At 38.7% G+C, this 144,179-nt stretch overlaps 2 protein-coding genes across 3 annotated transcripts; one reads left to right on the top strand and one right to left on the bottom strand.

The window, feature by feature from the left end:
• Positions 1-73,478: 73,478 nt before the first annotated feature.
• On the top strand, positions 73,479-123,477 carry LOC132162118 (TATA-binding protein-associated factor BTAF1). Of its 2 annotated transcripts, none has more exons than XM_059572376.1 (29): positions 73,479-73,784; positions 74,430-74,527; positions 74,678-74,772; positions 78,674-78,879; positions 79,029-79,083; positions 80,366-80,447; positions 97,139-97,476; positions 99,425-99,533; positions 99,701-100,307; positions 100,533-100,665; positions 100,791-100,859; positions 103,098-103,309; positions 106,223-106,460; positions 106,863-107,036; positions 112,155-112,580; positions 112,681-113,124; positions 113,396-113,515; positions 113,599-114,081; positions 115,424-115,962; positions 118,095-118,587; positions 118,661-118,729; positions 119,567-119,671; positions 119,748-119,975; positions 120,552-120,815; positions 120,902-120,951; positions 121,973-122,082; positions 122,158-122,240; positions 122,507-122,719; positions 122,981-123,477. In XM_059572376.1, the coding sequence occupies exons 2-29, from the start codon at positions 74,479-74,481 to the stop codon at positions 123,149-123,151; spliced, it is 6,165 nt and encodes a 2,054-aa protein (XP_059428359.1). In that variant the 5' UTR covers positions 73,479-73,784; positions 74,430-74,478; the 3' UTR covers positions 123,152-123,477. The 2 variants fall into 2 exon arrangements, with proteins under 2 accessions (XP_059428359.1, XP_059428358.1); XM_059572375.1 differs by having other exon boundaries at positions 78,665-78,879.
• Positions 123,478-133,152: 9,675 nt separating this feature from the next.
• On the bottom strand, positions 133,153-133,752 carry LOC132162348 (uncharacterized). The gene is made up of 2 exons (XM_059572590.1): positions 133,660-133,752; positions 133,153-133,463 (listed from the first exon to the last, which is right to left on the bottom strand). The coding sequence occupies exons 1-2, from the start codon at positions 133,736-133,738 to the stop codon at positions 133,153-133,155; spliced, it is 390 nt and encodes a 129-aa protein (XP_059428573.1). The 5' UTR covers positions 133,739-133,752.
• Between the last annotated feature and the right edge of the window lie 10,427 nt (positions 133,753-144,179).

Here is a 144,179-nt window from a genome sequence, read left to right as displayed (position 1 = left end):
ATTCATACATGACGAAAAATTTGATTTTCGTAATCTTTTGAACAAGAGAGGGGTTTCAAGCTTGTGTATAAATCGGATAAATTTATTTTATCCGGGAATGGGGTATTTGTGGGAAATGGTTATTCTTGTAATGGCATGATTAAGATGAATGTAATGGAGTAAAATCCAGTTTACAATATTTCTTCTTTAATTTTAATAAAATGTGATTTATGATTCTAGAGCTGATATGTGTTATACGTACATATTGATGTGTGTGATTTTAATTTTTTGAATCATTAAACATACCTTCTTACTTTTATATATAATTGCTCAAATACACACATGTTTATTTACTTAAAAGATATATGTTAGAATATATGGAAAATATATAATATTTTCCGTACATTCCATAATTATGCTGATATCAAATATTCTTTATTTATGGATTGATTGTAATCAAATATTAGGATTGTAATCAAGTCAAGGGCATTTAATTACTATACTTGTATTGAGATACTACCCTATAAATCGGGACATTTGTATTGTAGACAAATAAAGTCAATGAGCACAATGTAGCCCTTAGGGGTATTCCTAGTGGTAAATGTAGGTATCTAACACCTAACCACCCTTAAGTTCTTTGTATTCATTTTCTCTATATTGTTTCTGCTATTATTTCCGCATCATTATATTCCACAATATATATTTGTAAAATGAGTTTACATATAAATGGATAATTTCTTATTACACCTCAACAAAATGATTTGGACATCCTAAATCTTTGAAGATATTGAAAATGTGGGGGTGTTTTATTTATGCTAGAAAACCAAATCTTAAAAGACTAAAATTTGATTTTAAAATATATAGATGTGTTTTATGTTGGTTATTTTTGTGTTGATATAATTAAATTGTTTGATGTTAAGGAAATTGATGATATAGTTTGTACTAATAGCAATTTGATAATAATGTTGACATTATCATTTAGGGGAAAATCTACTTTACCCTATTGAACTTTCAGGTGTTTTTCAATTTGAACCCCAAAGTTTAAAAATTGACAATGTACCCCCCTAATGTTTCAAAAATTTTCAATTTAAACCTTCCATTACTAATTTTCATTAAATTGGACGGAAATAAAAAAAAAAAAAAGCTTCAGGGTAATTACGTAATTTCATAAATTTCCAAACAAAATCATCAAGGTGAAACAGGCCGAAGTCAACCAATAATACATGTTTTTGTACTATCGCTATAGTATCTTATAATTAATAGGTAGATTTTATTTGCCTTATTTGTTCTCCTAAATTTTTGAAATCGCTGAGATACAGCCTGTAATTAACTAGACAATTCCTATATAATATAAAGAACCCTCACATTGAGAGATATTCAGTTGACAATTCTAGAGTAACATTTAGGCTTCATTATATCCTGTGAACTATTTTGTCATATATCAAAAGGGACAAATATGTTCTAAAGATATCGTTGTTAGGATCGAACCTTGAAGTCTTAATTTTATTTTTGCCTTCATATTTTCCCCACATTTGTGTGTGTGTGGGGTGTGAGAGAATATTATTTTTTATCAATATAATAATGCATTGGGTAGCTACAGTGCTACCCAATGCATTTGGTAACCATGTAACTACCCAATCATTTAGGAAACATACAGGGAAGTTGTTGCGTGTACCTTTTTATAATTTTCTTGAGATTTTCCTTATATATAGGGAAGGAAATTGGCTATTGGGTATATATTGCTAGTGCTCTAAGAGCATTTAGTGAAGCTACTTTTTGCTAAATTTAGGAAACTAAACTACTTTTTGTTTTTTCTATCCAAATACACTTTACAATATCGTCCCTTATCTTTCCATATACCAACTAAATATTTTTTCATTACAAAATATAAGTTTCCTTCTTACCCTCACATTTTTTACAAAATTCCAATATAGTCCCTAATGAAAAAGCAAAGAGAGGAGAGGGGAGAGAAAAATATTTTGTATTAAAATAATAGATAAGGAAGCTATAGAGATTTATTTTCACTCTACCATACCCAATTTTTAGGGAACCTATAGGGATTGATTTTCTATAGAACTGGAGTCGGTGAATCGAACCTCCAGGAAGATGAGTAGGTGAAGTAGAAGACTAAGTTTCTATAGAACAAGTGACAGATACGGAATGATTGATGATGATCTGAAGAATGAGGAATGCTAGGAGATGCTGAAGTATGCGAGATATCCTGTATGACTAAGGAGCAGAACATAATATCAGAAAAAGGAAATTGAACAAGAATTATGAAAGAAGAGTCACCTACCGCATGTATCTTGGATGGAAGGTGAGATGAGGTAGGATCCTTTGCTAGAAAGGAATTTGTTGGGAATACTGCCAAAAAAAAAAAAAAAAGAGATTGTGCAGTTGAAAATAAATATTTTCAAGCAAAGATGGTACCTTATGAAAAACATGCAAATAACTAATCCATTTAAAATTAAACTACATAACAAGAAGGGAAAAATATAAAAAAGCCCCCTCAAACTAACAGCCGTTTGCGATAGAGTCCCATAATGTTCAAAAGATACTAAAGTTACCTATCAAACTACCAAAATGTGTCAAAAATGCAACTTATTTCTTTATATTCCTATAATACCCCTATTCTTTTAACAAATAAAATAATAAAAAATTGTAAAAAAAACCAAACAATTTTTTAAAAATACAAAAAAAAAAAAAAAAAAAAAAAAACCAATGGGCGAATAAAAACAATTTTTTAACAGAATTTGTGACGCCGGGCAGAACTAAGATTGTCCTGACAGCGTATAATAGCAGCAGAAACTAAGAATTGAAGATTGAAAAGGGAATTCAAGAAGAGAGAAAATAACAAATAGAGAAGAGAAAGTCCTTAAGAGCCCTAAATAAGCAAACAGAGAAATAACTCTGAAATACTTAAATTTAATTAATAATATAAACTAAATTCTGAAATAACAAAGACTAGATGCCTTTATATAGGCTAGGCACTTCTTAAATTAACAAGGAAAAGGAAAAATATAAAAAAGCCCTCCAAACTACCAGCCGTTTTCGATTTAGCCCCCTAATGTTTCTAAAGTGATAAAGTAGCCCTCAAACTACCAAACTATTGCATTTTGGCCACTCCGTTAGTCAAAACCGTCAGTTTGGACGAAAACTATAAAATGGCGTCGTTTTGTTATGGGTAAGTTACTACAATGCCCTTTTATGAAAAAAAAAAAAAAATTGGGACAAATATAAAAAAGCTCCTCAAACTACCGGCCGTTTTCATTTTAGCCCCATAATGTTTAGAAAGTGATAAAGTAGCCACCCAACAAAACGACGTCGTTTTGCAGTTTTCATCCAAACTGACGGTTTTGACTAACGGAGTGGCCAAAATGCATTAGTTTAGTAGTTTGGGGGGCTACTTTATCACATTTGAAACAGGGCCAAATCGAAAACGGCTGGTAGTTTGGGGGGCTTTTTTATACTTTTCCCAAAAATAAACCTAATTGGAAAACAAATACTAATAGGAAAAGCAAAACAAATCCTAATAGGAAAGAAAAAACTCAATCCTTATTGAAAAAGGAAAATATAATCCTAATGGAAAAAGGGAAAACCTAGTCCTTATTAAGAAGGGAAATTAAAACACATATGCATAATTAAAATAACAGCTTTGTGAATTTTCTCCTGCATTAGTCTCCCTGGGTTTGAAAAGAATTCGTCATCAAATTCAAGTCATCTTTGCAGGGTTGGAGATAATTTGTCCTCGCATTATGATGGTTCTTGCCTCGATCCTTTAGATGACTAATCAATCCCTTCCATCCCTTTCTCTTCAAAAGTAAAATAATGTAACATCCCGATATAAATAACACTCCCTTAATTACCCCAAGAATGTGAGTATCATCTTGAAAATTCTTTACAACAAGTTGAGATAATACAATCTTCATACGCACTCCACTTATTTTCTCTTTCACGCTCCATGAAGATCTCCCAAAAGGGATCAATGATATCTTCTGTTTTAAATATAATATTCTCATCTACCACATAAAACTGATCAAAACAACCATTATCAAGAGAATTTGATAAAATATTATCTATCCCAAGAAAATCCACTAAACCGATTTCTTCAACCTCCAAATTAAACCCTTCAAATTTAGGGCTTTCATCAAATACGTAATCGTTATTATTTTCTTCAATAAAATTTTCAGTATTAACCACAAAACTTACCTCCTTCAATAAATCATCTTCGTCAGGATAGATGTCATAGATCGGTGGAGAGACCCAATCTACAGAAAAATCTTCCTCAATAAATTTATCTTCCTCCTCCACATGAGATGGATTTGGTAAATGGGCATGAGACTTGCTAACAATAGTTAAGGATGTGAGAGTACCAGAAATTTCTGGAAGCTCAACTCTGAAGCCTAATTCTTCATGCCACTCATCCCGAACACGCTGTTCTTGAACCAGAACATGCTTGTGATGTGGGTTCTCGAAATTGGAGTCTGAATTGCGACCGTCAATATCGCAATACATCTCCAAGTTTTGCGCCGCTAGATGATGGGTTAACTCCACAACTTGCTTCTGCAAATCTTTAATCATCACATCTTGTATACTGCGCTCATGGTAAGGGACTTGCTCATTCGGAACCTGTCCACGTCGACCACAACCACCAGTCATGAAAAACTAATGAAAAAAATTCATCCAAGAAGACGATAAGCTTTGATACCAATTGACGCCAGGCAGAACTAAGATTGTCTTGACAGTGTATGATAGTAGCAGAAACTAAGAATTGAAGATTGAAAAAGGGAATTCAAGAAGAGAGAAAATAACAAATAGGGAAGAGAAAGTCCTTAAGAGCTCCAAATAAGCAAACAGAGAAATAATTCTGAAAGACTTAAATTTAAGGGGAAACTTCACTAAGGACCCCCAAACTTCCACCCGTTTTGAAATACCTCCCCTGAACTTCAAAATCTTTTAATTTAGTCCCATGAACTTTCAATTGCTTTCAATTTGGACCCCTCCGTCAGATTTTAAACGTCACATAACGTTTATACCCCTGACTTTTGTATAAAATTCCAACTTCTAAAACGTTTTTTTTATTTAAAAAAAAAAAACAAAAATCAGAGATATTTTGGTCTTTTTTTGAATTTTTAACGGCTAAAATTAACGAAAGGGTCCAAATTGAGAGCAATTGAAAGTTCAGGGGACTAAATTGAGAAATTTTGAAGTTCAGGGGGGTATTTCAAAACAGGTGGAAGTTTGGGGGTTCTGTGCGATCGAGCGTAGCTTTCCATTTGTCATTCCATCGCATTCTGTTAGTGCGATAGAACGCACCATGCATGCGATCGAGCGCACTTGGCAAGATCCCATAATTAATTTTCTGCAAAAAAAAAAAAAAAAAAATTAGTTCATTTCAGTTTTGTTCCTTTTTACTTGTTTGTGTGTTTTGTTATTTTGCAGGGACAAGTGTACTTCAATTCAAGTTTGGGGGTGTGCTATAAGCCATGCTTTCCAAGACTATGTCCACCATATCCCGGGTACACTCTTTCATTTATTTAGACACATTGGGGACAATGTGTCATTTAAGTTTGGGGGTATGGGAGACACTTTACACACACTTTGTCCCAGTTTTATTTTATATGTGAAAAAAAAATCAAAAAGAAAAAATATATGCATGTTCATGTTTGTCTTAAAATTTTAGTTGATCTTAAAACTTGTGATTTGATTTCATTGGTGAGCTTAAAATTTTGAACACATGATCTAATAATTGAGTTTTTCAGTTTAGCTACTTGCTTAGGACAGTTGAGAATTCACATGTTTGATCTAATCTTACACAAGCACATTAGCACATAATTTGTGGAGTATGATATGAAAGTTTAATGTGTGTGTTTTTATGTCTTAAGTGAAACTGAATGATTTATTAGATGGATACCTTGGCATATATATATATGTGAAAAAAGAAAAAAAACAAAACAAAAAATATGATCATTGATAAACTTTTCACTGAGTAACTGGACTTCTTGCCTCAAAGCATTGAGTGTTCACGTCAAAAGGTGAAGAATTTTGATTTGGTTAATGTCATGGTTAGTTTGGTTTCGTAGCCTTTTTAACTCGAGTTAGTAAGTCCTAGGGGTGTATCTACACCTAATGCCCTAAAACCATATGGTTTGGGAGTCATTAACTTAACACTCGTTACATGGGTCAATTAGAAAGCTTAAGGGAATCAAGCATTGCACAACCTGATGAAGAAAAAAAAAAAAAAAAAGGAAGAAAGGGAAAAATATGCCATTGTTGTTCATTCTAATAGGAATTTCAGTGAACTTTGAGATATTGAGACATTGCACATTAGAAACAATTGGAAACTTCATATTTATGTGCTAGTTCACTTTACCCTATTTTCAAACTTGTGATGTCTTAGCATGTCTTTTGTAAGTAATTAAATTTTAAAATTCCAATTCATTTTGAAGATGAAGTTTATCTTTTTAAGCTTGCTAATGAATGAAAATCATGGTTTTGAAGTGATGCTTTAATTTTCGTATAGCATAAACTCTTGCATGATGTTTGTGGGTAACATTTCTGAAAAACCCTCACGAGACTTTACTCGTCCACTAGAGAATTCCTAGGGGTTTAAAAGGCTTGTTGCATACGCTAAATGCAATCGTACATCCCACGAAAGATGGATTTCTCTTTTGTTTTCTGTTTTTCCATTCTTGTTTTTTGTTTTGTATTGCTAAGGGACTAGCAATATGTAAGTTTGGGGGTGTGATAAGTGCTAAAATATTCATATTTTCAGCCCCTAACTTGCATGTTTTAATCCTTTGGTTTTGGTTAATTAGGCCATTTTACTTTCTTTTTGTATTTTCTTTGTTTTTTAGGCTTTTGGAAGAAAAGAAATCGTTTCCGGAAGAATTACAAGCTTAAAGGGCAAATTGGGAAGACCTAGAAGATATGGTTGAGCTTAGCCAATCATGATTAAGTTTAATCAAATATAGGAAAAGATCAATTCGGAATTTCTCACATTGAAGTCAAATCGGATTGGATGAAAAATTGGATTCTGAACATGTCTCGGTATCTTGACCATAAGTTTCAGCTCAGATATCCGATTGAGGTTATTCAAGTGGCATTGGAAATCTAACTCAAAGCGGTACAAATCATTGTGAAATAGTATTTTCCCAATTCGGAGCGTCGCAAGGCCAAAATCACGCCGCAAGTCAGGACCGCAATTCTGGGCAAATCCTATTCCGATTTGAACTTAGGTTTTCTTTATCCTAATTGGGCTTGGACTTAAAACTCCGAATTTTCTAGGTTTACTTGTGTAACAAGGACTTCTAAAGCCTATAAATAAACCTCTTAGGTTCTAGGCATAGGTGTGGAAAAAGACGCACAAGCTCTGGAAAGGAACTGAAGGCTGAATCAAGAAGAGTTTGGGTTTTTCTTTTCTTCCACCCTTTTATTTTTATTATGTAGTTTATATTTTATTTAGGGCTAGATTGAAGCCCTAGTTATGTTTAATTAATATTTCAATATTGGCGCCTTTGTGATGATCTTGTTGTGCTATTTAACTTGATTAATACCTGCTTGCATGAATTCCTCATATGTGTGTGCCTGATCAACATGTGCATGTGGTATGGACTAGTTAGTTAGATTAATTTGGATGACCGAGTCCTGGGTTTAACTTAAGTAACAAAAGAATCCGCACCGCGATTCTTGGGTTAATCAACATGGGGAACTGGGAGTATACACCCATGCCCTAGGCCTCGTGTGTTTGTCGATTTTCATAGAACATATGCTTTTCTAAAGAACAACTTAGTATATACCATACTAAATCCTTTAGGAAAGAATAGAGTTCGAGTATACACCTATGCCTAACTCGTTGCTTAGGAAAATCTATAGCTTAAGGAGTATACACCCATACCCTTAGGTTGACAAACATTAAATATGCATAACATGATCAAAGCATTGGCATAATGTTATATTAGCTGAATATAATTAGTGGTGGATATCAAAACCCTAATCCTTTTTAGTTTTTGTTTATCTTTTATTTTATTGAATTCAATCGTAACAATTGAATTTTATCTTTTAATTAAATAGGAATCTACTTCTAAACATAATTTACCAATCCTCGTGGGAATGATCTCGTATTTGCCTACTATACTATTGTTTTGATCTTGCGCACTTACGAGTTAAAACGTACAATTATTTACCTATTAATTTAGGTAGATTTTTGCACAACAACCTTCTTCATTCTTTGACCCAAGACAGCTCCCACGGCAAAGTCACTGGCATCACACATGAGCTCAAAAGGTAGACTCCAATCAGGTGCTCGCATTATTGGTGCAAAAGTGAGCTGCTTTTTCAGTGTATTGAAGGTAGTCATGCATTCTTTAGTCCATTCAAACTTGGCCTCCTTCCCTAGCAATGCACAGAGGGGTCTAGAGATCTTGGAGAAATCCTTGATGAACCTTCTATAGAATCCGGCATGTCCAAAAAAACTCCTCACCCCCTTGACTGTCAAAGGTGGGGGAAGTTTGGAGATGATATCTATTTTGGCCTTATCCACCTCAATGCCCTTGCTTGAAATAGCATGGCCCAATACAATGCCTTGTTGAACCATGAAATGGCATTTTTCCCAATTGAGCACTAGATTGCATTCTTCACACCTCTTGAGTAGGCATATGTTAGGTGGTCTGGCAATTGCTTCAATTCCAGGTTGGGTGCCTGGACAATAGAAGGAACAAGAGAGGTGTTAGTGGGCTCAAGAACTTCAAAGGGATGAGTATACTTACCTGAGTATTTTTGGAGAGGCCTCAAGGTGATGCACTGTTTCAATGATGTCATTAGTAACATCTTCAGGTTTTGGCTCAATGCCCTGCCTTGTGAAACTATGGGTGAGGGTGGTCTCCAATGGATCTTTATGTTGGTCCTGCAAAACTGTGTTACCAACATCTTGGATTATACAAACATCAAAACATTCTAAATCTTCTTGAGGTAATTTCAATGCATCAAATATTTTGAACTCTATTGTCTCGCCATTTACCTTCATGCTCACAATACCCTTTTTCACACCTATTGTAGTATCAGTAGTTCTCATAAAGAGTCTTCCCAAGATAATAGGTAAAGGTGATGGCATAGGAGATTCTTCCACATCCAACACAATGAAATCAGCAGGTAGAATAAATGTACCTACCTTTACCAAAACATCCTCAAGTATACCTCTTGGTCTTTTGATGCTTCTGTCTGCCAATTGCAAGGTGATAGAGGTTGGTTGAAGCTTCCCCAATCCCAGCTTTTCATATATAGTGTAAGGCATCAAATTCACACCTGCTCCTAGATCTAGTAATGCCTTTTCAAAAGAGCGGTCCCCTATCCTGCAAGGAATGGTAAAACTACCTAGATCTGTTAGCTTTGGTGGTAATTTTCTTAACAAGACTGCACTTACCTCTTCTGTTAAGGCCACTGTCTCATACTCCTGAAACTCCCTTTTGTTAGTGTAACAATCCTTTAAAAATTTAGCATATGAAGGAATCTATTTAATTGCATATAATAAAGGAATGTTGATTTCTATTTTCCTTAAGGTCTCAAAGATATCCATGAGTTGCGTTTCTTTCTTTGGTTTGACTAACCTTTGAGGAAAGGGAGGTGCATTTACCTTCTCCATTTTGTTTACCTTAGAAGTTGATGGTCCTTCTGGAGTTGCTCGAGGTGGCTTTTCAGTTCCAATGACCTTGCCATTCCAGAGAACTGTGACTGCTTCCAGCTGCTGATGACCCCTTGGATTGGTTATTATCTGAGCTGGAGATTCTCCCTGCTTTCCCTCACTCAGTTCCTTTGCCATTTGACCCATTTGTACTTCCAATCTTTGGACAGCTTGCTTAGTCCATTCATACTCTCCAGTTTGTTCAAATTTGACTCTTGAATTGGTTGGCTTGCTTGTTGAAAATTCCTCTACTACCCTTGATGGTTCTGATTATTACTGCATGAGAAATCAGGGTGGTTTTGCCACCCTGGCTTGTAGGTGTTGGAGTATGGATTGTTCTTGTAGGGGTAATTGTTTTGTCCCACATAGTGCGCTTGCTCCTGATCTGCAGATGAATATAAAGGGCAAGTTTCAGTAGTATGACCTACTTGAGAGCATATGGCACATACTTGGAGTTGGGTCGCTGGCTGAGTAGGAGAGATGTTCTGAGGAGTCATGGAGTTTACAAGCATATTTACTGTCTTTTGCCGGGCAGCTATTTGATTTTGCACTCCGCTATTTTCTTTATACCTGCCTTTGCTCCGTACACCTTGCCTCCCTCTGGATGGAAATTGTTGGGTGTGTTCACTCAACATCTCAAAAAGCTCTATGGCTTCCTCACTACTGTTTTTCATCAGTGTTCCTCCACAAGCTGTATCAACAACACCTTTGTTAAAATCATCTAACCCTTCATAAAAGATTTGTACCTGGTCATCTTGAGTTATGTTGTGAGTTGGACACTTAAGAAGCATCGCATTGAAGTGATCCCATGCTTCAAAGAAAGGTTCTCCATCTCTTTGTTGGAACGATTGCAACTCCCTTCTAAGTTGCCTTGTCCTTTGAGCTGGGAAAAACATCTTCAGAAACTTGGTGGTTAATTCTTCCCAAGTATGGATGGAATCTGTAGGCAAGGAATTGTACCACAGTTTAGCATTATCTTTCAAGGAAAAGGAAAGAGGACTAACCTGAGTCTCTCTAGAGTTAGGCCTTGGATATGCTGCAACTTGCATAAAAGAATTCTTTAAGATGCAAGTTGGGATCCTCAGTAGCTGTGCCTCTGAAGTGAGTCAATGCATTAAGGATTTGTGGAGAGATATAATAGCTGCCATCCACCTCCGATTGATATGCTATGCATGAGGGTTGATGGAGGTTTGCTGGAACGTATGCCTGCTTCATTGGTCTCCTCACCTGTGGTGGATTTGCCTTTAATGGTCTTGGCCCAATTGGATTCTCTTGCAAGTCTTCTATATCAATTTCTTCTTCTTCTTCTTTGTCTCTAGGTCGTTGTCAAATTGTCCGCTCAACTTCAGGATCGAGTGGAAGAACGGTTGCGGCTTGAGATCGACGACCTTGCATGAACTGAATTACTTCTTCAGTTAGGCAGCTTCAGCACTGCCGGTTCGGATGCTCCCTGGAACTGCGCTCGATCGCAGGTTGGTACATTCGATCGCAGTGCGCTCGATCGCACCTGGCTGACGATTGATCGCAAGCACAGAATGCCAATCCGCAACCTGAAACAGAAAACAGAAAAGTTAGGGGAAACGAAAAATTCTTTTTGATTTACACTAACAACTAAATTGAAAATTGGAAATTAAAATAACAAAGCTAAAGGAAAATAATTTTAAATAAAATTCGCCGCAATCCCCGGCAACGGCGCCAAAAACGTGTTGTGCAAATATCTACCTAAATTAATAGGTAAATAATTGTACGTTTTACCTGCAAGTGCACAAGGTCAACATAGTAGTATATGATGTAAGTACAGGATCATTCCCATGAGGATTGCTGAATTTTCGTTTAAAAATAAATTTCTTAAGTAAAACAAAGATTGATTGAGTTGATAATAATAAAAAGGTAGGGCTTTGATATCCACCACTAATTATATTCAGCTAATATAACAATATGCCAATGCTTTGATCATGTTATGCATATCTAATATTTGTCAACCTAAGGGCATGAGTGTATACTCCTTAAGCTATAGATTTTCCTAAGCAACGAGTTAGGCATGGGTGTATACTCTAACTATTTTCTTTCCTACGGATTTTGCATGGTATATACTAAGTTGTTCTTTAGAAAAGCATATGTTCTATGGAAATCGACAAACACACGAGGCCTAGGGCATGGGTGTATACTCCCGATTCCCCATGTTGATTAAGTCAAGAATCGCAGTGTGGATTCTTTTGTTACTTATGTTAAACCCAGGACTCGGTCATCCAAATTGATCTAACTAACTAGTCTATACCACATGCATATGTTGATCAGGCACACACATATGTGGAATTCATGCAAGCAGGTATTAATCAAGTTAAATAGCACAACAAGATCATCGCAAAGGCGCCAATATTGAAATATTAATTAAACATAACTAGGGCTTCAATCTAGCCCTACTAAATAAATTAGCTACACATAGAGTTGGTGTTAAACATCTTCATAAAGGAAAAGAAAAGAAAAGAATAAACCCGAGACTTGAACTTCAAGAGCTCCTCTTCTTCTCCTCGCAAAAGCTTTTCTATTCTAGAGGCTTAAGGGTCCATTTATAGGTTTTAGAAGTCCTTGACAAAGTAGTAAACCTAGGGAATTTGCAGGGTTTTGAGACCTATTACAATTGCAAGTTGGAAAACCCTAATATGGAAAGAGGGGCACTCTGGCCGCCACTTGATGTGTCTCTTGCGCATGGGTGCGATCGATCGCAACCCGTGTGCGCTCGATCATAGGTCTGAGATCGATCCTCTTCTAGCATGTGCTCGATCGCTGCTGGTCTGATTTGTGTTTAATCCTCTCGGGTACTACGCTCCATCTTCTCTCTTTGAGCCCAAATCATCTAGATTTACTTCATTTTCTTCCAAAAGCCTGCAAAAGTATGAAAAACACAAAAAGGAATTAAAATGGCATAATTAACTAAAACCAAAGGATTAAAACATGCAAGTTAAGGGCTGAAAATATGAATATTTTAGCACTTATCAGAGTTCATCTTTTTTAGCTTGTCAATGAATGAAACTCATGATCTTGAAGCTTGTTCGTTAATTTTTGGAATAACATGAGCTGTGCATAATGTTTGTGGGTAGCAATGTAGCATTTCTGGAAAACCCTCACGAGACTTCACTCGCCCACTAGGGAATTCCTAGGGATTTAAAAGGCTTGTTGCATATGCTAAATGCAACTGTACATTCCACAAAAGATGGAGTTAGCTTTTTGTTTTCTGTTTTTTATCTTGTTTTTAGTTTTGTATTGCTAAGGGACTATCAATATGTAAGTTTGGGGGTGTGTTAAGTGCTAAAATATTCATATTTTTAGCCCTTAACTTACATGTTTTAATCCTTTAGTTTTAGTTAATTTATGTCATTTTAGTTCCTTTATGTGTTTTCCTTGATTATGTAGGTCATTTGAAGAAAAAGAAGCAATCTCAGAAGTTTTGGACTTAAAAGAGCTATTTTGGGAAATTGGAAGGCTATGGTATTGCGATCAATCGCAGGGGAGCTGCGATCGAGTGCACTATAGGCAAGGACCACAATGCGCAAGGCACTTGCGATCGAGCACTAGCACAAGGAAGATTGATTGCAGACCTGCGATCGAGCACACCCGTGCGTGATGGCCAAGTCAGCCGCCAACCTTGTTATGGAAAGTGCAACTTTTAGGGTTTTGTAACTTAGTGCAAACTAGGGCTCAAACCCTACGATTTCTAGGGTTTCTAGAGTATTCCTAAGGCCTATAAATAGACCCTTAAGCCTCTAGAATAGATATACTTTCCAAGGAGAAGAATTGGAGCTCTTCAAGTTCAAGTTTCGGGTTTATTCTTTTCCTTTATTTTATTTTATTTTATGAAGATGTTCAACATCAAACTTATGTGTAACTAATTTATTTAGTAGGGCTAGATTGAAGCCCTAGTTATGTTTAGTTAATATTCAATATTGGCTCCCTTGTGATGATCATGTTGTGATATTTAACTTGAGTAATTCTTGTTTTCATGGATTACTCATATGTGTGTGCCTAATCAACATATGCATGTGGTATGGACTAATTAGTTAAACCAATTTGGATGACCGAGTCCTGCGTTTAATAAGAGTAACGAAAGAAATCCACACCGGGTTCTTGGGTTAATTAACATGGAGAACCGGGAGTATACACCCATGCTCTAGACCTTATGTGTTTGTCGATTTCCACAGAATATATGCTTTCTTAAAGAACAACTTAGTATACACCCATGCTAAATCCTTTAAGAAAAAAAAGGAGTTAGAGTATACACCCATGCCCTTAGATTGACAAACATTAAATATACATAACATGATCAAAACATTGGCATATTGATAAATTATCTAAATATAATTAGTGGTGGATATCAAAGCCCAACCTTTTTATTGTCATCAAATCAAAATTCAATCTTTGTTTTGTTTTACTTTTGAAATTAATTTTAAGCAAAATTAGCAATCTTCGTGGGAATGACCCCGTACTTACACCCTATACTACTATGTTGACCTCGTGCACTTAAGGGTAAAACATACAATTATTTGCCTATTACTTTAGGTAGATATTTGTAACAACATATCATGATAAGCCCACCAGAATGAAGCCCAATACGGGAGACATGGATCCACATAATCAACATTTCACAATGGCTCGGGATAGCATACCCCCGAGAATACCACAAGCGTTAAGCCCATAGCATCTACCGAGGTAGTAGGGTCGGGACCTACCCTACGTATCATTTAGTACGACAGTTACAGGAATAGTACGCATTGACCACATTAATAGTTACACATATCCTCGGATACTCATTGATTACGGGAATGGTTTTGAATCATCCTCAGATTCGTATTGATTGCAGTGGCAGTTACGCACCACTGTCGGGATCATATTGATTGTAGGAACGGTTTTGCATTGACCATAACGGTTAGGGAATAGAAATATTAACTCCTCCATTCATTATGGCCGGATCCTGGATCCTCCACTCAGTCGTCATCACTACATCTACAAATCCTACCTATAAAAGGACATGGATGTCAAGAAGACAGGTACATGATTCATCCATACTAGATATTATACAGAACTCAGAAAAGAGCTAACTTTAGCATCGGAGGATAATTCCCTAGTGCATTTTCTTAACTCGTTTTTTGTCTTTTAGGCTAGCGAAGGAGCAGCTCCCAGAATTACAGTTCTATCCCTTGAGTTCGCCATACCGGAAATTGTATTAACAGTTTGGCGCCGTCTGTGGAAATGACTATTCGTTCTTACGAAATCAAAATCCGCAATGGTGAACACAAGGTTCAGAAGTCAAGCTTGCCATGAAGAATCAGTAATTCAAACCAATCAACAACCACCACCAATTCCCCAAACTGGGGGGGACAGGGAACGTATCGCGACTTTGGAGGCTCAAATAGCTCATTTAGTCCAAAAGAATGACGAGTTGCACCGTTGTTTCCCAACATAGTCTCAATCTGTTGTGCAAAATATTACCTAAATTAATAGATAATAATTTGTACGTTTTACTTGCAAGTGCACAAGGTCAACATAGTAGTATATGGTACAAGAAAATGATCATTCCCACGAGGATTGCTGAATTTATATTTAAAAGTAGATTCCTTAAGCAAAACAAAGATTGATTGTTGAAGTGATAATAATAAAGGGTAGGGCTTTGACGTCCACCATTAATTATATTTAGCTAATATAACAATATGCAAATGCTTTGATCAAGTTATGCATATCTAATGTTTGTCAACCTTAGGGCATGGCGTATACTCCTAAAGCTATAGATTTTCCTAAGCAACAATTTAGGCATGGCATCTACTCTAACTCTTTTCATTCCTAAGGGATTTAACATGATTTATACTAAGTTGTTCCTTAGCAAAGCATATGTTCTATGGAAATCAACAAACACACGAGCCCTAGGGCATGGCATATACTCCCGGTTCCCCATGTTGATTAACCCAAGAACCTGATGTGGATTTCTTTTGTTACTTATGTTAAACCCAGGACTCGGCCATCCAAATTGATTTAACTAACTAGTCCATACCACATGCATATATTGATCAGGCACACACATATGAGGAATTCATGCAAGCATGTATTAATCAAGTTAAATAGCACAACAAGATCATCACAAAGACGCCAATATTGAAATATTAACAAAACATAACTAAGGCTTCAATCAAGCTCTACTAATTAAATTAGCTAGACATAAAGTTGATGTTGAACATCTTCATAAAATAAAAGAAAAGAAAGGAAAAGAATAAACCCAAGATTTGAACTTGACGAGTTCCTCTTCTCTCCTTGCAAACGTGTCTATTCTAGAGGCTTAAGGGTCTATTTATAGGGTTTAGAACTCCTAGACAAAGTAGTAAACCTAGGGATTTCGTAGGGTTTTGAGACCTATTACAAGTTGGAGTTGGAAAACCCTAATATGGAAAGAATGTCAATCTAGCCGCCACTTGATAAGTCTTCTGCGCACGGGTGCACTCGATCGCAGGTCTGCAATCGTTCCTTCTGTTGGCATGCGCTCGATCGCTCCTGGCCTGGCTCGTGCAGTGTCTTCTCTGGTATTCCGCTCAATCGCAGGTACCCTGCGATTGATTGCAGTACGAGGGAGCTCCAATTGTTTCTTTTTTCTCTTTTGAGCTCAAATCTCCTAGTTTTACTTCATTTTCTTCCAAAAGCCTGTAAAAGTATGAAAAACACAAAAAGGAATGAAAATGACCTAATTAATTAAAACCAAAGGATTAAAACATGCAAGTTAAGTGCTGAAAATATAAATATTTTACCACTTATCATACCCCCAAACTTACATATTGCTAGTCCTTTAGCAATACGAAACTAAAAACAAGAATGGAAAGACAGAAAATAAAAGCTAAATCCATCTTTCGTGGGATGTACGATTGCGTTTAGCGTATGCAATAAACCTTTTAAACCCCTAAGAATTCCCTAGTGGATGAGTAGAGTCTCGTGAGGGTTTTCCAGAAATGTTACCCACAAACATCATGCACAATTCATATTATTCCAAAAATTAAAGTATCACTTCAAGATCATGGTTTTCATTCATAAGTAAACTTAAAAAGATGAACTCTATCTTCACAATGAATTGGAATCTCAAAGTGCAATTACTTACAAAGGACATGTTAAATCATCACAAGTTTGAAAATTGTGTACAATGAACTAGTACAAAATTATGAGACTTCCAAATCTTTCCAATATACAATGTCTCTTTATCTCAGAATTCATTGAAATTTTGGTCAGGTTGTGCAATGTTGGTTCCCTTAAGCTTTCTATTTGACCCTTGTAGCGAGTGTTAAGTCAATGACTCCCAAATCAGATGGTTTTAGGGCATTAGGTGTAGAGACACCCCTAAGGACCTACTAACTCGAGTCAAAAAGGCTACAAAACCAACTAACCATGACATTGATCAAATCCAAATTTTTCACCTTTTGACATGAACACTCAATTCTTTGAGGCAAGAGGTCCAATTACTCGGTGAAAAGCCTTCAATGATCATTTATTATTATTATTATTATTAACATATATATTTGCCAAGTGTCATCTAATAAGTCATCCAATTTCATCCAAGATGCAAAAACACACATATCAGACTTCATGTCATTCCTCACAATTTATGTGCTAATGTGCTTGTGTGATCAGATCAAACATGTGATTTTTCAACAGTCCTAAACAAGTAACCAAACTAACAGATTCACTCATCAGATCATGTGTTCAAAATTTTAGGCTTACTAATGAATTCAAATCACAATTCTTTTAGATCAACCTAAAATTTAAGAGCAAACATGAACATGCATAACTTTTTTTTTTTTTCTCTTTTTTTTTTTTTTTTAACAACACACAAAACAAATAACATGAAATTAGGACAAAGTGTGTGTACAATCATGTGTGCCCATACCCCCAAACTTAAATGACACATTATCCCCAATGTGTCTAAGTAAAGGAAATGATGTACCTGGGAGATTGTGGACATAGTCTTGGAAACCATGGCTCGTAGCACATCCCCAAACTTGAATTGAAGCACACTTGTCCCTGCAAAATAAGAAAACACACAAACAAGTAACAAGAAACAAAACTAAATATAAAAAAAAAAAAAAAGAAAAAAAAAAAAGAACTTAAAACACACTAAACAAAATGAAATAAAAAGATAACTATGGAATGCTGCCCAAGTGCCCTCGATCGCACTTGCGCAAGGCTGTGCGTGGGTGGGTGAGGTGCGCTTGAATGCACACAGGGTGCGTTCAATCGTACTAACAGAATGTACAACAGCCAAAAGTCGGTTATTGCACTCGATCATACTCTAGGTGCGCTCGTTCGCAGTAACAGAATGCAATGAAACCACAGGTGGAGACCTGCGCTCGATCGCACGCAGTAACAAAATGTAAAAACATGACAAAAGACTTAAAACACTAAAACACCAAAGTAAAATAAAACACAAAGGAAAACAAAAACAAAACAAAAGGATATGCTATGGGGTGCCTCCCATGAGCGCTAAGTTTAACGTCTTCAGCCAGACTGTGGCACTTTAAACTTGAAGCACCAATCTTTCCTTCTCTTGTACCAAAGGGAATGAATCTTTTCTGCTGCACGATGCTTCTGAGTGATTATAGATTGGGGAAGACCACTCTAAGTTTTCTCAAACAATTGCTCTTCTGGTGGGGAATCATGCATTGGAATAAAATAGGAAGAAAACTCAGGGAGCTTTTCCATCTTGATGTCCTCAATTCTCTCGTGTGGTAGCTCTAATAGACTTCTCTCTTGTCCTCTTGGTATTTCAGGAATGAGAGCTAATGGTGAAAAAATCTCAGTGCTCTCTTCTTTTTCCTGATATGGCTCTTGTGGATCTTCGGCTTGCTCTTCCTTCTCCTCTTTTACTTGATTTTCAGTCACCTCTTCACTCCTCAATGTGACAACTTGCTCATGATAGGAGGTGCACTCTTCCTCCACATATTGTTTATTGGGGTGTTCCATCAACTGCCCTTGACATTTTTCTTCTTGGTATTGGTAAGGCAAATTGATGGGAGATGCACTCAGCTCCCTGACCAATTTTCCCATTTGTACTTCCAGTCTTTGAATGGCTTGATCAGTCTTTATATTGAATTGTTTTTGATCAGCCGTGAATTGCTGTTGTGAGGTCATGAATTGTCGTACAAGATCCTTTAGGTCATCCTTCTCTGGCTCTTGAGCTGGTTGGACTACTTGTTAAGGGTTGCTTTGCTAGTTTGGTGTGTCCCGTTGCAGAAGTGAGATTTTTTGGGCAGTCATGGCCTTGACAATCATGTCCAACTTCTTCTCTATGGCAACCATCTGATCTTGTAGTGGTGAATCCGATTGAGGGGACTATGCTTGATTTTGAAGAGCTTCAGCTTGCCACGGGAAATTTGACTATTGGCTCCAGGTTGGTTTGCAGGAATCAAGATAGTTGTCGTTCCCCGGTCTAGAGATCGATGTGTTCTTATGCCCAAAAATTTTGTTAGGAATTTGTCTTATTGAAGGACATTCTCTAGCATGGTGATAAGGGTCGTGGCATAAAGAACACGGTCCATGGGGTGTCGGAATGCCTCCCCACATATGTGAAATTAAAAATAAAATAACAAAAAGAAAAAAATGTGTCGGAATGCCTCCCCACTTACTAATATGCAGACTCGAATAACCCTGCAAGAAACAAAAGAAAAAAATGAGATCTATAATTGGTGCAGTAACTGTGCTGCTCTCTGAATGTACGATCGATCGTATTGGTGCGCTCAATCGCCCTGGTTGGGCGATCGATCGCACCTCCAGAGGCAGAATAGGAACCGCGGAAAAGACTATAAAAACAGAAAAATTTAAAACAAAAACAAACTAAGGAAAATAATTTTAATCAAAATCAAACAATCCCTGGCAACGGCGCCAAAAACTTGCTGTGCAAAATATTACCAAAATTTATAGATAATAATTTGAACGTTTTACCTGCAAGTGCACAAGGTCAACATAGTAGTATATGGTACAAGTACAGGATCATTCCCACGAGGATTACTAAATTTATATTTAAAAGTAGATTCCTTAAGCAAAACAAAGATTGATTGTTGAAGTGATAATAATAAAGGGTAGGGCTTTGACGTCCACCACTAATTATATTTAGCTAATATAACAATATGCCAATGCTTTGATCAAGTTATGTATATCTAATGTTTGTCAACCTTAGGGCATGGCATATACTCCTAAAGCTATAGATTTCCCTAAGCAACAAGTTAGGCATGGCATCTACTCTAACTCTTTTCATCCCTAAGGGATTTAGCATGATTTATACTAAGTTGTTCCTTAGGAAAGCATATGTTCTATGGAAACCGACAAACACACAAGGCCTAGGGCATGGCATATACTCCCAGTTCCCCATGTTGATTAACCCAAGAACCCGGCGTGGATTTCTTTTGTTACTTATGTTAAACCCAGGACTCGGCCATCCAAATTGATTTAACTAACTAGTCCATACCACATGCATATGTTGATCAGGCACACACATATGAGGAATTCTTGCAAGCTGGTATTAATCAAGTTAAATTACACAACAAGATCATCACAAAGGCGCCAATATTGAAATATTAACAAAACATAACTAGGGCTTCAATCATGCCCTACTAATTAAATGAGCTACACATAAAGTTGATGTTAAACATCTTCATAAAATAAAAGAAAAGAAAGGAAAAGAATAAACCCGAGACTTGAACTTGACGAGTTCCTATTCTCTCCTTGCAAACGTGTCTATTCTAGAGGCTGAAGGGTCTATTTATAGGCTTTAGAACTCCTAGACAAAGTAGTAAACCTAGGGATTTTGTAGGGTTTTGAGACCTATTACAAGTTGGAGTTAGAAAACCCTAATATGTTAAGAATGTCAATCCAGCCGCCACTTGATAAGTCTTCTGCGCACGGGTGCACTTGATCGCAGCCCGTGTGCGCTCGATTGCAGGTCTGCGATTGTTCCTTCTTTTGGCATGCGCTCGATCACTCCTGGCCTGGCTCGTGCAGTGTCTTCTCTGGTATTACTCTCGATCGCAAGTACCCTGCGATTGATCGCAGTACCAGGGAGCTCCAATTGTTTCCATTTTCTCTTTTGAACTCAAATCTCCTAGTTTTACTTCATTTTCTTCCAAAAGCCTGTAAAAGTATGAAAAACACAAAAAGAAATTAAAATGGCCTAATTAATTAAGGCCAAAGGATTAAAACATGCAAGTTAAGGGCTGAAAATATGAATATTTTAGCACTTATCACAATTCAAGGTTAATTGGAATGAGCACTCGGAGGAACAAGAAAATCATAGCCATCACTCTGATGGTCGCAGTCATCAGGGTGAAAGCCCCCATTGCCAGCGCGGAGGCATTCGTCGAGAAGATGATCACAAGGAAGATAACCAGAGGGAGAAAAGTAACCCGGAGCGTAGCATTTGAGAGAACGCTCATAGAGGAGAAAATTCCCAAAAAATAGAGGAGCACAAAAAAGACCAACCATCGACCAATCAACAGAATCAGCTGGTGACTACTCCACAGAACGAGGTCAACAAGGCCCTGGCAGACTTGGCAATGCGATGCACAGCTATGGAACGAAAGGAAAAGCATAAAGCCGCCGTAGTTAGTTGGCTTTTAGCAGGAACGGAGATGCCATTCACCAAGCAAATGACCGACCATCAACTCCCCAACAAATTTAAAGTCCCTTAGATTCCGAGCTACAGTGGAGTCGGGGATCCAACCGAGCACTTGTAGAATTATCAGATGCATCTGGCACTCCATGCAATGCCTGATGAAATAGCATGTAGGGCTTTCCCTATGACTCTCTCGGGGAACGCTAGAGAATGGTTCTGAGGCTTTATACCCAACTTCATAAGCACCTTCGAAGACCTCACTCGAATATTCCAAACCCAATTCCTGGGATCTCGGGAGAGGAAGAAGCTGTCTGGATATCTTTTAACAGTCCATCAACGCGAAGGGGAGAGTTTAAAGGATTTTATGATCTGGTTCAATCTGGAAAAATTGAAGGTGGAAGATCCAACTGATGGCGTGGTATTTTCCGCTATCTACCAAGGCATCTCTCCCGATGAGCTGATGATGAGAAAGCTCACACGAAGACAATCCGACAATCTCCAAAACCTACTGGACAAGGTGGAGGAATTCATATACAAAGAAGAAACTTTGAAGGCCATGAGATAAGCTTGGAAGTTGCCTAAGAAGTTCGAAGACAAAAAAAGAAAAGAAAGTCGGAAGATGGTTAAGCATAAACCTTTCAAGAAAAGGTTTAATGATTACGACTTCACCCCGCTCAATGCTAACATTTGTGAAGTCTTAATGGAAGTCAAAAAAGACCCGAAATACTAGAAGCCCCCAAGAATAATGGGGGCCCCACTGCCTCAAAACCAGGACAGATACTGCGAGTTCTATGAGGCAAATGGTTACTACATGGAAGGTTGTATAGCATTGAGACTTCTTATCGAGAAGTTTATCAAAAATGGTAAGTTAGTCCATTTTTTAGGAGATCAGAGGGGAGAAGTCGTCAATAGGGAAAACTATGTTCGAAGGTGAATTACTGAAACCCTTGGGACCATCGACAAAGGGAACAATACAGAAGTAGAAGTCCAGCAGAGAATCGCAGAGGTCGAGATAGAAATCCTCGGGAAGGTCAAGGAAGGTGGAGCAAACCTAGAAGAGGACATGCACATCAAGCCCGGGAACCTCAAAATCGGGCAACGGCCCCTGAAATTCATACCGTCATAGATGGATTCATGGGTGGAGGTGAATCACAAAGGGCAAGGAAGGCATATGCCCGCCAAATAAATTTTCATGAATTATATGCCATAGAGAGGCCCATGAAGAAGTCCAAGAGGGACTTAATGGTGATCGTATTCTCCGATGATGACTATTCAGGTATGTCACTCCCGCAGACAGATGCCTTGGTAGTTACATTACCTATGGCTGATCACAACATCCATCATATTTTATGGATAATGGGAGCTCAGCAGGCATCTTGTACTGGTCGGCATTCAAAAGCTAAATCTCGGGCAGAAAAGAATTGTTCCAACCTATTGCCCCTTGATGGGATTGACAAGAGAATAGGTACAACCAATTAGATCAATTGAATTAAAATTCACAGCTGGATCGTACCCAAGATAGGCCACAATAATGGTGCATTTCTTACTAGTCGACCAGCCATCAGTATACAATGCCATCATTGGAAGAACAACACTTATCGAGCTTAAAGCCATAACCTCAACTCTGCATCTTAAGATGAAGCTTCCAACAGATAACGGAGTTGGAGAAGTAAGAGGAGAACAATGGGTTGCCTAGCATTGCTACAACGTCTCTATGAAGGAGTGTCCCGAGACATCAATCCCTAGAACCAGTCATGGAGGAAGAAGATAGCAATTACAGGGCGGCGAGCCGGTCGAGGATTTAGAAGAATTCTTGGTTGGCAAGTCGGACAAAAATATCAGGGTCTGATCTCAACTAGACCCAGTAATGAAAAAAGAACTAGTATCTTTCCTTTGAGAGAACAATGATGTGTTTGCATGGAGTCACGAAGACATGCCGGGAATATCACCATCGATAATGGTACAAAAATTGAACGCTAACCCAAGTTACAAACCAGTACAACAAAGGCGAAGAGGGTATTTAGCCGAGAAGAGAAAGGCAACAGCTGAAGAAGTGAAAAAGTTATGCGAAGATGGGTTTATCAAAGAGGTTCAATATACCTGGTTGTCCAATGTGGTACTAATGAAGAAATCTAATGGGAAAAGGAGGATGTGTGTCGACTTCACTGACTTGAACAAGGCATGCCCTAAAGATAGTTATCCACTACCACGGATAGATTTGCTTCTGGACTCAACCTCTGGGTATGAACTCTTAAGTTTTGTGGATGCGTTCTCAGGATACAACCAAATATCTAGGCACGAGTCGAACCAGGAGAAGACAACCTTTATGACCGATAAAGAGTTGTACTATTATAGGGTAATACCTTTCGGATTGAAAAACGCGGAGGCCATATACCAAATATTGGTTAACAAGATGTTTCGAGAGAAAATTGGGCGGAACATGGAAGTATATGTAGATGATATGTTGGTGAAAAGTGTGCAGGCAGCCAGCCATATCACCGATCTGTTAGAGGCATTCAACACGTTAAGGCGCTATGGTATGAAGCTCAATCCCTCTAAATGTGCATTTGGGGTGTCATCAGGAAAGTTCTTGGGATTCATTGTCTCAAGAAGAGGAATCGAGGTAAATCCCAAGAAAATAAAGGCACTCGGTTTAATGCAAGTTCACGTGGTCAACACAGTAGTATAGTGTACAAATACGGGGTCATTCCCAGGAGGATTGCTGAATTTTGTCTAAAATAAATTCCCAAGATAGAATAAAACAAAAGATTGGATTGAGTTGATAATGATAAAAAGGTAGGGCTTTGATATCCATCACTAATTATATTTAGCTAATATATCAATATGCCAATGTTTTGATCATGTTATGTATATCTAATGTTTGTCAACCTAAGTGCATGGTGTATAATCCTTAAGCTATAGATTTTCCTAAGCAACGAGTTAGGCACGGGTGTATACTCTAACTCTTTTCTTTCCTAAAGGATTTAGCATGGTGTATACTAAGTTGCTCTTTAGGAAAGCATATGTTTTATGGAAATTGACAAACACATGAGGCCTAGGGCATGAGTGTATACTCCCGGTTCCCCATGTTGATTAACCCAAGAACCTAGTGTGGATTACTTTTGTTACTTATGTTAAACCGAGGATTTGGTCATCCAAATTGATTTAACTAACTAGTCCATACCACATGCACATGTTGATCAGGCACACACATATGAAGAATTCATGAAAACAGACATTAATATATTTAGATATCACAACAAGATCATCACAAAGGCACCAATATTGAATATCAACTTAACATAACTAGCGCTTCAATCTAGCCCTACTAAAGAAATTAGCTACACATGAAGTTGATATTAAACATCTTCATAAAATAAAATAAAGAAAGGAAAAGAATAAACCCGAAACTTGATCTTGAAGAGCTTCAATTCTTCTCCTTACAAAGTATATCTATTCTAGAGGCTTAAGGGTCTATTTATAGGCTTTTATGAAAACTCTAGAACTCCTAACAATCGTAGGGTTTGAGCCCTAGTTCGCACTAAGCTACAAAACCCTAAAAGTGCTTTTTCCATAACAGGACTGGCGGCTGTCTTGGCCATCACGCACGGGTGCGCTCGATTGCAGCTCGTGTGCAATCGATATCAGGTCTGCGATCGATCCTCCTGATGCTTGCGCTCGATCGTGGTTGCCTTATAATGTGCCATCCTCACCTGTAGTGTGCTCGATCGCAGCTCCTCTGCAATCGATCGCTCCACCAGAGCCTTCCAAAATCTAAAATAGCTCATTTTCGGTCCAAAACTTCTGAGTTTGCTTCTTTTTCTTAGAATGACCTACAAAATCAAAGAAAACACATAAAAGAACTAAAATGGCCTAATTAACTAAAACTAAAGGATTAAAACATGTAAGTTAAGGTCTGAAAATATGAATATTTTAGCACTTAACACACCCCTAAACTTACATATTGCTAGTCCCTTAGCAATACAAAACTAAAATTAAAAAAAAAAAAAAAGAAAACAGAGAACAAAAAAGATAAATCCATCTTTCGTGGGATGTACAATTGCATTTAGCATATACAACAAGCCTTTTAGACCTCTAGGAATTCCCTAGAGGACGAATGAAGTCTCGTGAGGGTTTTCCAGAAATGTTACCCACAAACATCATGCACAGTTCATGTCATTCAAAAATTAAAGCATCAATTCAAGATCATGATTTTCATTCATTAGCAAGCTTAAAAAGATGAACTCCATCTTCACAATGAATTGGAATCGCAAAGTTCAATTACTTACAAAAGACATGCTAAAACATCACAAGTTTGAAACCAGTGTAAAGTGAACTTAGAACAAAATTATAAGGCTTCCAAATCTTTCCAATGTGTAATGTCTCCATGTCTCAAAATTCCTTGAAATTCTTATTAGAATGAACAACAATGGCATATTTCCTTTTTCTTTTCTTTTTTTTGTCAAGTTGTGCAATGCTTGGTTCCCTTAAGCTTTCTAATTGACCCATGTAGCGAGTGTTAAGTCAATGACTCCCAAACCAGATGGTTTTAGGGCATTAGGTGTAGAGACACCCATAAGGACCTACTAACTCGTGTCAAAAAGGCTACAAAACCAAACTAACCATGACATTAATCAAATCAAACTTTTTCACCTTTTGACGTGAACACTCAATGCTTTGAGGCAAGAGGTCCAGTTATTCAGTAAAAAGCTTATCAATGATCTTTTATTTTTATTTTTTTACTTTTTTTTTATTTATTTATATGCCAAAGTGTCCATCTAATAAGTCATCCAATTTCATTCAAGATACAGAAACACACATATCAGCCCTCATGTTATACCTCACAAATTATGTGCTAATGTGCTTATGTGATCGGATCAAACATGCAATTTTTCAATTGTCTTAAACAAGTAATCGAACTTAACAAATTCTCTCATCAAATCATGTGTTCAAAATTTTAAGCTCACTGATGAATTCAAGCCACAGTTCTTTTAGATTAACTTACAATTTTTGAGGATAAACTTCAACATGCATACAAAATTATTATTATTATTATTATTTTCAAATAAACAAACAACACACGAAACAGATAACATTAAATTGGGACAAAGTATGTGTGAACAACATGTGTGCCCATACCCCTAAACTTAAATGACACATTGTCCACAATGTATCTAAATAAAGGAAAGAGTGTATTCGGGAGATGGACGACATAGTCTTGGAAAGTATGGCTCATAGCACACCCCCAAACTTGAATTGAAGTACACTTGTCCCTGCAAAATAAGAAAACACAAAAAGAAGTAAAAAAGGAACAAAACTAAAGATAAAAAGATTAACTTAAAACACTCTAAACAAAACAAAATAAAAGGATAAACTATGGGGTGCCTCCCATGAGCGCTAAGTTTAATGTCTTCAGCCAGACGGTGGTACCTGCTCAATGCTGTCTATAAGTAGATGCTCCAGATGGTTGTGGCAAATGGCTAAGTATGGACCGCATCAATTCTTATAAGGCAGCGAGTTGTTGATCCATCAACTCTTTATCTTCCCGAGCTTCCCTTCTTTGAGCAACCAACTCTCTTCGAAGGCCCTTCATTTCTTCACTAAGGGAGCGGTACTGTGCGGCCCGAAAAATGATCGGGGCCTCCTCCTCTACTTTTATCGGCTTGGCTATCGATTCTTCTTCTGCCATTAGCTCAGCCTCGCTCACTTCTTCACCAGCTGCTGGTGCTGGGGGTACCCGGGGCATATGGAAGCAGCTCTTGTTCCATTGGCGAATGCCAAATATGGGAGTAGTAGTGACTAGCTCATCAGCTATAGTGCCCTTGATTCCCTTTTTCCGAAGAATGTAGGTGATTTAGTATGGGAAAGGCAACCCCCATGAGTGTGTGGACTCTGCTCCTCCATTGTCCACGCCATTCCAAAATTTGTGAATTTGGTTCTAAATAATATCAGGAATGGAGTACCAGGCATCTTTATGGACGGCATAGAGGGTTTGAAAAAATTGATCACGCCTCTGAGTCTTGTGTCCCAAAGGGAAGGCACTGCGGTGCAATATTGAGTCCACAAACCAAAGCCGTTGAGGTAGCTTGGATCTGCTGCCGGCATTTTGATGGGCATCGGCATATTGCCCTTGGCACATGTCCTCAATGATTTCCGCCACATAGAATCGGGGCGGTTGCTCGGCAAGTTGTGCGGCTTCTGGAGGGTGCTCATCATTGCATTGAAGAGCAGCGGCAATGTCGGCCCATGTCTTCAACTTCTCGGCCTTGCACTTTGGAAGAGAGGGCAGCCAGCCTGTTGCAGTTATGAGATAGGTGGGCATAGAACTTGATCACCAACTTCCAGTAGGCAGTGGAGGTGACCGGCTTGAAAAGCTTCTTGAGCCCCTGTCGCTTGAACTCGGCGACTGCCCATTGAGTCGCCTCAAGGTTTTGGAAGTCTTCGTGAATGGCGAAGGTGGTCTCAAACAGCAACTCCCGCTCTTCAAAAGTGGGTGGGGGAGAAATAGCTTGGGCCTCGGACCCCCAGGAGGATGAAGCGCAAGTTCTTGGCATTATGAGCTTGAGTGGGGACTTTTGTCGAACACCTGGTGTGCATTGGAGATTTCCAAAATTGCAAAACAAAACAACACCGCTCAAAGCCCCCTGGAAAAACGAAAATCCAACCACATAAGGGCAACGTGGGTGGATGAACACCCACAATTGCAAAAAGAATGAGAAAGAAAAATGGAGGTTGCGGTTAACGTAGTCGGGGTATTGATGGTTAATGTGTGTGTGTAGTGTGATGATGGTGGTGGCCTCAGGTGATACTGGGAACGTGCAGGTGCAATGGTGGTGCGGCGGAGAGTGTTTTTTGTGCCAAATACTACCTAAATTAATAGATAATATTTAGTACATTTTAACTTACAAGTGCACAAGATCAAACAATAGTATAGTGCAACAAGTACGAGATCGTTCCCACGAGGATTGTGATTTTATTTAAAATTAATTAAAAATATCAACTTGTCACTTAATTGATATTGTGAAAAAGAAATAAAAAGATAATAAAGATAAATGAAAAAGCTAAAGGTAGGGCTTTGATATCCACCACTAATCATACTTAGATAATATAACAATATGCCAATGATCCAATCAAATTGTGAATACTTAATGTTTGCCAACCTAAGGGTATGGGTATCTACTCCTTAAGCTATTGATTTCCCTAAGCAACGAATTAGGCATGGGTGTCTACTGTAATTCTTTTCTTTCTTAAAGGATTTAGCATGAGTGTCTACTAAGTTGTTCTTTAAGAAACCATAAATCTATGGAAATCGACAAACACATACGGCCTAGGGCATGGGTGTCTACTTCCAGTTTCCCATGTTGATTAACCCAAGAATCCGGTGTGGATATCTTTTGTTACTTATGTTAAACCCAGGACTCGGTCATCCAAATTGATTTAACTAACTAGTCCATACTACATGCATATAATGGCCAGTCATATACATATGAGGAATTCAAGAAAATAGGAATTAATCAAGTTAAGCAACACAATATGATTATCACAAAGGCGCCAATATTGAATATTAACAAAACATAACCAGGGCTTCAATCTAGCCCTACTAAATAAATTAGCTACACATAGAATTAATGTTAAACATCTTCATAAAAAGAAATGAAAAGAATAAACCCGAGACTTGAACTTGAAGAGCTCCAATTCTTCTCATTTCCAAACCTTCTTATTCTAGAGGCTTAATGGTCTATTTATAGGCTTTAGAAGTCCTCGGCAAACTAGTAAAGCTAGGAATTTCGTAGGGTTTCAAACCCTATTACAATTGGGAGTTGAAAAACCCTAATATGGAAAGAAAGACACTCTGGCCGCCACTTGATGTCTCCTGCGCATAGGTGCGGTCGATCGCAGGTCTGCGATCGATCCTCTTTTGTTATACGCTTGATCGCTCCTGGCCTGCGATCGATCCTCTTTTGTTATGCGCTCGATCACTCCTGGCCTGCTTCGTGCTGTGTCTTCTCTGGCACTGCACTCGATCGGAGGGAACCTGCGATCGATCGCAGTGTTAGGGGCTCCCATTTTTCCCTTCTTCTCACTTTGAGCCCAAATCTTCCAGATTTACTTCATTTTCTTCCAAAAGCCTACAAAAGTATGGAAAACACAAAAAGGAATTAAAATGACCTAATTAACTAAAACCAAAGGATTAAAACATGCAAGTTAAGGGCTGAAAATATGAATATCTTAGCACTTAACATATCCCCAAACTTACATATTGCTAGTCCCTTAGCAATACAAAACTAAAAACAAAATGGAAAAACAGAAAACAAAAGATAAATCCATCTTTCGTGGGATGTACGATTGCATTTAGCATATGCAATAAGCCTTTTAAACCTCTAGGAATTCCCTAGAGAATGAGTGAAGTCTCGTGAGGGTTTTCTAGAGATGTTACCCACAAACATCATGCACAGTTCATGTTATTTCAAAAAGCAAAGCATCACTTTAAGATCATGATTTTCATTCATTAGCAAGGTTAAAAAAGATGAACTCCATCTTCACAATGAATTGGAATCTCAAAATTTAGTTACTTACAAGGACATGCTAAAACATCACAAGTTTGAAAATAGTGTAAAGTGAATTAGTACAAAATTATGAGGCTTCCAAATCTTTCCAATATGCAATGTCTCCATATCTCAAAATTCACTAGAATCCCTATTAGAATGAAACAATGGCATATTTCTTTTTCTCTTCTTTCTTTTTTTCTTTTTTTTTTTTCTTTTTTTTTTTTTGTTAGGTTGTGCACTGTTGGTTCCCTTAAGCTTTCTAATCGACCCATATAGCGAGTGTTAAGTCAATGACTCCCAAACGAGGTGGTTTTAGGGCATTAGGTGTAGAGACACCCCTAAGGACCTACTAACTCGAGTCAAAAAGGCTACAAAACCAACTAACCATGACATTGATGAAATCAACATTTTTCACCTTTGGACGTGAATACTCAATGCTTTGAGGCAAGAGGTCCAGTTACTCAGTGAAAAGCCTATCAATGATCATTTATTTATTTTTTATTTTTTTCATCACTATATATGCCAAGTGTCATCTAATAAGATGCAGAAACACACATATCAGACCTCATGTCATACCTCACAGATTATGTGCAAATGTGCTTGTGTGATCAGATCAAACTTGTGATTTTTCAACTGTCTTCAACAAGTAACCAAACTAACAGATTCACTCATTAGATCATGTGTTCAAAATTTTAAACTCACTGATAAAGTCAAGCCACAATTCTTTCTAGATCAACTTAAAATTTTAGAGCAAACATGAACATGCATAAACCTTCTTTTTTTTTTCAATAAACAAACAAACAAACAAAACAAACAATTAACATGAAATTGGGACAAAGTGTGTGTAAACAACACGTGTGCCCATACCCCCAAACTTAAATGACACTTTGTCCCCAATGTGTCTAAGTAAAGGAAAGAATGTACCCCGAGAGATGGTCAACATGATCTTGGGAAGCATGACTCATGGCACGCCCCCAAACTTGAAGTGAAGCACACTTGTCCCTACAAAATAAGAAAACACACAAACAAGTAAAAAGGAACAAAACTAAAGATAAAAAGATTAACTGAAAACATATTTAAACAAAACAAACTAAAAGGATAAACTATGGGGTGCCTCCCATGAGCGCTAAGTTTAATGTCTTCAGCTAGACTGTGGTCCCTGCTCAGTGTTGTCCAGAAGTAGATGCTCCAAATGGTGGTGGAAAACGGCTAAGGATGGACTGCATCAAATCTTCCAAGGCAGCTAATCTTTGATCCATCAGTGCTTTATCTTCCCGAGCCTCCCTTGTTTGATCAGTCAGCTCTCTCCGAAGGCCTACCATCTCTTCACTAAGGGAGTGGTACTATGCCACTTGAAAAATGATTGGGTCCTCCTCCTCTTCCGCTATTTCCGGCTCAGCTGCCGGTTCATCTTCGGCCAATGGTTCGGCCTCACTCTCTTCTTCTCCAGCTGCTGGTGCTGGGGGTACTCGGGGCATATGGGAGCAACTTTTATTCCATTGGCAAATGGCTCATCAGCTGCAGTGCCCTTGATGCTCTTTTTCTGAAGAATATACGTGATGAGGTATAAGAGAGGCAACCCCCATGAATGAGTGGACTCTGCTTCCCCAATGTGCACTCCATTCCAAAATTTATGTATTTGATTCCAAATGATGTCGGGAATGGAGTACCAAGCATCTTTGTGGAAGGCGTAGAGGGTTTGGAGAAATTGATCATGCCTTTGAGTTTTGTGTCCCAAGGGGAAGGCATTGCGGTGTAGTATTGAGTCCACAAACCAAAGCCTTTGAGGTAGCTTGGACCGGCTGCCGGCATTATGGTGGGCATCAGCATAGTGCCCTTAGCACATATCCTCAATGATTTTCACCACATAGTATCGGGGCGGTTGCTCAGCAAGATGTGCAGCTTCTAAAGGGTGCTCATCATTGCATTGAAGTGCTGTTGCGATGTCGGCCCTAGTCACATCAATAGCTTGGCCTTGCACATTTGAAGAGAGAGCGGCCAAATTGTTGCAGTCATGGGACAGTTTGGCACAGAATTCAATGACCAACTTCCGGTAGGTGGTGGAGGTGACCGGTTTGAATAGCTTCTTGAGTCCCCTTCGCTTAAACTTGGCGACCGCCCATTGAGTCACCTCATGGTTTTGAAAGTCTTCGCGAATGGCGAAGGTAGTCTCAAACAATAGCTCCCGCTCTTCAAAAGTGGGCGGAGGAGAAATAGCTTGGGGCTCTGACCCCCGGGAGGATGAAGCACGGGTTCTAGGCATTTTGAGCTTGATTGGAAACTTTAGTCGAACAGTTAGTGTGCACTTCTAATGACCATAGTAGCAAAATACAGCAAAAGAAGCCCAAAACCCCCTGCAAAGAAAAGAAATGCCCAACACAGAGGCAATGTGGGTGGATGAACACCCACAATTGCAAAAAGAAAAAGAAAAAATTGGAGGTTGGGGGAGTGTTCGGAGATGGGGTGTTGATGGGACGGAATGCGTGATATGTGATGAGGGTGATGGTTGTGGGGTAGAATGGGGCTGTGCAGTGATGGTGCAGTGGTGTGGAAGTGGTTGGAGTGGTGGAAAATGGTGTAGGTGTGTTAGTAGAGGAGGTGGCCGGAGTTGGGTGCTTTGGGGACTTGTACGGCGCCGGGAGATTGTGAGGGGATTAAGGGGAAAAATGACCTAAAATAGGTCATGTGATGTTCTATCCGAGTGCGCTCGATCGCACACTTGGTGCGCTCGATTGCATTTGGCCAGAGGTGTGAGTGTGTGAGTGATGTGCGCTCGTTCGCACTGACAGAATGTGTAGAGCCAACATTCGGTTACTGCGCTCGATCGCATACTTGGTGCGATCGATCGTAGTAACCAAAATTATTATTATTATTATTATTATTATTTAAAAATAAATAAATGTCAATAATGAAAACGAAACACAAAAGATAATTGAGACACATGTAAAGTAAAGAAATTGATATGATGAAAAACAAGAGAAGAAAAAATTGTACCACCTTCAGTGGCCTCAATACCACTTGTTTTGAGTAGATGTGTTTGACCTCCTGGATTGCTCAAACACTTCTACTTGTGACTGTAATGTCTTCTAGTGTGAAGAGCTGCACTTGAGCTCTTCAGAATTTGGCTCAAGTGCCCTTGGTGGTGCAGGAACAGGACCTCTGAGAACTGTGGCTGCTTTCAGCTGGTGGTGACTCCCTGGGTTAGGTATTGTTTGAGCTGAAAATTCTCCCTACTTCCTCTCACTCAGCTCCTTTGCCATCTGGCCCATTTGCACTTCCAGTCTTTGAATGGCTTGATCAGTCTTTGTATGAATTGTTTTTGATCAGCCGTGAATTGTTGTTGTGAAGTCACCAGGTTGTGTATCATACTCTCCAGTTGGTTTATCTTTGACTCTTGAGATGGTTGGCTTGCTTGTTGGGGCCCTTTCTGCTCTCCTTGATTATTACTCCAAGAGAAATTTGGATGATTGCATCATCCAGGATTGTAAGTATTGGAGTATGGATTCTTCTTGTGGGGGTAATTGTTTTGTCCCACATAATTCACCTCTTCTTGCTCTGCAATTGAAGATAAGGGACACCTCTCAGTAGTGTGATCTAGATGAGAACAAATAGCACATACTTGCATTGGTGTGTCCTGTTGTAGAGGTGATATTTTCTGAGCAGTCATGGCCTTGACAATCATGTCCAACTTCTTTTCTACAATAGCCATCTGACTAGGCGATCCCCCACTAAGGTTTACTTCATACATGCCCTTGCTTTTGACTCCTCTCCTTCCTCTTGAACAGAATTGCTGTGAATGCTCACTTAATGTCTCAAAAAGTTCCATTGCTTCCTCACTACTCTTCTCCATAAGTGTTCCTCCATAAGCTAAGTCAACCATCCCTTTGTTAGTATCATCTAATCCTTCATAAAAATTTTGTACCTGCTCATCTTGAGGGATGTTGTTATGCGGGCACTTTAGAAGCAAGGAATTGAAGTGAACCCAAGCCTCAAAGAACAAATCTCCGTCTCGTTGTTGGAACATTCGAAGTTCCTTTTTAAGTTGTTTTGTCTTCTGGGCTAGGAAGAACTTCTTCAGAAACTTGGTGGTTAATTCTTCCCAAGTATGGATAGAATCTGTAGGCAAGGAATTGTACCACAGTTTAGCATTATCTTTCAAAGAGAAAGGGAAAAGGACTAACCTGAGTCTCTCTGGACTTAGGCCTTGGACATGCTGCAACTTGCATAAATCAAAGAATTCTTTAAGATGCAAGTTGGGATCCTTAGTAGCTGTGCCTCTGAAGTGAGTCAATGCATTAAGGATTTGAGGAGAAATATAATAGCTGCTTTCCACCTCCGGTTGATAAGCTATGCATGAGGATTGATGGAGGTTTGCTGGAACGAATGCCTGCTTCATCGGTCTCCTCACCCGTGGTGGATTTGCCTCTAATGGTCTTGGTCCAATTGGATTCTCTTGCAAATCTTCCATCTCAATTTCTTCCTCTTCTTCTTTGTCTCTAGGTCGTTGTCGAATTGTCCGCTCAATTTTAGGATCAAGTGGAATAACGGTTGAGGCTAGAGATCGACGACCCTGCATCAACTGAATTGCTTCTTCAGTCGGGCGGCTTCAGTGCTGCTGGTCTGGATGCTCTCTGGAACTGTGCTCGATCGCAGGTTGGTGCGTTCGATCGCAATGTGCTCGATTGTACTAGGCTAATGATTGATCGTAATCACAGAATGCCAATCCGCAACCTAAAACAGAAAACAGAAAAGTTAGGGCAAACGAAAAATCTTTTTGATTTTTGATAACAACTAAATTGAAAATTGAAAATTAAAATAACACAACTAAAGGAAAATAAATTTAAACAAAATTTGCCGCAGTCCCCAGCAACGGTGCCAAAAACTTGTTGTGCCAAATACTACCTAAATTAATAGATAATATTTAGTACGTTTTAACTCGCAAGTGCACAAGATCAAAACAATAGTATAGTGCAGCAAGTACGACATCGTTCCCACGAGGATTGTGATTTTATTTAGAATTAATTAAAAATATCAACTTGTCACTGAATTGATATTGTGAAAAAGAAATAAAAAGATGATAAAGATAAATGAAAAAGCTAAAGGTAGGGCTTTGATATCCACCACTAATCATACTTAGATAATATAACAATATGCGAATGATCCATTCATATTATGAATACTTAATGTTTGCCAACCTAAGGGTATGGGTATCTACTACTTAAGCTATTGATTTCCCTAAGCAACGAATTAGGCATGGGTGTCTACTAAGTTGTTCTTTAAGAAACCATAAATCTATGGAAATTGACAAACACATGAGGCCTACGGCATGGGTGTCTACTCCTAGTTTCCCATGTTGATTAACCCAAGAATCCGATGCGGATATCTTTTGTTACTTATGTTAAACCCAGGACTCGGTCATCCAAATTGATTTAACTAACTAGTCCATACCACATGCATATAATGGCCAGTCACATACATATTAGGAATTCAAGAAAATAGGAATTAATCAAGTTAAGCAACACGATATGATTATCACAAAGGCGCCAATATTGAATATTAACAAAACATAACTAGGGCTTCAATCTAGCCCTACTAAATAAATTAGCTACACATAGAATTAATGTTAAACATCTTCATAAAATAAGGAGAAGAAAAGAAAAGAATAAACCCGAGACTTGAACTTGAAGAGCTCCAATTCTTCTCATTTCCAAGCCTTCTTATTCTAGAGGCTTAAGGGTCTATTTACAGGCTTTAGAAGTCCTTGGCAAACTAGTAAACCTAGGAATTTCGTAGGGTTTCAAACCCTATTACAATTGGGAGTTGGAAAACCCTAATATGGAAACAAAGACACTCTGGCCGCCACTTGATATGTCTCATGCGCATAGGTGCGATCGATTGCAGCCCGTGTGCGCTCGATCGCAGGTCTGCGATCGTTCCTCTTTTGTTATGCGCCCGATCACTCCTGGCCTGTGATCGATCCTCTTTTGTTATGCGCTCGATCGCTCCTGGCCTGCTTCGTGCTGTGTCTTCTCTGGAACTGCTCCCATTTTTCCCTTCTTCTCACTTTGAGCCCAAATCTTCTATATTTACTTCATTTTCTTCCAAAAGCCTACAAAAGTATGGAAAACACAAAAAGAAATTAAAATGACCTAATTAACTAAAACCAAAGATTAAAACAAGCAAGTTAAGGACTGAAAATATGAATATTTTAGCACTTAACAATGTTTAAGGCTGGTGGAAGTGGGGAGAGGTGGTGGTTTGCCCGTGTAGATGTGTGCTGGAGCGTTTGTTGTAGGTGGAAGCTGTACCGTGCAATGAAAGTGTGAGGGGGAATAGGGGAAAAAGTGACCTAAAATAGGTCACATGGTGTGCTATCCGAGTGTGCTCGATCGTACACATGGTGGACTCGAGTGCACATGGTGTGCTATCCGTGTGTGGGTGATGTGCACTCGAGCGCACCCAAGGTGCATTCGATTGCGCTAACTGAATGTTTAAAGCCAAAATTCGGTTACTGCGCTCGATCGCATACTTGTTGCGATCGATCGTAGTAATAGAATGTTAAATTTTTTATTTTTTTTGAATGCATAATGCACAACAATGTTCTTAAATAAAAAGGAAACACAAAGGATAAGTGAGAACACATGTAAAGTAAAGAAATTGATATGATGGAAGACAAATATGGAAAAGTGTACCGCCTTCAGTGGCCTCAGTACCACTGTTCTGAGTAGATTCGCTTGATCTCCTGGGCTGCTCAAACACTTCTATTGGGGGCTTCAGTGCTACTAGTGTGGAAAGCTGCACTTGAGTTCCACAGAATGTGGCTCAAGTGCCCTTGGTGGTGCAGGGACATGACTTTCTTCACAAGTCAACAATTTTGGTCCCACATAGAACTCCTTCTTGATATATGTTCTGTGATGATGGTCCTTGGGTCTTTTCTTGTGGAGCTTATTATCCTCATTTGCTTCATATTTCAAAACGTCCTATTCATCCAGCTAGAGCTTTCTTTTGGTACTTCGAGATGGTGGACTGGCTCGAAGAGGTTGCTTTGCTCCACTGATGTCCTCAGTAACATCTGCATAGACTAGCCCAGTGTCTTGACTTGTGAACTTTTGAGTGAGGGAGGTCTTTACCAGATTTTTCTGTGGGTCCTATAAATCTGGCTCACTAACACCTTGGATCATGCAAGCATCAAAACACTCTAAATCATCATGAGGTAGCTTCATTGAATCAAATATTTTGAATCCTATTGTCTCACCATTCACCTTCATACTTACTGTGCCCTTTTTCACACCTATTGTAGTATCAGCAGTTCTCATAAAGGATCTTCCAAAGATGATAGGCAAGGGTGATGGCATAGGAGATTCTTTCACATCAAACACAATGAAGTTAGCATGTAAAATAAATGTACCTACCTTTACCAGCACATCCTCAAGTATACCTCTTGGTCTTTTGATGCTTCATTCCGCCAATTGCAAGGTAACAGAGGTTGGTTGAAGCTCCCCCAAACCCAGCTTTTCATATACCATGTAAGGCAGCAAATTGACCCCTGCTACCAGATCTAGCAATGCATGCTAAAAAAGATGGTCTCCTATCCTGCAAGGAATGGTAAAACTACCTGAATCTGTTAACTTGCGTGGTAATTTTCTCAACAAAACTTCCCTTACCTCTTCTGTTAGGGCCACTGTCTCATGCTCCTGAAATCTCCTTTTGGTAGTGCAACAATCCTTTAAAAATTTAGCATAAGAAGGAATATGTTTAATTGCATCTAACAAGGCAATATTAATTTCTACTTTCCTCAAAGTCTAAAAAATATCCATAAGTTGCTTTTCTTTCTTTGGTTTGACTAACCTTTGAGGAAAGGGGGGTGCATTTTCCTTCTCCATTTTGCTTACCTTAGAAGTTGATGCTTCATCTGGAGATGCTTGAGGTGGCTCTTCAGTTCCAATGACTTAGCCATTCCTAAGAATTGTGACTGCTTTCAGCTGCTGGTGACTCCCTGGATTAGGTATTGTTTAGGCTAAAAATTCTCCCTGCCTCCTTTCACTCAGCTCCTTTGTCATCTGCCCCATTTGCACTTCCAATATTTGGATGGCTTGATCAGTCTTTGTATTGAATTATTTTCGATCAGTCGTGAATTGCTGTTGTGAAGTCACCAGGTTGTGTATCATATTCTCCAGTTGGTTCAACTTTGACTCTTGAGTTGGTTGGCTTGCTTGTTGGGGCCCCTTCTACTGTCCTTGATTGTTATTCCAAGAGAAATTGGGATGGTTGCACCATCCTGGATTGTAAGTGTTGGAGTACGGATTGTTCTTGTGGGAGTAATTGTTTTGTCCCACATAATTCACCTCTTCTTGCTCTGCAAATGGAGATAAAGGACACTTCTCAGTTGTGTGATCTAACTGGGAACAAATAGCACATACCTAGATTGGTGTGTCCTGTTGCAGAGGTGAGATTTTCTGAGCAGTAATGGCCTTAACAATCATGTCTAACTTCTTTTCCACAGCAGCCATCTGATTTGGAGATCCCCAATTAAATTTCACTTCATACATGCCCTTGCTCTTGACTCCTCACCTTCCTCTAGAGTAGAATTGTTGGGAATGCTTACTTAATGTTTCAAAAAGTTCCATTGCTTCCTCACTACTCTTCTCCATAAGTGCTCCTCCACAAGCTGAGTCAACCATCCATTTGTTATTATCATCTAAACCTTCATAGAAAATTTGTACCTAATCATCTTAAGGGATGTTGTGATGTGGGCACTTTAGAAGCATTGAATTGAAGTGATCCCATGCCTCGAAGAACAGATCTCCATCTCATTGGACATGCTACAACTTGCATAAATCAAAGAATTCTTTAAGATGCAAGTTGGGATCCTCAGTAACTGTGCCCCTGAAGTGAGTCAATGCATCGAGGATTTGAGGAGAAATATAATAACTGCCTTCCACCTCCGGTTGATATGCTATGCATGAGGGTTGATGGAGATTTGCTGGAATGAATGCCTGTTTCATCGGTCTCCGCACCGGTGGTGGATTTGCCTCTAGTGGTCTTGGCCCTATTGAATTCTCTTCATCTCAAATCTTTGTCTCTAGGTCTTTGTCGAATTATCCGCTCAATTTCAGGATTGAGTGAAATGACAGTTGAATCTTGTGATCGACGACAGTTGTGCCAAATATTTACCTAAATTAGTAGGTAAATAATGGTACGTTTTACCTGCAACTGCACAAGGTCAACATAGTAGTTTATGGTGCAAGTACTGGATTATTCCCACGAGGATTGCTGAATTTTGCTTAAAAATAAATTCCTTAAATAAAACAAAGATTGATTTTTTAAGTGATGATAGTAAAAGGTAGGGCTTTGATATCCACCACTAATTATATTCAGCTAATATAACAATATGCCAATGCTTTGATCATGTAATCCATATCTAATGTTTGTCAACCTAAGGGCATGGCATATACTCCTTAAGCTATAGATCTTCCTAAGCAACGAGTTAGGCATGGCGTATACTCTAACTCTTTTCTTTTCTAAGGGATTTAGCATGGTGTATACTAAGTTGCTCCTTAGGAAAGCATATACTCTATGGAAATCGACAAACACATGAGGCCGAGGGCATGGGCGTATACTCCTGGTTCCCCATGTTGATTAAGCCAAGAACCATGGTGTAGATTCTTTTTTTACTTTTATTAAACCCAGGACTCGGCCATCCAAATTGATTTAACTAACTAGTACATACCACATGCATATGTTGATCAGGCACACACATATGAGGAATTCATGCAAGCAGGTGTTAATCAAGTTAAATAGCACAACAAGCTCATTACAAAGGCGCCAATATTGAAATATAAACTAAACATAACTAGGGCTTCAATTTAGCCCTACTAAATAAATTAGCTACACATAAAGTTGATGTCAAACATCTTCATAAAATAAAATAAAAGAAAGGAAAAGAATAAACCCGAGACTTGAACTTGAAGAGCTCCTATTCTCCTCCTTCCCAAGCATACCTATTCTAGAGGCTTAAGGGCTATTTATAAGCTTTAGAAGTCCTTGACAAACTAGTAAACCTAGGAATTTCGCAGGGTTTCAAAACCTATTACAATTGGGAGTTGGAAAACCCTAATATGGAAATATTAGCATCATGGCCGCAGCTTTGACGTGTCTCCTGCGCACGGGTGCGATCGATCGCAGCCGGTGTGCGCTCAATCACAGGTCTTCAATCGATCATCTTTTGTTATGCGCTCGAATGCTCCTGGCTTGCTTCATGCTGTGTCTTCTCTGGTACTGCGCTCAATCGCAGGGAACCTACGATTGATCGCCGTGTCAGGGGCTCCCATTTTTCCCTTCTTCTCACTTTGAACCCAAATCTTACAGATTTACATCATTTTCTTCCAAAAGCCTACAAAAGTATGGAAAACGCAAAAAGGAATTAAAATGACCTGATTAACTAAAACCAAAGGATTAAAACATGCAAGTTAAGGGCTAAAAATATAAATATTTTCGCACTTAACACACCCCCAAACTTACATATTGCTAGTCCTTTAGTAATACAAAACTAAAAAGAAAATGGAAAAATAGAAAACAAAAGATAAATCCATCTTTCGTGGGATGTACAATTGCATTTACCATATGCAATAAGCCTTTTAAACCTCTAGGAATTCCATAGAGGACGAGTGAAGTCTCGTGGGGGTTTTCTAGAAATGTTACCCACAAACATCATGCACAGTTCATGTTATTTCAAAAAGCAAAGCATCACTTCAAGATCATGATTTTCATTCATTAGCAAGTTTAAAAAGATGAACTCCATCTTCATAATGAATTGGAATCTCAAAGTTCAATTACTTACAAAGGACATGCTAAATCATCACAAGTTTGAAAATTGTGTACAATGCATTAATACAAAATTTTGAGGCTTCCAAATCTTTCCAATATGCAATGTCTTTATATCTCAAAATTCACTGGAATCCCTATTAGAATGACACAATGGCATATTTCTTTTTCTCTTCTTTTGGGGGGGGGGAGGGGGGGGGTCAGGTTGTGCAATGTTCAGTTCCCTTAAGCTTTCTAATTGACCCTTGTAGTGAGTGTTAAGTCAATGACTCCCAAACCAGATGGTTTTAGGACATTAGGTGTAGAGACACCCCTAAGGACCTACTAACTCAAGTCAAAGAGGCTACAAAACCAAACTAACCATGGTATTGATCAAACCCAAATTCTTCACTTTTTGACGTGAACACTCAATGCTTTGAGGCAAGAGATCCAGTTACTCAGTGAAAAGCATATCAATGATCATATTTTTTCTTTTTTCTTCTTTTTTATTTTTTTTTATTTTTTTATTTTTAATGATAACTATATATATGCTAAGGTATCCATCTAATAAATCATCCAGTTTCACTTAAGACATAGAAACACACACATTAAGCTTTCATGTCATACCCCACAAATTATGTGCTAATGTGCTTGTGTAAGCTCAGATCAAACATGTGATTTTTCAACTATCCTCAGCAAGTAACCAAACTAACAGATTCACTCATCAGATCATGTGTTCAAAATTTTAAGCTCACTGATGAATTCAAGCCACCAGTCTTTTAAATCAACTTAAAATTTTAGAGCAAACATGATCATGCATAAACTTTTTTTTTGTTTTTTTCAATAACAAACAAACACACAAAACAAACAATTAACATGAAATTGGGACAAAGTGTGTGTAAACAATCATGTGTGCTCATACCCCCAAACTTAAATGACACACTGTCCCCAAAGTGTCTAAGTAAAGGAAAGAATGTACCCGGGAGATCGTTGACATGATCTTGGGAAGCATGGCTCATAGCACACCCCCAAACTTGAAGTGAAGCACACTTGTCCCTACAAAATAAGAAAACACACAAACAAGTAAAAATGAACAAAACAAAAGATAAAAAGATTAACTGAAAACATATTTAAACAAAACAAACTAAAAGGATAAACTATGGGGTACCTCCCATGAGCGCTAAGGTTATCGTCTTCAGCCAGACTGTGGTCCCTGCTCAGTGCTGTTGTTAAGTGCCAAAATATTCATATTTTCAGCCCTAAACTTGCATGTTTTAATCCTTTGGTTTTAGTTAATTAGGTCACTTTAATTCATTTTTGTGTTTTCCATACTTTTGTAGGCATTTGGAAGAAAATGAAGTAAAACTTGAAGATTTGGGCTCAAAGAGAGAAGAAGGGCAAAATGGGAGCCCCCTCACACTGCGATCGATGATAGGGTACCTGCGATCGAGCGCAGTACCAGAAAGACGCAGCACAAAGCAGGCCATGTGCGATCGAGCACACGACAGAAGAGGATCGATTGCAAACCTGCAATCGAGCGCACACGGGTTGCGATCGATCGCACCCGTGCATAGGAGACATATCAAGTGGCGGCCAGATTGTCATTCTTTCCATATTAGGGTTTTCCAACTCCCAATTGTAATAGGTTTTGAAACCCTACGAAATCCCTAGGTTTACTACTTTGTCAAGGACTTCTAAAGCCTATAAATAAACCCTTAAGCCTCTAGAATAGATATGCTTTGTAAGGAGAAGAATAGGAGCTCTTCAAGTTCAAGTCTCGAGTTTATTCTTTTCCTTTCTTTTCTTTTCTTTATGAAGATGTTTAACATAAATTTTACATGTAGCTAATTTAATTAGTAGGGCTTGATTGAAGCCCTAGTTATGTTTTGTTAATATTTCAATATTGGCACCTTTGTGATGATCTTGTTGTGCTATTTAACTTGATTAATGCCTGCTTGCATGGATTCCTCATATGTGTGTGCCTGATCAACATATGCATGTGGTATGGACTAGTTAGTTAAATCAATTTGGATAACCGAATTCTGGGTTTAACATAAGTAACAAAAGATATCCACACCGGATTCTTTGGTTAATCAACATAGGGAACCAGCAGTATACACCCATGCCCTAGGCCTCATGTGTTTGTCGATTTCCATAGAACATATGTTTTTTTAAAGAACAACTTAGTATATACCATGTTAAATCCTTTAGGAAAGAAAAGAGTTAGAGTATACACCCATGCCTAACTCGTTGCTTAGGGAAATCTATAGCTTAAGGAGTATACACCCATGCCCTTAGGTTGACAAACATTAGATAGACAAAACTTGATCAAAACATTGGCATACTGATATATTAGCTTAATATAATTAGTGGTAGATATCAAAACCCTACCTTTTTATCATTATCAACTCAACCTAATCTTTGTTTTAGTTTACTTTTGGAATTGATTTTAAGCAAGATTCTACAATCCTCGTGGAAATGATTCCGTTTTTGCATGCTATACTACTGTGTTGACCTCGTGCACTTGCGGGTAAAACACACAATTATTTGCCTATTAATTTAGGTAGGTAATTGTGAACAACAAGTTTTTATCGCCGTTGCCAGGGATTGTTTGATTTTGTTTGGAATCTTTTTCCTTTAGTTTATTTTTGTTTTAATTTAGTTTTAATTTTCTGTTTTTTTTTTTTTTTTGTAGTTATTGTTCTGCCTCTAGAGGTGCGATCGATCGCCCAACCAGGGCCGAGCGCAGTACGATCGCGCACCTCATAGTCGATCACACATCCAGATAGCAACACAGTACTACGATAATTATAGATCTGATCTTTTTTCTTTTTTTTTTTGCAAGGTCAGTTGAGCTTGCATTTTTGTAAGTTTTATTTTTAATTTTGTTTTTATCCTCCCTTTTTATTTTAATCTTTTGTTATTTTTACCTTCACGCATGTGGGGCGGCACTCTGACACCCCATGGACCATGTTCTTTATGCCATGACCCTTATCACCATGTTAGAGAATGTCTTATAATGAGACAAATTTCTAACAAAATTAATGGGCATAAGAACACATCGATCTCTGGACCGAGGAACGACAACTATCTCGATTCCTGCAACCCAACATGGAGCCAACAATCAAATTTCTCGTGGCAAGCTCAAGCTCCTAGAAATCATTCATATTCCTCTCAATCAGATCCACCACTACAAGATCAGTTGGCTGCCATGCAAAAGACAATAAATATACTTGTAAAATCCATGGCTACTTGGAACATCTCTCCTATTCAGCCAGCCACCCAACTCTAGGTATGTGCCACATGCTCTCGTTTTGATCATTCTACTGAAACGTGTCCTTTGTATTTATCTGCAAATCAGTAGCAAGAGTCAAGGCTGAATAGACTGAAGGGTATGATACACACCCTGGTGACTTCTCAACAGCAGTTCATGACTTCTCAACAGCAGTTCATGACTAATCAAAAACAAACCAATGCCAAGCATGAGCAGTCCATTCAAAGACTAGAAGTACAAATGGGAAAATTGGCCAGGGAGCTGAGGGCATCTCCCATCAACTGGCGTCAACAATACCAAGAAGAAGAGTGTCAAAATCAGTTGATGAAAAATCTCAATGGACAATACATGGAGGAAGAGTGCACCTACTATCATGAGCAGTGAAGAGGTGGCTGAAAATCAAGTGGAAGAGGGGAAAGAGGAGCAAACCAAAGATCCACAAGAGCCACATCAGGAAAAAGAAGAGAGCACTGAGATTTTTTCACCATTAGCTCTTATTCCTAAAACACCAAGAGGCCAAGTGAGAAGTCTGTTAGAGCTACCACATGAGCAATTTGAGGACATCAAGATAGAAAAGCTCCCTGAGTTTTCTTCTTACTTTATTCCAGTTCATGATTCCTCACCAGATGAGCAACTGTTTGAGACAACTCATAGTGGTCTTCCCCAATCTAGAAACACATGGAAGCACCTTGCAACAGAAAAGATTTATTCCCTTTAGTGCAAGATTCATTCCCTTAGCATTCATGGGAGGCACCTCATAGCATATCCTTTTGTTTTATTTGACTTATATTTTGTTTTTGTTTTCCTTTGTGGTTTATTTTACTTTGGTGTTTTAGTGTTTCAAGTCTTTTGTCATGTTTTTACATTTTGTTACTGCGATCAATCACAACCTGCGTGCGATCAAGCGCAGGTCTCCATTTGTGGTTTCATTACATTCTGTTACTGCGATCGAGCGCACCATGCTTGCGATCGAGCGCACTTGGGCAGCACCGCATGGTTATCTTTTTATTTTATTTTGTTTAGTGTGTTTTAAGTTAATCTTTTTATTTATCTTTAGTTTTGCTTTTTACTTATTGTGTGTCCTCTTATTTTGCAGGGACAAATGTGCTTCACTTCAAGTTTGGGGGTGTGCTATGAGCCATGCTTTCCAAGATCATATCGACCGTCTCCTGGGTACATTATTTCCTTTACTTAGACACATTGGGGACAATGTGTCATTTAAGTTTGGGGGTATGGGCACACATGATTGTTCACATACTTTGTCCCAATTTCAAGTTAATTGTCTTGTTTGTTTGTTTGTTTATGTTCAATGAAAAAAAAAAAAAAAGTTTATGTTTGCTCATGTTTGCCTAAAAAATTTTAAGTTGATCTAGAAAGAATTATGGCTTGACTTCATGAGTGAGCTTAAAATTTTGAGCACATGATCTGATGAGTGAATCCGTTAGTTTAATTACTTGTTTAGGACAGTTGAAAAATCACATGTTTGATCTGAGCACTCAAGCACATTAGCACATAATTTGTGAGGTATGACAGGAGATCTAATATGTGTGTTTCTGCATCTTGGATGAAATTGGATGACTTATTAGATGACACTATGGCATATATTGTGATGAAAAAAAAAAGTGAAATAAATGATCATTGATGGCTTTTCATTGAGTAACTGGACCTCTTGCCTCAAAGCATTGAGTGTTCATGTCAAAAGGTGAAAAATGTTGATTTGATCAATGTCATGGTTAGTTGGTTTTGTAGCCTTTTTGACTCGAGTTAGTAGGTGCTTCGGGGTGTCTTTACACCTAATGCCCTAAAACCACCTGGTTTGGGAGTCAATGACTTAACACTCACTACAAGGGTCAATTAGAAAGCTTAAGGGAACCAACATTGTACAACCTGACCAAAAAAAAATGCCATTATGCCATTCTAATAGGAATTTCAGTGAATTTTGAGATATGGAGACATTACATGTTGGAAAGAATTGGAAGCCTCATACTTTTGTGCTAGTTCACCGTACACTGTTTTCAAACTTGTGATGTTTTAGCGTATCCTTGTAAGTAATTGAACTTTGAGATTCCAATTCATTGTAAAGATGGAGTTCATCTTTTTAAGCTTGCTAATGAATGAAATTCACAATCCTGAAGTGATGCTTTAATTTTTGAAATAACAAGAACTGTGCATGATGTTTGTGGATAACATTTCTGGAAAACCCTCACGAGACTTTACTCGTCCACTAGGGAATTCCTAGGGAATTAAAAGGCTTGTTGCATACGCTAAATGCAATCGTACATCCCACGAAAGATGGATTTATCTTTTGTTTTCTGTTTTTCCATTTTGTTTTTAGTTTGGTATTGCTAAGGGACTAGCAATATGTAAGTTTGGGGGTGTGTTAAGTACCAAAATATTCATATTTTCAGCTCTTAACTTGCATGTTTTAATCCTTTGGTTTTAGTTAATTAGGTCATCTTAATTCATTTTTGTGTTTTCCATACTTTTGTAGGCGTTTGGAAGAAAATAAAGTAAATATGGAAGATTTGGACTCAATGAGAGAAGCAGGACAAAATGGGAGCCCCCTAACACTACGATCAATCCCAGGGTACCTACGATCGAGCGCAGTACTAGAAAGATGCAACACAAAGCAGGCCATGAGTGATCGAGCGCACGACAAAAGAGGATTGGTCGCAAACCTGCGATCGATCGCACCCGTGCGTAGAAGACATATCAAGTGGCGGCCAGGTTGTCATTCTTTCCATATTAGGGTTTTCCAACTCGCAATTGTAATAGGTTTTGAAACCCTACGAAATCCCTAGGTTTACTACTTTGTCAAGGACTTCTAAAGCCTATAAATAGACCCTTAAGCCTCTGGAATAGATATGCTTTGTAAGGAGAAGAATAGGAGCTCTTCAAGTTCAAGTCTTGGGTTTATTCTTTTCCTTTCTTTTCTTTTCTTTATGAAGATTTTTAACAACAATTTTATGTGTAGCTAATTTAATTAGTAGGGCTTGATTGAAGCCCTAGTTATGTTTTGTTAATATTTCAATATTGGGGCCTTGTGATGATCTTGTTATGCTATTTAACTTGATTAATACCTACTTCCATGAATTCTTCATATGTGTGTGCCTGATCAACATATGCATGTGGTATGAACTAGTTAGTTAAATCAATTTGGATGACCGAGTCCTGGGTTTAACATAAGTAACAAAAGATATCCACACCAGATTCTTGGGGTAATCAACATGGGGAACCGGGAGTATACACCCATGCCCTAGGCCTCATGTGTTTGTCGATTTCCATAGAACATATGCTTTTCTAAAGAACAACTTAGTATATACCATGCTAAATCCTTTAGGAAAGAAAAGAGTTAGAGTATACACCTATGCCTAACTCGTTGCTTAGGGAAATCTATAGCTTAAGGAGTATACACCCATGCCCTTAAGTTGACAAACATTAGATAGACATAACTTGATCAAAACATTGGCATATTGATATATTAGCTTAATATAATTAGTGGTGGGTATCAAAGCCCTACCTTTTTATCATTATCAACTCAACCTAATCTTTGTTTTAGTTTACTTTTGGAATTGATTTTAAGCAAGATTCAGTAATCCTCATGGGAATGATTTCGTATTTGCACACTATACTACTATGTTGACCTCGTGCACTTGCGGGTAAAACACACAATTATTTACTTATTAATTTAGGTAGGTAATTGTGAACAACAGCTGTCCAGAAGTAGATGCACCAGATGGTGGTGGCAAACGGCTAAGGATGGACAGCATCAATTCTTCCAAGGCAGCTAATCGTTGATCCATCAGTGCTTTATCTTCCCGAGCCTCCCTTCTTTGATCAGCCAGCTCTCTCCGAAGGCCCGCCATTTCTTCACTAAGGGAGCAGTATAGTGCAGCGCGTAAGACGATCGGGGCCTCCTACTCTTCCGCTGCTACTGGCTCAGCTACCAATTCATCTTCTACCATTGGCTCAGCCTCGCTCTCTTCCCCACCAACTGCTGGTGCTGGAGGTGCCCGGGGCATATGGGAGTAGCTCTTGTTCCATTGGCGAATGCCAAATATGGGAGTAGTAGTGACTGGCTCATCAGCTACGGTGCCCTTGATGCCTTTCTTCCGAAGGATATAGGTGATTAAGTATGGGAAAGGCAACCCCCATAAGTGTGTGGACTCCGCTCCTCGAATGTGCACTCCATTCCAAAATTTGTGAATTTGGTTCCAAATAATATCCGGAATGGAGTACCAAGCATCTTTGTGGAAGGCGTAGAGGGTTTGGAGAAATTGATCACGCCTGTGAGTTTTGTGTCCCAAGGGGAAGGCATTGCAGTGTAGAATTGAGTCCACAAACCAAAGCCTTCAAGGTAGCTTGGACCGGCTGCCGGCATTATGGTGGGCATCAGCATAGTGCCCTTGGCACATATCCTCAACGATTTTCGCCACGTAGAAACAGGGCGGTTGCTCGGCAAGATGCGTGGCTTTTGGAGGGTGTTCATCATTGCATTGAAGGGCGGCGGCAATGTCGGCCCTAGTCACATCAATAACTTGGCCTTGCACCTTTGAAGAGAGAGCAACCAAATTGTCGCAGTCATGGGAAAGTTTGGCATAGAATTCAATGACCAACTTCTGGTAGGCCGTGGTGGTGACCGGCTTGAAAAGCTTTTTGAGCCCCCAACGCTTGAATTCGGCGACCGCACATTGAGTTGCTTCAAGGTTTTGAAAATCCTCTCTTATGGTAAATGTTGTCTCAAACAGCAGCTCCCGCTCCTCAAAAGTGGGCGGGGGAGAAATAGCTTGGGTATCGGACCCCTGGGAGGATGAAGCACGGGTTCTAGTCATTTTAAGCTTGATTGGGGACTTTTGTCGAACAGTTTGTGTGCACTTCTGATGACCACAGTAGCAAAATACAGCAAAAAAATGCCCAAAATCCCTTGCAAAGAAAAGAAACGCCCAACACAGAGGCAATGTGGGTGGATGAACACCCACAATTGCAAAAAGAAAAAGAAAAATTGAAGGTTGGGGGAGTGTTCGGAGATGGGGTGTTGATGGGACAAAATGTGTGATATGTGATGAGGGTGATGGTCGTGGGGTAGAATGGGGAGGTGCAATGATGGTGCGGTGGTGTGGAGGTAGTTGGAGTGGTGGAAAATGGTGTAGGTGTGTTAGTAGAGGAGGTGGCCGAAGTTGGGTGATTTGGGAACTTGTATGGCGCTGGGAGATTGTGAGGGGAATTAGGGGAAACTGACCTAAAATAGGTCATGTGCTGTTCTATCCAAGTGTGCTCGACCGCACACTTGGTGCGCTCGATCTCTTTCGGCCAGGGGTGTGCGTGTGTGGGTGATGTGCGCTCGATCGCACCTAAGGTGTGTTCGATCGCACTGACAGAATGTGTAGAGCCAATATTCGGTTACTGTGCTCGATCGCATACTTGTTTGGATTGATCGTAGTAACAGAAAAAATTTGTTCTAAATAAAACAAAAGAAAAATAAAATAAAGGTCAATAATGAAAACGAAACACAAAGGATAATTGAGACATATGTAAAATAAAGAAATTGATATGATAGAAAACAGGAGAAGAAAAACTTGTACCTCCTTCAGTGGCCTCAGTACCACTTGTTTTGAATAGATGCGTTTGAGCTCCTGTATTGCTCAAACACTTCTACTTGTGACTGTAATGTCTTCTAATGTGAAGAGCTGCACTTGAGCTCTTCAGAATTTGGCTCAAGTGCTCTTGATGGTGCAGGAATAGGACCTCTAAGGATTGTGGCTGCTTTCAACTGCTAGTGACTCCCTGGGTTAGGTATAGTTTGAGCTGAAAATTCTCCCTACTTCCTCTCACTCAGCTTCTTTGCTATCTGGCCCATTTGCACTTCCAGTCTTTGAATGACTTGATCAGTCTTTGTATTGAATTGTTTTTGATCAGCCGTGAATTGTTGTTGTGAAGTCACCAGGTTGTGTATCATACTCTCCAGTTGGTTCATCTTTGACTCTTGAGTTGGTTGGCTTGGTTGTTGGGGCCCTTTCTACTGTCCTTGATTATTACTCCAAGAGAAATTTGGATGATTTCGCCATCCTGGATTGTAAGTATTGGAGTATGGATTGTTCTTGTGGGGGTAATTGTTTTGTCCCACATAATTCACCTCTTCTTGCTCTGCAATTGAAGATAAGGGACACGTCTCAGTAGTGTGATCTAGATGAGAACAAATAGCACATACCAGGATTGGTGTGTCCTGTTGCAGAGGTGATATTTTCTGAGCAGTCATGGCCTTGACAATCATGTCCAACTTCTTTTCTACAGTAGCCATGTGATTGGGCGATCCCCCACTGAGGTTTACTTCATACATGCCCTTGCTTTTGACTCCTCTCCTTCCTCTTGAGCAGAATTGCTGGGAATGCTCACTTAATGTCTCAAAAAGTTCCATTGCTTCCTCACTACTTTTCTCCATAAGTGTTCCTCCACAAGCTGAATCAACCATCCCTTTGTTAGTGTCATCTAATCCTTTATAGAAAATTTTTACCTGCTCATCTTGAGGGATGTTGTGATGTGGGCACTTTAGAAGCAAGGAATTGAAGTGATCCTATGCCTCAAAGAACAAATCTCCATCTCGTTGTTGGAACATTTGAAGTTCCCTTTTAAGTTGTTTTGTCTTATGGGCTGGGAAAAACTTCTTCAGAAACTTGGTGGTTAATTTTTCCCAAGTATAAATAGAATCTGCAGGCAAGGAATTGTACCACAATTTAGCATTATCTTTCAAAGAGAAGGGGAAGAGGACTAACCTGAGTCTCTCTGGAGTTAGGCCTTGGACATGTTGCAACTTGCATAAATCAAAGAATTCTTTAAGATGCAAGTTGAGATCCTCAGTAGCTGTGCCTTTGAAGTGAGTCAATGCATTAAGGATTTGAGGAGAAATATAATAGCTGCTTTTCACCTCCGGTTAATATGCTATGCATGACGGTTGATGGAGGTTTGCTGGAACAAATGCCTGCTTTATCGGTCTCCTCACCCGTGGTGGATTTGCCTCTAATGGTCCAATTGGATTCTGTTGTGCAAAAATATACCTAAATTAATAGGTAAATAATTGTATGTTTTAACTCGCAAGTGCAGAAGATCAAAACAATAGTATAGTAGGCAAATACGAGATCATTCCCACGAAGATTGGTAAATTATGTTTAGAAGTAAATTCCTATTTAATTAAAAGATAAAATTCAATTGTCACGATTGAATTCAATAGAATAAAAGATAAACAAAAACTAAAAAAGATTAGGGTTTTGATATCCACCACTAATTATATTCAGCTAATATAACAATATGTCAATGCTTTGATCAAGTGATGCATATTTAATGTTTGCCAACCTAAGGGTTAAACTCTAACGCCTTAAGCTATTGATTTCCCTAAGCAACGAGTTAGGCATGAGTACATACTCTAACTCTTTTCTTTCCTAAAGGATTTAGCATGGTATATACTAAGTTGTTCTTTAGAAAAGCATATGTTCTATGGAAATTGACAAACACACAGGGCCTAGGGCATGTCTACTCCCGGTTCCCCATGTTGATTAACCCAAGAATCTGGTGTGGATATCTCTTGTTACTTATGTTAAACCCAGGACTCGGCCATCCAAATTGATCTAACTAACAAGTCCATACGATATGCACATGTTGATCAGGCATACACATATGAGGAATTCATGCAAGCAGGTATGAATCAAGTTAAATAGCACAACATGATCATCACAACGCGCCAATATTGAAATATTAATTAAACATAACTAGGGCTTCAATCTAGCCCTAAATAAAGTATAAACTACATAATAAAAATAAAAGGTGGAAGAGAAGAAAAACCCAAACTCCTCTTGATTCAGCCTTCAGTTTCTTTCCAGAGCTTGTGCCTCTTTTCTCCACACCTATTCCTAGAACCTAAGAGGTTTATTTATAGGCTTTAGAAGTCCTTGTTACACAAGTAAACCTAGAAAATTGGGAGTTTTAAGTCCAAGTCCAATTAGGATAAAGAAAACCTAAGTCCAAATCGGAGTAGGATTGCCCAGAATTGCGGTCTTAACTTTCGGCGCGATTTTGACCTTGCTGTGCTCCGAATTGGGAAAATGCAATTTCTCAATGATTTGTATCCCTTTGAGTTAGGTTTCCAATGCTGCTGAATCACCTCAATCGGATATCTGAGCTGAAAGTTATGATCAAAATACCGAGATATGTTCAGAATCCAATTTTTCATCCAATCCGATTTGACTTCAATGTGAGAAATTCCGAATTGATCATTTCCTCTATTTGATTAAACTTAATCATGATTGGCTAAGCTCAACCATATCTTCTAGGTTTTCCCAATTTTCCCTTTAAGCTTGTAATTTGTCCAAAAACGCTTCTTTTCTTCCAAAAGCCTGTAAAAACATCAAAAACACAAAAAGGAAGTAAAATGGTCTAATTAACCAAAACCAAAGGATTAAAACATGCAAGTTAAGGGCTAAAATATGAATATTTTAGCGCTTATCAGATTCTCTTGCAAATCTTCCATGTCAATTTCTTCCTCTTCTTCTTTGTCTCTAGGTCATTGTCGAATTGTCTGCTCAATTTCAGGATTGAGTGGAATAACGGTTGAGGCTTGAGATCGATGACTTTGCATCAACTAAGTTGCTTCTTCAATTAGGCAGCTTCAATGTTGTTGGTCCAGATGCTCCCTGGATCTGCGCTCGATTGCAGGTTAGTGCGTTCGACCGCAATGCGCTCGATCGCACTTGGCTGACGATTGATTACAATCACAGAATGCCAATCCGCAACCTGAAACTGAAAACAGAAAAGTTAGGGAAAACAAAAAATCTTTTTGATTTTTGATAACAACTAAATTAAAAATTAAAAATTAAAATAACACAGCTAAAGAAAAATAAATTTAAACAAAATTCGCCGCAATCCCAGGCAACAGCGCCAAAAACTTGTTGTGCCAAATATCTACCCAAATTAATAGATAAATAATGGTACGTTTTACCTGCAAGTGCACAAGGTCAAGATAGTAGTATATGATGCAAGTACAGGATCATTCCCACGAGGATTGCTGAATTTTGCTTAAAAATAAATTCCTTAAATAAAATAAAGATTGATTTTTTAAGTGATGATATTAAAAGGTAGGGCTTTGATATCTACCATTAATTATATTCAGCTAATATAATAATATGCCAATGCTTTGATCATGTTGTGCATATCTAATGTTTGTCAACCTAAGAGCATGGCATATATTCCTTAAGCTATAGATCTCCCTAAGCAACGAGTTAGGCATGGCGTATACTGTAACTCTTTTCGTTTCTAAGGGATTTAGCATGATGTATACTAAGTTGTTCCTTAGGAAAGCATATACTCTATGGAAATCGACAAACACATAAGGCCTAGGGCATGGGCGTATACTCCCGGTTCCCCATGTTGATTAACCCAAGAACCACGATGTGGATTCCTTTGTTACTTTTATTAAACCCAGGACTCGGCCATCCAAATTGATTTAACTAACTAGTCCATACCACATGCATATGTTGAACAGGCACACACATATGAGGAATTCATGAAAGCAAGTGTTAATCAAGTTAAATAGCACAACAAGATCATTACGAAGGCGCCAATATTCAAATATGAACTAAACATAACTAGGGCTTCAATCTAGCCCTACTAAATAAATTAGCTACACATAAAGTTGATGTTAAACATCTTCATAAAATAAAAGAAAAGAAAGGAAAAGAATAAACCCGAGACTTGAACTTGAAGAGCTCATATTCTCCTCCTTCCCAAGCATACCTATTCTAGAGGCTTAAGGGTGTATGTATAGGCTTTAGAACTCCTTAACAAACTAGTAAACCTAGGAATTTTGTAGGGTTTTATAACCTATTACAATTGGGAGTTGGAAAACCCTAATATGGAAATATTAGCATCATGGCCGCAGCTTTGAGGTGTCTCCTGCGCACGGGTGCGATCGATCGTAGCCCGTGTGCACTCGATCGCTTCTGGCTTGCTTTGTGATGTATCTTCCCTAGTATTGCGCTCGATCACAGGGAACCTGCGATTGATCGCCGTGTCAAGGGCTCCCATTTTTCCCTTCTTCTCACTTTGAGCCCAAATCTTTCAAATTTACTTCATTTTCTTCTAAAAGCCTACAAAAGTACGGAAAACACAAAAAGGAATTAAAATGACCTAATTAACTAAAACCAAAGGATTAAAATATGCAAGTTAAGGGCTAAAAATATAAATATTTTCGCACTTAACAACAACCTTGCATCAATTGAGTTGCTTCTTCAGTCAAAGCAGCTTCAGTATTGCTGGTGCAGATGCTCCCTGGGACTGCGCTCGATTGCAAATTGGTGCGCTTGATCGCAATGAACTCGATCGCACTCAACTGACATTCGATCGCAGTAACAGAATCACAAGTCTGCACCCTAAAACAAAAAAAAAAAAGGAAAGTTAGGAACAACAGAAAATCGTTTTGATTTTTGATAACAACAAAATTTAAAATTGAAAATTAAAACAACACAACTAAGGAAATTAATCCTAAACAAAATTCGCCGCAATCCCCGGCAACAGCCCCAAAAACTTGTTGTTCACAATTACCTACCTAAATTAATAGGCAAATAATTGGATATTTTACCCACAAGTACACGAGGTCAACACAGTAGTATAGTGTGCAAATACGGGATCATTCCCACGAGGATTGCTGAATTTTGTCTAAAATAGATTCCCAAGATAGAATAAAACAAAAGATTGGATTGAGTTGATAATGATAAAAAGGTAGGGCTTTGATATTCACCACTAATTATATTTAGCTAATATATCAATATGCCAATGTTTTGATCATGTTAATGTCAAACATCTTCATAAAATAAAATAAAAGAAAGGAAAAGAATAAACCCGAAACTTGAACTTGAAAAGCTCTAATTCTTCTCCTTACAAAGTATATTTATTCTAGAGGCTTAAGGGTCTATTTATAGGCTTTTAGGAATACTCTAGAACTCCTAAAAATTGTAGGGTTTGAGCCCTAGTTCGTACTAAGCTACAAAACCCTAAAAGTGCTCTTTCCATAACAGGGCTGGCGGCTATCTTGGCCATCACGCACGGGTGCACTCGATCGCAGCCTGTGTGCAATCGATCGCAAGTCTGCGATCGATCCTTTTGATGCTTGCGCTCGATCGTGGTTGCCTTGTAATGTGCCATCCTCGCCTATAGTGCGCTCGATTGCAGCTCCCCTGCGATCGATCGCTCCACCAGAGCCTTCCAAAATCCAAAATAGATCATTTTCGGTCCAAAACTTCTGAGTTTGCTTTTTTTTCTTCCAATGACCTACAAAATCAAAGAAAAGCATAAAAGAACTAAAATGGCCTAATTTACTAAAATTAAAGGATTAAAACATGTAAGTTAAGGGCTGAAAATATGAATATTTTAGCACTTAACAACAAGGAGTGCAGAGGCCAGTTTTCTACACCAGCAAAGCCTTACACGGAGCGGAAGAACGATACCCTCGAAGGAAGATACTTCCAAGCACACACTATCAAAGTGTTAATCGAACACCCTCTAAGGAAGATTTTGCAAAAACTGGATCTGTCGAGAAGGTTGATCAATTGGGCTATCGAACTTGGGGAATTCGACAAGAATTCCATCCGAGAACATCTATGAAGGGGCAAGTGTTAGGAGACTTCTTAGTCGAGTTTTGCGATTTTCCAGAAGAGGAAGAGTTGCCTCAAGGAGAAACGTGGATAGCATGTATGGACGGATCTTCAATCCGAAAATACGGTGGAGTCGGTGTCATACTCGCAAGGCCCAACAGAGAAAGATGCGAAGCAGCAATACAGCTGAAGTTCACCACCACCAACAATGAAGCTGAATATGAAGCCATAATCACTGGAATAGATATGGCTCGAGATATGGGAGTGAAGAGTTTAGAAGTTAGAAGCAATTCTCAAGTGGTGGTCGAGCACATCAAGGGAGAATACAAAGCCCGAGGAGAAAAAGTGAAATGGTACCTAACAAAAATGAAAGAGGCTATTGAGTTTTTTAACAAATATTATTCACAAAGGTGCCTCGGGAAGAGAACGCAAAGGTGATGTACAAATTTAATTGTACTCGCAAGCGCACGAGTCGTGTGCAGTAAAGTGTGTGTGCAAGTGCGAGGTCGAATCCACAGGGAGTCGTGTCGTGAAAACTAATTCTTATCTAAACTAATCCTATTTTAACCTAGTTCCGATTTTTGTAATTGTGTTGTGCAAAATCATAAACTAAACTAAACAATTTAAAAATAAGTAATGGCAAATTACTAAGGTTTCCGAATCCCCCTCGTCAAATCAAATAATATATCTTGCATTTTATGCATACAATAGTCAATCCAAATACATTGTTCAAAAGTTGTAAACATGCAAATTAAATCATTCGATGAATCCATCCGTTAAAATAATCACAACGAATATTTAATTGAGATCAAGTCATCCACTGTATCCGTAGATCACAATGGATATTAGTCTCAATCCAATCATTAGATGTACCCCCAGACAAAACACAACGAATATTAAATTAAGCATGAGTATAAAACCAACATTTAATCAATTAAACTTAATCAAACTGTTGAATTGGCTTTTAAACAACACTTTCATAAAATAGTCTAATTGTATATATAAAACGACAAGAACATGTATGTTTATCAATGAGGAGGCTTCATCTTCAACCTTAGTTGAAGAATTAGTCGCTCATGACAAAAGAAATCATAAAGAAACTAAATTACTTCATTAAAATTAAAAACTTACAAAAGAATTCGAGTTCCAAGCTACAAAAACCTAGAAAACACGAAAAACGACCAAGAACGGCACCCCCGGCGCGTCTCCGTACGTTTACAACAGAAAAGAATGATATTTATAAGCTAATTTTAGGGTTTTAGCGCTGCCAGGTTGGCCGAGTGCGCTCTATTGCACTCGTGCAACATGTATGTTGCTGCGTAGGGCGCGAGTACGCTCGATCGCACTAAATGTGTGCTCGAAATTAGCCTACTCTTGTGAAATATGACTTTGTAGATCTTTGAGTTAGCTTTCCAATAACACCAAGATCACCTCAATCCGAGCTATGCAACTCAAGCTATGGCCTTTTTAGTGGGACTCGTCGAGTGCGAATCATCGCTCGATCCCAATTTGCTACCAATGCTCCATGAAGTGTCTTAAGCCCCAGAATTAATGGAATGAGGTGCAAATATCACCTTAAAGCCGCATTTCTCTCTTAACAACCTGCAAATCACTAAAACACTAAAACTAACCAAAAACATCAGAAATTAACACAGCTAAGAGCTTAACAAACATAAGTTAAAGGGTCCAAATATACAATATTTGGCACTCATCAAAAGGCAGAAGCGTTAGCCTGTATTGGCTCTTCTACAAGTGCAGAAATGCCAGTAGACGAACACCCGGTGCAAGAACTAGCCAAGCCTTCAATCACTCGGATAGTCCAGGTGGCACATATTGAAGAGGAACAAGGAGATCCGGAATGGATCATCGACATATTACAATTTCTCAGAGAAGAGAAATTACCCTCTGACAACAAATTGACTTGAAAGATACGTATCCAAGCTACACGATATACATTGATCGAGGGGACCCTATATAGAAGAGGATAAACTCTTCCTCTACTTAAATGTCTATCCAAAACCGATGCCTCTTATGTGTAAAGAGAGATTCATGTAGGTATTTGCGGTAGTCACTTGGGAGGAAGGATGTTAGCCCATAAGGCCGTCCAAGCAGGGTATTATTGGCCCGAGATGAGCAAAGATTCAAGTGAGGTGGAAAAACATTGCGATAAGTGCCAATAGTTCGACAAAGTAACGACCAACCCTCTAGAGGAATTAAGCTCGGTGTCGGCACCATGGCCTTTGCGCAATGCAGGGTAGACATCGTAGGACCTCTACCAACAGGGAAAGGAGGTTGGAAATTTGTAGTAGATGTTGTCAACTACTTCACAAAGTGGGCAGAAACCGAGGCTCTGGCAACCATAACTACCGGGAACATAAGAAATTTCCTTTGGAAGTCAGTGGTGCGTAGATACAAAATTCCTCATGCATTTGTAACTAACAATGGCAAGAAGTTCGATTGCGAACCATTTCAGAGCTGGTGCACCAAGCTACACATAAGAAATTATTTCTCATCCCCAGAGCATCCTCAAGGAAACAGTCAAGTGGAAGCTATAAACAAGACCTTGATGAAAATATTGAAAAAGAAGCTTGAGGATAAGAAGGGAGCTTGCGTGGAGTTCCTCCCAGAAGTACTATGGTCTTACCGAACAACCACTCGGATGCTAATAGGAGAAACCCCATTTTCTTTGGCCTTCAGGTCCGAGGTGGTCAGCCCGGTCGAAGTTGGCTTCGTCAACTTCCAAGTAAAGCATTATAACCCAGGCTAAATGAAGAAGGAATGAAAGTAAGTCTGGACTTGCTACAAGAAAAGAGGGATGAAGCACAAGCGATAATGGCTGCCTACCAACAAAGAACAGCCAAATATTTCAACGAAAGAGTTAAGCCCAGACAATTCAAGACAGGTGACTGGGTTCTAAGGAAAGTGAGCATAGCAACCCGAGATCCAATAGAAGGCAAGCTCAAACCAACATGGGAGGGACCCTACAAGGTTGTTTGAAGTCATCAACAAGGCACATATTACCTGCAAGGCTTTGAAGGAAGATCATTGCCGAGACCATGGAATGCGGACCACCTGAAAAAATACTATCAGTAAAATTAAATTTCTATTGTTTCTTTTATATTTTATGTTACAAACTCATGAATAAAAACTGACTTGAGCACCCGAGAACCCTTGGTCAAATTAACCACCGGACTCGATGACAAATTTCTCATCTTATAGGAAAGAAAGGGAGACAACCCTTTGGAAAAATCTTGAAACAAAGCAACATTCTAGGAAAAGAAAGGGCATTCACCCTGGATGCAATAAGACAAGGAGACAACCTTGGGTAAAAACAACAAAGGGTGCAAACCCTGGACACAGTGAGATAGGCAGAAAATCCTGGGTAAAAATAAGGAAGGGTGCAAACCCTGGACACAGTGAGATAGGGAGAAAACCCTAGGTAAAAATAAGGAAGGGTGCAAACCCTGGACACAATGAGATAGGGAGAAAACCCTAGATGTTTAGGATGCAAACCTGAGGACACAGTAAGGCAAGGAGACAACCCCATACGAAAACATACATATTCACAGCCTGGACCTACTTCAACTAAGTTAAGGAGCATTCTCGGCAGTAAACATACAGTAATTCTGAGCATCAAAAACTCAAAGTAAATTATTTCATTAAGAGTTAAATTCATTATAAGAAGATTCAGCTACAATGGAAATCATTACAAGAAAGTTCAAGACACAACTACAAACGATACAAGCAAATCCGACTACTACCAAAATGTTATATCGAGACTTTATCTGGCACTCAGAGTTTCAAGAGACGTTGTACAAAGAATCATATTTGGGTAAACACCCAGGAATATGATGAACAAAAAAAACAATCGCTCTTATACGGCTAGGCCATTGCCATTGACATCAAAGACCATTCTCAATGACCTTCATTCCAAGGACCATGCCTCTCTAGAGCTCTTGCTTTCCGCAGATAGTATTTCCTCCAGAGTCTCTTGCATTTCTCTTCTTTTTTCAAAACCAGACGGGTAGTAAAGTAAATACCAGAGGCATACTTTCGTCTATTTTCTTGAACACTGACAAGTTGGGACTCAAGATCTGGAAGATGATGATCTCCTAGTTCCAACTGATGATCTCTCAATGCAATCTAATGATCCTTCATTTCAACTTCAGCCATTAGCTCTGCCACTTGATTGGAATGCTCTCTAAGACACTGCTCCCGAGTCTCCAGTAGAAGTTGCAAACCGGTGACCTCTGCCCCGGAAGCCCAAGGCACTCTAGGACACAATTGGACAACCTGCAGCCTGGGTGAGAGCGCTTCCACCTCATACAATGAGCAAATGGCTTAAGCCACCAACGATTCTGTATCTGCCAAAATGCAAGAAGAAGAAGACATCAGAGTAGAAGCTTGAAGAACTTAGAATCAAAAACAAGCTAAGAGAAACAAAGGAGAGATCAGTAGAATGAAAACTTGCGAAGGCAAAGGATGGTATTTATAAGGCCAATTCCTAGGGAAGATGAAAGGTTGTCTTTAATGAAAGGAAAAGGCGCATGCTAACATTCTCGGGAAGCCAATCAACGCATACCTGAGACCAAATGAACATATTCCACGTGTCAAGTCATAGGCAAACGTGCGAAGCCGTCATTACCTTCGATACCTGAAACGACAATGCACAAGTGGTAGCAAGAACTATTAAATGACCATGGATAAAAAATATGTTTTATCCACAGTCACCGCGCGAGGGGGGGGGGGGGGTTAGTACCACCCATTCACAGAAGATTCATGAGTAAAGATTAATATTCGAAAATAGCAAGCAAATAGGTTAGTTCAAAAAAAAAAAAAAAAAAAAAAAAGGGAAATATGTTCTTTATGCACAGCCTAAGTTTGATAAAAAAAATTTAAAAAATTTTTTTTTTTTTAAAAAAAAAGAACAAGTCAAGTCTCAGGATCAAATTCAGCGGCAAGGGCATCGTCATCATCACCATCATCATCAATATCGATCTCAGGCCGAGTGGCTCGGGGGGGAAATTGACCTCCGATCGGAACTCATAAACATTAACCTCTGGAGCATCTGGAATCAGATCTCTACCCGTGTCAACCAATTCATCAACAGTGCAGGCCGGGATTGACAAGAAGTCAAAGTCCACTGTGGCCGGGTCAATATTGAACTGCTCCCAGTTGATGGTTAGATATCGGCAATTCTTGAAGCCCCAATGAAAACCATGAGCCCAAAGCAAATCTCAGAGCCAAGGAACAAAAGGCAACTCTTTGAAATAACGAGTTAATTTAGCTCTCCAATAACGATACCCTCGGTGGAATAGGCTGCATTTGCCCCGAGAATCCTTCAAATCTACCTCTCACGAGCATTCTCGGACTAAGACAACTGGGCCTCAAGAGTCTCGGAAAGCTTTCAGTAACCTTCCTCGGAAATTCGGGTCTGATGAAGCTCCTCCACAATTCTGAAGTGTTCCATAGTCGCATGATGAACACTGGCATCCACCTCTTTGGCATACTCCACAAGTTCCTAATTCTTCCGATTTGCAGCTTCTAGGAGTTCTCGCAGTTGTGCATTGGCAACTTCCAACTCAGAATGCTTCTCTTTGTTCTCAAGAAGCTCTTGATCCTTCGCCGCCAGTAGAAGGCGAAGCTTCACCACTTCGGAATCAGAAGCCAAACCTTCAACCACCTAAAAACTCGAAGCCTCCTGCCGATTGCTCAATTTCTGAACCAACTCTTGAAGCTCAACCCTCTCATCGGCATACTCCTGCATACCTTCTTGAAATTCTTTATACCAACTAGCGATGAGAACCGAGGACTACACAAAAGGAGATTAGGTGAGAAATACAAAAAGATATTAAAACAGCAAATGTACGCAACATACTAAGTAATGACAATGGATAAACTTATCCACAAACATCTCAAGAGTAAGCCGGCCCTCTCCTTGGGTATAATCTACAGGCAATGGTAATCACAGTCAAAGGATGTCCCTTCAAACCCTTAGCCAATGATCTGATCAAGGGTGAATTCCTCCAAGAATGGCCTTTGCGTGGTTGCCCCTTGTACACAAGCTCCCGATCCTCGAGCTAGGTAGGAGGAGGAGAAGGAACGGTTTCAAAAGCAGGAAGCTCAACAGACTCAGTAACCTCATTACGAATAGCGATTGGCTCTCCCTACTCCCGAGGCCGAATATTTAAAGGAGTAACTTGCAAAGGATCTACATCCCTCGAAGGAACTGAGTCGGGAACAACTGTCAAAAGGCCGGGTTCTCCGAAGGTCACAGCAGCAAAATCAGATTTGATAGACGACACCAAGCTCAAGAGCTCTAGGGAGTTATCAACCCATGCGTTCTTTGAAGGCTCTTCCAACGGAGCCTTACCCTTATCCGCCTTCCTTTTTGACACAGGGGGGTTGGTCTCGGCAACTAAAGCAGGTGAAGCAGTGCCCCGGACTTGGGGACATGCAGAAGATTTAGAAGTAGAACCCAAACCCTTCAAAAGAGAAGCCTTAACTACAGCCGGCTTATCCGAAGGATTGATAGCTTTGTGCGCTCAAGTCTTCTTAACTGAGCCGATGATTTATAGACCGCCTTTTCAATAGGGAGAGCTGGTTTCTTAGGATTTCCCCATCGATCCCAGAAAACTTTGTCAATTGGGATCTGATAGCCTAAATGCTCTCGAAGAGCCTCATTCTCGGGAAGTTCAGAGAAAGCCTGGATGTGATCAATCCAGCTTTGTTGCTCCGAGCCCAGTTTGGGGCATCCCTCCCCTACCAAAAAGAAAGGGGTTAACAATAATAATAGTAGATTGAAAAAGAAGAAAAATCAGAAATACCCACAACTTTCTCGAGAAGCCCCCCATTCTCGAGGAACAGTATGCTCCAACGGCAAAACTTTTGATGGGGATGCCTCCCAAGCACCAAAAACGTAGAAGAACTGCTCCGCCCAATGCTTATTGATGGAATAAGTAGTACCTATCTTAATCAATTGGTTCTTCCCACAAACCATCAAGGTCATTGTCTCGGTGTTGGGATATATGTGGAGACCATATATGTTGAAGAATTTTGGGACGGACATCGTCTTCCCCAGAAAAATGGTAGGCCACAACAAGAATTTTGCCAAAAAATATCGCCATCCATTGGGCATCAACTGTCCCGGGGCTACTCCCCAAAAAAATAGCATTTCCCTAATAATAGGGAAAAAAGTCAAATGAATTCCCACCCGAAACATACGTTCATAAACGCATATATCTCTGGGACCACCAATCATTCCGGTGGAGTTGTTGGGAAAATGTAAAGAAACTGAAGGAGGAATCTCGTAGTTGTGTTGAAGTACCTTTTCATCAAACGACGAAAAACAAGATCTTTGTTGACGGGGAAAGTCCAAGCGTAACGATGGGCGAACCCTAGCAGATGAGTCCCCCTTTTGTCGAACCAAAGGCACCTCCGGAGAGTGATCGCTAGAGGCCTCGCCATTGGAAAGCTAAAGTTGATGAGAAGAAGACATGATTGTAGGAAATAAAGTTCTTGAGAAATTTTGAAAGCAAAGGGTTCGAAAGATTGAAGCGGTGAAATAGGAAGAAGAAGGGAAAATTATTTATAAAAGGAAAAACCTCGGACAAAGCGATGGAGCATTTAATGCAAGACCAACATGAAACTGAAACTACGCCTAAATTGAGGGAACCCATGACATCTTTCCCATCAAAAGACGCGACAAAGGATGCCATTCAACATTCGACATCTGTCTTGGAAGACCACACGCTTGAACACAACCCATTCATAAAGAAACACGTGGAGGAAGCAGCGGCACATTTATGAGGATATGGAAAAAGAATTTGAAAGAGCGAAGATCACACCTAATCACCTGGTATCTTGGACATACAGATGTTGGGTTCCATAAATGGTTAAAACGCCAAAAACAACGACTTCAACAAGCCAGACAAGGAAAAACATCTGAATAATTCACCATTTTGAAGAAAAAGGAGGAAACCGAGCATCAGAATTCTCTTCTTTCAAAATCTTGATAGAAGGAATTCGGGGGGTAACTGTTACACATAAACTTGGGATTTAGGTCCACGGGCCTAGGGCCTGGTAATTTGAGGAAAAAGCCCAAAGTATCGGGATAGGCCCACCAGAATGATGCCCAATACGGAAGACATGGATCCACGTAATCACCATTTCACAATGGCTCCAGATAGCATACCCCCAAGAATACCACAAGCATCAAGCCCACAACATCTACCGAGCCAGTAGGGTCAAGACCTACCCTACGTATCATTTAGTACGACAGTTACATGTATCCTCGAATAATCATTGATTACGGGAACGGTTACGAATCATCCTTGGATTCGTTTTGATTGCAGTGGCAGTTATGCGCCACTCTTGGGATCATATTGATTGTAGGAGCGGTTTCGCATTGTCCATAACGGTCAGGGAACAGAAATATTAACTCTTCCATCCGTTACGGCTAGATCCCGGATCCTCCGCCCGGTCATCATCACTACATCTGCAAATCCAACCTATAAAATGACACGAATGTCAAGAATATAGGTACATGATTCATCCATACTAGATATTATAGAGAACTAAAAAATGAGCTAACTTTAGCATAGGAGGAGAATTCACCGGAAACACCCCAGTGCCTCTTAACTCATTTTCTGTCTTGTAGGCTGGAGGAGCAATAGCTCATAGAATTACAGTTCTATCCCTTGAGTTCGCCATACCGGAAACTGTATTAACAGTACTCAAAGTCACAAAGATAAATGAGAAAAATTGATAAACAAAATGACAAAGACAACTGGACCCACAGCAGAATAAGAAAACCTAAAGAAAAATCAAAAATCAATTCCATCTTTGCAGTGTAGGGATCGTTTGCAGTAGAAGAAGAAAAGTAGAAAACCATAAAATTAAAGAACAACCATGTTGGCACTAGCATCAAGCATTGACAAATTCACGTACAAATTTTGTTTATGTACCAGCAAACAACAAACATGGCTCCTAAGGCGATTCAATAGCATAAAGCTTGCAACACAACTAGAATAGGCTTTCTCCTTGATCAAGTCAATCTCTTTTGCAATTTTTTTTTCTCTATTCTATTGCAAATCAGTTTGCTTGTGGTAGGGATTACGAATTTAGTTATTCTTCTACAATTAGGGCAAATCTTTTAGGTTGAAAGCGTATAGGTTGGGGCCTAAATTTCTAATGGGTAGGGCCAAAACTTGTAATGAGTAGTGGCCAACCGACTGAAGTGATATTTTTTTTTTTTTGGGGGAGGCTTTACCTATACCGGCCAACAGGTCCCTCCCAGAGTGGCAAGGAAAACTTGGAGTACAAGTTGCTGATGTCAACAATCAAACCCCTTGTGACATGTTGGATGATGACGTCATCATGTAATGCACTCCAAATGATGTCACTGGCTTGCTAGGCACTCCCAGCCACTAGCATGTATGTCATCTAGATGACATAATTGAGCCCTTCACTTACACATGTGCTGCCACATGGTTGCCTCTCATTGGTTGCCAACCCAGTATGCCTTTTTGGTCCATTTTTTACTCCTTAAATGAACTTCGATTGACTTGAAATTTTAAAGGTAACTAGATGACTTGTAGATGAACATTTTGATATATTAATTGAAGTGTTTAAACACCATTTGCCCATTATTTCATGTGACTAAACGTCTTAGGCACATACTCACTTTAGTTCATTTACGACCCTTAAACATATCCCAATCGATCTCATAATACTTTACTTGCAATATTTTGATGATTTTTTCTATTATTTTATGCGATCAAAATTCTCGGGCCTACATTAACACATTTATGAATTTTGACAGATATGGTTTTTGTATTTATATAATATTTTGTTTCTATTTTGAATTGTGTTTATTATATTTTTTATATATATAATAGGAAATAAATAAAGAGTACAAAAAAAAGGACATTACATTTTATTATTTTAGTTTTATCCATTAAAGATAAATTCCTGAATTCGCCAATCTGTGTCACTACTCACAGATTGGCTCAATGCTCACCAAACTCATATTCTGCCCCTCACCCTTGTTTACCCATATGAAATAATGAGTTTTATATCTTCTATACATTGTTTAATTTTAAACCATAATTTATTTCATATAGCTTAAAACTTGTATTTTGTTGCTAAGTTTTTTGTTTCATCAATCATGCATGATTCATTTGAATTTTGATTACATAATTCTTTAATTGATACATAGGGTCCTAACTTCGATTATATGATATCTTGAATGTAGTTAAATTCTATTTTTTGTTATCTTTAATTGCACCACAATTTTGCATTATATAAAACATAAGCTCTTCCAAACTTTCAATTAATCCTCGGTCATCAATGTAGTAGTGTATATAAAAATATTTAATGAGGACACATCACTTGTGAAATTGTGCACGTTGAAATTCTTGATCTTTGAGTTCTTCAATCTAAGAAATTTAAGCGAGTGTCTACCTACAAGTATTTATTGGTAAATTAATTTTAAGCTTTTCAATTTCAATATAATCTTGGTAACAAAATTCAAATATGGGGAATATCATGTTATATCCTATTGTTGGGTCTAGATCCAACTCGGATGGACCTATCTCAGGCCCATTGGAGGGCGCAAGCTGAGCCCTTCATGAGCATAAGACCAAGAGGGCCCACACAAGACCTTATTTTGCAATGTGGGGGTGAAGGGTTGATTGTACCAATATAGTTTGAGTCTAGTACACTCGGAGTTATGGAAAAGATACGAGAATCATCCCCCCTATCGGAAGAGTAGTTCACAGTTATTAGGGAATGCACAAATTTAATGCATTTATGACGATCATACGAGAAGTTGCTCCCCACCTCGAGAGAGTGGCCCATATTTATTAGAGGGATGGCGGGTTTGGCGCATTTATGGCAAGGGTAAGGGAGGTCACTTCTCGCCTCGAGAGAGCAGCCCACATTTATTAGAGGGATGGCGGGTTGGGGGCACTTATGCCAAGGGTAAGGGAAGTCGCTTCTTGCCTTAGGGCGAAAGTGTTTGTTCCAACTAAATATCTATCATTAGAAGAATCACGTAACTCGAGAAGAGGGGTTGGGACCCCTGACCCCCCATTGTACGATGATTGACATGGCACAAGAAGAGGGGTCGGGGCCTCTGAAGCTCGAAGAAACCCCGTGGGATCCAGAAAGTCCCTATTTATAGCACTGAAATCGGGTAATACTTTAGACTTCGTTTTACCACATCATAAATATTTTTCCCCTAATCTCTCAGTGCTCTCACAAAATGCCCAGACTAATTTCAGCATCATAGTCTCTATCATAGTAGCCCATCGGCCTCTAAGCCTTGTGTTTTGTAAATTGTAGTTTATCCAGAAGATAGGAGGAGCGTTATATGGCTGACATTGGACCAAAGTACATGCAAGATATTTTGGGCTCTAACACCTACATTTGAGTGTTAGACTTGGGAAAATGTCTTATTTTGTTTGGGGGAAAATATATTTTATCATCCTAAATTATCACTCATTTTGTAATTATGCCTCAAAACTTTAAAAAGTGATATTGAGGCCACACATACTACCATTGTGTGTCAAATTAGGCACTTTTACATTTTTCTCCCAATAATATACCCTTGAAGTTATTAATAAATAAAATTTAAAAACATATAAAAATAGCCATTTGAAACAAAAATTAAGGGGGCTAATATGGAAGGGCGACCCCTTTTTGGTGTTTTGTTTTTGTTTAATTTTTAATAGTTTTAATTTTTGCAAATGGTTATTTTTTTTTAATAAATTTAAGCTTATTTTGGGGAGAAAAATGCAAAAAATGCAAAAATTTAAGCTTACTATACTAGTATGGGATGCCCTAATGCTACATTTTAAAATTTGGAAATATAAGTGCATAATGAATAATAAGTCAAAAAGTATATTTTCCCTTTTATTTGAAAACCACGTCTAATTTTAGAGTGGGATTAAGAGTTTGTTTAGGATTACATTTGAGAAATAGAGCTTTTAAATCAAAAAGTACTTTTTGACAAAATCTTTATTTTTAAGCTTTTGCTAAAAGTGCGTTTTGGCAATTTTTAGGCTTTTTGGACTCTTAAAAGCGCTTTTAATTTTTTTTATCAAACTAGTATTTTGTTCTTCAAACAGACTTTTTGATTATTAAAAGCACTTTTAGGCCCCTCAAACGCAATCACAAACATGCCCTAAGTCATTGACTATGAAAATTACGATTAGAGCTAATTGAATATATGGAATGTGATACCCATATTTACTAATCAAAGGATTATCCATATTAAAAAAACAGGATTATCCGTTTTAGTAAATAATTATTATTACTACTTTTCAAAATTATTTTGATGAATGGAAATTAGTTCTTGGACATGAGGACTATTGTGCCATGTTAAGAAAGCAAAGACAAATATAAGAAAAAAGGAAAAAAAGAAAAAGAAAACGAAAAGGAAACTTTATGTTGGAACAGTTTCTGGTACAGTGGTCTTTAAGGGGATCCAAGCCTCCAAGCCACTCCTTTCTTCTTTGTGCTTCTTGTCAAACCTACAAAACCAGAGCAAACGTTAAGAGGATGCGACAGGTGGTGGTCAGTGGTTCCTCCTCCGATGCTTAAGTCAGTGTTTGTGTAAACTTAGTATATAGCTTAGAGTTGTCTTTCTATGTACCCCTGGAGTGAGGTCTTTTATAGTTGATCATGCGGAGGTGGCTATGATGACCAGGCGGAGGATCTAGGATTTAGCCGTAACGGCCGGCAGAGTTAATACTCGTGTTTCCTGTCATTATGATTGGCAAGAGGCCGTTACATATATTGATAGGGTTTCGAGGATGGCGCATAATTGTCAGAAGTCTTTTAAGAGCAAGATCATAATTGTTCCGATGATCTTGCTATGTGTGAGCTATTCATATAGTTGAGTTATGTCCTGACTATGATGGATGCATCTGGATGTTAAGTGTAGGTGATTCATTGTGATAGAATAGTCGGTCTTTGGTCGTCCAAGAGTGTAAGAAACGACGCCGTATCCATTGTTTTATGCTGGGTTGCATTCATAGAGCCTATTTGGATGCATCGGGCTTTCTTGGGACATTGGGCCTTTGACCCATGGGTTCAAGTGATGGGTATATGTGCAACAGTTACCCCCCGAATTCCTTTTGCCGAGACTTTGGGAGGAGAGAATTCAAACTTTCGATCTTCTTATAGTGTTCTTTTCTTGAGGGTAGACCGTTCAAGTGCTCTTCCCTACTCGGTTCCCTGTAGCCGTTGTTCTTGGCGTCTTAACCATTTATGGAACTTGACACCTGCACGTCCCGGATATTCCGAAATCTATTGCAATCTTATGATTTTTCAAATCTTTTGCCTCTATCCACGTAAATGTGCTGTCGTTTGTCCACGTGTTCTTCTGGACGTGGTTCGAGAATTGACAAAATAGGTGTCAACTTGTGAATGGCGCCTTTGGTTGCGTTTTTTGAAAGGAAAGATGGCTTGAGTCTCTTCGGTTCAGGCGTGGTTGCAGGCTCATGATGTCCCTGTATTAAATGCCCTGTGCCTTGTCCGAGGTTTCCCATTCTATAAAGATTTCGTCATCGCCTTCATTGCTTAAGTCTTCTAGATCTCCATTCATCTTACTGGAGCTTAGTGCGTTTTGATTTTTCCAGTGATCATGTCTTCTCAAAAGCTTCCAACACAGGCTGGCGAGGTTGTCGACGAGCAGTCATCGAAGATTCCTCTGATTCGTCGTTTAGGTGGTTCTTCTGCCAAAGTGCGTCCGGTTGGTGAAGCGTCTCCTTCATCCTTGCACCTGGACTTTTCGCGTCGGCAAAGATCCTATTTCTCGGTGGAGGATGAGAGGGTGCTCCGCCATAATCATGACATTCCTTCATCGGCTTCTCTACATTTCCCAGATGGCTCCACTGGGATGGTTGGTGGTCCTGTCGACATATGCGTTCATGAGCGTATGTTTATGGCAGGGGTTCGTTTGCCCTTTTCTCCCATAGTGAGGGAGATGCTATCTTTTTTGGGGTAGCTCCTGTACAGCTGATGCCAAACAATTCGCGATATTTTATGGCTACGCTTCTATTGTTGCCTTCCGTATTTCCATTTCCGGGGAAGACCCTGTTGATCTCATACATATATGGGCCTCATTCTACCTTACTTCCAAGACAGTAACTTTCATGGTTCGTGGGAATAACCAATTTATCGAGCTCGGGAAGACATACTCCAACAGTAAGCATTGGGTGGAGCAGTTCTTTTACATATCTGGAGCTTGGGAGGCGTCGACGTCTGAGGCTCTGCCCCTGCAGCATTCCGTTCCCCTAGAGTGGGTTGTCTCCCGAGAGAGCTGTAAGTGTTCTCGGTTTTTCCTCTTTTCTTCTTTATCCTGCTTTACACGTCCTTATTTCATTTTCCTTGGCAGGTCTCGGAAACAAGGGAGTAAACCCTTAATGAAAAAAAATCCCTCGGAAAGAAGGGAGTAAACCCTTAATGAACAAAAATCCCTTGTCTCGAAAACAAGGGAGTAAACCCTTAACCAAAAAAAATCCCTCTTCATTGGAAACAAGTGAGTAAACCCTTAACAAAAAAAAATAATCCCTCGTCTCGGAAACAAGGGAGTAAAGCCTTAACAAAAAAAATCTCTCATCTCGGAAACAAGGGAGTAAACCCTTAACGAAAAAAAATCCATCTTTATCGAAAACAAGGGAGTAAACCCTTAACAAAAAAAAAATCCCTTGTATCGGAAACAAGGAAGTAAACCCTTAACAAAAAAAAAAAATCTCTCATCTCGGAAAGAAGGGAGTAACCCTTAACCAAAAAAAATCTCTCGTCTCGGAAAGAAGGGAGTAAACCCTTAACAAAAAAAATCCCTCATCTTGGAAACAAGGGAGTAAACCTTTAACCAAAAAAATTCCTCATCTCGGAAACAAGGGAGTAAACCCTTAACAAAAAAAAAAAAAATCCCTTGTCTCGGAAACAAGGGAGTAAACCCTTCACAAAAAAAATCCCTCATCTCGGAAACAAGGGAGTAAAACCTTAACCAAAAAAAAAAAAAAAAAAATCCAACCAACAAAACAAACAAACAAAGCCAAGAAGAGAATTCATCACCCAACTCCAGTGAAAATCACGCCAGGAAAGCAGTATGCGACACATCAATGGAATCCAAGGTAAATGTTTCATTGAAGATTTTTTACATTACAGGAAGATTCAATTACAACAGCCACAAAAGATCAAGTCAAAGCAGTTACATGAAAAATCAAGCAACAACAAACATTCAGCCGCTTATAACTCCAACTACATCAAAAGCATCACATCCGGGCTCAATCTGGTACTCTACGTCCGAAGAGACATTGTACAAAGAATCACATTTGGGCAAACACCCAGGAATATGATGGACAAGAAATTTAAGGCCCTTGGTGGGCCATTGCCGTTTATATTGACGGTTACTCTTGGTGACCTTCACGAAGTCTCCGGCACTTCTCCTCCTCCTTCAGAAGCAGTTGAGTAGAAGAGTAAATGTCGGAGGCTTTCTTCCGTCAATTTTCATGAATACCGACAAGATAAACCTTGAGATCCGCGATTCGCCGATTTTGTGACTCCAACTGCCGATCTTTCCAGGCTATTTAATAGTTCTTCACCTCAATATTGGCCATCAACTTCGTCAACTGATTGGAGCGATCTGCTAAGCACTATTCCCATGCCTCCAACAACAAACGTAGTTCGGCAACTTCTACCTCAGAATCGCGAAGGACACGAGAATGAAGCCGCTTAGCTGGTGAACAGGATGAAAAAGCAACATCCCCAGGAGGAGGAAAGGTGGTAGAAGCGGCTGATGACTCTGTCTTCGCCAAACTCCCAGATGAAGAAGTAGAAGCCATGAAGAAAGAAATCAAAGTGAAAGAAAAATCGAAGTCAGTTAAATGAAAATACCTTACATCCAAAAGAATATTTATAGTATGAAAGCCCTTGGAAAATGAAAAGTCACCCTTAAATGTGAGAAGATGCTCTGCGTAGAGTCTCCTAGGAAATCCAAATGATGACGCCATATCCAAAAGGCTAATGGAAGACCGTGCAAGAAAATGATGATCTCCGAAATCTAAAACGATAGATACCAAATGGCTAATGGAAAATTTAATGACCGAGGTTTAAAATTACATTTTAATCCTCAGCCATGGGGGGTAGAACACCTGACCACAAAGTACAACAACAAAGACATTCAAAAGCATCCAGAAATATCAAAAGGCAGTCAAAGCATCCAGAAACACCAAAAGTTCAAAGGCAGTTCAAATATGCACAGAGCAAAAAATCCTTATACAAACAAAAAAAATAAAAAGAGATTTAATTCTGGGGAGCTGCTCCCACATCATCAGCATCATCATCTATGATAATCTCGGGACCGAAAGGCTCAGGGGGTAAGTTCGCTTCCGGTTGGAACCCGTGCACATTGATTTTCGGAGCATCAGGAATCAATTCTCTACCTGCATCAACCATTTCGTCAACAGCAGCAACACTTCACTTAAATTCCCAAACCTTCATCAATTTTGCAATTATTTTTAAAGTTAAAAAAACTTTCAATTTAGTAAATCCAATTTTAAAAAGTTTGCAATATCACCCATCTGGTATTTTTATTTATTTATTTATTTTTGAAAAGAGATCCAAATTTCATTAATCAATAAAAGCTTGCTTCGCAAGTACAATTTCTGTTACATATTCTGGATAAGAATCCCTCCACATTTGATCCTCACCTATAGTTGTTGTCAACTTTGCAAGACAGTGGGTTGCTTCATTTGCAGTTCTTTTAACATGTTGAATTTTCCAGCTTTGCGTGTTGTGAAGAAGGATTTTCGCTTCATTAACCATAGCTATGTAATTGTGCCAACATGTCTCAGTAGTGTTCAATGCATTAACAACTTACAGGGAATCACCCTCCAATATAACTTGCTGAAGACGTAATTGGCAAGACAGCTCCATAGTCATTTGTGCGGCGACTACTTCAGCTGTAGCAGGATCCAGGATATAGGGTCTTGCTATACATCTCGCTGCTACCACCTGGCCTGCATGATTTCGGGCAATGATGCCAACTCCCATCCTCTGTTGTGATTTGTCTATTGCCGCATCCCAGTTGAGTTTAATGCAATCCGCAGTTTACTCCAAGTCATTGCCGCATTGTCACGAGGAATAGGATCCCATCCTCTCAAGCCTAGTTCAGCTTTATTGAAGGCTTCTAGCTGATCTATTGCCAGTTGAAGAACTCTAGACGGTTGGATCAAATCTTCTCCAAAAAACACCTTGTTCCTCCAGAGTTGCCGCGCAACACATGCTACCAGCTCAACCTTCGATTCCTCCAACTTGTCTAGCAGCTTTTCTATAATACTCAAAAAATCAAAATTGTCACTAAATCCTAATGGAGGAGGCCTTAAAAATTTCTAAAATGCACTTGTTTTTTTTTTTTTTTTAAAATTATTTAATTAAAGTAATTTTGTAATTTTATAAATTTTATAGGGGTATAAAGGCCATTTTACACATTTTTCATCTGATTTAACCCCAAACCTTAATGATAGAGATTCCATTGCAAACATTTTAAAGTTTGATACATTAAATTGAAAGTTGTTAAACTTTAAAGAAACGATTGCAAAAGCGATGAAATTTCAAAATTTTTTTTTAGGATAATGTAGGTGCTGTAAAAAAAATTAGAACATATTAGCTTTACAATTAGAATTAAATGTTAACCTTTTTTACGAGATAAAAAAGTTAAATTTGGACCGTTAAAAAACTATAATATTTACTGCAACCAAGTCAAATTCCAATTAAATTACGTAACACCCTATAGCCCCATGGCCTTCATTCAGAGGGTCGAGGGTGTTTTGGTAATTTAGGGGGTCCCATTCGCACCCATTCTCTCCATGGTCGTCCCTCCTCCCCTTATTCACACTTGGCCGCCACACTCACGCATCTCTTATTTCTCACTTCGTGCCCAACGCCACTCACCCACCAGCGGGCAAAATCACCTCGGAGCTAGTCGGATCTCTCTATAAATAGGCTCTAATATCATCGTATTTTCTTAGATTTGAGTCTGCCAAGGCCGAAACTAGCCTCCTCTGTAACGGCCAGACCACACGCCCATCGCTCTCGCAGCCTCATCCTCGTCCTCGTCGGATTCCAGCGTGCCATCGCTTTAAATGTCTGCTTTCATCAAACGCGACTGACCCGCTCGGTTTTCTTGCAATTTCCTCCAACTGAATGCCACCCGGTATGCAATCAAGCCTCATTTGTAATTTCTGTATGCCATTTTGATTGGATTGGTTGGGACTTGTTAAATTGTGAAGTTGAGAGCCTTACTCATGTGTGATTTGGGGTATTGCTAATCTGGTTGTTGTTTCCTCAAATTGAGGGTTTAAAACTTTATTGGGGTGAGATTATCACTAGATTGGGGTTAATTTTAGAATTTATGGTAATGAAGTCAGAATTTCAAGTGTAATTTGTGTATAGAAGTGAAATTAGGGTTCTTGATGGGAACTTCAATTGCGCTGAACTATAACTGGTTTATGAATAACTTTAAGTATCTTGTTAGAAATCAGGACTTAGACTAATTTTGAGTTTCTAATTCAGGGCTTGAATCTATGAAATTTGCAGTGTATTTATATTACAGTAGGGATTGTAATTATCAATTGATAGTTTTGATTGGATTGAGGTGAGTGTACCTTGTAATATTAATGGGGAAAATCATGCTGATTACAAATTGATAGATAATTGGGGTTTTGTGATTCTTTTCATGATTACCTATGATTGATTGGTCTGCTATGAAAATGAGGCCTATATTTGTGAGTCTAAAACAGCAATAGCAAAGAATTAAGGCCGGTTTATGATTAACTAGTAATGGTGGTGTTATATATAGAGAGATTCCAGAGGCTAAGTTGAGCAACAAACTATTGGAATGATTTAAGATGGCCCAGCAGTCATCACGTCTTCAACGCCTGCTCACTCTCTTGGATGGTATCCTTTCATACTTAATTCTTTTTCATTTTTGATTAATTGCACTTATTTTTACTACCACTTATTATGTAATGTACATACTTGTCTTCTGGTTAAACTCTGTGCAATGGCTATATGAAATGAAATTTTCTTTGACAAAAAACCTAATAGCTGGTTCAACGCAAGCAACAAGATTTACAGCTGCTCGTCAGATAGGGGATATTGCGAAATCACATCCTCAAGACTTGACCTCTCTGCTGAAAAAGGTATTACTTATTGCTGTGTGTTTTTTCTTTTGGTTGAAATGTTAATCATGATTTTCTTATGATATTATTAATGGTATTGCTTTTTATGTGTTATGTGTATGGATGGATGGGTATGAGTTCACTCTTCGTTTGAGGTTTGAACTTTAACTTTGGGTTGAGCCTCCATTTCTTTTTTTGTTAAGTAATAACCAGTCTTATTAAAAAGGGGCCCCAAAGTACATAGGGAGCACACAAAAGGAATCACCTAACTAGAAAGGGAAAAGCAAACAAGGAAATCATCATAACTAATCGACAAAGGGGACACAAACGCTGCAGTCCAAAGATACAATGTATGAAAGAAAGATGATAAAATGTCCTCTAAGGACCTTTCTATTGGGATGGGCCTAAAGCCTAAATCATTTTGGGGCTTAAAGATGAGGACTGTGTTTAAGTGGAAGAAGGTTAGGCCTCATCACTCGGGTCCGGATTTAGAGACTCCTGCGGGCGATGTGTTGGAGCAAGGTTTTGTAGAGGGTCTTGGGGATGCATCAATGAAGATGGCGTCTATGGTGGTTCAGGGTGATCTCCTCAGGAGCGTGGAGTTTGTCGCTGAGGCATCGAAGCTAGCTTCTCCCATTTTTGTTGTCTCTGATGGCTTCTCCGATGTACCTAGAGAAGGTCTCGCCCCTGCGATGGTGTGTTCGGTGAGTCCTCAGAGCATGGTGAGTGCGGACCTAGGGTAGATGGAGGCTGCGGTGGATTCTGTTTCTCTAGCAGTGGAGGAAGACTCGGTCAAGAGTGATTGGAAACCTTCTTCAGCGAAAGGTTTGCTCTGGCAGGGATTTTTTGGGTCAAGAACTATTTCTCCATCTTCGCTTGAGGTGAAGGAGGGGTCCTCGTCGACTCTAGCTGATAGGGAAGACTCTTCAACTTTTTCTTAAAAGATGGGTCCTTCGAGAGCAAAGTCACATGCCAGTCATACAGTCTCGATGGCTGCTCACCTAGGGTTTTCTGGTGGCTCTTCTTCTGGGGAGGCTGAGCTGGGTATGAGAATTCGCCTCTCTCATCCCGGAATGACGGAGAGTGGAGCACGTATTTATTCTTTTGTTTCCACATCTCAGCTGGGGTATTCTCGGAGAGTGAAAAATAATATAGGTAAGCAGCTGAATAAGAACAAGAAGTTGTTGGCCGAGGTTGTTGCGGATATTCCGGTAGTGGGGGTGGAGGGTTCTTCCGAGGTGGTGATCGATGCGATGGAATTCGCTCCCACTTTGGGATTGATTGGTGGGGGTGACGAGAAAAGCTTTTTGAATCTTTTTTTCATCCATTGAAGAGGATCGGAATGCTCCATTTATTTTGGGGCTAAAGGTTGTGGCTCTAGTAGGGTCAAAGGCACTAGTAGGATCATAGGCAGGGTGGCTTAGGTGAGCTTAGGGTTGTTTTGGGTTTCGGGTATCAAGGTCTCTTTAGACTTCTTTTGGGTTTTAGGGTCCTTATATGGGGATTTTTTTTGTGGGTTAACGTGGGTTTTTGCTATGTATACTCACTGTGTACTTAGAGGCGCATTGCACTTTTTTTGATATATGCAATATTTCTTATATAAAAAAAAAGGTCCTCCAGCGACCTCTCCAAGTCCTCAAAGCACCTATTGTTAATTTCCCTCAATAAACACCAAAAGAGGGAAGTAGGACCCATCTTCCAGACCGTAACACTTCTCCGCCTTCCAAATGTCCCTTCATTCCCAAGCAATGTAATGATTTGTGGGCGTTTTGAGCACTACTAATTCAATATTTTTCATTTTGATTGCTCTGACAGTGTGAGTAATCGATTAATGCGAGATTTGATTTGATTGTTATCGATTGGGGAACTCAATTTTTTGCCATTATCTAGCTTAAAAGTCCGTGAATCTGGCCGGATAGGATCTTTTTTCTTTTATATTTTATTTTTTTTATCTCTTCAGTGTTCATTTGTTTTAATAAAAAGGCAGGGTTTCCTTCTATTTCTTCTTCTTCTTCTTCTTCTTCTTCATTATTTATATATTTTTTTTAATGGGCCCCTGCTAAATATTTCATATATGCATGAAGTGTGTTACTCAGGATAAATGATTAAATAATATTGATTTGACTTTTTCAAATTCCTACAAAATAATACTTTAGTTAGTATTTGGAGAGTCTGATTGATATTGCAGTTGTGAATTGCCCAGAAAGTATTTATCAAGAAAACAAAAAAAAAGCCTAGAAATTGACTTTAGGTTTTAAAAATCTACCAACATACTCATTAACTCTATTCCTTATTCCAGTGGGAGTGGCAAATCGTCTCGGAAAACTATAGAGAGACTTCTTGTGGAGTGGAATTGGGGATGAATTTCAGTATTATTTGGTGAAATGGTCACAGGTGTGTACGCCAATGAAGTTTGGGGGGGTTAGGTGTGCGAAACTTGATTAAATTTAATCAAGCTTTGATGGGTAAATGACTGTGGAGATATGCGACAGAACGAGAGGCATTATGGAGGAAATTAGTGTATATTAAATATGACAGTCATACGGGTGATTGGTGCTCCAAGGAGGTAGGGGGAACGTATGGAGTGGCAGTGTGGAAATGTATTCGAAGGGGGTGGGAAGGCTTTGCGCAACATGTGCGATATGATATTGGAGACGGTACAAAAGTACTCTTTTGGCATGATGTGCGGTGCGGGGAACGCCCTCTGAAACTCGTGTATCCAGCTTTGTTCAATATTGCATGTAATAAGGATGCGTGGGTGAAGGAGTTCATGGAGAGATTGAATGATATTCTTCATTGGAATGTCTAGTTTTTTTCAGCCCGTGCATGATTGGGAATTGGAGGAGGTAACACACTTCTTTGCAATGTCGTACTCCCAAAAAATTAGAGGTGGAGGTGAGGATAAAATTTGTTGGATTCCGTCTAAAAGAAATACCTTTGAAGTGAAATCCTATTATCAGTCTCTCTCTATACTGGCACAAGTGTTTGCTTCGTGGAAGAGTATTTGGAAGGTGAAGGCTCCCTCGAGAGTGGCTTTCTTTGTGTGGACGGCGACGGTAGGAAAAATCCTCACTTTGGATAACTTACGTAAAAGGAATGTTATGGTAATTGAGTGGTATTATATGTGCAAACACTGTGGAGAGTTCATTGACCATCTACTCCTACATTGTGAAGTTGCAACTGAGGTATGAAATGTATTTTTTCAACTGTTTGGAGTGAGTTGGGCTAGGCTGCGAAAGGTGAGTGGTATCTTGGAAAGTTGGAGGGGTCAATTGGGTAATAGGCATGCTTTCCGTATGTGGAGGCTTGTCCCATTATGTGTGATGTAGTGTTCATGGCGAGAACGGAATGCACACTACTTTGAGGATAATGAGAGCGGCATGATTGAGTTGAGGAAGTTGGCATTACATACTTTGTTCGCTTGAAGCAGGACTTGGCCGAACTCGCATGTGTCTACTTTTTCTGATTTCCTAGAGCTTTGTAAATCTTTTTCGAATTAATAAGGGTTTCCCTATATACCTCTTGTATACATGGGTTACGCCCCTCTGCGCGTTTGATAATATACTTATTACTTTTAAAAAAGAAAACATTGCAAGCATAACGCTCTAATTCCAATTGAATGGATGTGTGTGAGAATTTGTATGTCTCATGGAACTGCATTTACAATCCTTGATTCTGTATATTTGCTGGATCCTATAAGCTCTGAGCTGCTCCCTTTTAATTGTATATATTTTCTCTGAGTGAAGATTTGCTTTCTGACCATATGCAAAAACATTGATTTAATTATATGTGAGTTGCTGTAATTATCAATAGATCTTTGCTTGTTATTTTCTTCTTATGGGATTTGTCATTTGTATTATTCTGTGGATTTTTTGTTGTATCATTTGTCTTAACCCTAGTGACCCAAATTTAGGTTTCTCAGTATCTTCATAGTAAAAACTGGGATACAAGGGTTGCTGCTGCTCATGCGATCGGGGCTATCGCTCAGAATGTTAAGCATGCGTCATTGATTGAACTTTTTTCTTGGGTTGAAAACAAGATGTCTGAGGCTGGGATCTCTGCTGTTGTTGAAGATGTTTTGATGTGGCCTTATTTTCATTCTAAACTTGAAGGCTCTTCATTTAAAAGGTGCTCTTGTATTTCATATTTCTATGTACTACTTCAATGAATAGAGTTTCTGATCTTTTCATGCAATTATGTGAGTCTGTTTGCAAGCATTGTTTGACCGTAAATCTATGTGCTGTTTTACTTAATTGTGTTCTTTTTAACTGTAACAGCTTTGATATAAACAAGGTGCTCGAGTTTGGTGCTTTATTGGCATCTGGTGGACAGGTATGCAATGCAGTCTATCATAGTTCAATGTTAAGAATATTGGTAGGGGATGTTTTAGGCATAGCCTGTTTTTTTATTTTTTAAAATCCTGTTAAGGATCTTAGATAGCTTTTAACAATTCTTTGCGGCAGAGTTGGGGCCATGAAGTTTCTCCTTGGAATTAACAGTATCATGTCAAATCATGAGTTTTTGATTTGAATTTGTTATTTTTTAATTTTCCATCTTGATGTTGGGGCTGTCTATGAAGGATGACTTGGGCATGAGTAGGCGTGGTTGCCTAGTTAGATTATAGATTGAAAACCATTTCACTAATTAGAAATTGTAACATTCAAATCATTATACAATTTGAGTTATCCATTAAAAATTCTAGAACCTTTGATGGCATTGTGTTTTCTTTGAATGAGTTGAGCTTTTTGTTGTTGAGTTCCTTTTGTTGATGGATGTCGATTTCTAGTTGCTCTTCTTTTTAATTCTTTGCTGGATATTATGGATGATTGTAATCTAAGATCTTCATTCTTGGGTATTTTAATCCTCATTTTTGAATTCATGCTCTTTTAATTATGAGAAAAAAGAAGAACTAATACGAAATAGCAAGGGGTCGGAGTGTTTTTGTGATTAATACTTTAATATTTTCTTGTATTTCAATTACAAGAATTTTTTTTAAAATTTTTAAATTTTTTTTTTTTTATACTTGTCAAAAAAATATTTTCTTGTATTTGAAAAGCTAAGCAACTATAGAGCTGTATCTCGCACATACAAGGAAGATCTGAATTATAAAGCTTTTGACCTTTTTGAGATAAGTATTCTGGTTGATCACTTTGATCACAGGTTCTTCTTCCTAAATTGTTGGGGCTTGTCCACTTCTCTTCTACTAGGGCTAAGTTGGGATCCCTGGTCTTTGCTATATTATGTGAGATGGTCCTTTTCTTGATTGTCAAGGGAAGGTTGCTTCCTTATAATTTTTCTTGTCACTGTTAAGAAAAAAATTTTTTTTTTTACTTATCAATTTTTTTTTTTTTTTTCTTGTCACTGTTATTATTTTGCTGATCCTATGATTTCTCGTTTGAGATAACCCCTACTCCCTCCCCCCTTCCTGCCACGGCCAGGGCCTTCGGCGCCAGAAGTGAAAAAGAGCCTTGTTCATTTGGCATTTAAAATTGCTTAGCTTGGTCAATTTTTTTCTGGTACCATGCAACGTTGATTTTATATATATATATATATTTCCTTAGCTTTGTAATCTAATAGATCTATAATAGACATTCTCACATCATTTTTGATTCAGGAGTATGATATTGCAAGTGATAGTATGAAGAGCCCGAGAGAGCGCTTGGCTCGCCAAAAACAAAATCTTCGTCGCCGTTTGGGTTAGTAATGTCACATTTATGTCATAGCATTTTGCATATATATATGTGTGTGTGTGTGTGTGCATGCGCGTGCTTGCATGCGGGTATACATACACATATATGTTTAGTATTCATTAAAGTAATGTGTTACTGGCATATATAATTCTAAGTCTTATATTGGCATTTACTACAATCTTGAGTTACAATTGGGTTGGGTGGGAATGGGCTGGCTTTTTGTTAGGAACTTAGTCTGCTGCCATAATATAATCCGATTTGTCAAGACCACTGTTTTTTTAGTAATCATGAGCTGTTTGACCTTGGAAGAGTTTGTTCAAAAACTAAATAATGTAACATCTATTTTAATTTATTATTGTTATTTCCTTTTCTAAACTGGTCATCCAAGTGGGACTTGTATTGATTAGCTATTGGACATTTGGATTTTTTTTTGGGGTAATAAATGAATAGAAGAGATGAGGTTTAATTTGTGTTTTGGTTTTGGTTTTTTTTTTTTTTGAAGGGTAAATTAGATTTGACCTCCCCAAACTTTCATCCCAATTGCACTTATGCCTCTAAATTGCAATTCTCACTTCAATTCAAACTCGTGATATCTTGCCCAAATTACCCCCATTTTAAAGATAGCAAATTTCGAAATTTCTATTGGGCATGTGATTGGGTGCTATAGAATGGAGACATAGAAAATTAGAGGTGCTACAAAAAAGGAGGGGTGTCATCACCCCTTATGTCAATGAGGGTGGCTCGGCCACCTCCTAACCGAGGGGGTGTCCAGCCAGCCAGAAAGAGAATAGGGGTGGTGCCACCCCTGTTGTGATATTTTTGTCATATATCTCCCACCTCTTTGGATTATGAGGTACTTCCCATGTCAAAAGTTATAATAAACATTGTTCCATGAAGAATGTTTAAGGAATTTGTGGGGGAAATATTTTTATGTCAACGGTAGCTTCATGGTTTCTTTGGTAGTTCTTGGTCCCTTCACTTGGGGGACTCTCTCTCACTCCTTCTCTTGTGATTGTCATGGACACTCTCAGTGGGATTTTCTCTAGTGCGATGGTTGAGGGTTATTTATCAGGATTTTGGGTCCATAACACTAAGCCCCTAAAAATATCCAACATTTTGTTTGTAGATGATACACTTATTATGTGTGATGGCAATCGTGATCGAATCCATAATTTGGGCCACATTCTTGTGTTTCTAGGCCATTTCGGGCTTGAAGAACTTTTGAAAATCTAAGTTAGTCGCAGTAGGGGAGGTACTTCTTAAGGAAGAGCTGGTCGATATTATTAATTGTAGCCTTTCTTCTCTTCCCCTTAATATTTGGGTCTCCCTCTTGGTGCTTCTTTTAAAGAAAAAACTATTTGGGATGGGGTAGTCAAGAAAATGGAAAAAAGGTTGGCTAGTTGGACGAAGATCTACTTGTCTAAGGGAGGGCACCTTACTCTCATCAAGAGTATGTTATCTAGTCTACTAACATACTTCTTATCCTTCTTCCTTCTTCCCATTACCAGTTGGCATTGCTAGGAGATTGGAGTGTCTTCCTAGAGACTTTCTTTGGGATGGACCAGACGGGGAGTCCAAGTTTCACTTGATGAATTTGAAGACTATCTACTCCCCAGTCCCTACAGGAAGGTTTGGGAGTTAAAAATCTCATGTTGTTCAATGAAGCTCTTCTTGGTGAATGGCTATACAGATTCATGCAAAGAGGGGAATTCTTTATGAAGGCAGGTGATTGTTGAGAAGTATGGGGTTTGTAGAGGGGGTTGGTGTTTAGAGGAAGCTTGAGGGCCTTATAGGGTGTCTTTGGAGGAATATTAGAAACATATGGAGGTTTTCCTTCAACCTTGCCTCCTTCAAGGTTGGGGGCGGATTCCTCATTTGCTTTGGCATGATGTGTGGTGCACAGAAGTTGCTCTGACTAGTAGGGAATTTATTCAATAGCGCGTAACAAAGAGGCCTTGGTGCCAGACTGCTTGGATCCCTCTGGCTTTTCTATTAATTAGAATTTGGGTTTTATTAGGAAAGTCCAGGATTGGGAGCTGGAATCTCTCGACTCCTATCTCAATCTGTTGTACTCCTAGAAAACCCGTCCAAGGGAAGTGGATTGTTAGTTGTGGACCCCAACTAGTAGTCACGGTTTCGAAGTGGGGAGCTATTATAGATTGGAGAGCATTGTTCGTTCCCATGTAAAGTATTTGGAAGGTTAAGGTCCCTTCCCACATTGCTTTCTTCTTATGGATGACAACAAAGGGCAGAATCCTCATGGTTGATAATTTTAGAAGGCAGTGATTTCTCTCTTGTGAACTTGTGGTGCCTATGCAAAAAAATGAGACTGTAAATAACCTTCTCACTGCGAGTACACTAGTGATCTTTGCTAGTTGGTTCTCAACTTATTTAGGGTTTCGTAGGCTAGGTCTAGTGCCGCGTCAAAAAGATTGCTCACCCAAGTGTAGGATATCGCAATTAATAAAGTCTCGGTGTTCTTCGGCACTTGGTTCTCAACTTATTAAGGGTTTCCTGGACTATGTCTAGTGTTGCGTCAATAAGATTGCAAACCCAAGTGTAGGCTATCACAAGTAATAAATTTTTGGTAAGATCAAGGTCGCTTCATAGGGAATGGTAGCCACTAAGCCCAAGCCCAATCTCAAGTATGAGCCCGCAGTTCGACTTGCTTACAGACGACCTTGTAAGCCCAACCCTAGTATCAGGGATAAGTCTCACCCGGTTCTAGTGTCGCGGGTGATGTTGTCAGACGCTTCGCTGGAGATTACATTGGCAGTTGGTCTGGTCCTAGGGACGTCAGAGACTCTGATGAAGGCATTGACAGAGGTTCTTCCAACGACGGTGATTTTGGATGGGCTTTCTATTGGGTTTAGTCCGGTGAGGCCTAGTGGCGCCGTAGTTGCAAGCTCGTCGCTGGTTTCCCTCTAGATAATGCCAGAATCTCAAATTTCGGCCTCCTCTTCTCTTGGGAAGCACGACTTGGTGTTGAAGGGATCCCCCAACTAGTAATAAGTTTTCATCGGCGTGGATTTCTTAGGGCCTAGTCGGCGGTAGTCATGGGTCAAAGCATGATTGCTTCAGGTATGGTCTCTCCTCCATCCACTCCTACGGTTATCTCTGGGTTGGATCCAGGAGGGCCTCGGGCTTTTGATTTGAGGGCAGAAGGGACCTCTAACCTAGTGTCTACTCCCCAGAAGGTTAGGGGCAGAAGGGAGCTCCCAAATTTAGACCTCTCCATTAATTATGGGGCGAAGGGTGCTTCCTCTGGGTGGGGGGAAAGGGAAGTCTCAGGCTGTCTAGCTCTGAGGGCATCGGGGGGTTTGGATTTTGCAGTTGTGGGATTTGGGTTTGTGGAGTTGGGTTTGAGGGCTTCGGTTGGAGCTTCTGTGTATACTGCTTTTGTACTTAGGGGCGCTTTACGCTTTTTTAATATTCATAAAAAAAAAGGTGCTGGGGGACAATTTATCTCTTAACTGCGTAGGAATATGAACAAAACACGTGCATTTGCAAATGCCTATAGGATGGTGCTGCCCCAGTAAGAAGTTTGTGAGGTACCGCTGTAGTTTATTCCCTCTCTTTTTGTCCCAAAAAAAATGGAGAGAGATGTCTCGTCCTTTCCACTAAAAAGTGGAGCAATGGAGTGAAAGGTAAACTAAAATTTTTTGATAAGTAATAATGCATTAAAGAGCGCAGAGGGGTGCAACCCAAGTACACATGGAGTATACAAGAGAGCGACTAAGTAGGAGAGAAAGAAGAAGACAACATAAAGAGAAAATCAGGAAAATTGATCACTAAAGGAGTAAGCCAGCCTGTAGTACATATGAATAAGGTGTACAAAAAGAAGTGAATAAGGTCCTCAAGGTTCCTTGACAAATCCTCGAAGCATCTCGCATTCCTTTCCTTCCAAAGACACCATAGAAGACAAAGGGGAGCCATCTTCCATACCACGGCACTACTGGTTCTACCTCCTGCCCACCAACTAGCAAACATCTCCTTGACGCTTCTAGGCATAACCCAACTCATGTTAAAGCGAGAGAAGATAACATCCCACAATTTGTGCGCGACCCCACAATGAAGGAAGAGATGATCCACGGACTCCCCATCCGCCTCACATACAACAACGATTAATCACAACAATACCTCTCTTCCAAACATTATCCAGCATGAGAGATTTCCTAAGGGTAGCCGACCATGCGAAAAACGCCACTCTCGAAGGAGCCTTAGTACGCCAAATGCTTCTCCACGGGAAGTGGTTAGGCTCCTTAAAGGCAAGCCTCCTATAGAAGGAACGGACCTCGAACTTCCCTTTTCTTGAAGGGATCCATCACATCCGGTCCTCTCCTTCCCCTCGAATCGAAGACGAATACAAGAGCGAGAAGAAAGAGGCTAAGGCCATCTCCTCCCAATCATGAATACTACGGGTAAAAGTAACGTTCCAGTGAGCCATCCCATTTACACACTCCTGGATATTCGCAATGGAAGCATCCTTGTTCAGGCAATATTAAAGAGACCCGGAAAGGCATCTTTGAGAGACGTCTCGCCACACCAACAATCCTCCCAAAATTTGACCTTCCCCCCCAAACCAGTAACTAATCTGAAGTGGCACCGAAACGACCTCCAAATCCCACAAATGTGTTTCCATAACCCCACCCCATGCATTCCACGAGGAACATTTGAACGCCAACCACCCCAAACCACCCCATACTTAGCCACCAAGATGCTTCTCCACCAAGCTTCTTCCTCATTTGCAAATCTCCATAACCATTTCCCCAAGAGAGCTTGATTGAAAAGATGCAAGCTCCGAATCCCTAGGCCTCCCTCAGCAATCGGGGAACAAACCTCGTGCCAATTGACCAAATGGAACTTAGGCTCATCCTTGAAACCTCACCATAAAAAATCCCGTTGAATCTTCTCAATGCGATTCACCACGAAAATAGGGATGGGGAAAAGAGACAAAAGATAGGTGGGGAGATTGGATAAAGTGCTCTTGATGAGGGTGAGCCTCGCCCCCTTGGACAAATATGAACGCTTCCAAGAGGCCAACCTCCTAGCAATTTTCTCCAACATGTCATCCCAAATAGCCAACTGCTTGAAGGAAGCCCCTAACGGAAGACCCAGATACTTCAAGGGTAAGGAGCTAGTACCACAACCCAAAACGCCAGTCAACTCCTCCGTCTCAACCGAATCTCCGACTGGGATCAAAACAGACTTGGCCCGATTAACTTTTAGCCCTGATACCGCCTCGAAGCCAATAATGAGAGCTTTAATAAATCTAACATGTTCAGAAGTTGCCCCACAAAACACCAGCGTATCATCAGCAAAAAGAAGATGGGAAACCGAAACCCGCTCATGCTCCCTGGCACCCACATAGAACCCGTTGATGAATCCCCTACTTATAGAGGCATTAATCATCCTGGTAAAGGCCTCCATGACCATAATGAACAAAAAAGGCGAAAGAGAATCACCTTGTCTAACCCCACGCGAGCTCACAAAAAAAGGGGAAGGCGAACCATTGATCAACACGAGAACCGCACTGACGAGATACAATGTTCAATCCAAGAGCACAATTTCTCACTGAAGCCGCACCTTTTTAATAAATAGAGTAAAAACTTCCAGTTCATGTGATCATAAGCCTCCTCCATATCCAACTTACACAAGAGACCGGGATCCCCAGATCTGAGACGGCTGTCCAGGCATTCATTGGCAATAAGCACTGAATCCAAAATATGTCTACCTTTGACAAAAGTGTTTTGCGGGTTGGAAATGACCCGGTTCATGACTCCCCTCATTCTGTTGTCTAAAACCTTGGCAATGATCTTATAAATCCCCCCCACAAGGCTAATAGGACGGAAGTCCTTTATATTGGAAGCCCCATGCGACTTCGGAATAAGAGTAATGAACGTAGCATTGAGACTTTTTTCGAATTTACCTCGATCACAGAACTCCACAAAAACAGCCATGACATCCTTTTTGATCACCTCCCAACAATCCTGAAAGAAAGTCATAGAAAAACCATCCAGGCCTGGAGCCTTATCCCTATCCATTTTTTTGACCACCTCCCACACCTCCCTTTCCTCAAAAGGAACTTCCAGACTAGAAGCTTCTTCCTCCTCCAACATATCGAAATGAAAATTATCCAACCTCGGTCTCCAACTGAGAGTCTCTGTGAAGAGTGTCTCATAAAAGCGAGTAATGTGATTACTAATAGCCTCTTGATCAGAGGTAGTAGTGCCATGAATGTTTAGAGACTCAATATAAATCTGTCTGCGGTTGGCATTAGCAATCCGATGGAACAATTTAGTACACTTGTCGCCCTCTTTCAACCAACGGATTCTAGATTTTTGCCTCCAACTGATTTCTTCTTGAAGGAGGGAAATTTCTAACTCCCTAGCGAGCACCCTTTTCTTCTCGATCTCTTTCGAGGATAAACCTCTCTCTTCCTCCACCTTGTCCAGAGCTTTAAGATCTTTCATACGAGCCTTAATACAAACGCCCACGTTGCCAAAATCTTGAGCATTCCATCTTCTAATATCCCACTTTAGAGCTTGCATCTTTTTGGAAAGAATGAAACTCGGAGTGCCCTGAAAATGATACGAGTCCCACCAGCTGCGCACTTTGCCCACGAAACCCTCCACTTTGATCCACATATTCTCAAATTTGAAAGGCCTTTTACCTCCCCCATGAGAGATACAATCCAAAATAATAGGGGCATGGTCGGAACATACCCGAAGCATCCTCTTCTGACGCAAGTCTGGATGGCAGGCTTCCAAATTCGGGGAGACAAGAAACCGGTCAAGCCTAGACCAAGAATTATTGTTTGACCAAGTAGAAATCCCCCCCCCACAAAGGGAAGGTCCATGAGGCCCTGTTCCGAAATGAACTCACCAAAATCCCTCATTGCCGACTGTGAATGAGCTCCCCTCGACCTTTCACTAGAGTAAAGGGTGACATTGAAATCCGCACCGATACACCACGGCACGTCCCAGCAGCTCATGACCCCTGCCAGCTCCTCCCAAAGGAAACACCTAGCATTTACTCTGATGGACCATACACCCCCGCAAACGCCCACTCAAAACCATCCTCAACATTCTTGAAGGAGCAAGCCGCCACATAACTTCCCAACACTACATCTACCTTCTCAACAACCCTCTCGTCCCACATGAGCAAAATACCCCCCGAAGCCCCAATGGAAGGAACAAAGCACCACTCCACATATGGATATCCCCATAAGCTCCTTACTAAGTTATACGAAATAAAGTCCATCTTCGTCTCTTGGAAACAAACCACATCTGCCTTCCAGCTTCTAAGCAAATTCCTAACCCTTAACCTTTTATCCCTCTCATTCAAACCTCTCATATTTCATGACAGAATTTTAAGCTTCATGATTTAACTCGACTGACCCTCCCCTTATTTTTGTCCCTTGACGAGTGCCCCAAAAAATTAACAGAGGACTACAAGTTTATTAGCTCCCTCTTACCTTTTATGATTGCAGGAGTGCACACTTCCCTCTCCACTTCTTTGCCTTTGTTGTCAGCCATAAGCACCCCAATGTCTCTTCAAGCTTTCCTTCCTCTCCATCACAAGATAGGCCAACTTCCTTACATGCCTTAGTGATAAAATTCCTCTCGTGCACCTCCAACTGCACCTCCTGTACAGAATCTGGGACAAAAGATTCCTGGGAACTAGAACCCTCCACTGCTATAGAAACTCCACCCAAGTTATCCGTCTGTGATATGCAACGCCCCGGCTCATTACCCCCAAAATACCCAACACAGAAACACCTAGAGAACCTCCTCTCCTGGCCTCCTCACCGTCATCGGCAGCAGACCCAGAGGATTCCGAAGACACCCCCTTACCAGGCTGCTTACCCAGGATCCCTGGACCAGAGTCGCACAAGACCCCCATCAGTGAACCTTGGTCGGCAAGACTGGAAAGAAGCCCCTGCATCTTAATCGGAGAGCCCGACACTTGAACTTTGAACTCCATCATCGCCGTATCCTGGAACATGGTGCCCGCCGTCGACTTATCTCCCGAAGCGCCATCCCTTGCCGGAATCTTCCTCGCCGCCCCCTCACTGGGCAAATCTTCCTTTGTCGGCACCTCTGCCGGAGGTGTGGAGGCAATCTCCAGGGCCGAAATGACGTGGGCCTCCCTGTCGCAGAAACACAACCCAACATCGGGACTAGTAGAGTTACCGGCAACTCCCACCGGAGTCTTTTGACCTCCCATCGAGCAGTCCAGCTCACCAACTGGAGGACCCAACATCAGAGCATCTCCCAGACCACCATCCCTTGCCGGATTCTTCCTCGCTGCCCCCTCACTGAACCAAACTACCTCTGTCGGCACCTCTGCTGGAGACATAGAGTCAATTTGCAGGACAGAACCGGCATGGGTCTCCCTGTCGCAGGCCAACGACCTATCCTCGGGACTTACAGCGTTACCGGCGAAGCCCACTAAACTAAATTAATATAAGTGGATTAGAGAAAATTAATGGGAAAACATTAGGGTTTCAAGGATACACTTAGCATTCTATTACGTATTCTTGAAATATTTTTTTACTCAACTAGGTAGATAATCGTTTTCCTAATTAGAAGATAAAACAATTTTTTTTTTTTGATAAGTAAATATAACATACACTGAACATGGTTTGATAGAGAATTTGATTTCAATAATATGTCACAAGATAAATTAAGCATTCAATATATTTTCGAATCATAACAAATCAAACAAAGTACGCTTTTGAGATAACAAAAAATCATAATGAATCAAAATAAACTTGTCAACATGAAATTCCTCTCAAAATAAAATTGTCCCCAAGATTTAATCATGAATCTATAAAGTGTGAACAAAATAGTTTCAATAATGCATAATAAAAATACTAGGCTTTACCCCTAGCCCTAGCTAGAAGATTAGTCGCTCATAACTATTAGAATAAAACTCATAGTTAAAGTACTAAACATTAAACTCATAATAAGAATTTTGTCTCAGAACGCCGAAAAAATTCCAAAGCCTTTGTTGTTGCATGCAGTGCCCTCCAAAAGTAAACCTGAAAATAATTTGAGACCACCTTGTTTGCTTCGGTCTCTTTTGTAAAGAGCCTAAACCCTCTATTCCTTTTTGTCCACACGTCTTTTAAGTGACCTATCTAGTTTACACTTCTTTTTTTATTTTTTTATTTATTTTTTTTATGTTTTGTTTTGTTAGCTTGAAAGGCCCCTTCACACACGTCTGTCTTTTTTTCTTCTTTTGGTTTTACTGTTCTTTTGGCCCCACCTTATGTTTCCTCCTTTGTTTTGCTTTTGTCTTCATGTTTGTGGGCTGCATGAGTTGCTTTCTTATTTCTTCGTCTTCCACTCACACCAGCTCTTTCTCTTTCCTTTCTTTGTGTTGTTTTCCTTCCATTCATTGGCTTGGTTTAGCTTGGCTTGGCTTAGTTTTTGTCTTCTAGCTTCGGCATTTCTCTTGTCCTTTTTTTTTATCCCACTTCCTACAAAATGTAATTACTTGCATTAATACTTTATTTAATTTCAAGTTTGGTTATTAAACAATATTCTGCAAATAAATATAAAATGAAAGAATTAAAACAGAACAAGGTGTGATAATGCCTACTTTAATGAATAAAATAGGCACATTTAAGCTATTATCATCTAGCAACATCCTAGAGCTGCCTAGTTGTTGGAAGATCTAGCAGCATGACATCCCAAAGAGGCCATCTGCAAAGTTATTCCCACTTTCTTAATGTAGAGCATTTAGAGAGAAAGGAATTAGTGTCTTTTTGAGGACTTCAAGTCCAACGTGCTTTCTTTAAAATCTTGTTGTTTGAGATCTCTTTTGGATTGGACCATTGTATTTGTTCCTAACTTCTCCTCACCGGATTTGGTAGATCAGGTTAATTTTTCAGATTGTAGAAGTCCATAGAATGATTGGCTCTTTTGTACACTTTTTTTTGTACGAGGGCTGTGCCTTTTTCTTTCAATAAAATTATTATTCATAAAAAAAATATACTTCATTGTAGCAACGGGCGTTCTAATTAATTTGAGTATAGTCTATAATATTTCTTTTTTTTTTTGAGAAGTAATAATGCATTAAAAGAGCGCAGAGGGGCGCAACCCAAGTACACAGGAAGTATACAAGAGAGCGACTAAGTAGGGGAGAAAGAAGAAGAGAACATAAAGAGAAAATCAGGAAAGTTGATCACTAAAAGAGCAAGCCAACCTGTAGTCCATGTGAATAAAGTGTACAAAAAGAAGTGAATAAGGTCCTCAAGATTCCTCGACACATCCTCGAAGCATCTCGCATTCCTTTCCTTCTAGAGGCACCAAAGAAGACAAAGGGGAGCCATCTTCCATACCACAGCACTACTCGTTCTCCCGCCCGCCCATCAACTAGTGAACATCTCCTTTACGCTTCTAGGCATAACCCAATACATGTTAAAGCGAGAGAAGATAACATCCCACAACTTGCGTGCGACTCCACAATGAAGAAAGAGATGATCCACGGACTCCCCATCCGCCTCACACATACAACATCGATTAATCACAACGATGCCTCTCTTCCGAACATTATCCAACGTGAGAGGTTTCCCAAGGGCAGCCGCCCATGCGAAAACGCCACTCTCAAAGGAGCCTTGGTGCGCCAAATGCTTTTCCACGGAAAGTGGTTAGGCACCTTAAAGGCAAGCATCCTATAGAAAGAGCATACCTCAAACTTCCCTTGAAGGAGTCCACCACATCCGGTCCTCCCCTTCCCCCCGAATCGAAGACGAGTACAAGAGCGAGAAGAAAGAGGCTAAGGCCATCTCCTCCCAATCATGAATACTACGGGTGAAAGTGACATTCCAATGAACCATCCCATTTACACACTCCCGAATATCCGCAATGGAAGCATCCTTATTGCAAGCAATATTAAAAAGACCTGGGAAGGCATCCTTGAGAGACGTCTCACCACACCAGCAATCCTCCCAAAATTTGACCTTCCCCCCCAAACCAGGATCTAATTTGAAGTGACCCTGAAACGACCTCCAAACCCCACAAATGTGTTTCCATAACCCCACCCTATGCGTTCCACGAGGAACTTTAGTGCGCCAACCCCCCCAATCCACCCCATACTTTGCCACCAAAATACTTCTCCACCAAGCTTCTTCCTCATTTGCAAATCTCCATAACCATTTCCCCAAGAGAGCTTGATTAAAAAGACGCAAACTCCGAATCCCTAGCCCTCCCTCAGCAATCGGAGAACATACCTCTTGCCAACTAACCAAATGGAACTTAGTCTCATCCTTGAACCCACCCCCATAAAAAATCTCGTTGAATCTTCTCAATACGATTCGCCACGGAAATAGGAATGGGAAAGAGAGACAAAAGATAGGTGGGGAGATTGGATAGGGTGCTCTTGATGAGGGTGAGCCTCGCCCCCTTGGACAAATAAGAACGCTTCCAAGGGGCCAACCTTCTAGCAATTTTCTCCAACATGTCATCCCAAATAGCCAACAGCTTGAAGGACGCCCCTAGCGGAAGACCCAGGTACTTCAAGGGCAGAGAACTAGTGCCACAACCCAAAACACCAGCCAACTCATTCGTCTCTACCGAATCTCCGACTGGAACCAAAACAGACTTGGCCCGATTAACTTTAATCCTGAGACCGCCTCGAAGCCAATAATGAGAGCTTTAATAAATCTAACATGTTCAGATGCTGCCCCACAAAACACCAGCGTATACGATATAGAGTCCATCTTCGTCTCTTGGAAACAAACAACATCTGCCTTCCAACTTCTAAGCAAATTTCTAATCCTCAACCTCTTTTCCCTCTCATTCAATCCTCTCACATTCCATGACAGAATTTTAAGCTTCATGATTTAACACGACTGTCCCTCCCCTTATTCCTGTGCCGTGACGAAAACTCCAAAAAATTGACAGATGACTGCAAGTTAATAAGCTCCCTCTTACCTTTTTTGACTACAGGAGTGCACACTTCCCTCTCCACTTCTTTGTCTTTGTTGTCAGCCATTAGAACCCCTATGGTCTCTTCAAGCTTTCCTTCCTCTCCTTCACAAGATAGGCCAACTTCCTTGCATGCCTCAATGATAAAAGTCCTCTCTTGCACCTCCAACTGCTCCTCCTAAACAGACTCTGGCACAAAAGATTCCTGGGAAATTGAGCCCTCCACTGATTTAGAAATTCCCTCCAAATTATCCAGCTGTGTTATGCAAAGCCCCGAGAGTATACCCAGAGAATTCTAGAGGTACCCCCTTACCAGGCTGCTTGCCCAAAATCCCTGGACCAGATATGCTCGAGTCCCCCTTCAGAACACCTTGGTCAGCAATACTGGGTTGAGACCTCTGCGCCTTAACTGGGGAATCCATCGTCGCCGTAGCCTTGAACATGGATCCTATTGTCGAATCATCTCCCAAAACGCCATCCCTTGCCAGAATTTTCCTCGCCGCCCCCTCACTGGGCAAAACTCCCCTTTCCGCCACCTCTGCCGGAGATGAGGAGGCTAACTGCAGGGCAGAATCGACATGGGCCTCCCTATCGTAGAACAACAACCTAACATCGGGACAAACAAGGTTACCGGCGACTCCCGCCGGAGCATATGGACCTCCCGTCGAGCAGTCCAACACACCAACCAAGGAGCCCGGAGGTTGAACACTTAAATCCAACATCGCCGTAGCCTTAATCATGGAACCCACCAACAAATCATCTCCCAGAACGCCATCCCCTGCCGGAGTGTTCCTCGCCGCCCCCTCACTGGACGAGGCTGCCTTTGTCGGCACCTCTGCTGGAGGCATAGAAACGATCTGCAGAACAGAACCGGCGTGGGCCTCCCTGTCGTAGTGCAACGACCTACCATCGGGGCTTGCGGAATTGCCGGCGATGCCCACCGGAGCGACCTTTCTCCACGGGCCGAGCTCCCTTCTTCCTAAAATACATCTTAAACGGCTGAACACCCCTTCCATGCTTGGGCCTTCCCCTAGTAGCCTTCTTGGGCTAGGCCATTACTTTCTTGTGTTTGTCCCCTCCAACTAGCCCATGATCACAATGCCCGCCAGACCTGGAAAGAGTGCTTAGACCCTCCACATCTCTAATCGCAGGTTCAATTCTGTCAAGACCCACGTCTACCTCGCCTTTCAATCTACTCAACAAATCCTTAGCATTTATTAGATCATCTTTTACACGAAACCATGTTTGCACGTGGCTACCTACTCCCTCCCATCCCTTCACGTGATCAGCACCACAAATCGAAGTTGTTAGCCTCGTCGTGGTGATCGACCTGCTCGCCGGAGACAGAAACCTGCTCGCCGGAGCTCCCCTATGAACACCCAATGGTTCCCCTACCTTTAGTTTACACGTTCCCTCCCCCCCAAGAGACTGGTTCTTCACCGAGCCCTCCCTACCGCCATTGACTGACCTCGCCGGAATTGAAGACTTGTGCACACCCTCCTCCAGAATAGTTGAGAGCTGGACTTGCTTATCCTTTTCTGTGGAAGCCTCCAACCACCTTGGCACCCTGGCTATTGGCTCAGCGAAGTCATTGAAGCAGTCCTCTGTCGGCTGCAGCGAAGACCCCAAAACTTCCACATAGCTCCTTCTTCTTCCACCTTTGACATAATTCTTATTAACTTCCCTGACTTCCTTAGACTCACACAGGGAAGACTTAGCCAGCCGTACCTCCGAGATGAGACGTGTCCATCCTTGGCCATAACGTCCTTCTGGTACAATGATCGAGCCCCTCCTATGCCTACCATCGTATTCTTCTATTGTCAAGAACCTCCCATTTCTGTTGGCACATTTCTGTGCGATTATCCGTGGATACCCTGTTCTAGATTGGTCCCAAAAAACCTCAGAAGAATCCACTGCCACCAAGTCCTTAAAATGCGTGCCAACCACAGCACCTCATCCTTCTGCAGAAAGATGGTTTTTTGTTTCCTATTACTTCTTTCAAAAAACCTCACCCCTGAAGCCCCACTCTAATCAGTAACTCAAAAGTTTTGGACTCCACAATCCATTTTCTCGAAGTAGCCATAACGCTAACCAAAACAACTAACAATCTAGACACCCAAACAGTGAACACGCGCCACCCACGCGCCTGTACTCAGGCGAGAGTAACCCCAGGAATTTGCTTCAAAGCTCTTAGGAAGTTGAAGTGAAGTTCTATAATATTTCTATTTCTAGTTCTCATGATTTGAAGTGTTTGTACTATTGATGTTATTGTTTATTGGCCTTTTATGGGTTACTCCTTTTTTGTATCCAATGTACTAAGGTTGTGCCACCTTTGGTGCCTTGAAAGAAAAAAAAAAACAGAAGGGAGAAAAGCTGCAAAGTTTGAGTATTATTAGTACAATTAATGCAACTGTGAAAAATGCCCCAAGAAATGATCAATTGCATGCATGTTTCCTCATCTGTCTTACAATTCTACATTAAACAAATATGTATTACTGTAGATAGACTTGTTTAGTAACCCCCTCTCTCTCTCTCTTCAGCGCATGATAACGCGTGTTGACATTTCTCTTTAGCCCTTTTTATTTTTTTATTTTTAATTTTTAAATTTTTAAATTCTGGTAATGACAACATGCCGGTTTTTCGTTCTAGCTTTTTTTCATGGGTTTTTTCGAGTCGATACCATTTTGAAGTCATGTCCTACGAGTTTGTAATCGTGGAGGGGGTTTTAGCCCATCGGATTTTTGAAAGTAGGGGGGGTCCTTCAATCAGTTTTCGTTGGACAAATTAGCTTGTGTTGGCTGTTGGCTATGGTGGAGGCTTTTCGTCAAGCGGATGGGATGAAGGACTTCACGAAGTCGTCCAGGGTTGGTTCTAAAACCTTCCTTGCTCAACGATGTTGTAATCGACATGGTGTGTTAGAACACCATGGTTGTATTGTGAAGTCGTCTGAGGTTGGTTTTTGCAGAGTATGGTGGTGTTGGTCAGAGAGGTTGTATTGTGATTTCAGAAGGCAGAGAAGGTATTGGCTAGAGTGGCTTCGCCCTCAAGCTGCATAAGACATTAGATTTTTACCACTTGAGTGTTGTCGACCTAGAAGTTTCTAGGTGGTTCTCATGTGACATAAATGGGTGGTAACGCATTGGTGGGAGCGTTGAAAGCACCGATTGAAGCACTGGTTGAGACTGTTGGTAAATGGATGTATGCAGAGGCTCTAGTAAGTTTGGGGTAGACTCGCGCAATCTACACAAGGCCACTTTCGGTAATCACAATGCTAGAAAATTGATGGTTTGGGGGGGCTAGTGGTAGGAGAGAGCCTGGTGTGTGTTAGAGCATCCTCAAAATCCAGCTAGTACAAAATAATTGCCGGATGCTAGGGGTGATTTTGGTGATGACGAGGATATCCACGCCCTTAGGAACCTCTTGGTTTCTCTAAAAAAGGGTAGTGGACCGTTTAGTTGACAAAAGTTGATTTTGGCCAGAGTATTGGCCTTGAGTTCTCTATTGATGAGCTGGCCCGTTCTAGTGGAACACAAGTTTCAGCTCTACAACATTGGCTCAGTTCAATAGGGTGTTAGCTACAAGTGAAGGACCGCTTTGTACTAATGGGTCTCAAGCCCATTGCTTGTTTTGGCCCTAATCTAGACCTACTCTCATGTGGAGAGTGAGAAAGAGTAATGGGCTGCCTTTTCGAGCTCAGGCTGTGCGTGAGAGCTCGAGTGCCCATTCGGGCCATCCTGCACTGGCATTGATAGCTTCGTTGGAGATCCCTGAAGACATTACTGCTCATTTTGGTGGAGCTTGAAAGGGGAGCCCAAGTATCTTGAGGGGCATTTTAAAAGAGTCTTGAGGGTGTCAACCTGGTTGGTTATAACCGGGTACAAACAGGTAACCGGATACCAACCGGTAACTCGGAAACTGGGAAACCGGTTTTAAAACCAGTAATCGGGTACCCCAGTCCAGTTACCGGTTTTGGGATTTTTATATACCCGGTTATAACTGGTAACCAAGTATATAATAATAATAATAATTATTATTATTTATTAATATATATCTATATTAATAACAATATGTTATAAAATATATTATTTATTAAGTATATATATATATATATATATATACATATATTATTTTGTATACATAGGTTGTGCCCCTCTGTGCATTTTGATAATACACTTATTACTTATCAATATACATTCTTCTTAATCATGTTTCTTTTGAAGTGGCTGTTTTTGTATTTGCTGGGGTGACTAATTGAAGCTTAGAACATTTTTACTTTAGGGCGAAAGTGCTTCTGTTTATGGATTTATCACTTTTTGCTCTTTGTTTGCTTGTGAGAGATGGACTTCAAAAATGTTTTTGTAATCTTCTATTTTTTCAAGGTTTTTGTTGAAATTGATTTTCTTTCTTTCCTTCTCTCTTTTATATATTTCAGATATTCTTTTGGGATTCTTCCTATATTAAAACGAGTTACACAAGGACAATTGTGTAGGGAGTTGAACTTTATACTGTTCAACCAAGTATTAATACACATTCTTTTTGGTTGGTTACTCCTTTGTTTTTTTTCATTAGCAAGGCATTCACGATCTGCAATCTCTTTAAATTTTTACCTGAGTTGTATTTTTTCACATTCATTGTGTCTTTTTTTGTTTTTGTTGTTTTAACCCGTGTATTTAGTGAAATTTAGTAATCAATATTATATTCTAAATTAGAATTTTACTTGCATGTCTTTAAGCTATATGTGATTATTCCTTTATGTAGGTTTGGATGTTTGTGAGCAGTTCATGGATGTTAGTGATATGATAAGAGATGAGGACCTTATTCTGCACAAAGTTAACTCCCTTGGCAATGGGATAGACCAAAGAGTTTACACAACGCCATCTGTGCATAATATTCAGCAACTAGTGGCAAATATTGTTCCTAGTGTCATATCTAAAAGGCCAAGCGCAAGGCAATTGAATCTCCTAAAACGAAAAGCAAAAGTAAATTCGAAAGACCAAACAAAGTGTTGGTCTGAAGATGGAGATACGGAGATGTTACATGCTCAAAACACAGCAACATTGAAGGGTCAATTTCCTGATTCATTAAGTTGTGATAAGGTATTAGGCTGTTTATCCTTCTATGATCCAAATGGACTGATACTACCTCATTTAAATATTTTTGGGCTACATTCTTCTTTTATTTCTCTTATATCCATGCTATTAACGTGCTCAAATGTTTCATGATTATAGCATTGCTTTTTGCTAGTTGATTTGTGTTACTATGACCTTTTTTGTCAAAGTGATTTCTTTTTTTTTTTTTTTCAAATTATTTTCAGTTTTAGAATGTAAAGCACTATATGTTACTGTGAAAGTATCGACTATGACTATTTTTTTATTTTATAAGCTTTCATGTACGCACATGATGTACAATGTATACCAAATATCCAAAGAAGTTAAATCTAGTGCACAGATGGATGGGTAGCCTTGTGAAAATCAATAATAGTGTTGAATATATTTTGGAATGCTTGTCCACCAAAAGGGCACTAGGTGAGTAATTTTTTGATAAGTAATTGGCGTCAAAAGGAGGGAGAAGGGGAGATTTGAACTAATGACCTCTACTTCATAAGATGTGGTACCCAGCCGGCTAAGCTACCCCTTGGGATTAGTGAGTATCAATGCCATATTTGCAATATTTCAGTGAATACCACTTACAAAACGAATGTAGGACGTCCACCCTTTATCTAACAGCAGTAAAGATATTTTAGTAGAGGGATACAAACCTTCCTAGAGAACAAGACCAAGTCTCATACTTGAATGGGCAGTGAAAATGATAGGTATTTGATTCTTCATCTGCCTTTCGAGTGACAAATTGATTTGTAGTGAATGCCTTCTATATAGGGTGGCAGTCAGTCTTTTATTTGACATTGCAAATAATGTCAAGTCCAAAAACATGCTGGAAAAGATTCTTCATCATGGCCCTCTAAGAAATGGATGTGTTCCAATTGTACCAAGAGAGCTTCCATGTGAGTTAGCAGTTGAATTTTCATAACTTCTTGTTATGGACCATAGGCACCCTGTAAAGATGGGGTTGAGATCCCCTAGAATTCTCTTTAAATTTGAGATTCTCAAATTTATAAATCTCAGTTATCTATCTCATCTAAGCGTCTAAAATAAGCTATGTTTCAGAATTTAATGAGGAAGCTTATTAAATGAGGAAGCCATGTTTTTGTCACTTAGTAGCTTTCTCATTAAATTTGGAAATATGATTTATTTTAGACGCTTAGATAAGATGGACGGCTGAGATTTATGAATTTGAGAATCTCAAATTTAAAAGGAATTCTAGGGAATCTCAATCCGTAAAGATGTCTACTCTTTTCCCTTTGCCCAGATGGGTCATTTCTGTCAAATTGTATTGATGACTGCTTTCTTTGAAGCTATGTGATGGGATATGTATATTTGTTTGAGGCCATTATGCACAAGAGTTGTCGTATAGAGCGATCTTCACAAAGTTATGTAAACAGAGGCAAGGTTGTGGTGTTCAACATGTTGATCCAGTATAACATAATTGGTGAAAAATAGGAATTTCCCTCTCAGCGTTGTACTAGACTTATATTAGTACACCATATTTACAAATATTTCTGCCATTTCAGGGGTCTAAAGACTGACGAAACTTGTAGATTATGATGGACATGAGAAAAGACAATAAAAAAACAATTACAACCTGGAAAGGATGCTGTGCTATATGATGTAGACACTTTGGTTCCAACATCTGAAATTAGTTTTTTTTTTTTTTTTTTTAATTTTTGTGTTTTTCTTAAGATTTCACGAATCTTAATGGAATGTCACTGTGCTTAGAACTTCTGCAGTTTTGATTTTCCATGCACTCCGGATTGCTTCAGCTTATTTGTTGTTTTGTTCTTTAGAGCTTCGATATCTTATGATGGTTATCTGCAACATGTAATTCATTTTTTGTTTTTGCTTGCCAACGAATGGTTTGTTTGTTGATTAGCTTCCTCTGTTTTTGACTTCTGCATAGGCAACAATTTGTTTTTGGCTTCTCATGCAGGCACTTTTGGATATTAATAATGGCGAAGACAGCTTGGAGCATGATGGAGATGGACGGTGGCCTTTCCATAGTTTTTTTGAGCAACTCATCCTTGAAATGTTTGATCCAGGTAAGCTATTTAATTTTCCTTTGTTTTTGTTATTGGTTTTTTTTTGCCAAGGGGGGGTTTATGCGGGTTTTTGAGGTGTAGATCCTTTGAGGGCTTTATGTTTCTTATTTTTCACTGATTTCTTTTCACTTTCAAAATAGAGTTTGTCTGACTATATATTTGTCCAGTTTGGGAGGTTCGCCATGGTAGTGTCATGGCTTTGAGGGAAATTTTAAGCCATCAAGGAGCTTCTGTTGGAGTGTTTATGCCTGACTTGAGCTTGGATGGTGGATTATTTGTTGAACTAGAAGATAAAGGCATATTAAACACAATGAAGAGAGAGAGAGAGATTGATTTGAATATGCAAGTTCCAGCAGATGGGCATGAGCCAAATCTTAAGAGGCCTAAGTTTGAAGATGTGCCATCCCCAACTATGGCTGCAATTGTCTCTTCCAGTGAGGTTGGTAATTTTGATTTCGGCGTGAAGGTTGATCATGGGTGGAATTTGCCTTCTGGACAGCTTAATGGTCAACTGAATGTTACTTCTGTTAAGGTAGAGCCAGAATCTTTCCTTGAGGGTGTATCATATTCGTGTAAAGATGCTGCTGATACTGCAGAGACAAAGGGTTATTCTGAGGATAAAGTTTCCACTGGAAAAGCAGATATGCTGAAGAATATTCCTGAAAATTGTGAGCTGATGAACTTGGTTAAACTGGCTAGGCATTCTTGGCTAAAAAATTGTGAATTTCTTCAAGAATGTGCAATTCGTGTTTTGTGTGTGCTGTCTCTAGACCGGTAGGTCTTATATTCTGTATCTTTAGACTATATTGTTGAGCTTAGTTATTAATTTCTTTTTCCTCTTGATCTATTTGTAGCAAGAGTTTGCTACTTCTTGATGTGCTTCCTGTTACTTTTTATTCCCCATTTGCTGTTTTTGCTTCCTATTATGTCACGGATCTCTCTCTCTCTCTCTCTCCATATTTGAGTAATGTCAATTATTTTCTTTATATTTTATTGCAGATTTGGTGATTATGTATCTGATCAGGTTGTTGCCCCTGTTCGGGAAACCTGTGCGCAAGCATTAGGTGCTGTGTTTAAGTACATGCATCCCACATTAGTTCATGAAACATTAAATATATTGCTGAAAATGCAGGTAAATGTGTTCTAATGGTGTTCCTTCTATCCTATGTTATATTGTTTATACTGAATTTCTATATTCTTATCCTTACCCTTTTTTGATTGGTAAATTTGATGCTTTTTTCGTACTTATTTGTTCAGTGTAGACCAGAATGGGAAATTCGTCACGGGAGTCTTTTGGGTATCAAGTATTTGGTTGCTGTGCGGCAGGTAAATCTTTGTTGTACACACCATTTACTATGATAATTCTAGATCTGCTACAAGTTAGGTTTATCACATGCAATGACTGCTTATGCTTTATAATTCTCATGGTTGTTTGGTGTGCGTCAGATTCCTTGAATTTGTGCAGATTGATGTACCTAATTTAAATTTAAATGTGTCAAAACATTTCTTTTGTACATAATGTGTGTTGTCGTCCTGAATTTGAATGTAATATTGAGTTTTGAGTTCCTATGATCCTTGGGTATAGTGACGTGCTTCTTGTTTGTGGCCATCTATTGGAATTTCTTAATGCAAATTAATGCGTAAGAGTGCTGGGCTGTGCTGTTCAGGGTAGAGTTATGCCTGAAATGGTTGGACGTATGTTGGCAAGTTGGACCCTAGGCAATTAAGAAGGCATATCTGTGAGATTTGGAAGGCAGAATTGTTTTCTTTCTTTTCATTCATAAGCAGAATTAGATTGACACACCCAAACATTGACAATATCTTATGGCAGTACTAAACCATTTTGTGCTACTATCCTATTTGGATTGGATCTTCACAATTTAAAACCATATGTATTCCTATGAAAAAAAGAAGACATTAAGGCTAATTACCTTTTTCATTTTTTATTGGTAATTAAAAATCTTATTCAAGAAATGAGAGAAAATGTATCAATTTTTTCATGTTGTTTCTTCTTTTCTAGATTTACTATTATTTAAATCTTCGCCCACTTAAGAAGATATCTGTCCTAGTCTGAAGGGCCAGAACACCTGAATTGAACAATTGACCAAACTTTTTTGGGCCCTAGACGGTGAGGAGCTTCTTCAAGCAAAATCCCGGGTGCAATGGCTAAACTTGGGGGACGTTTGATCTTAAACTCAAAGGGGATCTTCTATAATTTTACAAGTGAGGAGTTAGTGATCTTATATACCATACCAGCTGACTGACATTGGTACTTCCATCCGCCAATGAGGGCTAGTGGAGTGAAGAGGGCCAAAAAAGTGAGTGCCTAGCCTAAGCCATGGTGAGGAGAAATGGTTCTGATCTAGTTTGTTGTGTTCAGAGAGGAAATACATTAGTACTTTAAACCATCTTGTCAAGAAATCCTTCTATGGAAGTCTATTTCATAATAATCATACAAAGAATTTTGTTTTAGGAGCTCATATTATTGTCCAAGTCCGTTTCATTAAGTTGTTTATGTTTTATGAAGTTGATGCTGCGTAACTCTTAGGTCCCTGTACAATAGATGGCATCTTAATTGCGAATTGTGCATAGCTGGTCTATCCCAGTGTCTTTGGCCTCTGATAGGGGCATGAAAAATCTAATGAGCTAACTGATCTCAATCCAATGGTCAATGCTATTTAGCACTTGATTCTTTTTTGTTATCAATGCAACTATAAACTTATAATTCTCAATTCAAACCTTGCTTAGCTTGGTTGGAGCATATTCAAATGGTGTCGTGGCTTAACTCAACTGTCAATCTTAGAAGGAATTTTCTTTTCCATTTTCTAGAAGCCATCTCATAGCATACAACACTAGGTCTCTCAGCTAGGGAATATTTTTCAATCCAAGTATCTGATGGTCTTGCAAACTTTCTCATGTTTACATCTGTGCAGACAATGGCCTTATGCTTGTTGAAACTTGTTAAGTTTGTCTTCTTCTCTCTTAGACTTAACCAACGTGTTTGTGCTTAAAACCATATTTCTCCTTTACAATTGGTCCTCAAGGGATTAATTTTTTTCTTTTTTTTTTTCAATTTGAGCTGGTGATTGCCCTGTTGGTAATTTCATGTGGTTGTGCATTCAATGCATGTTGGGTTATCATATGTGATAAATCCTTATTGATTAATCAAACCTATGGAGTTAGTTTTGTTGACAAAGTTGGAAGTTGGAGCCCCGTGTTGGTGTGCATAAAGGAGACAAGAGAAGAAAAATTCTAGTTTCAATGACAAAGATGTTTGATGCATTATAAAGTGGTTGAAATTGGGGAAATGCACCTAATGATAATGGTAACTTTAGTTTAGTTAGTCACAAGTTTTCAGTTTGTATTTTAAGCTGTAACCGTGTATTCATGCAGAACAAGCCATACCTGTATTGAACGTTTTTTTTGGTTAATCTGTAACCTTGCATTCAATGAATACAAGTCATAACTATGTGGAAGGTTTTTCTTTTTTATATTTTATATTTTATTTTGTTCTTTTACTTTGTGATCTGTCCTTTTGTATCTCATGGTTGTTTTGTTGATTAGGAGATGCTTCATGACTTGCTTGGCAGCATTCTCCCTGCATGTAAAACTGGGTTGGAGGACCCCGATGATGATGTTCGGGCAGTTGCTGCAGATGCTTTAATACCTACTGCAGCTGCTATTGTAGCTCTAGAAGATCATGTATTGCATCCTATTGTGATGCTACTTTGGGATATTTTACTTGATTTGGATGATTTGAGTCCATCCACTAGCAGGTAAATTTTAGTGGCTAAGTTTGCTGCTGTTTTCATTTTGATATTATTTTTTTTGATAAGTAATCAGCAAATATCATTAAAAGTGTAAAGGTACCCTTAAGTACACAAGAAGTATACAAGAAGTACCTAACTAGAATGAACAAAAAGAACAAGGAAATCACTATAATTAAATGTTAAAGGAGAAACATAGGCAGCTGTCCAAAAATACAAAGTTTTAAAGAAAAATGACTTAATCTTCTCTAACGTCCTCTCATTATGTTATTCTTTTTCCTCCATAAACACCATAAAAGACATGTAGGCACGACGTTCCACACAACATCACTTTGTGTACTGTTGGTAGTCCATCAACAAGTACACAGGTTGACTACACATCTAGACATAACTCAAGACAAACCAAAATGACTAAAAATAAAATGGCAATCCAAATGGGATAATCCATATCACAATGAAGAAGAATGGTTTATGGACTCCCCATCCCTTTGACACATGCAACATTTGTCCACCACAATGACGTGCCACTTCTTGAGGTTATCCATGGTAAGGATCTTACCTAGAGCCGCCGACCAAGCAGAAAATGCCGCTCTCATGGGAGCTTTAGTCCGCTAAACTCTCTTCCAAGAGAAGTGGTAACCTTCTCTATAGACCAAGGAACAATAGAAGGATCTCACCTTAAACAACCCTTTTTTGGAGGGTTCCCACTACAATTTATCTTCACTACCTCTTCTCACTCTAGCTGAATACAACACCTTGAGGCTAAGACACGCACCTCCTAGTCATGTGCTGCTACAGCAAAGCTTATAGTCCACTGATTTAAACCATCAAAAAACTCAAGTGAGTTGCAACGGAAGCATCTTTTGTACAAGAAATACCAAATAAATCTTGAAAGGCTTCTTTAAGGGCGACATCCTCCCACCATTGATCACTTCAAAATCTTATCTTGGAGCCGTCTCCTGCCTCAAATCTTGTGCGACATGAAAAATTCCCCAAACCACTCCTAATATTCTTCCATAATCCCAACCCCAAACGCATTTGACAGCTCAATAGAACACCACCCACCACACGAACTGCCAAATTTATTGTCCACAAAGCATCTCTCGCATGCACATAGCGCCAAAGCCATTTACCTGAGAGAGCATGATTGAACATCCCCAAGTTTTGAATTCCTAGCCCTCCCTTCGAGAGAGGGAATCAAATTTTGGACTAGCTAATTAGGTGATATTTGAACTCTTTGCATTGCCAACCCTATTAGAAATCACGTTGAAGCTTCCCAATACGGTTTGCAACACTCGCAGGGAAAGGAAGGAGGGACATAAAATACTTGGGCGGATTAGAAAATGTGCTCTTAACAAGGTTACCTTATTACCCTTGGACAAGTACATCATTTTCCAACTAACTAGTTGTCGCTCTATCTTTTCAATGACACTATCCCAAATATGTTTAGCCCTGTAGGAGACCCCCAACGGTAGGCCGAGATATGTCACATGTAAAGAGGAGACCCCACAACCTAGAATACCCGCCAACCCTCATAATTTATTGGGATGCTAAAATCATGTTTGTGGGGGTTTTTTTGATGGCTCGAGGATGGGTTTAGGGCTTCTAGTTTGAATATAGTTGTAACCTTGTGAGGTATCCTCCAGCTATTTGGTATAACGTGGGTGATGCCGGGGAGTTTGAAGGAATGTTTGGGAAGTTGGAGAGGGCAAAGGGGAAAGCGATCAACCGTGCACATTTGGAGGATGGCTCCTTTGTGTGTAATGTGGTCCTTATGGAGAGAGAGGAATGCGCGGAGCTTTGAGGATCATGAAATGGGCACTACAGAATTGAAGCAAAGGGTGCTACAAACACTCTTCTCTTGGAGGGTATTGGGATCTTCTTCGCAAGCCTCAACGCTTACGGAATTTATAGATTTTTGTGCGTCCTTTTCAGTTTAAAGCTCATGTAGTGGGCTCTTTTGTAAACTTCCTGTGTACATGGGTTCTGCCCCTTGCGCTTTTAATACAATGACTTTTACGTATAAAAAAAAAAACCCTGTGAGGTTCAAAGGCAAGAAGTTGAAGATATGTGCAACCCATTAGTCAACTGTTTTATAAATTTATTTAAAGAATATCTTGCTTGAGGTGTTGCTCTTTTTATGTAGATTTAATGCTTGTAACAAATCACAATAATCGCATATGTGTCTTGGTACCTATAGGAGAATTAGGGGGGTACACTGGTTATTCGGTTGAGGAAACACTCATCATTTGATAAAAATAGGAATTTCATGATGGTGCTTTGAGATTGTAAGTGGGATAGTGATCATGTTGATCATAGTTATACTTCCTGTTGGTTTAAGTTCATTTCGGTCATTGGGTTTTCATTTGAAAAGCAAGGTACATAAAGTAATAATCTAATCTCATTGAAAGCACAGGGCTCCCCTTAGTGCACTGGAGGTATATGAAAGGAAACACCTAACTAGAAAGGGAACGCATGAATGTTTATAAGGGCTTTTGTTTTCTATTTAGATGCTATTATTTATTTATTTTTTTTAAGTACTTGTATACAAGACTTATGGATGGGATTTTATGATTTTGAGTTTTATGTACTTAATAGTTTTGCTTTGAATATTTATTTCACGTACTTTCGCTTTTCAAAGAGGTAGTTTGTCACGTTGTCCTATTCATTATTCTTTCAAAATCAAAATGGTGAAAAATGTTATCTATTTTTTCTAAATCTTTTATACATAAGTTAGTATGAATTAAAAGTTTTGCTGTCACCTTCCTTTCAAAATAAGTAGTTTTGAACGGAACTGTGTCAGAAGTTGAATATTGGTTCAGTCCTGCAATGGTGAACTTTCTGAAATTTATAGGATAGCTTAAGACACAAGACATCGAGTAAAGTATATATTGAGATTCATTTTCATAAGCTTGTGTGCAGTGTAATGAATCTTTTGGCGGAAATCTATTCCCAGGAAGAGATGATTCCTAAGATGTTTGGAGCTTTGACATTGAAAGAGACCCAGGAATTTGATCTAAATGAAGCCGGTCGTGGTGATGATGCTGGGGGAATAATATCACGGGAAAATCCTTATATGTTATCTACATTGGCACCACGGTTATGGCCATTCATGAGGCATAGTATCACATCAGTTCGTTATTCAGCTATTCGGACTTTGGTAAACTATTTTGTATTTTATGCTCTTTCATACTTGTTCTTTTTAAATACGAGTTACTTGCTAATTAAACACATGAACTCCTATCTTTAGAGTAATGCTATATACCATATTTTTAACCTACAATTATCCCTCAATGCCAACGTGGCAGTCCCAACAAACCATTGGATTTTTTTTAAATAAGGACTAATTCAATGGTTAATTTGGACTGCCACGTCAGCATTGAGGAATAATTGTAGGATAAAAATGTAGTTTCTAGCTTTGTTCCCTCTCTTTAAAATTTGTCACTATTGTGGAACATTTAACTTGTGCAAGGTTTTGCCACCTATGTATGCATATGAAGCTTGGTATATACTAAAAATGGTTCCTTGTAGTTTTTGGTTCACATAAGATATCAATTTGCAGGAGCGGTTGCTTGAAGCAGGCTGCAAAAGGAATATTCGTGAGCCCTCTGATATTTCATTTTGGCCTTCTTTTATTTTGGGGGATACCCTTAGAATTGTTTATCAGAATTTGCTGCTGGAATCGAATGATGAAATCTTGCAGTGCTCAGAGAGGGTTTGGAGGCTCCTTCTTAAGGTTAGAAATTTATGAGACTGGATGACTTCCATAAGCTGCATTTCTCTTCTCATTACTTCTTTTTCTCTTTATCTATTATCTGTTTTATATCACATTACTTATCAAAAAAAAAAAAAAAAAATCTATTATCTGTTTTGATTCTTTGAATAGTTTTTTTGGGTAAATGGAAGCTTTTGTGTAGGAGATAAAGAAGTGAGATATGTTGAAGATCTAGGGACAGGAACAAATTTTGGTTTTCCCTGTCGTTTAGTCACTTTCTCTATAATTTTATTTTAATTCATTTTTTATATGTCAATTACTTATATATAAAAAAAAAATTATATGCTTTGGATAATTAATGCGAATGGTTTATTTGCTAATGCTGTTATTTTGTAGAAAAGTTTTTTGTTAATAAGTTTTCCTAATCTTAAGCTCTTTAAGAGTTATATATAATATATATATATATATATATATATATATATATTGGGTAAACTTCACTTAATTTCCTAAACTTTCAATACTTTTACAATCAGCCCCCTAAACTTAAAGAATCAAAATTTTAAAATGTTTGCAATGTCACTACTACTGTTAGGGTTTGGGGTTAAATCAGACAGAGTATAGTTGAAATGTCTCTTATACCCATGTATTAAAAAATTATTTTATTTTTAATAATCACAAATTCTAAAAAAAAAAAAAAAAAAAGCACCACAGCCTTTAAGCAATTTTTTTATTTTTTTTTATTTTTAAACAAGGGTATTTTGATGTTTTCCATCAAGATTTAACAGTAAATCCTAACGAAACGGTGAGATTGCAAACTTTTTAAAGTTGGATACACTAGGTTGAGAGTGTTTGAAGTGTAGGGGAATGGTTGCAAAAGCGCTGAAAGTTCAAAGGGTTATGCAAAATTTTCTATATATATATATTATAAGTAATCGAGATGTCATTAAAAGTATAAAATGCAAGCAGGTACACGGGAAGTATACAAGAAAAACACCTAGTTAGAAGGAGAAAAAAGAATTAGGAAATAATAAAACCTAAGCACCAAAGGAGGTACAAAATCAATTGTCCAAAGATAAAGAGTATTGAAGAAAAAAGACTTAAGCTCATTCAACGTTGTCCCACGGTCCTCAAAACTTTTATCATTTTTTTTTCCTTCAAAGATGCCACAAGACAAGAAGGCGCCATCTTCCACATCACAACTCTCAGAGTGCTACCAACAAACTCAAGCTCCTTCAATGGTGCAGGATGGCCTTCTTACTTCGCTACAACCTTTTTTTTCTCACTTTCGAGCAAAAGGTTGATGCTTGATTGGGGCAGCTTGCCTCAATGGCCATAAACAAGGCTAAAAGTTCCTCTTCAAAACCCTTGCACGATAGCCCCTACATAATGGGGAATTTTCTTCACTATATGCAGACCCAATCAGAAGGCATGGACCTTGTACAGTTATGAGTTATGTTTAGCTACTGCCAGATAGGAACTCAGTGGAGTGGGCTCCGCCTCAGAGAACAAGTCCATATCCACGCAAGGTTGGTTAACTAGAGAATCACTACTAGCCACACCTCCCCGTTTGCACCGAGTCAAATCAACAAAATTAGAACATTTTCCTTTCACTACCCTAGCAATGCCTTCCTGCAACACATAAGGGGAAGTGACGAGAACAAAGTCTAGCAAAAGAACCGGTTTGCCTCCTTTTGCAACCAACACCCACTAAAAATTCTGGCAAAGGGCTTGAGCTAGTGGAAGGTACATCCTCGTAATTGAAAGGGAATAGTTTAACCCACATGTCCACTTTCCTTGAGCAAACAGACTTGGTTCCTGAACCGATGAATGGGACTTTGCTGCCAGAGTAATACGGAAGCCTGGAAAGTAAAGAACCCAACTTAAACTGTTCACCAGCAAAGTTTGTAGGGGGGAAGTGCAAAAAACTGCTATTTTGTCTATTTCGGTTTCACTAGAGGCTTTGCCATCCAAAAAACTGCTATTTTGTCTATTTCGGTTTCACTAGAGGCTTTGCCATCCAGGGGGAGGGATTCTAGCAAACATCTGAGTTGTCGGATGCAAACTGTCCTCCTTGCAATGCTAGAACCAGGTGGCCCGAGCTCATGCCCAACCAACGTTGCCACCTCCTCAATGGCGGAGTCTGAAGCACGAGAATGAGACATTATTTGGGGAAGACCACCAATGAGGTCCTTATTGAAAATAGAACTGCCAGTGAGTTCTGGACTTACTGAGCTACCCTCCCCACATGGTAGGGACTGCAAGCGAGATTCCAAACCATCCTTGCAGGGGGGACCCTTGGAAGGACCTTCGGGTGATTGACAACCAAGCCTGAAGAAGAAGGCCTAAAGACCCTTTCACTCTCCACTTAAACATTAATTTGGCTTTGGGCTTAAGATAGAGTTTGGCCCCTGGAGCAGGAACCAACACGGCCTTACCTTTTGAAGCTAGGTTAAGCTGGGCCACAGCTTAAGCTGCAAACTTTCAAGACAAGGTTAAACTGGGCCACAGGAGTTGGGGCAAAGCTGCGGGCAACAAAGGGCTTCTTAGAAAGGCTAAAAATTGTTGGGCTTACTTTGGGCTCATATGACATAACCTTCTCTGGATCTTGGCCTATAACCTAAGCCAACACAGCCCAGGCCTTATGGACCCAATCAAAACAATGATTAACTTCAAATTTTAGGCGTTCCAGCATTTCTCTTAGAGGCTGCAAATTGAAAGTTTCACCATAAAGTTCCCTGTCCTTCCTCAAGTAAACTTTAAGTGTAGATTAGAAGCAAGATGCCACCTTCTCAGTTGCCTGTCCCTTCAATGAAAATGAAGTACCATTCCCATAATTACCCTTTGTTGACGGGAAAAATTTTGGATGCGAAGTTTGGAAGCTTATGGGGAGGGTGGTGCTCTTTGGAGTGTGGAGGTACTTTTGGGGTAGGGTTATGGAAGAATATTAGGAAGGAATGGGATTCTTTCCAAGGCTTCATGCATTTTGAGGTGGGGGAAGGGATTAGGGTTCGATTCTGGCATGATGTGTGGTGCGGAGATATGGCTCTTAAGACAGCTTTCCCTGGTCTTTTCAGCATTGCATGTGCGAAGGATGCCTCAGTTGCGGCTCTTTTGGAGGTGAGGGGTGGCTACAATCAGTAGAATGTTAGCTTTTCTCGAGGGCCTCATGATTGGGAGGTGGATGTTTTTGCCTCTTTTTTACAGTTGCTGCAGTCTACTCGAGTGAGATGAGAGTGTGAAGACAGGTCGTGGTGGATGTCCTCCAAAAGTGGCCAGTTCAAGGTCAAACTTCTTTATGCGTCCTTGGCTGGTTCTGAAAGGAGGCGTTTCCCTTGGAAAAGTGTATGGCTCCGCTGAGGGCAAGTTTCTTTGTGTGGTCGGCAGCTTTGGGCAAAATTCTGACCCTAGACAACCTAACAAAGCGGCATGTGATTGTGACGAACAGGTGTTGGATGTGCAAGAGGGATGAGGAGACGGTGGACCACCTTCTTCTCCATTGTGAGGTAGCCTATGCTTTGTCGTGTGCTTTTTTTGGGCGGTTTGGATTGTCTTGGGTGATGCCGAGACGGGTATCTAATTTGCTCGCATGTTGGTGGTCTTCGGGAAGGAGGAGTGCTGCGGTTTGGAAGATGGTGCCTACTTGTTTCTTTTGGTGCCTTTGGAGGGAGAGAAATAATAGGTGTTTTGAGGATTTGGAAGGTTCTTTGGAAGACTTAGTATCTTTTTGTTTCCTCACTTTGTATCTTTGGACTGTACCATATGTCTTCCCAGTGTCGATTAGCTATGATGACTTCCTTGTTCGCTTTTCTCTCTCTAGTTAGGTGATCCTATTGTATACTCCCGGTGTACTTTGGAGCGCCTTTACGCTTTCAATAAAACTGGCTATTACTTATCAAAAAAAAATTTCGGATGCCCTTTCAGGCCTTCGCAAAGGACCTATACCCATCCACCTCCACCGGCGATATAACTGCCTGCACCGACGCACTTCCACTTAAACCATATGTCTTCCCCATGGACACCAGTGGAGCACTGCCCTCACCATACGACAGTGACCTGCCATTGCGCCGTCGTGGAGTTGGGGCTTTGCTTCCTTCGCCTAAGGCTTGTCTAGAAAACCCACCAACTTAGCTCATAGCGCATCTTCTCCAGTCCCTTCCTTCACGTCCCTTTGGGATAACAATGAATCCTCGCTGACCACCACTCCTGTACTCCACACCGTCAAATACTGGCCAGACTTGTTCAAACATCTTTGTGCTAAGAAGACCTTGTTCCCATCCCACAGAGATTTGACAAACTCGGTTGCCATTTCGCCCTTGACCAACTTCTTCACCACTGACAACAACTAAATCACATACACTGCTTGAGCTACCCCTCAACCTCTTTCAACTAGACGCAAGCCTGAAGCCCCTTCTGTAACCAAAAGCTGAAAAACTTTGGACTCTACACCAAACCAACTCGATAAGAATCCTATGTTGTTTAGGACCAACAATACAGTGAATAAAAAATTACTGTAACTAGGAACACACATCCGAAGAACATAGATCAGGAGAAATTCACTAGTTACAATTACCGTTAATCTCAGGTTTGAGCCTTGCAAAGTAAGCTGAATGGATGATGTATGTGTCCATCTACCAAACATGTTTACTAGTTAGTGGTTACAATTGCAGCATTGTTCAGCATAATTTATGAAATGTTAAAGAGTAATTTCTGACTTCGAGTTTACAAAGTTTGTGTGCCTGAAATCAAAAACAAAGTAGAGACTTAAATAACTGCATCCTATGATTTATTATCTTTTGCTCTCTAAACTGTGACACCCTAGACCTAATTGTTATTGGAATGATGAAAGGATTTCCAGGCAGGTTTGCTTTAGACTCAACTGTCTAGAATGGTATTAATGGTGTAACTTATTCTTATTGCAATAAGTGCCAGAGTGAAACTCTAGAAAGACGCTGATAATTAAATTCTGTCAGAAGTGTTTAAACATCAACTGTTTTGTCAAAAAATTATTTTCTAATATGTGAACTATATCTGTGTTCTTTGTGCTGCTTCTGGAGTGTATGTTTTACCTTTTTCTGATGTTTATTTGTTAACTTTTGTTTTGTCGTTCTTACTTTCTCTATTCCTTTTGGTTGGTGCCAGTGCCCAGTGGGGGACTTGGAAACTGCCGCAGGGTCATATATGTCTGCTTGGATAGAACTTGCAACAACTCCATATGGTTCAGCATTAGATGCATCAAAAATGTTTTGGCCTGTTGCCCTTCCTCGAAAGAGTCATTTTAGAGCAGCAGCTAAAATGAGAGCTGCGAAACTTGAAAATGAGCCCTATAGAAACATTGGCTTGGAATCTGGAATAGGAACTATTCCACAAGAAAGAGTTGGAGATACCTTTACCAATTCTGTTAAGATAATAGTTGGCGCTGATTCAGAAATGTCAGTAACTCATACCCGAGTGGTTACGGCAACAGCATTGGGAATTTTTGCTGCTAAGTTGCAGCAGGGGACTCTGCTTTATGTAATTGATCCACTGTGGAATGCTCTTACCTCTTCATCTGGGGTTCAACGGCAGGTACTAGTTGTGCCTTTTGGGGCTGATCAGAAATGCAACTTTTCCCCTCCCCTATACTCTGTCCCCCTCATATTTTGATTATTTTCCTATAATCCATCAGGTAGCATCCATGGTTCTTATTTCCTGGTTGAAAGAAACCAAGAGCGTGGATGCCTCTGGAATCCCTGGCGGTCCACCCAATTTTCCCATTCATCTCAAAGAATGGTTGTTGGATTTATTGGCATGCTCCAACCCTGCATTCCCTTCAAAAGATTCACTTCTTCCTTATGCTGAGCTTTCAAGAACATATTCTAAGATGCGCAGTGAGGCCACCCAGTTGTTACGCGCTATTGAGGCATCTGACATGTCTAAGGATTTTCTGGCTACAATCAAAGTTGACTTGGAGAGCTTGAGTGCTGATGATGCAATTAATTTTGCATCAAAGGTTCCAACAGCGTGTAATGATAATGTTGGGAATGAATCTGTGGGAGGGAACTTTGTTGATGATGTGGAGTCATCTAAACAACGAATTTTGACAACTTCAGGCTATTTAAAATGTGTTCAGGTATATTTGAGTTGTAACGTTATATTGTTGCATGCTGCTTCAAGTCCTTCCATGTGTAGGAGAACAAGATAAAATTTTATTTTCCTTTCCGGTGTCACGCTATGGGTTTGTTACATTCATGATTTATGCTACTGGGTCAATCTTTTGTGATTTTATCTCTACATAGGTTTTTCCTTTTTTTTATCTTTTTAATCTGCATTTAGTTATACATGATATTTTCCACTCTTACTTTTTGACATGCCCATTCTTACATTTTTGTGACGATTGGCAGAGTAATCTGCATGTTACTGTCTCTGCCTTAGTTGCTGCTTCAGTTGTCTGGATGTCAGAGCTTCCTGCACGACTTAATCCAATTATTTTGCCTTTGATGGCTTCAATAAAAAGAGAGCAGGTAGTATGTTGGATGTAAATACTCTTTTTCTTCGTGCACAGATGTCTCATGGTTGATTCTAATTCCTTATGTACATTCTGAAGGAGGAATTACTGCAGCAGAAGGCTGCTGAGGCACTAGCGGAGCTTATTTTTCATTGTATTGCACGTAGGCCTAGCCCAAACGATAAGTTAATCAAGAATATTTGTAGTTTAACATGCATGGATCCTAGTGAGACACCTCAAGCTGTAGTCACCAGTTCCATAGAGGTAATTGATGATCAAGGTCTCCTATCCTTTGGGACTAGTGTAGGTAAACAGAAGGCAAAAGTTCACATGCTGGCTGGTGGTGAAGACCGGTCACGGGTTGAGGGCTTCATCAGCAGACGTGGCTCTGAAGTTGCATTAAGGCATCTCTGTGAGAAGTTTGGTGCTTCACTGTTTGATAACCTTCCTAAACTGTGGGATTGCCTTACTGAAGTTCTTAAGCCTAGCAGTACTGAGGGTCTAACTCCTGCAGAAGAAGAGCAAGTTATGCTAGCTATTGAATCCATTAAGGATCCTCAGATCTTGATAAATAATATCCAGGTTACTGTTATCCTCAAATTTGTTATTTGACCTTCTTTGCAGTTTCTTTTGATTATGATATTTAACAATGCAGAAAGGATATTATGTTGTTGCCAGGGTAACTTGATATGCAAAAATCCTCCATCTGCTGTTGGTTTCAGCATTTGTACACTGGATTTCTATGTCACTAGCGTAATCTGTTCCTGTTTCTGAGTTTAGATATGCACATGGAACTAGGTTCATTGTCATTTACATTTGCTTTCTTCATTTCACTTAACGATGCCGTCTATTATCAATCTTTCGTTGTCACATTTTAGATGACCATTCACTTCGTGTATGTACTGCACACTTGATTTGAGCAAACTATTATTTGTTCTGCAAGATTTGCGACATCTCTTTTTCTTTCAGTTCCCTAATAATATTTATCCCTAAAACTCTCTTATAGCCTCAGTGTAAGATTTTCACTTCTCTTAAAATTCTTGCAGAACTTTCATCTTATCAGTGGCCTTACCTCAAGTGCTTGTTGCAGATTTTTTTTTTTTTTTTTTTTTTTTAAGTAAGGACTGATCTTTGATGACTAACCCGGCATAGGACTACTGATTTCTTCTAGCGCATGGAGAAAACTTAAGTCTGTCTGATCTGAGTGCACCATAATGTGCACGTGGAGCCTATTGCCTTAAGTTTAATTTCATAAAACTAGACTAAAACTTAATCCTAACTAATGGGGTTTGGCTCCATCCTCTATCAACAAATTGATGCCGCCTACATGTATCAAACTAAAATTGGAAAAAATCTTAAAATGTAAACTAATTAATAAATAAGCAGTCCATTGTAAAACCTAAACTCGACTGGCTTGTACATGATTTCCTTTCAGCTTGTTCGATCGGCCCTTAATTTGTCTTCAAATGGATGGCATCGCTCAATCCCAAAGGAAATTTGTAGTCCCGTCCTATTTATTTGAGTTATTTCTTGACTAAGCTATAATAGACCCTTAAAGTTGTAGACCTGCAATCGGAATGTAATCAGATGCTTGTCTATGGTCTTTTATTAGTAATTTCAGGAGTTTTGCCACTCCTCTTCACAGAACTAATACATGAGATCCAGGTTCCTTTTTACACTGCTGATATTAAGTGCTTTTGATTTCTGTTAACTTTCTATTGTTAATTGTTGTGTTTGGATGTCATCCTAAACAGTGTGTGCATATTCTGATTCATAATTATTAATAGTTTTGGCACCTACATTGGCCTGAACTGAATCAGTTATTAAGGCTCTAGTTCCCATCAATTGGGTTGGTTGTCACTCATGGTATTAGTCCTATGTTGTGTGTGTATGTTTTCATTCAATATATTGTTCTGATTTGCAGGTAGTACGCTCTATTGCTCCCATGCTAAATGAGGCATTGAAACCAAAACTGCTCACTCTTCTCCCTTGCATTTTCAAATGTGTTCGCCATTCCCACATTGCTGTTAGATTAGCTGCTTCTAGGTGCATCACTTCAATGGCCAAGTCAATGACTAAAGATGTTATGGGAGCTGTAATAAAAGATGCCATACCTATGTTAGGGGATATGACATCTGTTCAAGCTAGACAGGGTGGCAGCATGCTCATTAGTTTGCTTGTTCATGGATTGAGCGTGGAGCTGGTCTCTTATGCTCCATTGTTAGTTGTTCCTCTTCTGAAGTGTATGAGCGATTGTGATCAGTCTGTCAGACAGAGTGTGACCCATAGTTTTGCTGCCCTTGTGCCTCTTCTTCCATTAGCACGTGGCCTTCCCCCACCTGTTGGAGTGAGTGAAGATTTATCTAGAAATGCAGAAGATGCACGGTTTCTGGAGCAACTACTCGACAACTCTCATATTGATGATTACAAGCTCCATGTTGAACTGAAAGTGACATTGAGAAGGTATCTATGACATTCTAGTTTTATCAATTAAAATAAACTCGTTTGTCCCCTGGTAATTATAGACACAAGTTTAATTATGGTTACCTATTTTGCCATATACACATGCATACATCCATATTCCTTAAAAACGTTGAATTCAATGAACACATCAAATACCTTGTAGCTACAATCTTTTAATTTCATATGGGCTTCTAGATACAGATTTCAGGACACATGCATACAGCTGTATGATAGGAAGTGAATCGAAAACCCAAAAGGTGTCAGCTTTGGAGAAGCTGACTGGATTTGAAATTTCCTGTATTTTTAGGTAATATTTATTTTATATGTGAGGAGCTTCAATGGTGTTTCTGACACTAATTTTTTGAGCCCCTGAAAAGGTGATTCTGACTTGAACAAGATAGTCTGTCTTGTGTTAGCCAGACGTTATTCACTTGGGGACATTCCTGTACATCTTTGGCAATGCTATACCAAGAGTTCTAAAATTTCTGCTTGTGTTTTTGCACTTGGAGTGACCTAGTGTAGTATTTTGTAGGTGCTGGGAGAATTTGAATATTACCTTCAGCTCAGATTGTTAAAACTTTTACGCATTCATGCCATACCAAATGTTTTACCCAGACCGACCGAGTCAAGCTGTAAAGGCCCCTTAGGTAGCCAATCATGATTCAGTAAGGAAGAGCAGTGCACCTTGTTTAATGCAGGAATTGAGTGCGAGACGTCCTTGTCAACATTGAATCGCAAGAGAACTCCCCTTGCGTAACTGTTAGTAGATTAAAGAGTAGCTCTCTTTTCCTTCCTCAGTTTAATAAGATAAGATAATTATTCTTGAGCAACTTGGAATCGGGCCTTCCTTCTTTTCACACTATCGAAAAGATTTTGATTGGAAAATTCACTTTTTTTTTTTTTGGTCTTAGAATGAAGACCAATATTAAGGACTTGGTCAATATTGATAAGTTTAGCTTCCCGACGTGCTGTATCTTCAAAATCTGATGAATTAGATTAGACTGCAACTTTATGAAGTGGAAATCTGCAACTTTAAATTGAGACATGAACCAGTGTTTAAAGGGCTCCATCCCACTTCCTATATTAGTATATCTCTTAGCTCTTACCCTCTGGAATAGATCAATTCCTGTAGATTGGTGTAGGTTATGAGTGGTTCTTAAAAAAATAAAAATAAAATCTTTGTTTCTTTTTCTTTTTATATATGTAATTCGACCTTGTAAAAAGGATACAAAGGAGCACAACCCAAGTATACAGGGAGTATACAAGAGAAATAATGAAGCAGAAGAGAAACAAAAATCAAGAACTCTTAAGAAATTAGAAAAATGAGAACAATTATATGTAGCTGCCCAAACAAAAAGAGTATTGAACACAATGGCTTTTAACTCTTATCACCGTCCTTTCACAATCTTCGAAGTTTCGAGCATTGCGTTCTCTCCAAATGCACTACATTAAGCACAAGGCAATCAGGTTTCACACTTCTATATCCAATTGGCTTCTAAACTAATCTCTCCAACAACCCAACAACTCAACTAACCATAAAGGCATGACCCTTTGTTTCATTTTACATACCATTTGTCCAAATCTTTTAGGGACAGATGTGGACTGTTATTTGTTTAAACAAAAACTTATCATTGATTGGAAGAGTCCTCAAAGCTTTCTTTGCTCTGTCCTTTTGAGGGAAGAACTCCTGTTGACATTCAATTTGAACAAACTCTCTTTTGGTCTGAATTTGAGCAGATGTCAATCCAGACACATTGACATATATTAGTTATTATTTGACAGGGTGTATGGGATATGGTTTATATTTTTAAATTTGAGTGCACTGTTCAAATTGCTTTAGTTAATTTTGGTAGTTCTGTTATGGAGCTCTTATTTTTCTCTTTTTGCTTTCATCTTTTTTATTTAATATTCTCTCTCTCCGGTTTCTTTTCTAGGGAAATTAGTTTGGATTTTTTTCCTCTATTTCCAGTTTCGTCTTCTTGGATTTATAACTATTTGTATTTGTAGTTTTATCCTGCTGCCAAATGTTGGTTGTGGGTTCAAGAGCAATTGAAAAAAAAATAAAAAAATTTAAAGCAATAATTGAAGTTACTCTCTACTTCTGAGCTATGATGATTTTTTGGTGTTTCTAGGTACCAACAGGAAGGTATAAATTGGTTGGCCTTTTTAAAACGTTTCAAGCTTCATGGAATCTTATGTGATGATATGGGCCTTGGTAAGACACTTCAAGCATCAGCAATTGTGGCATCTGACATAGTTGAGCATCACACTTTGACCAACGGTGAAGATCTTCCATCGTCTTTAATAGTTTGCCCAACAACCCTTGTTGGACATTGGGCCTTCGAGATAGAGAAGTATATTGATGCTTCCGTAGGATCTACTCTCCAATATGTTGGTTCTGCTCAAGAGCGCATTTCTCTTAGAGGGCATTTTAAGAAGCATAACATTGTCATAACATCATATGATGTGGTCCGTAAAGATATTGATTATCTTGGACAGCTTCTATGGAATTACTGTATTTTAGATGAAGGACACATTATCAAGAATGCAAAGTCTAAAATTACACTTGCAGTAAAGCAGTTGCAGGCCCAGCACCGCTTGATACTGAGTGGAACACCAATCCAGGTTAGTTAATAAAGTGTAGGAGCTTCTAAAAGTTTTAATTGGTTGTCTGAAAATGGTTCATCTTTTGTTGCAGAATAACGTCATGGATTTGTGGTCCCTCTTCGATTTCCTAATGCCAGGGTTTCTTGGAACCGAGAGACAAGTATGTGTTGTGCCTCCTGACTTTTATTTATATTCAACATATTTTGTTTACGTGGTTGTTTGAGTGCTATGGGATTCATTGAGGGCCTCTATACAGTGATGATTATCATCTTTTAAAAATGCATCATAATCAAGGTTTTGTTCCTATCACATGAAATAAGTGCATTACAATCAACTAGATTGCTGTATTGGGTATAGGTTCGCAAAGGTACTGTTTTATTGATTTCAAATTGTTGTATTGGTTTCTTTTAGACTTTGAAATGCCCTCCACAGATTCACTTACCAATGGTGCTGTGTTTCATTCTTTTTCTTTTCCCTCAGCTTTCTATCGTGTGAGTATTAGGGGTCGTTGTTGTCTTAGCTCTGATTACCTTGGTTTTTATCCTGCACCCACTTTTACCGGCCCCCATATACAGGATGTTATTATAAACTAGAATTTTCTATTTGATATTCTTTTTCACAGTTTAAATTTCTTAGCTTACACTTTTTTAATCTATTTATTTCCATTAAAGAAGGTTTATTAGCTTTTTTTATTTTTTATTTTTTTCCTCTCATCAGAAAAAAATGTTTGATCTTCATCTCAATTTTTATCTTATGAATTACTTAATGGTTACAATATTAAATGTAACTATTGGTTTGAGTTTCTGCTTCATCAAACTCCTTTGGTTGTTTGACAAGCTGGCTCTAGCGTTCCTATGATGCTTTATTGATTGACCAACATTTTTATTTGGTAGATTACTTGTCGACTTCAGCCTTTTTGATAGTGGTCCCACTTTGTACTTAGTTTCATTTGGTTTCTTTCCTTTATTGTTAAATGCCCTTTATGCCACTTTTGCAGTTCCAAGCCACTTATGGGAAGCCACTTGTCGCTGCTAGAGATCCTAAATGTTCTGCCAAGGATGCTGAAGCTGGGGCACTTGCAATGGAGGCGTTGCACAAGCAGGTGCACTTTATTTTTCTGAAACCACACAAAAATTAACTTAGGTCCGCTTCTAATTGAGGGATTTTCTGTTCAATAGGTCATGCCATTCCTCCTCCGTCGAACAAAAGATGAAGTCCTGTCTGATCTGCCTGAGAAAATTATTCAGGACAGATATTGTGACCTGAGCCCTGTACAATTAAGACTCTATGAACAGTTTTCTGGTTCACATGCAAAGCAAGAAATCTCAAGTATGGTAAAAGTAAATGAGTCAGCAGATAAGGGAGAAGGAAGTAGTTCACCCAAAGCATCTTCGCATATTTTCCAGGTGATGTGACATTGAAATAATTTCCAGATAAATTTTTTATGTTTATGACTCAATCACTCTTTCCTGCCTTGAAGTTTCCTCCAGATTTTGATTTCTTTCCTTAGCATTAGATTTGAGCAATCACACGGGTCAAACTTGAGTGTTTCAAAATATTCCAAATGGCTAACAGCCTTTTAGCTGGGCTTGATGGAACTTCATTGTACTGGCACATGCTTTAAGTGGTTAGGGGCTGTTTCTGAGAACCATCCAAGATACTGCCGACAAATCACGTTGGATTTTACCACAATTTTTCATCATCATTTTGAGTGTTGGGTTTTCCCTTTTTGCTTTTTCTTTTTTTTTTTTTGGGGGTGGAGAAAGGGTTAAGGTGTTTGGGTTAATGGAACAAGAATGTCATCTGTTTACTTCATTTGGGGGTGAAATAAAAAATTTACTAAGATATGAATTGACTAATGTAGTTAACCCTTTGGTACTTATCTTTTATGTTTAAGCAGTAATCATTGATGTGACTTATGTATTATGTTCCATGTTTCAGGCACTAATGACATGATGTATGTATTATGTTCCATGTTTCAGGCACTTAAGTACCTGCTAAAACTTTGTAGTCATCCATTGCTTGTCATTGGTGAAAAGGTTCCAGAATCATTGGCATTCGTTTTGCCAGAACTCTTACCTGCAACTTCTGACATTATTTCAGAACTTCATAAACTGCAACACTCTCCCAAACTAGTTGCTCTTCAGGAGATTCTTGAAGAGTGTGGAATAGGTGTTGATGCTTCTGGTTCTGAAGGTTCCATTAGTGTTGGGCAGCACAGGGTCCTGATATTCGCTCAGCATAAAGTATGTGTTGTATACTCCTTGTTTGACTAATGTCTGTGAGGTTAAACCCTTGTGCTTTTTCTGATATGTACTGGCATCTTGTGCAGGCCTTTCTGGACATAATTGAAAGAGACCTGTTTCACACCCATATGAAGAAGTTAGCCTCCTTATCCTCAATTATTATTCACTAAATTAAAATATTTTGTTTGTTTATACAATTCTTTTCGTTTGGTTCCGCTACACATGAATATGTACCTTTCTTTTGGTAAGTTCACACGCGCACACAATTGAAGACAGCTGAAGTAAGACTTTGACTATTCAGAATTGCAAACAGGATATCCATTTTGGTTTGTTAAGTTGCATATCTGTGGTCGTATGGTATGGTACACATTTTTATTCCAACCAAAGAAAAGAACTGGAATAATAAAATCTATTTCTTGTATAATGCTCCTCTGGGTGTGTCATAACCATTGGATTAACTACTTGTCTTGTCGAGGCAAATGTTATAGAAAAAAATACATTATTAGATTTGAAAGAATTTAAACAATAATATAGGGTTCATTTGGAATTGCGGTTTTAAAAAGCGCAATTTAAAAATGTCCGATTTGAAAACGTGAATTTTAAAAACGCATTTAAGTGTTTGGCAAAATAGTGATTTGGCCTTTAAAATTGTAATTTAGCCTTTAAGATTTGTGCGTTTTAAAAAAAAGCACCTCTTTATTTGCGATTTGAAAACTCAAATCACACTTTTTGTTTATGAAACCGCAAGGCCAAACGCACCCATAGTAGTTTAGTGAACTGCTTTTCCATTTACGGAGATTTTAATCTCTTTACACTGGACGGCTTGTGCCAAGTCGCTGTTCAGCCTGAATTCATGACACGTCAAGAAGCATCACTCAGGTTCTAATCCTACTGCCATTTGCTCAAGAAGGTATTAGATTTTGGAAGAATTGCCTGGTACATGCAAGATGAAGGAACTACATGTGCTTTAGGATTAGTTGGCTGCTCAAAGAGACTCCCCCAGGCTTTGACAGCTGAAAAGAATCCGTTTTTGCTTTGTGTTTTTTCATTCCCTTTCTCAAATTAATCATTCAAAAACTGCAGAAACATGAGTCTTGCAATGTCTATTGATGAATTCATCATTCTAATGGGTTTTCACATGTTACCTTTTAAAACAGTATTACATATCTGCGGCTTGATGGATCAGTTGAACCCGAAAAACGTTTTGAAATTGTCAAAGCTTTTAATTCTGACCCTACTATTGATGCCCTCCTGCTTACAACACATGGTAAGTTCCTTTTTTCTCTCCTGTTTACTGAGAGATTCCTCCTGGAAGTAAGTTGATTCTAATATGTTTTTGCAGTTGGTGGGCTTGGTTTGAACCTAACATCTGCAGACACCCTGGTTTTTATGGAGCATGACTGGAATCCAATGCGAGATCATCAGGTAATAATAGTTGTATCTGTTGGTTGCTTCATTCCCTGCTTTATGGTAACTATTCAAGTAGCTAAAATTAATTCATGCCCTCCTCCTCCCCCTTGTCTCTCACTCTTCGTCACGATCTCTCTCTCTCTCTCTGTTTTCTACTTTCTTCATTTGCTTCTCCAAAGGAAATCAACTTTTGATATTTGTGTTCAAGGGGAAAGAGAAGACAGACCTTTTCTTCGTTCGGTCATTACAAATTTGCTTGTTTAATATTTTTACACTTGCAGGCAATGGACAGAGCACACAGGTTAGGGCAGAGGAAAGTTGTGAATGTCCATCGTCTCATAATGCGTGGCACCTTGGAAGAGAAAGTTATGAGCCTTCAAAAGTTCAAAGTCTCGGTTGCTGATGCTGTCATTAATTCCGAGAATGCAAGTATGAAAACTATGAATACAGATCAATTGCTTGATCTATTTACATCTGCAGAAACCCTTAAGAAGGTACTTCTAACTGCACTTTATTGTACATATCCATAATTGAAGTTCAATGAATGACTAAATTGATCAAATACGGGAACTCATCTTGCCAGGCATTTCCAGTTTAGCAGAGGGTGTTGATATTTTCAGTTTCTGTTTTGTCGGGTCTTTTTGCGCATGTAGCATTTAATATCTATTTTCTGTATCATAATCTGGCTGCTCTTTTTCTTTTCTCCATCTTCTGAGTTGGGTTGTGACATTTTTCAACATTCATATGATTTTTAGGGAGGAGCTTCGGTATCAAAGCCTTCAGATACCAATGTTGGAGATACAAAATTGGCGGGCAGCGGGAAAGGATTAAAAGCCATCCTTGGAGGACTCGAGGAGCTCTGGGATCAATCACAGTATACTGAAGAATACAATCTGAGCCAGTTCTTGGCAAAGCTTAACGGCTAAAACTCAAGTATATGCTCCGTGTGAATAGAAGAATATTGTATACTTTTCATCATCAAGTCGGAACCCAAATTTTGACATTGTAACTAACTTACTTCTTCGTGACCCTCCTGCCATTTTTTAGTTTTTGTCTCCACATTGATTTGTAATTGCAGGAGGTTGGGAAGATGTCGGGTTGAGTAATTATCATCAGAGTGAGCCTGGTTTAACGAATGACGGAAATTTTTGACCAAGAACGGCTCGGGGGAAGGAAAGAGTTGTATATTTCGGATATTGTATATACAATCAACAATATCTTTTAGAAATCAAAAGTTAAATCATTGCATTGAGATGTTTCTTCCGTTGCTTTTTTTGAATTTTCTTCGAGGCATCGATACTGTAAAGAGTGGTTTCTTTCCAAATGTTTGCTTGAATTCGGCAGACCTTAATAGCTTTGATCGATAAGTGGTCAGCTAGACCAAACAAATCATTTGAAATGGAGAGGATCCTTGCCCCCCACCCTTAAGCGAGTGAGGCCTGGTTAGTCGCTCCTCCCTAATTAAGGGCAGTCGATTGTCCCCTTCTAAAGGAATGTTACTCCTTACCAGGTAAGGGGTGGCCACCTGCTCTTTATCTGGGACGAAAATGGCCGCTTTTTCTAATTTTATAATAAGTTGAGTCATTAGCTATGTAATGTATCAATTAAATATCGGTTGTGATGTAGATCCGTATGTGCATTCAAACAGATTTTGTTAAATGGTTGGCGACAAGCACTTGGACAGAGAACTTATGTTGGGGATCTTGGGATACTTTTGATATCTTAGGGATTATTTTGGTACAATGGTGAAGCATTGCAACTCTCTGGTGTAAAGGAAATAATAAAAACAAGAATAGTACACATTTATATTTATACGTATCTTGTCTAATCATCACAAAAGTCTGAATAAACAACATTCACCAATCATAATTATTATTAACAATCCCAACTTCACGCATCAAATATATCAAAATTATTAACTATTATTAGCTTCGTTGAAAACCCATTTGCAAAACTTAAAATGTGGATTAGTGTGTGTTTTAGTGTTGTTTGTTATAAAAAGGAAGTCACATTTCCCATATCTATAATCTTGCAATGATCTACTTATAAAAGATATCAACCTTGCCCATAATCATTTTATCAAAATGGTTAAGAATAATGAAATAGGAGATTAAACAGTGAATGCATGGTCTTCTTTTCTTTCTCTCTTTTTCTTTAGAGTTTTAAGATGTAAGGAGCGGCCAAAATGAGGGTTCTCGGCGAAAGAATGAATATATAATCATCCCATGCACAAACAAAGGGGCAAAGAAGTCTAATTTTTATTTGCATGTAACCGCCATCAAATGTAATTTACTACTGAACATTTGGTGCTCGAAGAAAACTAAAATCTTTATAGCCTTTTTAACACATTTTCTTGAACACTCAAGTCACCCCAGCTTTTTTTTTTCTGTTTTTTTTTTCTAATTTTTTTTTAATGTTTTTAATTATAAAATAATATAAATAAGCCATATGGGACAAATGTCATGTTCGGAAGGGTATTGATGTATATTTTGGTTAATTTTATAGATGGAAGATGGACGGAGAGACTATTTCCATTTTTAAGATTAAGCGAGGTACTATGTACGATACAAATTGAAACCAAAATAGTATTTTTTTTTTTTTAAAGCATGTAAACCACATATATTAAAAAAATTATTTTTTATAAATAATAAGTGAGTCATTACACCAGGAAAAAAAAATAAAATTAAACACATATTTTGTCAAAATATTTTTTGAAAAGTTCTCTACAAAGAAAAAAAAAAAAGGAAAAAAAAAATCTAAAAATTATGTTATATTTTGTGTTTTGTTTTTTTAAAAAGTGTTTTGTATTATGTGTTTTAAAAAGTGAATTGTTTATTAATTTTTCTTCTTCTTTTTCTTTAAAAAAAGGTTTTTTTTTTTCTTTTCTTTTTAATTTAATAAGGAAAATGGTTACAAGAAGAGATCATTTTCACTCTTGATCCGAATAGAAGAGAAAGTGGGCGATCCTTGATAAGTGCTAAAATATACATATTTTAGCCCCTTAATTTATGTATGTTAACCCTTTAGTTGTGCTATTTTATGTTGTTTTACTTCATTTTTGTATTTTTGTCTATTTTTAGGTGTTTGAAGGAAAATGAAGCATTTCTGGAAGTTTTGAGCACAAAGGACCAAATTTGGGAAAAGCTGGAGTTCGGATCAAGCAGACCACACCTAGGCTCGAGCATAGTAGAGGAACGATCCAGCGCAAGGCACTGCGATCGAGCGCATTCGGGAGACCTAGATGCGGAAAGACCTATTTTGCACTTAAAATTAGGCTTTACAAATCCTAATTGGACTAGGGTTTTGTTCTTCGATTTTATTAGGTTTACTAGGGTTTCTAGGGCTTCAAAAACCCATAAATAGACCTCTAGACCTCTTAGAAAAATAGACAATTCGAGATAAGAGAATTTGGAGGCTACTTCAAGAAGCGTTTTCCGGTTTCTTCTTTCCCTTTTATATTAGTTTAGTTTCATTATATGTAACTAAACTCTTTGTTTGGGCTAGATTGAAGCCCTAATCATATCTTTTTAATTTAATTCTAGTGCCTTTGTTTCAATCATGTGGTGGTTTATTTTAATTTATTATGTCTATGTAATTGAATTCCTCATATTTTATGGTATGGATCCGTTAATTAAGTCAATTTAGATGATCGAATCTTGGGGTTAATAAAGTGACAAAAGAACCTCTCAATGGCTTCTTGGCTTAATCAACATGGGAACTATGAGAAGATACCATGCCCTACGACTCATGTGTTTGTCGATCTCCATAGAATTATGTTTTTCTAAAGAACAATTTAGTAGATACCATGCTAAATCATTTAAGAAAGAAATGAATTAGAGTAGATGCCATGCCTAATTCATTGCTTAGGAAGGTCAATAACTTAAGGTGTAGATATCATGTTCTTGGGTTGACAAGCATTAAATATACCATATGATTGGAACATTGGTCTAATATTATCTTAATTGGTCTAATTTGTGGTGGATGTCAAAACCCAAACTTTTTCATTATATATATATATTTAACATTGCAAATCTGTGACAATTTGGCAATTTAATTTGGAAAAACAATTCTAAATAAAAACTACAATACTCGTGGGAATGATCTTATGCACTTGCGAGTAAGACGTACCAAGTATTTGCCTATTAATTTTGGTGAGTATTTGGCACAAGAAGTTTTTGGCGCCGTTGCCAATGATTGTTTGATTTTGTTTAGAAATTCTTTTTTCTCCTAGTTTATTTTTCTTTTTAATTTTAATTTTTTTCTTGTTTTCTGATTTCATGAAGTTGAGTTCCGTTCTGTAGCGGTGCGATTGAGCACACCTTTGGTGCAATCGAGCGCATTGCTACAGGGTGATTGAGTGCAAGCCGAACAGCAGTATTGAAGCTGCTATGTTTATTTTATGTTATGCCCGAGTACGTTCGAGCGCACTTCGTTGTGTGCTTGATTGCACCAACACCTGTGCGCCTTTGCGATCACGAGCGCAGCCCCGCACACACGCACACACACACCTCTGCATGAGTGCGATCGAATGCACTCTCTAGTGCGATCGAGCGAACACGTGCAGATTCCTACTCTTCGGGCCAGTTGTGTTTTTCTTTTTCTTTTTTATTTTGTTTTTGTTATTTTAACTTCTTTTTATTTTATTTTTGTTTTCATTCATGTGGGGAGACATTCCAACACCCCATATGAACACACTGTTCTCTACACTAGGGAATGATTTCTACTCTGCATGGAGACACCAGTCTCATCTATCATGGCAAGCGCAAGCTCCTGCTCCACAATTTCATGAACTATACAATCAATCATATCTGCAGTTCTATGATCAATCAGCTCCACAATAGTAGTGTCAGACCTAGCCACCTCTTCCGAAGAGTTCTAATTTTAAAGAAAATGTGTCAGCTATTCTTAGCCAAATGGAGGCCAATAATCAACTGTTGCAATCCATCGACGCAAAGATGGAAGCATCTCCCATCTATTGGCCTTAACAATATGAAGAGTAGACACCTCCTCCGAAGAGTTATGATTTTTCATCTCTTCTCAGTGAATGAGAGACCAACAATCAACTGCTACAATCCATCAACGCCAAAATAGAAGCTCAAGAAGAGGAGTTATATCGCCTCTATTGGCCACCACAACAACAATATCAAGAAGAACCATCTCTTTTGACGGTTTCTTATCTTAAAGGTAAGATGTTGAATTTTATGAGCGAGTCTAATCAGATGGTAAACTCTTTACAGGAGATGGAGAAATTTCACTCTGAATCAATTACCGGGATAGAAGCTCATCTCAAGCAAATATCAGATACCCTCAAAGAAGAAGACCTCTAAAAATAGTCGGTGGCCAATTCCAATTGACACTGCATGGAGGATGAGAGTATTTGCTATCATGAGCAAGCTATAATCATACTGAAGAGTGAAGAAGTGGTTGAAAATCAAGTGGAAGGAAGGAAGGAAGGAGGAGCAAATTGAGGTTCCACAGGATCCACATTGGGAAAAAGAAGAGAACACTAAGGCTTCTTCAACATCAGCTCTTATTCCCGAAGTACCAAGAGGTCAGGAGAGAAGTCTGTTGGGGCTATGTGTTGAGCAAAAAGAGACCATCGAGGTAGAAAAACCTCTTGAGTATTCTTCTCATGTTATTCCAATTCATGATTCCCTTTCGGATGAGAAACTGTTGGAGAATACTCAGAGTGATCTACCCCAATTTGGAGACATTTGGAATCAAGGTGCAGTAGGAAAAATTTATTCTCTTTGGTGCAAGACTGGTGCTTCAAGTTTAAAAGGAGCATCATAGTCTGGCTGAAGACGTTAAACTTAGCACAAATGGGAGGCACCCCATAGCATATCCTTTTATTCTTCTGTTTGTTTTTCAGTTTACTTTTGTGTTTATCTTTAGTTTCTTTTTATTTGTTTTAGTGTTTTGTTTTTCAGAGACAAGTGTGCTTGCATTCAAGTTTGAGGGTGTGCTATGAGCCATACCATTCCAGCCAGTTTCCCCCATCTCCCAGGTGAGATATTTCCATGCTACATACACATTGGAGACAATGTGTCATTTAAGTTTGGGGGTATGGGAGACACCTTACACACACTTAGTCCCTATTTTTGTTAAAATTTTTGAAAGAAAAAGTACATGTTTATGTTTGTTAAAATTTTTGTTGATCTGAGAATTGTGATTTGATTTTCATTAGTGAGTTTAAATTTGTGAACACATGATCTGATGATAGAGTTTCTAAGTTTGATTACTTACTTTAGGCATTTGAGAATTCATCTGTTTGATTTGATTGAACACAAGCACACTAGCACATCTGTATGACATGTAAGCCTGATGTGTATGTTTCTACATCCTGGGTGAAACTAGGTGACTTATTGGATGATACTTTGGCATGAGTTAAGAAAATTAAAAATTAAAAAATTAAAAAAATAAAATAAAAAATTGATCAATTTTAATTTCTCACTGAGTAATTGGACCTATTGTCTCATTAAGCAATGAGTGTTCACGTCAAAAGGTGAAAGTTTTGAATTGATTAATGTAATGGCTAGTTTAGTTCTGTAATCTTTTTGACTCGAGTTAGTAAGTCCTTAGGAATGTCTTTACACCTAATGCCCTAAAACCTTATGGTTTGGGATGCATTGGCCTAACACTCGTTACATGGGTCAATTAGAAAGCTTAATAGAACCAAACATTGTACAGCCTGACCAAAAAGAATAATAATAATGTGACTCCATGCAATAGTTTTTCATGTTGATAAGGATCCTAGTGGAATTTGAGATAGTGAGATATTGCACATTGGAACTACTTGAAAGCTTCATATTTATATGTTAGTTCACCTTACACCATTTTGAGCTTGTTATGTCTTAGCTTGCCTTCTGTAAGTAATTAAACTTTTGAAATTTCAATTCATTGTGAAGATGTGGTTTATCTTTTTTAAGCTCTGCTAATGACTGAAAATTATGGTTGTAAATGATGCTTTAATTTTGAGGATGATATGAATTGTGCATAAATGTTTGTGGGTAGCATTTCTGTTAAACCCTCACGAGACTTCACTCGTCCTACTAGGGATGCCTATGGGTTTAAAAGGCATGTTGTATATGCTAAATGCAATCGTATAGAGTAATTTTTGTTTTAGTTTCTTTTATTTTCAGTTTAGTATTGCTAAGGGACTAGCAATATGTAAGTTTGGAGGTGTGATAAGTGCCAAAATATACATATTTTAGCCCCTTAATTTATGTATGTTAATCCTTTAGTTGTGCTATTTTATGTTCTTTTCCTTCCTTTTTGTGTTTTTGTTTGTTTTTAGGTGTTTGAAGGAAAATGAAGCATTTCTGGAAGTTTTGAGCATAAAAGACCAAATTTGGGAAAAGCTGGAGTTCGGATCGAGCGCACCACACCCAGGCTCAAGCGCATAAGTTCAATGCACTACAATCGAGCGCATTCGGGCGACACAGATGCAGAAAGACCTATTTTCCACTTAAAATAAGGTTTTCCAAATTCTAATTGGACTAGGGTTTTGTTCTCCAATTTTATTAGGTTTTCTATGGTTTCTAGGTCTTTCAAAAGCCTACAAATAGACCTCTAGGCCTCTTAGAAAAATAGAGAATTCCAAAGAGGAGAATTTGGAGGCTACATCAAGAAGCGTTTTCCGGTTTCTTCTTTCCCTTTTATTTTAGTTTTAGTTTCATTATGTGTAACTAAACTCTTTGTTAGGGCTAGATTGAAGCCCTAATCATGTCTTTTTAATTTAATGGTAGTGCATTTGTTTCAATCATGTGGTGGTTTATTTTAATTGATTATGTCTATGTAATTGAATTCCCATATTTTATGGTATGGATCCATTAATTAAGTTAATTTAGATGACCGAATCTTGCGCTTAATAAAGTGACAAAAGAACCTCACCATGGGTTCTTGGCTTAATCAACATAGAAATTAGGAGTAGATACTATGCCCTAGGACTCATGTGTTTGTCAATCTCTATAGACGACAAAATCCCACGTGAGATGTACGTGGGATGATTTCTGTCCAATTAGATGGAAATTTGTAACGGAGGGTTTAAATTGAAATTTTTTTAAACATTTAGAGTGTACATTGCCAATTTTTAAATATTGGAGTTCAAATTAAAAAACTCTTGAAACTTCAGGGGGTAAAGTGAATTTTTCCCATATATATATATTAAGTTACTATGACAGCAGATTTCATCATCACACACAAGATTTTTCACTTTTTGATAGATCTAAATATGAAGGATATATATCCACAACAGAATTCTCAAAAATGTGAGAGAAAAAATAACTTAGAGAGAATTTCTTCCATGCAATTATGAAAGCAGCTGGTCAGACATAGAGGGATTCATTGGATGGCATAGTTATTTAATAACTTGTTTCTTTTACAATTGTAAAAAACTTAGGGTCAAGGTCTTCTTTTGATGTTTTAGGCCTAGCTAGCTAATAGTTTGGATTTTCCCTTTAAGAAAAATTGTTCTATAGCTTATGGGCTGCATGCAATATGCCTCATAGCTTTTGTAATCCTTAGGGACCAATTATATTGATGTTTTAGCCGGCCCTATATATAGCTTTCAAATTTTTTCGAATTTTATTTCTTTTCCTATTCAAACCATAGTCTGTTTATAAGAAGGATGATCTAGGTTGAGTTCATAATTAATATCTTTGATATAAATGCTATTCTAATTTTCTTTTTTATTTAAAAAAAAAACTTCAATATATATAATAAATATATACAAATCGCGCTAATATTCGTGAACTTTAAACGAGTGAGCCGAGTTTTATACAGGTACGTATCGATCATTTAATAATTGAATTAATTAGTTTTGTGTCCACGAGCGGATCATTTATATAAGATAGTCGAGCACGAGCAAGACAAGCGGGCTCACTGAAATTAATTAAGGAATTAATTAATTGACACGTTACCAAAGGGTAACGTGTACGGTCGACACGTCAACCTTTCGGTAACGTACCAAAGTAGCACGTTACTAAAAGGGTGACGTGTCACATTGATACGTTACCATGTGTCACTTTTACATGTTACCCTTTGGTAATGTGTCAATGTGACATGTCACCCCTTTGGTGATGTGTTACTTTGGCACGTTACCAAAGGGTAACGTGTTAATGTGAAACGTCATCATTTGGTTACGTGTCACTTTGGCACGTTAAAGGGTAACGTGCCAAAGTGACACATCACCCACGGATGACGTGTTAAAAACGACATGTCACAAATTACTTTAATGTCATTTTTTTTTCCTTTTTGGAATTAGTAACGTGCTAATTTTTGACACGTCACCAAATAATGACATGTCAAATTTGACACGTTACGAAAAACTTTAGTAACGTGTCGAAAATTGCCACGTTACCATTTGGTGACGTGGGAAAAATCCGTGTACTATAGACATGTCATTAATCTTGAATTTTTTTGTAGTTTTTTTGTAGTGAAACCACTTTTTTTTTTTTATTGGGGAGGTACACCATTTACAATTTGGCAAATGGTCAAATGCTCATGAATTGTAACTTCCGCCTTAGATAAAAATAAATAATTGGACTTTCTATTTTAGGTGACATGGCTTGGTCTCCATCTCTCAAAGTACTTAAATATTTTAATAATTTATTTTCACAATTTTTTCTTTGATTCCCTTTGTGATATTCCTATAATATTCTTCTGGGATATATATAAATTAAAGGAATTGTTTTTGAATTATTGTCAGACTCTTTCTTGTTGAAAGAATTTTATTCTGATCATCATAATTAAGAAAAATAACTACGTGTTCTCCTATTGAGTACATGTATCAAATATAAAATTGAGCTATTAATATGAAGGATAAATTTCATCCAAAATTTAGCCCAACAAAAATCACAAATTAAGAGCAGAAAATTTTCTTATATAACAAAAAGGGGAATGCTAGGTGTTCTCTTAGTCCTAAGTAAATATTATTTTTCAAAAAGCGGGTAAGAGAAACAAAGGAACAGTGGTGCCAGTTTCTTTTTTACTTTTTTAGATAAATAATATCCACTTAAAACTTGGAGAACACCTAGGAATTTTCCTAACCAAAATCAAATACAACATTCAAGTGAACAACCAAAAAGGAAATATAAACAATAATTTCAACAAGATTGGAACGGTAACAAGAAAAGAAAACCAATGAAATCACTCGTGTTTTCTTCCCTCATAGGCATTTAGGAAACTTCACGCATCTGTTTGCAAACTCAAAGCTCCATGTTTACTGGCTCGAATCATCATTCCCTAACAACAAACCCACACACACATCTTCAAAAATACCCATTGAACAAAACTAAACACGGATTAAACAAGCTTAATACACTAAAAGAGTAAGCCTAATTTGGTGTAGGGTTTACTTCTCTTAAAGATAGAGACCCGAAACTTCCAATAAATCGTTTATTCTCTCTCTTTTTCTATCTCCTCGCTCCTCTTAGGGTTTCCTATCTGAAGGGGGAGCAAAAATGAAGTTAAAAAGGTCATTCATGACCCTTAAATAGGCTCTCTCCTGCGAACCCATGCTGAGATGACTAGTTCTTATTTGCATGCAAATTGTACCGATCGATCGATTAAAGCATCGAGAGATCGTTTTGCTCAATGTTGTAGTACTGGTCGAACGTTAGGGTTTGAGCAGCACCGATCAATCGTTCTAGGACACGGATGGATCGTTCTGCACAGAATCTTTCCAAGTGTGGAGTGGGAAGGTTGGGTTGAGATTGATTTAACATATTTAATTGAGCTAAAATTCATACAAGGTTCATCTTATGACATGAGAGAAGCCAAATAAAATTTATAAGAAGATGACAATCTCAAAGATAAAGATAGAAAAGAAAAATACATTAAATAGAGACCAATCAAATCATGATGAATTAGACTTTATCATGACCAATTAATTATTAAACGAAAAAACAATGGAAATTAATATAAATCAATTACATTTCCAATATATTACAGCTGCAAGAACCATTCCGAAAGCAACGGCCGTTAAGACTCCCGCAGTTATCTTTAATCCAAGATGATAAAATGCAGCAAGGAACGGATTTTTCTTAGGGATCGTTACATGAAGAATGCCACCGTTGAAATTAGTTGTTATATCTTCTTTCTTTAAACCTCTTGGGATTTCTATCTCTTTGTTTAAGCTTTTCCATCTTTTTAAGGTTCCATCCAACCGACGTCGTCCTCTGATTGTAAACATCCCACGATCGTTGGGAGTCGTCCTTATTTGATCTTCTTCAAACCCTGAAAGATGGAAGGGAATTAATTAATCCAACAAAATAATTAAGCTTTAATAATTACTATATATATATATATATATATATATATATATATATATATTTTATTTTATTTTTTTTCTTTCTCAAATTGAATGAGGAAAGGGCTACAAGGGAAATGACATATATATATATATATATATATATATATATATAAAAAATACCATGACGATCAACCTCAAGATTGTCACACGTTAGGCCCCTACGCCACTTGCAGTAGGGTTCAATCTCTTCTTCCGCCATGGGAGATTGCTTGGTTTTTTTGTGGTCTGGGTTTTAAGTGAGATATATATATATGCATGTCTCTTTATATATCATTTAATACTGATAAAAAGATACTTGAGAAATTGGTATGAAAGGTTCCTTCAAAGTTTACGTTTAAGAAAGAATATCATTCTTTTTTTTGTTGTAGTTTCTCAAGCTTGTCAACTTCCTTTCGCACTTTTTTATTCCTAACTTTTGCTGATAGATAGGCTTGGTTAAAAAAGTCTTTTCTATGCAAAATAAAAAACACACTTGTTTTTAGAAGAATAGGAGATCTTTCCATTTCACTCGGTTGAAGAGAGAACTCTTTTTATTTATTTATTTATTTTTATTTTTTTTATCTTTCTTTTGAAACTCTCCACCTCCTCCATGAGTGCTCTCCATAGCCTCTGTGCGGCTTTTTCTTTTTTGTGGGGAGGGATGTTGAAAGATTTTCAAAATTAATATATATAAATATTATTTTGTGTCATGAGAATGTTTTAAAATAAAAGGTTTTAAAGAGCGTTAAATGGAGAGAGTCCCACATTGAAAAGAGACAAAATGGAGTTGACATTTATACGACCCAACAAATTTTAAGCTATTAGAAATGCTTGGATGCATGCACACAAGTGTATACTTTAGTATGGTACGAAGCATCGGACACACAGGCACACATAAGCGCTAGTGGTGCTTTTGTGGCTCCTTGACAGAGTGATCTAATCATGACCATTCATTTTTGGACGGTCAAGATCGTTCGATCTAGTGGTTTGATTTAAACCGTAGAGTGCTTTTTAAGTAGATACAGTGATTGAATTTACTTGACTGTAATTAAAGTTAATTTAGCAGTTTATTTTCGAAATTATCTAGTAGATAATTATCTCTTATTATTCTATTATTTTTATAACTCTTTATAAATTATCAGAGTCTTTGTCTTTTGGTAGAATAAAAATCTGAGGGTATTTTGGGTTAATTTCGTTTGTGCAATACACAATTAAACGATAGAAATTTTTTAGGCTCCATTGTATCTTGGAGAAATTAATACTTACTGTTACCCATTTATTTGCATACCATATCCGGTGGTGGCAAATAATTTATTAAGGGAAGTGACGAAGAGACTTTATTTTCTCCCTCCTCCCCTGTTCCCTCCACCTAGTGCGGCTATTCCTCCTCCCCCCTTTGTTACCGGTTTTCTCTTTTTCCCTTCTTTTTTACCTCTAAGCAGCTACGTTGTTCCTCCTTCCCCAAACCTCTTTGCCTTACCTGGTCGTCTTCCTTTGGCCGTGCTCCACCCCCAACCGTCGTGCCTTTCACGATTCTACGGTGGATCTCAAATCCGGATCTCTCCAAGCCAAATTTGTTGCCCTCTATTTCTTCATAGCTCCGACGCGCAACACCATTATGTTCATCGGCCTCCCAGCTTTTCGCCGCTATCGCCATCTTCCCGTTCTAGTCACCACGTGCTTGCGCTTGGATCTCATGCTGCGACGCGTCTCCTCCGAGCTGCTGCCAGAAGCTCTACCATCGATCTCCCTCAACCTCGACCTCTCTTGAAGTTGCTACTCAATGGACTTTTTTTATTGATTTTTTTCCCTGTATTTTTCTTTTTAATGTGCTTCGTAACTTTATGTGTTTGATGCTGCTTTTGTGTTTTGTGAGTTACTGTCTCCATGTTCTTTGTCTTTTTGATCTTTCTGTTGAGACTTTTGTAGTTGGAGTAGTGTTGATACCTATATACTCTTCAATCCATGCATCAGACTATAATAGTGCATATTTGACTTCAATCTCATTCTGGTGGCTGTTGCTGTCTCCAAGTGGGGGTTCCACTAATACCACGACTACAGAGGCTGTTTATGTCGCAGCATATCGCACCGTATATGAGGTGGCATGCAGACAGCCGTACAAAGGACGGTGTATTGAGGCATTCGGCCGAGGGTGAAGCATATAAGTCATTCAATAATTTACATCCAAAATTTTCATCGGACAGTAGGAACATAAGGCTTAGCCTAACCTCAGATGAATTTAATCCTTTTGGAACATGAGCACATCCCACAGTACTTGGCCTGTAATACTTGTACCGTACAACTTGCCTCCTTGGATGTGCATGAAACAAACATCTTTCATATTATCTCTGATTATCCCAAGTCCAAGTTCACCTGGAACGAATATAGATGTCTACCTTCAACCCTTAGTTGAGGAATTACAGTAACTATGGAATGTAGGGGTATGCACATTTGATGTCTCCGTTAAAAAAAAAAATTGTGCTGCCAACACAATTGATGTGGACAATTAAGGACTTCCTGGCATACGCAGATTTGTCCGGATGGCCTACCAGGGGTGTAAAGGCATGTCTTTGCTGTATGTATTCAACAAGGTATAGACGGTTAAAACACGACCATAAATTTTATTTTATGGGGCATAGGCGATACTTTCCCATGGATCGAGTGGAGGCAGAACAAAAGAACATTTGACGATAACCAAGAAGTAGAACATGCTCCCGATGTGCCAGGTGCAGATGAAATTCTGAGATAATTAGAAGGGATGGTATTTGGGGATGAAAGCGCCAGTAAGTCAAAGCCCGATGGCAAGTCAAAGATGGATGGTAAGAAAAAAAGAAAGAAGCAGAAGATGACTCCTAAGAAATGACAACTAGCGATTAATCATGTAGTGTGGAAGAAAAAAAGTATTTTCTTTAGGTTGCTATACTGAAAAGATAATTTATTGTGGCACAACCTTGATATCGTGCACATAGAGAAAAATGTGATTTACAACATACTTGGCACAATACTGGACATTAAAAGGAAAACGAAGGACAACATCGAAACCCGTAAAGACTTGTCTGAAATGGGTTTGAGACCTACACTTCATCCGTTCACGTCCCATAATGGGATAACCTATGCTCCTATATGCCCTTAGCCTGCCACACGATGTCCAATGAGGAAAAAACCCATTTCTTGAAAGTGCTTCGAGATGTAAGGGTGCCCGATGGATATGCCTCGAACATTTTCCGATGTGTTAGACTTAAAGAACGTACGATTGTTGGTTTGAAGAGTCATGATAACCACGTACTGATGCAACAACTTCTTTCTATTGCATTGTATGGATCACTACCAAGTAATGTGGTTAGATCTCTGGTCGAGATGTCAGCATTCTTCAGGAGCATATGTTCCACAACATTGACACAGGAGTATATGAATTGACTTAAGCGTGACATATGTATCACTTTGTGCAAGATGGAATAGGTATTCCCCTCCAGTTTTTTCACCCATGGTTCACGTTGTCGTGCATCTTATCCATGAATGCCGACTCGGTGGACACCTATAGTATAGGTGGATGTATCCCGCTGAGAGGTAAAATTCGTCGCAAATTTAGATTATTTTTTTGCCCCCCATTAAAAAAAATATTGAATAACTACAATGATGACTGTTTTTCATATGTAGGAGCCTTGGGGGGTTCAAATATAATGTGCGCAATAAAGCGGCTCATGGGGGTTGCATTGTGAATGGCTACATAGGAACCGAGTTGGTGACGTTCTGCTCAAGGTATTTAGATAATGCACCAACATTTCACAATAGGCCCCGAAGAAACCCGAATGAGTCGAAAGGGGTGGGAACACGAGTCGACCTCAACCGATGCACATTGACGCAGATTCACCAATATATTATGTTTAATTTGGACGAGTTCCTTGATCTGCAGACATGAGGTGTGTTACTACGTTTATGCATGTTCATTCGTCTTACACCCTTGTGAATTATAATGAATGTAATTTCAAATTGTAGGATGTACATGGATACGCTTAGGCGAGCATGCAATAAGGGGTGAACGACAGACGATCAGTTGGAAACCCAACATTTTGAGCAGTTTTACGATTGGTACCATGACTACATATGTACGACTAATGTACTCATGTATACCTATTAAAGTACGAAATATTTACTTCTCATTCATATTTCCTAACAACACTAACTGTGCGTCTTCCATTGTAATATAATCGAAGGTCGATCGATTTGACGATCGGTGCAGGAAGAAACTGGGTGACAAATTGGTAATGCATTGTAGAAGGCCGATGGTCACATTAGTCCAATATTACAAATATGTGGTTAACGGTGATGAGTGCCAAATATTGCATATTTGGACCCCTTAATTTATATTAGTTAATTCTTTAGCTGTATTAGATTTTGAACACGTCTCAGTATTTTGACCATAACTTTCTGTTAAAGTATCAGATTACGGTAATTCAAGTGGCTTTGGAAAGCTAACTCAAAATAACATAGTTCATTGTGAAATAAGATTTTCCTCATTCATTGTGAAATAAGCGGTAATTTTTTTATTGTTTATTGTTTATTTTCTTTTCATAAACAATAAACATAAAAATAAAATAAAACTAGAACAAAGTGTGCGTAAAGTGTCTCCCATACCCCCAAACTTAAATTTTACATTGTCCCGAATGTGTCTATAATATGGAAAGAATTTACCCGGGATATGGACGAAATTGTCTAGAATAGCATAGCTCATAGCATACCCCTAAACTTGAACTGAAGCACATTTGTCCCTGTAAAATAAAACACTAAAATAAATAAAAAGGAAACAAAAAAAAAAAAAAAACTAAACTAAAGACAAACATAAAAATAAACAAATAGAAAGATAATAGGATAAACTATGGGGTGCCTCCCATGAGTGTTAAGTTTAACATCTTCAGCCAGACTATGACACTTTAAACTTGAAGCACCAGTCTTTTCTTCTCTTGCATCAAAGGGAATGAATTCTTCCTATTGCAATATGCTTCCGAATGTCTATAGATCGGGGATGACCACTTTGAGTTTTCTCAAAGAGTTTCTCATCCGGTGGGGAATTATGAATTGAAATTAAGTAGGAAGAAAATTCAGGGAGCTTCTCTATTTTGATGTCCTCAATTTGCTCATGTAGTAGCTCTAACAGACTTCTCTCCTGGCTTCTTGTTGTTTCAGGAATAAGAGCTAATATTGAAGAAGTCTCAGTGCTCTCTTCTTTTTCTTGATGTGGTTCCTGTGGAACGTCGGTTTGCTTCTCCTTCCCCTCTTCCACTTGATTTTCAACCACCTCTTCACGCCTCAATGTGACAACTTGCTCATGATAGTAGGTGCACTCTTCCTCTATATATAGTCCATTAGGATTTGCCATGAACTGACCTTGACACTCTTCTTCTTTGTGGATATCTAATATTTGCTTGAAGTGATCCTCTATCTTGGCTATGGTGGATTGCAACCGTTGATTACAGGCCTTACTATGGCTAAGAAAAGCTGACACTGTTCCTCATTCCCCTCTTCCACTTGATTTTCAACCACCTCTTCATGCCTCAATGTGACAGCTTTCTCATGATGGTAGATGCCCTCTTCCTCCATGTATAGTCCATTAGGATTTGCCATGAGCTGATCTTGACACTCTTCTTCTTTAAAGATATCTGATATTTGCTTGAAGTGATCCTCTATCTTGGCCATGGTAGATTGCAACCGTTTGATTACAGGCCTTACTGTGGCTAAGAAAAGTTGACACTGTTTCTTCTAAGGTAGGCCTTTTTGGAGGAGGTGGTTCTTCTTGGTATTGCTGTTGCTCTTGGTATTGTTGAGGCCAATCAATGGGAGAAGATTGATCATAAAACTGTGGAGATGGCTCCTTTTCATGAAGTTGTGGTGCTTGAATTCCAGGAGCTTGAGCTTGCCACGAGAGATTAGACTTTTGACTCCATGATGGGTTATAAGAGTCAAAATAGCTGTCGTTCCCCGATGTGTTCATATGCCCAAAAAAATCGTTAGAAATTTGTCTTATTGAGGGACAATTTATAACATGGTGATAAGGTTCATGGCAAAATGAGCATGCTTCATTGGGCGTCAGAATGCCTCCCCACATGTGTGAAATTGAAAATAAAATAACAAAAAGTTAAAAGAAAAAAAAATTAAAAATAAAACTTATGAAGATGTAGACTTAACTGACCCTGCATGAAAAGAAAAGAAAAGAAAAAATCAGATCTATAATTAGAATAGTTTCTATGCTGTTGTTCGGATGTGCGATCGATCGCACCGTGGTTGGGCGCTTGAGCGCACCTCCAGAGATAGAGTAGAAACTACGGAAAAAACTAGAAAAACAAAAAAATTTAAAACAAAATTAAATTAAAAGAAAAAAAAAATTATAAACAAAATCAAACAATCCCGGGGAACGGCACCAAAAACTTGTTGTACTAAATACTACCTAAATTAATAGATAATATTTAGTACGTTTCACTCGCAAGTGCACAAGATCAAACGATAGTATAGTATAACAAGTACGAGATCGATCCCACGTGGATTGTTAATTTTGTTTTAGAATTGATAAAAATATCAAATTGTCACTAAATTGATATTGTGAAAAATAAATAAAAAGATATAAAGATTGTGTGTTCCTCTGCGATCGATTGCACTACCAAAGCCTTCAGCTTTTCTCAAATTTGCTCTTTAAGCTCAATACTTCCAAGTTTTCTTCATTTTCTTCCAAAGACCAACAAAGACACAGAAAATATAGAAAATGAATAAAATGGCATAAACTAACAACATTAAGGAATTAATACATATAAGTTTAAGGGCTAAAATATGAATATTTTGGTACTTAACACACCCCCAAACTTACATATTGCTAGTCCCTTAGCAATGCAAACTAAAAATAAAATGAAAAACAGAAAACAAAAAGCTAAATCCATCTTTCATGGGATGTGCGACTGCATTTAGCATATACAACAAGCCTTTTAAACCTCTAGGAATTCCCTAGAGGACAAGTGAAGTCTTGTGAGGGTTTTTCAGGAATGTTACCTACAAACATTATGCGAGAGTTCATGTTATGTAAATATTAAGGTATCACTCAAAACCATGATTTTTCATTCATTAGCAAGCTTAAAAAAAATGAACTCCATCTTCACAATGAATTGAAAATTTAAAATTGAATCACTTACAAAAGACATGTTAAGACAACACAAATTCGAAACAGTGTGAAGTGAACTAGCATATAAATATGAAGCTTCCAATTATTTCCAATGTGCAATGTCTCAATATCTCAAAGTTCACTGAAATCCTTCTTAGAATGAACAACAATGACATTTGTTTCTTCTTCTTCTTCTTCTTCGTCAGGTTGTTCAATGTTTGGTTCCCTTAAGCTGAATTGATAAACATATCAAATTGTCGCTAAATTGATATTGTGAAAAAGAAATAAAAAGATATAAAAATAAATGAAAAGGTAAAGGCAGGGCTTTGATATCCACCACTAATCATACTTAGATAATATAACAATATGCCAATGATCTAATTATATTATGAATACTTAATGTTTATCAACCTAAGGGTATAGGTGTCTACTCCTTAAGCTATTGATTTTCCTAAGCAACGAATTAAACATGGGTGTCTACTCTAATTCTTTTATTTTTTAAAGGATTTAGCATGGGTGTCTACTAAGCTGTTCTTTAAGAAAGCATAAATTTGTGGAAATCGACAAACACATGAGGCTTAGGGCATGAGTTTCTACTCCCGATTCTCCATGTTGATTAATCCAAGAACCTGGTGTGGATTTCTTTTGTTACTCTTATTAAACCCAAGACTCGATCATCCAAATTGATTTAATTAACTAGTTTATACCACATGCATATAAGAGCCAATCACATACATATGAGAAATTCAAGAAAAAATGAATTAATCAAGTTAAGGAACATAATATGATTATCACAAATACGCCAATATTGAAATATTAAATAAACATAATTAGGGCTTCAATCTAGCCCTCTTTAAGAGTTAGTTATACATAATTAAAATAAAAGAAAATGTAAAGGGAAAGAAAGAACTGAAAACCGCTCCTAGAAATAGCCTCTAATTCCTCTCTCCAAAGTTTGTTTTATTCCAGAATCCTCCTTCTCAAAGTTTTAGAGGTCTATTTATAGGCCTTTAGAAGTCCTTGACACACTAGTAAACTTAGAAAATTCGTAGGGTTTAGTCTTATTACAAGTGGAACTTGAAAAACCCTAATATGAAAGGAAATGGCATTCTGGCCATAGCTCATTGTTCTCCAGCTCATGGGTGCGCTCAATCATAGCCCGTGCACACTCAATCGTAGTGCGCTCGATCACAGACCGTGTGCGCTCAATCGCACTACCAGAGCCTTCAACTTTTCCCAAATTTGCTCTTTAAGCTCAATACTTCTAGGTTTTCTTCATTTTCTTCCAAAGGCCTAGAAAGACATAAAAAATACAGAAAATGAATAAAATGGCATAAACTAACAACACTACGGAATTAACACATATAAGTTTAAGGGCTAAAATATGAATATTTTGGCACTTAACACAGACCTCAGAATTATCTAGATTTCCTAGGGCTTCTAGGACTTCCCTAAACCTATAAATAGACCTCTTTGCATTCAAGAAAAGATACACAAGTCAAGAGAGCAAAATTCTACAGCTTTTCTCTTTAGTTTAGTTTTTCTTTAGGTTTAGATTTTATTTTTATGTTGAGCTAAATTCCCAACTAAGGTTAGGGATGAAGCCTCACCGTTGAAGAGGGACATCACTTTTATGTTATTCTTTATTTATCCGATTTTATTGATTTTTATATTTCAATTGTTTTACTTCTTTTCAATTAGAATGAATGATTCTTGAATATCTTTTGTGATTCAATTATATACTTGATGATTTGAGATAATTCAGTAGAATTGATTGCTTGATTTTATTTGCCTAAAAATTGGATATCCCTTGTAATTTGTTCTACGGATACATTAGGTGTTTCAATTAAAATTGGATATCTTTTGTGATTTACGGATACATCTGATGATTTAATTGATATTGGATTCCTTTTGTGATTTGTGCAATGAATGGATACATGGGATGGTTTTGATTAACTGTTGAAGTATAATAAAACATATCTAAGATTTTAATTGTGAGAACTTCAGATAATTATTGATGACATGGAGTATATTGTTATGATTCGGTGAGTGTAGATTCTCAAACCTTAGTCTTTATCTTTTGTTTTATTTTATTTAATTTATGTTTATCCTTTAATTTTCAAAACTCAAAATTCAAACTTTTTTTGGAACTAGATTAGGATTTAATTAGTTTAGATATATAAATTGCTCTTTCAAGAATACAATTCTCTATGGGATCGACCTCGCACTTGCAATCCATTAACTACAATCGATTTGTGCACTTGCGAGTTAATATAAATTGACACAACAGTTTTTGGCGCCGTTGCCGAGGAATTGTTCAATTTATTTCTAAATTAGTTTTATTCTTCTACTAGTTATAATTAGGATTTTATTTTTCTACAATTTGTTTTGTTTTATTCGTGTTACTAATAAACCAAAAAAAACAAAAAAAAGATTTTTCTTGTTGTTTTTTTGTTTTGTTTTTTTGGCTTGTTTTACAGTTCTGCAGCAGCACCTTCCACACACCCCTGCTAGTGCGATCGATCGTAGCCGTACTATGATCGAGCGCACTCGAGGGCAAGACAGCAAGCTCAAGCGCACCTACGCTCGTTAACTATCGCATCTTCACTCAAGTGCGATTGAGCGCACATCAGCGCAATCGAGCGCACTCACAGGAAAGGTAGCAATTGCAGCAGTTCCATAGATCTTTGCCAAAAATTTATTTTTGATCCTTTTTGTGAGTTTTTAAATTTTTTTTTTTTTTTTTTGTGTGTTAGTCATTTTTTTTAGTTTATTATATATATAATGGTTAATGTTTTATGTGCTAAAAAGTGAGAGTGATCATGGATTCTCAAGCTGAGATTCGAGCTGAGATCAAAGACTTACATGACAAATTAGAGCACTTCAAAGTAGCTAGATCTACCCCGACCCATTTTTCTCACACTTACACACCACATAAACCATGTTCATACTGCTTCAACCCTTATCATAGTGATAATGATTGTCCATCTTGGGGACAATTTTTTAATTCTTCATATGAGCAGATGAACACTAATTTCTTCAGCCTAGGGTTTACTTCAAATTCCAATTATTACAACCCGGACTGGAGCAACCATTATGATTTCTCGTGGCCAACTCAAGCTACATGAAATTATGCTCACCCAGACTGCAATTCAATCATCAAGCTCAACAGCTTGCATATCAAACCACCACTCAAGTGCCACAACCTGCACCACAGACGTCACTAGAAGACATGATGAAAGCATTCGTGCAACCAACTGACAAGAATATCCAAGAGCTAAAGAATTCCAGTGTGAACTCGTCCCAAGTCATACAAGAGCTGACAAACTCCGCCATGACCAATAGCAAAGACAAACAAGAACTTAAGAACTTCACTCATCAAGCTATGTCAAGGTTGGAAGGACAGATCAATCATCTTATTGCTGAATTCAACAAAATAGAGAAAGAAGAGTTTCAAAATCAATTGATGAGTAAAAGGCACTACATGATTGATGAGGATGATTCCGAAAATTCTTAT

This window comes from Corylus avellana, chromosome ca9 (assembly GCF_901000735.1).
Source record: "Corylus avellana chromosome ca9, CavTom2PMs-1.0".
NCBI lineage: Eukaryota > Viridiplantae > Streptophyta > Magnoliopsida > Fagales > Betulaceae > Corylus > Corylus avellana.
The sequence above is the reverse complement of the archived record's forward strand: the minus strand, read 5'-3'. Positions and strand labels throughout refer to the sequence as shown.

Coding starts and splice junctions, on each gene's coding strand:
- LOC132162118 (XM_059572375.1), top strand. CDS start 74,479: ATGGCCCAGCAGTCATCACGTCTTCAACGCCTGCTCACTCTCTTGGAT. Junction 103,310..106,222: donor TTGAGTCCATCCACTAGCAG/GTAAATTTTAGT, acceptor GCTTGTGTGCAG/TGTAATGAATCTTTTGGCGG. Junction 113,125..113,395: donor GCTATTTAAAATGTGTTCAG/GTATATTTGAGT, acceptor GACGATTGGCAG/AGTAATCTGCATGTTACTGT.
- LOC132162348 (XM_059572590.1), bottom strand. CDS start 133,738: ATGGCGGAAGAAGAGATTGAACCCTACTGCAAGTGGCGTAGGGGCCTA. Junction 133,464..133,659: donor TCTTGAGGTTGATCGTCATG/GTATTTTTTATA, acceptor TCCATCTTTCAG/GGTTTGAAGAAGATCAAATA.